The sequence below is a fragment of the Corvus cornix genome, chromosome 1A (genome assembly GCF_000738735.6).
Source record: "Corvus cornix cornix isolate S_Up_H32 chromosome 1A, ASM73873v5, whole genome shotgun sequence".
Lineage (NCBI taxonomy): Eukaryota > Metazoa > Chordata > Aves > Passeriformes > Corvidae > Corvus > Corvus cornix.
The window spans coordinates 14,855,710-14,999,122 of NC_047057.1; the positions used below are offsets into that span (position 1 = coordinate 14,855,710).

The 143,413-nt window shown below is 42.6% G+C and overlaps 2 protein-coding genes across 9 annotated transcripts; one reads left to right on the forward strand and one right to left on the reverse strand.

Annotated features, from left to right (window-relative positions):
* Nucleotides 1-16,321: 16,321 nt before the first annotated feature.
* LOC104686851 (histone H2B 5-like) lies at nt 16,322-36,289 on the reverse strand. Of its 6 annotated transcripts, none has more exons than XM_039570328.1 (3): nt 35,454-35,610; nt 33,528-33,687; nt 16,322-21,301 (listed from the first exon to the last, which is right to left on the reverse strand). In XM_039570328.1, the coding sequence occupies exon 3, from the start codon at nt 21,267-21,269 to the stop codon at nt 20,889-20,891; it is 381 nt and encodes a 126-aa protein (XP_039426262.1). In that variant the 5' UTR covers nt 21,270-21,301; nt 33,528-33,687; nt 35,454-35,610; the 3' UTR covers nt 16,322-20,888. The 6 variants fall into 6 exon arrangements, with proteins under 6 accessions (XP_039426262.1, XP_010393891.1, XP_010393889.1 ...); XM_010395589.3 differs by lacking the exon at nt 35,454-35,610 and adding an exon at nt 34,967-35,418; XM_010395587.3 differs by lacking the exon at nt 35,454-35,610 and adding an exon at nt 34,952-35,418.
* On the forward strand, nt 35,954-117,206 carry GRAMD4 (GRAM domain containing 4). 3 transcript variants are annotated; one of them, XM_039570323.1, is made up of 21 exons: nt 35,967-36,044; nt 43,304-43,386; nt 65,108-65,318; nt 73,603-73,723; nt 87,959-88,079; nt 94,396-94,457; nt 96,372-96,504; nt 96,975-97,000; nt 98,865-98,956; nt 100,495-100,586; nt 101,500-101,548; nt 102,373-102,444; nt 103,765-103,808; nt 103,907-104,016; nt 105,230-105,384; nt 108,571-108,588; nt 109,137-109,284; nt 109,744-109,837; nt 110,900-110,984; nt 112,672-112,740; nt 113,304-117,206. In XM_039570323.1, exons 2-21 carry the CDS (start codon nt 43,313-43,315, stop codon nt 113,403-113,405), a joined length of 1,878 nt encoding a protein of 625 aa, XP_039426257.1. In that variant the 5' UTR covers nt 35,967-36,044; nt 43,304-43,312; the 3' UTR covers nt 113,406-117,206. The 3 variants fall into 3 exon arrangements, with proteins under 3 accessions (XP_039426259.1, XP_039426257.1, XP_039426258.1); XM_039570325.1 differs by lacking the exon at nt 43,304-43,386 and having other exon boundaries at nt 35,954-36,044; XM_039570324.1 differs by lacking the exon at nt 108,571-108,588.
* The last annotated feature ends 26,207 nt before the right edge of the window (nt 117,207-143,413 follow it).

Genomic DNA, 143,413 nt, shown 5'->3' on the forward strand with positions numbered 1-143,413 from the left:
AATCTAGCCTGAACACTGTAGTCAGGAAAAAGGACAAAAATAATCCCTGGTTACACAGGCTGGGGGAATGGGAAGCTCATTTGGCTGTCAGGCATGTTCTCCAACTCCACCAGTGCTGCCAGGCTGATTTTCCCTGTACCAACAGACGTGTCTCAGCCGTCAAAGAAACCAGAGACACACAAGATGGTTTCCACAGAGCAGCTTTGGTTTCAAATCCCACCATCATTCATGCTGCAGCAGTGGTTTCACAGGGCTCTGCAGAGCCAAAGCAGCACCATGCCCACCCTGCCTGCTTCCCCGTAGCAGTTTAGTAGTTTAGGGGTTACAGTGGTAGTACTGGGCTGACGGTTGGACATGATGGTTTAAAAGGTCTCTTCCAACCTTGATGATTCTATGGTTCCTGACCTGACTGTCAGCTGGAAATGCCATTTTGATGATTTCATCATCCTCAGGGGCCCAAAACACATTTTCAGGTGAAAAAAATCCTCTGGGAATATCTCTAACCATTCCTACTGGAGTGTGCAGCATCATCCCTAGGTGCTGCCTCTACAGTTAGTTGCACCTTCTGCCATGTCATGTTAGAGAAATGCCTTGATGCCCTTGGGTTTTGCAGACTGTGGGTGAAACACTGGGACTCTTTGCTACTCGTCCAGAGAGCATTGCTCTAGCACTAGAAAGTGCTGATCTTCTTTTCCACCCACAGTGCAAAAAAACCAAGTATTTTCTGAACTATGAGGAGGCTGAGAGACTTGGAAATAAAAGTATTCCCGCAGCTGCCACTCTCACAGATGAAAAAAGTTGTCAAAGTTGTCTTATTCTGAAAATTTCAACCAACAGAGCATACTGTCAGCACAGACTGGGACAGGGAAGAGTCCTGGGATAGTCATGGGGCATAGTGCTGGAGTGCTGGGATGCTGGACTTCTCATGGGTGGGTATCACTGGGTGCCAATGGTTTGCTCCTTGGGAAAGGGGATGAAGGGAAGCCTTTGGCCTTGTTTGGAAGAGGGTATTCTCATACTCTTTCTTTGCTTTCTCACCCAGCTGCATGCTGTATAAACCCTGCAGGTGCCAGAGACATGTGAATATTTGGGTTGCTGAAGGCATATTGCCCTGTATTTGTGTTTTACTGTTCTACTACCAAGATTGCTTGCTGTCCTAATCCGTGACCTCAATCTATTGTATGGATTGAGGCAAGGCTCTCTTGGAAAGGCCTTGCCTTTTTTATATACTGTAGTTTTTGATCAGATGGTTTGCTCAGCCTCAAGGCAGCATGTTTCTAAAATACAGAAGTGGTTGGCCTTGCTAATCCATTGGTAGGAACTTGGTGGCTGTTAGAGTTCATTCAATGACATCTCAGGTGAGCTCTGCACAGTGGTTCTCCTGGTCCTGTGCAGTGGAGTGCAAAGAGAACTATTGGTGTCCTCCCAGGCTGCACTAGGCAAAGTATTGCCAGGAGGATGGAGGGGATCCTGCTCCTCTGCTCAGCACTGGAGAGCCTACACTGCAGTGTGGGGTCCAGTTCTGCTCTCCCCCATACAGAAGAGACATGGACACACTGGAGACAGCCCAGTGAGGAGCCATGGAGACGATGAAAGGGCTGGAGCACCTCTCCTGTGAGGAAAGGCTGAGTGAGTTAGGACTGTTCAGCCCAGAGAAGAGAAGGCTCAGGGGGATCTCATCAGAGTGTACAGATACCTGAAGGGAGGGTGCACAGAGGACAGAGCTGGGCTCTTCTCAGTGGTGCCCAGTGACAAGACCAGAGGTGAGTGGCGCAAACTGAAACACCGGAGGTTCCCTCTGTACATCAAGGAAGCACCTTCTCACTGAGAGGGTGACTGAGTACTGGCACAGGCTGCCCAGGAGTCTCCATCTTGGGGAGTCTCTGTCCTTGGAGATACTCAAAGGCCATCTGACCATGGGCCTGGACAAACAGCTGTAGGTGACCGTTTTTGGGCACAGGCTTGGACCACATACTTCCAGAGGTCCTTTCCAACTTCAAAACAGGACAGCAAACAGTGGGAAAAGAGCAGGATAAAACAGGGCAAGGAAGATAGAGCAAGGTAAATTACTGAGGCAGGACAGAAGAGAGGGATGAGACTGCCAGGAGGGAGCACCAGTTAGTGTTCTCTTTCTTCTGGCCCCATCTGAAACCAATCTCTCTTAGGGCTTACTGAGATATAGTGCTGCAGTAGAAAGTGGTCGTAAAGTGGAAAATCACAATAATCTCACAATTTGGCAGGCTTCCTACCTGGTGCTGAACTTCTCAGGATGGTTGTCATGGGGTGTAGTCAACCTGTGTCAAGCCATCCCATCCTCCTGTAACTCTGAGCTAGTGAAATCTGGAAGTGCTGGAAGAGCTGCCTAGTATCAGCCCTGCCACTGCATTTCATCACCCAGGTGCAGAGGCTTCCTTTGGATGTGCAGAGGTGATGGCAGGGTGTTCCAAGAGACATGGCTCCTAATCAAGCATTTTTCTGTGGTTTTCCCTCTGCCTCGGAGTCTGAATCCCAGCAACTGGAACTGCTTTGGGGCACGAGCTTGCAGTACTGCCCTGGTCGATCAGAAGCAGATGACACATCAAACACGTGGAGTGCTGGGTGGACCTTCCTGGCAGCCCTCACTGGTGGTGTGCATTTAGATTGTCCTATTGTCCACTGACAGTTTTGCTAACTGAGATATGCTGAGATGTGATAGTCACAGCTGACATGATGTCTGCTGGCAGGTCCGAGCGCAGTTGCTTTGCTCGGGTTGGATTGCCTCTGTATTACTACAACTAGCAGTGTCATTGCAAGGGTTTATCTGGTGCCATTGGCTTATCTGAAAGCCATACACACCTGTCTTCTTCCTCTTGGGGTTGCCTGAGGCTGGCTGTGCAGTGAAGACCATGCCCACAGGTAGGGTGGCCATGGCAGGGGGTACTCAGCACCTCTTGGGCTGAGCCTGCCAAGCACAAGTGCTCACTGTGGACCATGATCAGGGTTTCAGTGCTGTGGGAGCACTGGCTGCCCTGAGACACAATCTGACTGAAAGATGCAGGCAGATAGGACCTTCCAATGGGTCTTTTGTATGTCTGGGGTGGGCTTTGCCTACACTCACAGGAAGAGAGCAGCTTGAGCCACACTGGGTCTGATAAAGGAAAATCATCCCAAAATGTAAAATGTACAGTACAAATGTAAAGTCTTGCTGATTTAAAAAATTATTCCTACTAATTATTCACACAAAACACACAGAGACCAAATTAAATGAACTTTACTGCCTTTGCAAAGTCAAGCTCTCAAGACTATGTCAGATTTAAGGTGAGCTATACATGCTATACAGACTTCTTAAGTACATGTAATATGGGAATTTGTTGTAGTTGCAGTGTTGCACTTGTTGTACACTGTGGACTTAGTAATAGAAAGGATTTTAGCCCTCTTTCACATTTAGTTGAGGCTTTTCTGACTAGCTGTCTCCAGTCCTGCTATAGACGCTGTAGATAACTCCTGCTGAGGTTTGAAATGTCATCTAGTGGGAGATGAGATGTGTTCCAGCAAATCATTAGTAAGAGAGCCTTTGGTGCTTTTCCTCAAATGTGGAATGTACTGGATGTAAATGATACCAAAAAAATCAAGAATAAGCAGACCAAAGAGCTTGCTGGCTTGTTACCCTGTCTCTGGCAGTGACAGGTCCTGCAGGCAGAGCAAAAGGAGACAAGAAGAAGGTGCTGGTGCTTCATGGAAGTGCTTGCAGACTGCAACTGTGTGTGGTTCAAAGACTTCCTTACCAGAAGTAACACCATCATTTTTAATAGTGCCAAATGAATTTTTCTTCCAGGAATTTAGCTGATTGCTTTCTGAACTGTACAAATTTTGTCATCCTCCCACAAACTGCTGTGAAACTTCAGCACGCATTGTATGAGAAACCCTCCCTTTCCTTCCCTGTAGCATCTGCCACCTGCTCAGGGCTGCAAACACCCTCAGACAATGCTCTCTGCTCCCTTCCTTCATCCTGCTCAAGACTTCATGCGCAGTTATTTATTGTCTCCCTGCTCAGTTATTTATTTTCAAGGCTAATGGCTACAGTTTTTTTCTGTAACTGATTTTCACATTTATATTTGCCTTGAAATGGGGGCCCAGAACTGTGCATCTTGTTTTTATTTGCTTGTTCAGGGTCTATCTCTGCCTCTTGGAAGCTACAATTGGGTTTGCTAATGGGTTTGACTTAAACTTCTCTATCTTTTATCTGCAATTTCACCTGCCATTTTATTGTCCAGTTTCTGCGTTCTCTGAAACTCTTCTGCAACTGCTGAAGTAACTTTTGTCCGTATTATTTTGGACAGCTGCATATTGTTGACTGACTTTACCCAATATCCCAGAAGGTCTAGTATTCACCTTTGTTTGCAGATTTTATAGAAACTGGTTGCTCAGAGGAGCCGCAGCATATGTCAGTGTAGGACTCCAGCTGGGACTCCCCTTCTCTGTGACAAATGCTGGTGTGTTCCTGGGTTTTGCCAATTGCTTGCTCACATGAAAACACTCTCTCTTACTCTCTCTTAATCTATGGCAGCTATTTTACAAACTGCTGTTGAAGGATTTCCCCAATACCTTTTGAAAATCGAATTGACTATCTTTTGGGTTTTGCTTGTCTGTTAACACCAGTCTGTTGATGGTTTCAAAGGAATCTTACAGATATGTGAGTCATGGCTGCTGATGCTAACTGTGATGAATGTATCTTATTTATTCACATATCCACACCACCAATCCTTTCCATTAGTTTCTTGACCAGACCGTGGAATGGGGAAAAAAAGGTGAGTCCCCACATAGTAAAAGCTTAGAGTGCTTTTCATGTTTATATATAACCTTATCGAAAAACACTGCCTGCCTGCAACCAAGGAAAAACTGGGTATCATGCAATTCATCTTCCAGCCACCAGGTAGAGGCAAAAGCCATTGCAAAACAGCCACCCTGGTGATAAAACGCTTATTTCCAAAATAGCAGTTGATTGACATCAAAAGAAAGCTTCTGACCAATCTGTTTTCATGGTTCTTAAAATAGGTTTGGCCAAATTCATATATGAAAATTAATTTTGAATCTCATTAGCTCTGTAGTCATCTACTTAATTAGAAAGCCATTGCAGTCAATCTGTATGAAGCACACTCTGATTATCCCTTTCTACTCAGTACACGAAAAATTAATCATAGTAGAGCAGCTCTACCTTTTAATACAATGAAAACAACATTTGAGTAACTGTTTGGTCTTTCAAAGAGCATCCAATGATGCTCTTTAGTAGTAGGGTTTTTTTTTTTTTTTTTTTTTTTTTTTCAGAAAAATTTAATAATTTGCCTGTGAAGAGTTTTCTAAATCACAGATTTTTCAAATCTGGCCTTACATAAAGAGTCATTAAAAAAGGGGCCAAATCTTGGCACCAATATTCAAAGGTATTAAACCTTATATATCCACAACAGTATATATATTATATTAATGATCTTTTCATGATTTTTTGTCAGTTTTACTTACATAGAGCAGAAACATAAGCAAACGTAAGTTAATGGGAAACTGAGGACAAAGTTTACATGGATCATTTATCATCTGTACAGGAGCAGCAAAAATCCTGATCTTTCAAAGGCATAAATCTTTTCTGAGCCTTATGTATCAGCTGTACCTATTACCATTCACATTGCAGCAGCTCACTGGAGTCCCTCATGTGGGTCAGGACCCCATTACACCACAGACCATGAACATATAAGCTCGAATGAGAGCACTCATAATACATGCCTGTTTTGGCAGAGCAAGGCTGTAGATATTCAGCTCTCCCCCATAATTACAGCATAAAGAACTGCTCATTCACCAGTTAAAAAAAAAAAAAAAAGTGCAAAGCAACACAAAAACTCAAACCACACCCCCCCACACCCTCCCCCGAAACTCAAAGGGTGTAAATGATGAGCCCAGTCCCACATCTGAAGGATGCTGTGGACACCCCAGGATGGGGATGTGGGATGTGGGATGTGACTACAGCAGCCACGTGCTGCTGCAGGGGGTCCCGGCATGGCCACACAAGACCATCTCTGCTATCCCGGTGCAGCAGGCAGCACTGGGAGGTGCAGATGGCTCAGCAGCATGCCAGTGGCACTCAGCAGGGTGACACTGCTATTGAAATGTAGATCCACGAGAGCCTGGGATCTGGTCACCTCCCTGGACCATGGTGCTTCGGTCTGAAGCCCCATGGCTTCAAACGCATCTTGTTCCATCAGCTGGTGATCGCTCTGACCACGCCTTGCAGGGTGAGACCAGCCAGCCAGTCAGTCCTTCCAGTGCTCTCACTGTGATGTGTTTGCACCAGTGATGTACTGTGTCAAAAATATTTTTCGTAATCTGAAAGCTACAGGAGAAAAGCAGAAACTTCTTTTTTTGTCTGATTCCTTAGTGAGAACAAACCAGAGAAGGACAGGATGATCCAGCACTTCTAGGCTTTGGCAAAAGAAGATACAGGCTGTATCTGTCTTTATGGATGAAGGAGAGGGGTGAACACATGATGATGAGGAGGAGGACAAGGAGGAGAAGAGCTGCTGGGGAGTAGGAGCCATTTTTGGGACAGCCTGGGAGGAAGAGGAGAGTGCTCGAGGTCCTTGCAGCCAAGGAGTGAGGTGAAGCAGTGGGAGCCTGTGAGGCTGGTCCTGGCTCCCAGGGAATTTGAGGAGTGATGCTTGTGAGGGATGCAGTCCCAGAGGAACGATGGTAGAATAACAGCAATGTACAGGAGAAGCAGCCTGGAGGAAAGAACTACTTTTTTTTTTTTTCCTGAAACTTTGAAATCGTAGCCAAGTGATAAAAAGGATTGATTGTACATGTAAAATCCTTTAGACATAAATCATTGACTAATTTTGGGACCCAGTTTGGATCCAGCCACCCCTAAACTTCCCTCAAAATAGGAGTTTAGAATGTAAGAGGGTCCTCTCTGAACCTCAGGACTCAATTGGAGAGTTTCCCTGACAGTTTTGTCTTACTCTGTCCTCTATGCAGCAAGTAACCAAGTGTACCTTGCTGCTGAGTTTGTTAAACTGCTGTCACATTTACTAACAGATTTTAAAATTGCTTTTCATACCAATAAACATATTGATACTTCTTTATTTCAAGTGAAGTGCATCACTCCATTTGCAACAAGGTATGCCCAAGTTCTTCACTGTACTTAAAAATAAAGTGCATGTTCTCACATTACAAGCCTATGTTGCCTGCCCGGTCCAAAAATCAGCACGGATTTTATTTCTGTGCCCACTTCACTCTAAGAGCAGGTGGTGTTGAAGCTGTCAGAGGGATGGAGGAGGAAAACTGGAAGGAGCTGGGCTATCCTCCCTTGGTACACACAATTAAAGAGAACAAATATTTGTCATTAACTTGTGACTCTTCCAGCCTGCACATGAGGAAGACTGATGCTGCTCAAAGAACTGTGTAATTAAGTGCTACTAATCCCCCAAACTCCCACTGCAGTAGAATCATGTTAGTTTTAGGGAGAGATGCAGCACATCTGACTGTTCCCACAGGTACCTCATGAAATAAGTTGTAAAGCATTTGACATGACTTGTAAGACAATCAAAGGAACCCAGATCTCTGGGATCTAAACACAGCCTGGTCTGCTGCATGAGGAAAGCCCCATGCTCTGCTAGCTAGATCCTAGCTCCTTCAGCACCAGGAGAACAGACACAGGTTTCAAAAACCTGTCCCTAATCCCCCTGCTGCCTCTGTGTGAGTGTATAGATTTGTCTGCCACAGAGCATCTCCAAATCAGGGTAGAGGAGAGAACCTGCAGTCCCACCTTCATAATTATGGCACTAGATGAAGTGAACACACACTTCATGGGATCAAAACTCTGATGCAGAATATGCCCATGGGAGATATGAGCACCATGGATTTGACCAGCACTGTTAGGCAGCAGAAACACTGGAGGGAGAGCAGGGATGGCTGCATACAATGCTTGGTCAGTCTGTGACAATATTTAATTCCTCTCTATAAGAATCAGTGCTCTCCTTACTCCTCTTCTTATGGGAGGCAGGGTGAGAGGAAGGATTATTTCCCTGTTTTGTTTCTACCCGGAAGATCAAAGGGCATGTGTGGGCCATTCCATGACCCCTGGCACTAGATATGACCTGAGTCCCTGAGAAGATGCTGGCTGATCTTGCCCAGCTTCGTGCTGCTCCTGTGGCTCAGTGCAAGAGAAACCCAGCCAGGTGGCTCAGTGACTTCCTTATGGTGCCAGCCCTATGCCGTAAGCAGGTAAAGCTGAAGCTCTTGGAGTCCAAGACTGTTCTCAAGCTGCTGCCTGTGCCCACAATTTCCAAACAGCAGAGACACAACTTCTTCCAGGACAGATATGGGAATGGCAAATAACTTCTGGCAGCAGCTGCAGGCAGAACAGAGGTGTGCAACTGATGTCAGGTGCCTGTGAAAACTGTCTGCAAAACTTGCACACTCTATTTCTTCTTTTTTCCCCTGCAGATGGATTTATGTTGTGCTCTGTGGGATTCAGAAAGAAGCACTGAGCTTTCTCTTTCAGTGGAAAGGCTTCCTGTGGGGAAGGCAAGGCAGCTGTGCCAGTTGAGCAAGTGAGTGAGAACAGAGCCACAGCATAATCTTCTCAAGGGGCTCTCCACTTGTCCAAGAGGGCATGACCCAAGTCCCTGACATCCTGCTTTCAGATAAACCCTGCTGAGAGGTGACTCAGGCAGAGTTTCTACCCTAAAATACACAAAGATGGTTAAATGGAAGCCTGGAAGGGCTGTAGCTCTGGAAGGGCTTTTGGCTGTCCCTGTGAGCATCAGGTCTGTGGAGAGGACAGGTCTATGCCAGCCTGAGCTGAATGGGCTTCACACGGAGCTGAATCAGATGTTGTTCAGCATCTCTCAGCCCAGCAGTTTACCATGGCAAACATTTAATATCTTACATACAACTGCTGGTGGGAGGGTCAGGAATGTGAAATCCTGCGGGATGCACAGCCACCAGACACTGCTGGATGGGCCCTTCATGGATCTGTGTTCTGCCATGTCTTACCTTCTATAGCCTTGCCTAATTTCAGATATTGTTCTTCAAGGAAGGTTTTCAGGCTCCTTCAGTAAAATGAGAGAAGTGTGCACTCCTGGGGTATAGGTCACTTCCTCCTAATGCATGTCAGCCGGCTCACAGAATGGAAATTGCTCTTAACTCCAGTGATGAGAGATCCCAGCACATCAGATACCCATCATCCAGGCAGAGAGGAGCAAAGAAAAACAGTGCTCCTTTATTCATGCTGGGGTTTTGCAGCTGACAGCATGTGTGGGGACTACAACTCTTCCTTCAACAGCACTGTAAAAACTTACCTCCTCCATTGTGATGGCATAATGTGCAATCCTTTGAGGCCTTTTCACCATTGTGGTTGAGAGGCTTTGAGATGTATAAACGCTTCCTTTATTCAAGTTTAATCTACTTCTGGAGACAGGAGCTCAGAGGCAGAGGAGGTGGTACCTCCTTGCCTGTTAGGGAAGAGCTAGATAAAGCCACCTGCAGTGAGGAGAAGAAAGAGGGGGACACTTGAGAAAGTGTTGGTGAGGGGAGGGTAGCAGAGCCAGGAAGAAGCCCTCACCTGCAGCTCCCCTGGCACCTGGCAGGGTCCCTTGGCACTCCTCCTCGCCATGCCTTGCCATCCTGCCAGCCTGTCCTGTGCCTGGGAGCAGTCTCTCTGGAAGAGAAGCTGTTTGGTGTTGAGACTTGCCCTCCTTTGAATTATTTTATAATTGCTGATATAAAAATAAAATAATTGCGAGGAAACCTTTCAGGTTTATTTCAGCCCTGACACAAGTTGGCTGAGTTTCAATTAACTGATTTATACCAAATCCTGCTCTGCCATACCCACAGCTTACATTTAAATATGAGAATGAAAATAACTGTCAGCAGCAGGTTTAAGCCAGCTTATACAGGAGCTGCTGGAAGGACCTCTGTGTGGGCTGCCTTTCAGGGTCAGGGCTTTGGACTGGATTGCTGAAGAGTGTGTTTGCTGTGTCCAAGGCCTCTTTCCCTCTGGCTGTCTCAGTGACTCAGCTTGTCAGCATGCCACGGGCACCATTTCAGCTCAGGGTTCAAAACCCAGATGATATCACACTCATTCCTGCAAGGACAAGGTGGCACCATCTTCAGCTGTGTGACTCAGCACCTTGGTGGAAGTGTCTTGGCTGGATGACTTGAAGGAGAGAACTAAATCTCAGATGATGAAAAAGGACTTTTTCCACCTTGCTAAAAATAATGTAAGTTCTTAATGAAATCTCAATTATTGCCTGAGAATCCAAGCAGGATCTTTCACTGGAGCTTACTGAGCACAGCAACTGGGCCTCTAGGAAGACACACAGGATATAACACGTGGTATGGTTTAGACTGTGCACATCCACAGCTGAAATCTCGATTGTGAGGGCTCACTGACAAAGCCAGAGAGATACCAGCACAGGAGAAGAGCAGCCCTGCACAGTGAAACACAACCTGCCGTGCTGTGCCATGAAATCCCACAAGTGAGCAGAGATGTCAGCTCAACTACATCTTCCAATAAATCTTTTATAGTACCCAGTCAAACTTTATCCCTGGCTGACTCCCGGGGATGGAAAAGACTGACTGATATGGCTGCTACCTCTTCTGGGTCATCATCTGACAAGTGCAGGAACGTGACATAACCACAAAATGGAGAGGACACCGTTTTCAGTGCTGGAAGGAGTTTCACTGTTAAACTGCCTTCAAGGATAGGCAAAAGACCTTTTATGAAGGTTGATAATAGCAACAACAGATGCTAGTACTACTACTAGTGCTCGGATCATCAGACCCAGCTAATGTACCTGTTTTGAAACTAGAACAAGAGACAGAGGTTGGATTTTCACCCATTGCAGGCACTTAGCTGTGGTAAAGAGATGTGTGGGAGATTTAGATAACAGTAGTGCTGTATCTAATTTCCAAGGAGTTCTCACCCTTGGCTGCCTCCTAAACTAATCTCTTGTCCAAAAATATTAGAAAGCAAAAGTGCACTTGGTGGGGAGCCTGGAAGAGATGGCACTCACTGGGGAATGGATTTCTGCTCCAAGTCACACACACTTTCTCATTAATCATTTACGTTATAGAAACAGTTTCTAGGGTATTGATCTGCTATCCTTTGCTTCAGAAATGCTTGCTTCTTCCTACATGCATTTTCCCTCCTTTCTTTTCTCCATATATCAGCCCAGCCTCAGCAGCGGGGTAGAAGGGCATGCCCCAGGTTAGGAATAGGAGCAATGGCAGGGCTAGGGGCCATGTGCTGGGAAGCAGTTGGCTGCAGCCAGCATTTCCTCTGCTGCTAGCAGGTAAGAGTCTTGTTTCCCACACAGCCAACCAGATGGAAGAAAGCAGGGTGCTTTTCCTTTTCTTTGTTTCCTGAGCTATAGCATTAAGCGAGCAAACAGTGGGTCCCTGCTCATGCATTTCCTAAGACAGCTTGATAGAGACAAACTGGAAGAACATCAGTAGAAAGTTGTTCAGCCCTGTACAGACACAGATGCTTTGGCATCTTTGTTCCCAGAAGCAAAACTGCTGATATTGAGGTTCACTTCACATTTTTCACACTTTCAGAGCTGTTGCCTGCTTAGGCCTTGACAGGTGTGTAGCTGGGTGTCAAAGTTACCCACAGCCAGGTTAAACCCTGAAGAAAAAGGAAGAATTTTATCAAAATGGTAAATTATAAACAAAACAAAACAAACAAACAAAAACAAAAGCAAAAGCAACAGCAAAAGAAAAATCAAAACCAAACCAAAAAAAAAGATGAAAAACCTCCAAAGTCTGAGTATTTCTTTCTGAACAGTCTGAACTGACTATTCAGCCACAGGAGTAGGACAGAATTCCATCCTACCTTTACCTAGGGAAGGCTCCTTGTCTGGACCGGCAGGTATGGGCTGTTTCTGAGGATGCTGCAAGCCCCACAGCAGCTGGCAGGGTGGGATAAGACTTCTTCTTGTGGTTTCTTTGCATCTAGTGTAACTTTCCCATAAAGCAGAGAGCTACTGTTGCTTGCAAACTTGCATCTATTTAGTCTTTTGTTATGAAAATTCTTTTTGCTGTCTATGCATTTTTAATCCCTTTAAAATATGGCTGAAATTTTGGTTGCTGTGGTACCCTCTTTGGCATGGAGGACCTCCTGCTCACCCTTCACGGCACGCAGCTGCTTGCACTGAGCTCTCTGCTGCTGCAGTTCAGGGGTGTGCACTGTCCTGCCCTACCATCTCAAGGTATCACAAGAGGTCATCGATCAGCTCTGCTGGGGAAGATGCTGGGGAAGGTGCTGGCTCTGAAAGAGAGAGGGTTCGTGCAACGTCCCGTGATTCCTGAGCTCTATCTTTTCCATTTAAAGACACTTAAATGCCAGAAAGAGCATTTCAGGCATATGTTCAGGGAACTGACAGAATTAGGGGTTTGTAAGAACTTTTGTCCCCTTGTATTTAAAACCTGAGAAGAGGCGTGATGCGAAGAGGCGCGAGATGCCTGCTGCCGAGCTATAAAGGCTTCTTTGTGCTGAATCATCTGGGCTAAAAAGAGCTCGGGCTCTCTCCTGCTAAGTGGCCAGTGACTGCTGGTGGACCCCACTGAGACAGCTTTTGTTAGCCAAGACCAGCTGCAGAGTGAGGTGCCTCGGTCCTTTCACTATGAAACAAGCTGCAAAAGGCACTGAGGGATGAATTCAGATTTTCTTCTTTTTTCTACCATGGAGTTTTCCACCTAAAGCTGCAGTTGTTTGGCTCTAACCCAGGGCCAGAGTGCAAGTCAGTAAGGGAGCAGCACGGACTTAGTGTGAGTTCATGTGGGTGTAGCATTTGCAGGGTGTTTGTGGAAGAGACGGGAGGATCCTGCATCTCTGAAGTCAATACACAGATGTGACTTTTTATTACCTTGATGACAGGAAAAATTAGCTGTGAGATACATGTTCATCCCAAATAAAGTAACCTCCCAACAAAGCAACCGTCTTCCTCTCAACATGCTCAGGCAGCCCTTGCTGTCGTAGGCTTCCCAATTTGCTATAACTTAGTCATGCCTCAGAAAGCTTTGTGCAAGGGCAGGTTTTATTGGGATGGAGCAGTTCAGTAGCCTGTTTCCATCAGTGCCTGCAAGATCAGGCTTCCTTGAACCCCTTGAATACTACAGCAATCCAAACAAACCAAAAGCCTACCCTCACATTTCTTACACTTCAGTGAAATTACACTTCAGTGAAATTTAGTGAATAAGTGTAGTGCACTTATGTTCCCTCCTTTTTTGTTTTTTTCTTCCAGACAGACTCAGGCAAAGATTGGAGACAGGGTGCTTGTATCAACTGCACTCATAGCTCTCCCATCCAGAGCTACGTTTTTCAGAGGCAGGAGTGGTATTCACCAGAATGTGTTGAGCCTGTGGGGCAGATTAGGTCAGAAACATCTCCTGGTTTATTTGAAAAGTTGTGCTGGACATTTTTCTGAGCCTTGGCAGATACGGATGTACTTTGTATAAAGAATGCTCTCCACACCTGATTAGGAGGAGGCTTAATGGCCCATTAATGGGAGCGGAGCCCAGAAGAAGAGATGGTTTTCCTGCCCCAAAGCTGGATGCACCTAAATGATTGATGAGCAGCTGCAGTGTAGTAAACTCAACACAAATCCCTACAGGAGGGTGCCTTGTCTCCTTATTGGCAGGTGAAACTATTTTAAAGCAGCACCCTCACGAGATGGCTGTATCCAAGCTGTGGATATGTGTTGTCCATTTGCAATTACTTGGAGCATGAAGGACGATGCCCTCATGTCTGCATCATATTTCCTGTGTTGCTCTTGAATTGGTGACATGCTGGCTCTGGATGTGCCTTTTGTACCTTTTCTGGTAGCAACCACACTGTCCATCCTGTTCCACCCCTGGCAGTAACCAGGATTCAGTCCCCGCCCTTCATTTCCCATGTCCCAAACTGTTGTAACCGCTGCACTCTGCCTAGCAGGCTGCTGCTCCCTGAGAGCTCAGTGAGGGTTTCCCAGGGCCATGCCATCAGTCGCATCCCGGAGTCCATTTGGGACAGCCCCGCGATCTGGCTCCGGCAGCAGCAGCGTCACAACGCAGTGGGGGTAAAGGAGGCAGAGAAGGGTCTCTCATGAGGGTGTGAGATGGCTTTAACCACATCTTGCGTCCGCAATGCTCAGAGGCAGAGAGACAGCGTGGTCTGGGTGCGGGGTGGTTTTGTCAGGAGCCCAGGGGCGGTCCCTGGGCAGGGCTGGGGTACAGAACAAATAGGGAGAAACCGAGGGAGTGGCCAAAGCTAGGGAGGGAACAGGGGAACACACAGAATCATGGGGTTAACAGGACACCACACCAAACAGCAGCACACTGTGTGTGCTGGCATCTTGGTGAGCTCCTCAGTGAGTTCCCACCAGCATCTGTCCCTCTTGCAGCATTCACTTAAGAGTCTCCTGCCTTTGGTCCCTTCTGGTGCCTCACACCCACCCACTGCCATTCCTTTCTCATTTGTACCAATCTTCCCATTTCTATTACTATTAGAATATTCTTCTTTAATTAGAAGACAGTTAAATCTGTAAGAATTTTTTTTCTGAATGAATTTCTGTAAAAGATTTTTTTGTCAGGGGGTGGAATTAGCATTATGGACATTTAAAGGCAGGAAATTTGTATTTTTTTTTAAATCAACTGCTTCAAGGGAGAAAATGTGAAATGTTTTTGAAAACAGATTTTCATTATACGAGAAGGCAGAAGCTTCCTCATTCTCACACCATGTGTGTTTATTAACCCTAACTATTCTAGAAACAAAACATCTTTCACATCTTTCATGTAAGCCAGGGGAACAGAATCCACATAACCATCAAAGCAAGTGCAGGACCCACACAGAAAATGAAGGTAAAAAACTTGCTTTTATGCTTAGTTCTAAGCTCCATAGGCCTAAGAAAACTGCCTGAAACTCTTTACAGTTCATGTGTAGTCCAAATCAGACTTTACATGAGTGTATGGAGACAACCTGGACCAGCCCTTTGGTGCATCCAGCCCGAAATCTTGTTTCCAGTAGTGGCTATGACAGGCAACAAAGACTGCAGGAATAGGATATACAGTCACTTCCTCTTTGTATTCTTCTTTGTATTCCCTCAGCCTATAATATTTTTTAGCATAGTTTAAAACTGTTTAGCAAGTCTTGAAGGATTTCTCTCCCAGCAGTTTGTCCTTGAACCAATTCTAGCACCTCAAACATCCAGTGGCAAAGCCTCTATAGGCGGACTACTCACTGCATGAAGGGCTGCTCCTCTTAATTCAAACCTCATCCTCTCATGATTCCTTTTGATGTTCCTGAGTTCTTCTATCTGGTTCTGCCAACAGCCATAGTCATGTGGCACCTGAGTCCAATTAATGGTCTTTGAATAATCAGTCAGTAATAATTAGATAGTAACTAAATAAAAAAAAAAGAGTTATCTCCCAGCATGCTGGAGAAGCATGACCATAGGGTTATGCTCTACCTTTTATAACCTGGTTTGGGTCTTCCTGAAACTTTGGTGTCAGCTCTGTTCTGAAAGTGCACTGTGAGTGTGTCTCTGGAAAGGGGTATCAAAATGGAAATCAGTACAAGCAGCAACATTTATTTCTTTGGAAATAAATACGTCAGATCAGTTAGATATGTTTTTTTCTCCGAATACTGATTTTCCCACTTATGTTCAGCTTGTGAGTATTTCTTTAAAGACACTAGGAACATGTTTAGCTCTGACTTCTGTTACATGCCATATCTGAAGTCTTAGCTTGTTTCTCCAGCAGACAGTGTCCAGCATGGCACACGCATTTCCCACTCCAGTGAGTGCATTATGATGCTGATGTCCAGCAGGTAATACATTCACTGGAGTGTATTTACCAATTATTCTTTAAAGGGAAGATCTTTTTCTTTCTGGGGTTTTCAGATGCTACATCTCATTCCATGTTTGTTGCCTGTAAACTCCTCACAGTCCCAAGAAAAGACGTTTCTAGTGTTAGCAATTGTTAATTCAGATCACCAGGACAGGTTGCAGGCTCAGCTCTGCCTGGGACAAGATCACTGGAAGGGCTTGAGAAAAAAAAGATGTTTATGTTGCACTAATCTTTGGGGTGAAGGACACCCCATGAAGTCTCACAGTGGCAGCCTGTGACATCCCTTCAGTGTGAGGCTCCTCTGGTTTTTGACTGACCCTCTTGTCAGGACCAGCTGTGCTCCCCCTCTGCTGGAAGGGTGGTTGCTGTCACCCCAGGTCTGAGGAAATATCACAGAGAAGGAGAAATGCAGGACTTTTGTGAACACCAGTGATAAGGCAGAAGCAAAGACACCCCGACAACTGGGTCCCATTGACTTCCAACAGGTTGGAAATTACATTTTATTTAGACATTTAACAGAAAGCAGGTAATTAGCACTAAGGTCATAAACCAGCAGCAATATATCATGGATCATACTTGATGTAACACTTACTGTCAGAAAAACTCTGTGTACATAAGCCCACGAGATACTGTGCATGGAGTAAGCATGAAAGATTGCTCCCCAGGTGGTGGTCCCAGGAAACTCTCCAAATTCTGTCAGATAGTGATTTTTGTTTTTTAGTTTCCATTCTTCCTTTCCCTGTAAACAATTTGATCTGGATGTAAACCATCAGGAAATGCTATGATGGGACAAATGCTCAGGGCTCTGCAGAGGCCATGCCAAACTCTGCTCCAGGGGTGGCAGGACTTGGGGCTACCCACTTGGCTGCCTGTCACCTGTGCGAAGGGTGTACAGGGCACACAGCTCTGCTGGGCAGGGCTCTTTAGTGTCCCTCCGTGGGACACACAGTTGTGTCCAGGATAGGCACTTGTCCTCCATGCTTGTTTTTCCTCATTTTCCCCATGCTTGACTAAAAACCTGTCTCGCCTGAGCAGGAGCAAGACTCCATGCAGGTGGTCACTCAGTTCCTTCAGAGGTTGAACTCTGCTGTGAAAGGCAGATGGACTTTAAGCCCTTCTAGGGAAGCAGGGTGGAAAATCAGAAGATCTATAGCAGCTTGTTTTCTCTCTTGAATTGTACATGAAAACAAATAACTCAGTGCAGTGATGTCCTTGGGGTTAATAAGAGGTTAATATCAAGGCTGTATCATCTTTTTCATCTTTCTTTCCAACTTACAATATGTAGTTGATTTACTTTTTAAATTGGCAAAACACAGGCATGGCCCAGAGATGCTTCTGGGACTGCAGTGGGAATCAGGCAGGGACAGTAGGGCTTGGTATATTATCTTCAGTTTTAAAACATTTTCTCAATTCCAGAGCTGGAAATATGTATTTTTTAGAAGCACGGATCCTGTAGTGCAGAACCCATCTTCTGCAGCAAACCTCCTTACCAGGAAACTGTGAAGTATGTCACACCTCAGATTACTTAGTGGACAACTGATCCTTGAACTTTTAGACTACTTTCTATTGCCTCTAATATTAAGGCTCAGCCCAAGCTCATCACATTCAAACTAATTCCCACTAAACTGCTGTGGATGTGTCCTGTCCAGCAGCAGGCAGCTGTGGGAAGGGTCTTGTAGGTTTGCCTGCTGAACAAGGAACCTCCAGTTGCTACAGCTGGGTGGCTGCATGGGAGCAGAGTCCCCTTCCCAACCTGCTGCCTTTCCCTTGAGAAACATTTGAGCCCTGTGGGATCTGCAGAAATAGGCCGTATTTGATTTCCAGCGTCAGGACTGTTAGAGAAACTGCTTGTGGGACACTGCAAGGGCAACATCCATAGTGCACTATTTAAAAGCCACATCTTCGCTGCTAGTGGGACCACTGCAGGACTCAATTTCCTTTCTTCATTTTTTCTTGACACTAGGGCCATTAACTTCCCAAATGGTTTCTATGTCAGTCCTAGCTTATACCAGCCTCGTCTTTCCTGGATCATCCCTTCCCTTTGCTGGCACAAGTGTCTGTATAATAGTGACAGAACAGAGCAGCCACCAGCACAGGGTTAAAACAAAGCTTGAAAAAAAGGGGGGAAAAAAAGTTTTAACATGGATCAGTTCCTCAGTCCTGTGCTTCGTATCGTCAAGAGCGAGTGAAAAAAACCCCAAAGGGACAGTGAAGAGCAAATGATGTGTGAAAGGACAACCTAAACTATAAATGCATGGACATGATCAGTCTCAGTCACTTGGCTTTAGACAATATAAAAATCTCCTTGAAGCCTTCAAGTATTTTTGTAGCCTTAAATCATTGGTTCTCCTCTCTCTGAAACAATCTCCAAAAATGGAGAATGGCAACAGTGGCAGAAGAAAATGGGACCAGTACTCTGAGTACGAGTATGGAGCAAGCAGCTCTCGCCAAGTGCTCAGCCTCACTCCTGGCTCCCCAGGCTGCCCAGGAGACCCTGGAGGGCCAATAGCTAATTTTATTTTCCTGATTTCTTGCAGCCTGTGGTGATAGAAGGGGGACTCTGCTCTGCTCAAAAGAGCAAGAGTGTAGAGGCTGTGCCAGGTGATGCCGGGAGATGTCTGTCCTGGTTCAAACACACTGCTTGGACTGGAGGGGGTTCATTCCACTCTGAATTCCTGCCTTCAAGAGGACTCCCCAAGGGGATGAATTCTGACCTGCAGCTCATAGGGACAGAAGAAGAAAGTTCCAGCAATGCCATCCAGCCCTTCACTCTCAACATTCCCCTAATGCATCATCCACTGCCTGGATTTCTTTTGGCAGAGGGGTCCAGGGTGGTGGCTCTAGGCCCATTGCAGGTACATGTTAATCTTTGGTATCTGATTTTGACTATTTGATTGGAAAATAAAAGGAAGTACTAAGCTGTCACCTGCAAAGTGTCCTTGCCAAAAGGCCCAGGCTACCAATGCTACTGAATCCAGGTGCTGCTGCTGGGAGCTGCTCCTTGTGGGTGCTGGCACCCAGGGAGCTGGGTTTTGTTCTTTCTGAGAGCTATCACCAGAGATTCCCGCTACATTAGGCTATGAAACACAGCTGTGTGCTATCACTGAGCAGAGCATGGGAGGAAAGCCCCTTTTCAAGTGTTGGGTGTTCACGCCCAAAGCAGGGGTGTGGGAACAGCCCATAAACAAAGTTGACCTTTACTCATGCACAGAGACCACATGAGACCCCAGGCTGCTCTCAGGTTGCTGAGCAGGGCTATGCACTCCTTTCCTTAGATAACTGGAAAAATGACTGCAATGTGAATCTTCTGTAACTGCAGAGTCCTACGGCTCCAAAACCAACATAAACTTGTCAAAGGTCCCAATCACTCTCAAAGTGTAAAGAAACAGGGCAGAGATAAATGCAGGGGAAAGACAGAAATGTACTGTACAGCTTCTATTCTGGGATATGAATTCACCTTTTAATTAAAAACAAGGTATTGAAGCTTAGGGAGAATCTGCACTTACTTCTGGATCCTATTTCTTTGTTGCTCCCTTTATTTACAGAGTAAGTTGCAGAAAGCTGTTGTTATTTTAGGTATGAGTATTTTTTATTTGAGTGTTACTGCCTACCAGAGACTTTGGGGTTTTTTTTTTTTTTGGTTTTTTTTTTCATGTTGGCTAATTTTGTGTTTTGAGTAGGAAGCTTCAACTTCACAGCAGTTCTACACAGGCTCTTCTGCTATCCAGCAGTCTGGGCAAGATAAACCTGTAACCGAGACACTCCTCCACTAATCTCTATGGCTTTATCACAGTTTTATTATTGCTCACCTCACTGTGGACTTTGAAAAGATATGGGGAGTATCTGAAGTAGTTTAAAATTATTTAATCTTTAAAATATCTGGGATGCAGGCAAGTGTCCCTATATATCCACCCAACCCCCGTTTTTGCTTTTGCTTTCTAATTGCTGAATGAATTAGGAAGGGCAGGGCCAGGTGAGCTGCCTGCAGTGATCTCTGTGGGGAGCCAGCTTCCTCCCACCCCTCAAAATGCACGAATCAGCTCTGCTCCCACACCAGCTGCCTTCCCAAACCCTCAGTCCCTGCCCAAAACCTCTGCGCTGTTTGTCCTGCACCACCCTAGTGCTCACAGGAGAAGGGACCCCCATGGGCACCACCCCGTCTTGCCCACGCTTATGGTGGAAGGGAGCACCCAGGCAGCATTGAGGCAGGAAAAGTCTCTGAAAAGCAGCAGAATTAGCAATGTCTTCCATGCCAAAGCAAGTCCTAAGGCAGGCAAAACAGCAGCCAGGAAAGGTAGAGACCCATTCCCAACATCCAACCTTGTCCATCCCCCCACCTTAGCACAAGGTGGGAGGCAGTGGGCAGCTCCAGCGCCAGCACCCTCATCCTGCTCCATGGCTCATCCATCAGGAGCAAGGAGGAGGATTAGCGCTTGGTATTAACGTGGGCATCTGCCTGCCTGCCAGGCTTGCTCTTCAAAACAGGCTGTCAAGCACAGATAGCTGTTGAATCAGTATGTGCCTGGTAGCTGTTGATGCCACTTCTGCCAGCACATGGTGGGCTGAGCCACTGCACACCAGGAGGGATCCAGGCTATGAGAGAGAGGATGCAGCGCTGACTCTTCAGTACCCTTATCAGATGACTGTGAGGAAGCAGTCAAACAGGAAGACTTCAGGGATGGTGTCTCTGTGTTGCTGCTGCCAGTCCCCCCTCCCAGTGCCAAACATGAATGTTTGCCAAGCACAGAGGAGGCTGGATATACTATGGTTGGTCAGTTCTTTGAATGAGATGTGAAAGCTGGGGCCTCCACTACCAGCCTCAGTAAATCCTTTCCACATCATGAACAGACTATGAAAACCAGTTGACCTCCAGATCACTGTCTCCTCATCCTCTGGGCAGCTTCTCATGCCCATCCCAAGGCTGCAAATTGCTGTGGATAATAGCTGTGACATTCATCCAGACCATGGCTGCCTACCTGTGCTTGCGTGGAGGGCCCGGTGCTCGATGGTCCCATTGCAGAGGGGATGTGTGGCTATTTGGAGCTGGTGTACTTGGTGACAGCCTTGGTGCCCTCCGAGACCGCGTGCTTGGCCAGCTCTCCTGGGAGCAGCAGGCGCACGGCCGTCTGAATCTCCCGGGACGTGATGGTAGAACGCTTGTTGTAATGGGCCAGGCGGGAGGCTTCTCCAGCAATGCGCTCAAAGATGTCATTGACGAAGGAGTTCATGATGCCCATGGCCTTGGAGGAGATGCCGGTGTCAGGATGGACCTGCTTCAGCACCTTGTAGACATAGATGGAGTAGCTCTCTTTCCTGCTTTTGTGACGTTTCTTATCACCCTTCTTCTGCGTCTTTGTCACGGCTTTCTTGGAGCCCTTTTTGGGGGCTGAGGTTGACTTTGCTGGCTCTGGCATCCTGAGAGCTCTTTTGCTCGGTCTTGGAGCTGCTTGGAGAGAACATCAAAAAAATCTAATTCTTTTTTGACCTTCTACAGAATAATTGTACTGCAAGATGAGAGAGTCTGAGTTGGAGGCAAGCAACAGCCCTGAATCTGAGACAAATACCCCATAACCCTGTGTATTTTTGAACTGCCAGCAAGAACTTCTCTGGTTGGTGTATGGCTTTTTGTTGTTTTCTGTTTAAATTCCTATGACCCCAGCCTTGTCAACATCTCTGAACACAGGCCTAGTTGGCATCTACTTAGTAAATATGAGATGGAGCCTGAACATCTTTCTGAGAAGAACATTGAAGTTCTAAAGAAAACACTGACTGCAGCATGGATTAAATCAAATCTTGCTGGAGTGGGCCCAAGACTGTTGCAAGGTATCACTAAAGCCACCTTTATATGACACTGGTTAAAATGATTTTATGTGGTTATTACAATCTCTAATAAAACCTTTTTTATTTGCATGTAGGTAAAAGTTTCTTTTGAGGGCACTTGCATTTCTGTGGCTATTGTTTGGCACCATGTTTTACAGTGAAATATAAAAAATAATATAGTTTTAAGCTTGCTAGCTGAGCTACAGGAATGTCTCAGTATTCACATTTGCTATCAAAAAATATCAGAGAGTAGAAAAGCTTAGAGGAAGTGGCAGGAATCACCTGGCAGAGAAACAGAAATGTGGACAGGAGTCAAAAAGCAAAGTGCTTTTGGGCTACATGTTGATGGAAAAAATTGTTTCCTGCTATGTGATGCTTTTCGCTTTTGAGAGAGCAAGCTTTGCTGCTCAGTTTACACCAAAGATGGCTAATCCTCCCTCTGAGATTTTCTTCACTAGGTCACAACCTGCAGAACCATGACCTGCAGCTGACTGCTCTCATCCAGAAGTGCAGTAACAAAAAACAGTATGTAAACCCATCAAAAAACTGTGTGCCTCCCCTACACCACAAATTTACATGTGCTTTACTACATGGGCCAAGGGGAAAAACTGTGTTGCAACTTGGTAAATGGTTTTGTGTTTTAGAAAACACTTCAAATGCTATCTTGAAAGACAAGGCTCCTCCAGGCTTTGTTGGAGGATAAGCTTCCAGCATCACCCCAGGGCTTGGGTTTTACTGCTCTGCGTCTCCTTTGAAGATGACCTAGGAATTACAGTCTGCTGGCCAAGAGAGACTAGTAGAGAAAAAAGAGCTTCAGGGCTGATGGCACATGGGAAAATGGATAGAAGTAAGCAGGAGAGAGAAAGCTGGGATGTAACATATGGTCTGCACACTGAGAGTCTCAGGGAAGGACCTAAATGGTGCCTGTGCCAAAGCAACGGCTGCATGCTCAGCCCTGTCTCTCCTCCTTGGGAAAGAGTGAGATGTCTGGTTTCTCCATCTGCAATCAGAGCCAGATGCAGCAGCACAGTTGCAACCAAGTGCATACAAAGTTCCCGGTTGCTCCCTGTGGAAGGAGACATCTTTGATCCTGAGGCTGGATTTACGTGCACACCCACAGCTCAGTGGATACCAGCACCTGCTTCCAAATCACGCAAGAAACCTCTGAGGCTCCAAATCAGCCTATGTGATGCTGCTCCTGCCTGCAGCGAGCATCTGGGCCACTGCTGGCTGCTCTGCCCGATGAGGCACCAGGGCTGGGCTCTGGGAGCCACATGGTCTGGCAGCCACTGGGCAAGGCGCAACACTGGGCATTTCAAGCTGCAAGGGCAGGTCGGCATCACTCAGGATGCTATGGAGCAGGGGGGCAGGGTTTCCACCACAGCCCTCCGAAACACCCTCCTGGCTAGAAGCCAAAGTTGGCACCAGTGTCCCTAGAGCTGAGTTTCTACTCCAGAAAAGCACTTTCTTCTCCAAAGACATGGTTTTCATGTGCTAAGTTTTTGACTCTGCCACCCCATGTCCTTTCTTAATTTTTCCTGGCATTCTTCCCAGAGGAGGCATTTGGAAGGGCAAGTGCTAGACTGCTGCAAAAGTTCTGGACACCCTTCAAAACTGACACCTACCCCCTTAAACACCACACTTTCTTCCTCTGGTGAAATCACAAATTTTGTTCCTATTTTTCTCTATCTGGGAAGCAGTGCTGGGAAAAGAAATCCCCTACTGCTCTGTTTGTAGACTCAAACCCATGTTTTTTCAATGGAAAATGATTTTTCTATGAGAAGAAATAACTGTGCACTTGCTTCTTTTTCTTTTGAGCTCATTTCCTGACTGAAAAACACCACAACTGAAAAATGCAAATGAGTATTTCTTAAGCTTTTTGAAAAGTATGTCCTTCTAAAATATGTATTAATTCTTAAGAGCACTTCTACTGCAGCTTTTAAAAAATGAATGGAGAGCCCAACAGGCACTAGAGTGATTTCATATGGCTCCAGAACAGGTCACATCTACAGGACATCTCCATCCATTTCATCAGCTAATACCCTTGGGTAGCACAGCGTGGACCTCACTCTTCTCCCATGTACGGCTGCAGTGTGGGAAGCAATGATGCTGAAGTTCAGAGATTAGCACAAAAGCTTATGCTTCTCTCCACCCATTTCTTTGCAGCTGACTGTTTAACAGGTAAATAACACCTTCTTTGAAAACAGGTTGTGTTCTTTGTGGTTTATTTGGGCAGTGCCTAGCACACAGAGCCTGAGTGCATTTGCCAGGTGCTAAATAAATAATGTTAATAATGGTCAACAGTATCACCAACCCTTCTGTCAACAGTGCAACGCAACCACAGCAGGTGCCGCTCTGGAGTAAAGACAGAAGTAGTGGGATTATTCCCAAAGTGTCCATGTGGAGAGTTCGTTGAGGGAAACACTATACAACCTTTAAACGAATGGCTTCTTTTTATAAAAACAGTTGCATATCTTTGTTTCCTTAAGGAAAAAAAAAAAAAAAAGAGAGAGTTGGAGGGAGAACCTGAAGAGGTTAACAATTATTAGTTTTTGTTTTGGAAGTGTTTCCAGCGTGATTGACTTCCCTGCTGTGAGGCAGCCCAAGCACTGGGTACAGGTTGTTCAGAGAGGTTGTGGGATCTCCATCCTTGGAGATACTCAAAATCTAACTGGGCATGGCTGACCCTGCTCTGAGCATGGACTGAATGAGATGTTTGCCAGAGGCACCACCAACCTCATCCATTCTGTGACTTTTGGAGAAGGAAACTGGGTAGAACACGCTTTATGAGCTGTGTTCCCTTGATCGAGCTGTGTTCCCATGGGATACTGCAGCCTGAGATTCCCACAGAGACCCCTAAGAAGAGATGGTGTTTATTTCCAGTTCCAAGCCACTGAAGTCCCTGGGACACAGGGTATGGCCATGCAGGAGAAGGCACTTTCAAGCAGCACACTTGGAAGGTTTCAGGTTTTTGAGGAAAATCTCTGGGAACATTTTTTTTCTTTATGGCTCTGTATGCTCTGAGTTAAATCAGTTATTGCTGGCAGTTTTTTCCTTCCTCAGAAAACCAGCAACAAAACCAACCACAGTAATTTTTCCAGCCAGTTGCAAGCAGCAGCCTGACTGCTGCCAGAAACCAGAGTGGTGCAGAGTGACAGATACATCTTCCTTTGTGTTGACACTCCTTTCTTCAGCATCATTAAAAGGAAAGTGAACGGAAAAACATATTCAAAGATACAAATCACCAGTCTCTCAGATCCAAAATGGGAGAGGAGCCCTGCTGAGAAATCCCACGTGGAACCTGATGCTGTCTCTTTTCCTGAGGCTTGATATATCAATGGAGAGAGACAGGCAGAGAAGCTCCTGCAGGATTTTTGTTCATTTTTGGCCTTGCTGCTGAGTCTGTAGGACCAGTGCCAAGCTGGTGCCAGCACTGTGCATGGGTGACCATGGGAGGATTATGAGCTGGCCTTTTAGACCTCTCCTCATGCAGGGCTGGAAACAGCACTTGTATTTTTTTTACTTTCTTTTTCCATTTGAAAGCTGTCCTTGCTATGATGAGCTCTGGGGCATCCTCTGTAAATCCCCACGCCCCTTCTGTAATTTCCTAGTCAACCATAAAGGTTATGTATCTAGAATCAGCATTTTGTTCTTAGGAGGTTTTGGTGACAAATTAAACATTTGCAGGAAAACCTCAAGCTCTCATCCTTTGGATATCTGAAATTCTGATATTTATTAATCTTCTGATGTTCTGCTTTAATCCTTGCTCAAGTAAATGAGAGCCAATGGGCACCTGCTGATAGTTCTACCCCTTAAATAGGAATGTCTTGTTAGTTCCGTCCAATTACTGCCCCTTTCCTCATTTTCTCCTACTGTATAAAAGAAGTAATACTTGCCTTTATGCCTACATACCAAGAAATATAAAGTGAAATTTGCTGCTGCTTTTTGTTTTATTTCTTTGAAACACAAAGGACACAAATTAGGGAATGTTTCCACCAAAAGGAAAAGGCTTTCTAATGGATTCACCTGCTTTGAAATGCTTGTAAGATCTGGTAAATATAGCTTACAAATTACCAGGTGTTAACAAATGACTGTTATTGGAAAAGAGAATTTCTGCAAACTGCAAATCCCCTTCCTTTTATTATGTATAGCCATCTACTATTACACAAGAATTTGTTCATCTGTCAGGTCTCATTATATAGTAACAGTTGAGAAAACAAACAATATTTGTGATTATTTGGTAGCAAGCTCTGCTTCAGGTATAAAGCAGATCAGAAGCATGATGAGTCACTGTGAGACATTGGTGATGTTGCCTCGTGCAAAAACTGACAGTCATATTTTGGTCTGGAAAGAATTTTTCCCTTGGTATGTTGTCTAGCATGTGATGATGAGGTAATATTTGCTTTGAAGTAAAGACGAGGAGAATTTCCTAGAATAAGGTAAACTAATCTGAAATGCCTGATTTCTTCCAATGGTGGAGGGGTGCAGAAAACAGTTCTGGGATCCTAGGTTTCCTCCCAAGTAATCCAGCACTGATAGTAAGAGTCCATCCCCACTTCCACATGCTCTGCTGCACTTTGTATCACTGTTCCTGTAAAGTTTACATTTAAATGGCTACCTTTCCAACTTGGATATACACATCCAGTTTTCTAGTGAACAGAGGACTGTGACTATAGGTTAAAACTAAAGATGACCCCTACTTCCTTACAAAGACAGAAATGCTACAAACTCAGTCCCTGACACAGACACACAATGTTCACACAGATCTTTAGATTTCTTTAGAACAAATATAAGCAGAACAGAGCACTGTGTCTGACCTCTTTGACTGATACTTACCTTGCTTGTGTTAACCCATTGCTTGGCAGTTCAGTACAGAATATTCCCTATGTGAATCTTTTCTGTTCTTTTCTGTAATTTCAATTTATGATTTTTAGAAAGCACATTTTTAATCACCAGTAACGGCTGTAATTTCTTGTGCTACTTCTGCCCAAGTTGCAAGTACTTCTCAGGGCTGTAGGGGTATCAATCAGAGATTATGTATTATTACCTACAAAGTAAGGAGCAGGACCCTAGATCAGAGCTCTATGCAGAGAAGATACATTGAAATTTTAAAGAAAATAAAATCTTACCCACAAGTCAAATAGAGCAACAGAGAGACAATGTTGCAAGAAGAATGACTGTCAGGAGACTAAACACTGCCAGTCCTCATGCTGATTAAGAGAGTGTCTGAAGTCAACGGGGATTAAACACAGGTCTGAAACCACAAGTACAATGTTTAGAGATGCTTAGGACCAACAGCTGACATTGATTTTCACTAGAATCCAAAAGGCTTAGTACTTTATAAAAATCAGACTTCATATTTTATCAAGGTTTTGTTACTCTTAATAAATGATTACTTTAAAAAGCTTTATTATCTGCTCTTTGTAAGAGTACTCGTTGTCTACTTGCTTTGGGATATCTCTGATCTACAAGCTTGAGCAACAGTATCCAATAAATACAAAAAGGAGAAATGATGTTTTCTATGGATCAATACCTGTTAAATGTATATGGGGTACACCCAGTACCAGCATTTGCTACAATTACACTCCAGTCAGCTCTCCCACAGAGTGCCGGGGTTTCAGAGAAACCTGTAGGAAATGATCCTTGTGGGTCCCCTCCAGCTCAGAACATTCTGTGGTTCTGTATTATCACAACCATCCTCAGGAAGCCCTCAGTCCAACGCAGTCCAACAGAGAACACAACCAGGCTCACTTCTTTCCCGGGGTTTTATCAATAACTCAAAACCTCACACAACATAAAATTCAGCATTAGCTTCCTCTCCGTGTTTTAGAATCATCAGAATTTTCTGCTTCTGCCATGAATCCTTTCCTCAAGCAACAGCCTTCTTTTCCCTTCATATCCCACTTCCACTCAACTGGACCCACGGGGAGTTAACCTGTCAGCAGGAACCCTGTGTCCAGTTGCAGGTTTAGCTCCTGTCCTTAGACTGACACAACAAAATTGCTCTGGAGGTAGGGAGAGGTCAGAGCCTGCTACCCATGTAAGGGCAGCTGATCTCCAACTGACCTGGAACAATCCTGCTGGGCAGAAGGAGAAAGACATCACAGCAGCTCCGCTGCTCAGAAGCATCACAAGCTCTACACATCTTTTTGGTGGTTTGCAAAGTACAGACCACTGGAGATGGGTGTGAGAACAAAAATCATAGATGACTGGGGTCTGTAATACCAATGGAAGAAAGGTGCTTTACTTATTCCATGACACCCTATGCTATTGAAAATAAGAAGTGCAGATCTGAAATGAATTGCTCTGTGCCGTATCAAAAATGAGAATCCCTTGATTTTTATCTACATCATTTCAATTTCTCTGGAAAAGCAGAAAACTTAGTAAGCAAAAACTTACTCAGGCTGCTATATCTAAATAACTCCTTCTACAGTGGAGCCATGGTCTCTAAACTAGTAATGATAATAAGCCTGAAGAACTGCTATCACATTTAAGCAAACTATTTTTATGCATTTTATGGAGTAATGGAGAATTATCAAAATTCTAAACTATTTTCATAAGTGCTGAAAAAGGCATCCATTAAAAATGTGCTAATTCAGCCATTCAGCCAAAAATAGGAGAGAAGCTACAGCCCAGCACCTGCAGGCCGTAAGGAGAGAGTGGGTGGGAGAGGGAGAAGCAGCCTCTCCAAGAGATGAGAGCTGCTCCAAGTTAAGGTAGGAGTTATGTGGGAACCAGTGCAGACACATGTGGCACTTCTTCCTCCTACACACCCCATACCCAGGTTTTAGCAGGTTCCTGTAACCCTTTTCCAGTGCCACAGATAATTTATGTAGCAAAAGGAAACAAAAGCTGAGATTGTACCCCAAAACGTGTAGTTTGGCCAAACCACACCGACGGGGAATAGTAACTTGGACATAAACCCATGCTGAAGTGGAAAGCTATGTACCCATATTAGGCTGAAGACAGACCAAGGCCATTAAGGCTTTTATGACTGATGTGATAGGTACATCACAATGCAGGTGTTACCACATATTCTCAATGCCATGGATGACATAAATTCAGAAAAATCTTTTAACAACCTTCAAGGTATGTATATGGGTCTAAGGCATGTATGCTCAACAGACCTGGGCATTACCACCATCAGCTCTCCCCCTACATGGGGAGAAAGTGTCACGTAAGGGCATGACATGTTCAGCTGTGATCAATCATGACCGACATTCCTTCTAAATGAGAGTCTCTCACTTCAATCATCACTTTCCAGTTACATTACTCACATTTCAGCAAGTCCTGAAAATGGTTTCAGAAAAAATAGCAGAAAGCATGCAATCAAAAAAGTCAGGGATATGTGAAAACTGCTTTATCGTGGTGGTAACACCTGGGTGCCTGGGAACACAGAGGGTAAACATAGGAGGTGGGGGTACCAGGCAGGTATATCCAAAAGGACTGCATGCCATGCCACAGGCTAAAGGGCAGCAAGTGGCACAGCATCTGATTTCATTGCTACAGGATACTGAAAATATTGTAATGTGTGTATTAATAATTAATTTGGCACAGTAAAAGCAATTTTACTGTAAAACAGATGTGCGACTATTACTGGAGCCTGCAGGGAAACAAAGATAAACGTCCTTCCCCAGATCTCACATCATTCAATAACCGGCTCGGGAACACAATCCAAGACTGCTGACACCTTTTTCTGCTGCTGCCACCAGATCACATTACCACAGGCAGAGAGTCCTCTGAGCATTAGAGGTCATCTTCTGTAGGAAGCAGGAAAATGGAGAGTCTGTTAGATGGAAAGAGAGAAGCAGGGCTGGGACAGCCAGCTCCGGCAAAGCTCCCCTGAAAAGGCAAGCTGGCTTTTCTCCAGAAACAGATAGGGATGAGCACTAAGGACACAAGACTTATTGAAGGTAAAAGTAAACTCTGAAACAAGAACTGACGATAAGCCATTTTAAAATGTTCATGAATAAATTTACACTGGAAATGAGAGGGAACCTCACTTACATCCTTACTTGGAAGTGGGAGGATAAAGGCGAGGGAGGAGGGGAGAAAGACGAAAAAATCCGTTCCTTCCATACTTCAAAGACAAAACTTGGTATTAAAAAAAAAAAAAACCTAGGAAATGGCTCCAGCACAGCAAGTAACTGCTCTACATTAACCAGGCAACATTCTTCTATGGTGCTGTGCTACTGAAGAATTGTTATCAAAATGCACAGATGTCCTTCACTTTGTACTTGTCTTTCCTTTATTCTTTTATTTATTGTTCCTTCCTTCTTTTTCTCACATCCATTACAAGTGCCAGGAGGTTCAAAGCCCCAGCAGGTTTGCTGCCATTTGGTCCTGTCTCACATGTGGCATTTGTACATAGACTAACACAGTACTCTGAACAGCCACAGGATTGAAAAACTGGCAGCTCTCCAGAAACTTTAAAAGAAATGGCTGTCAAGTTAGTCCATGCCCAAATTCCACACTGTACAATTTGCTTGTGAATAGTGTTTTAATTTACCTCTGATTTGTGATAGCATCATTATCACATGGATTTAGTGTGCTAGTCACTACGCTGATGCAAGCTAAAAAACCATCTCCCTTCCAGAGAAATCAAGGCATAACTGGGGATACACCAATATTTACATCAGGCAAGACTGCAAAGAGCAATATGCTGAAGACTTAGTTGCAACCAGTAGACCAGCAGTGAAGAAACTGGGAGTTGCTGGACAAAATAACAGTGGTCCTGGATGGTCAGTAGCAACTAGAACAATTAAATGCAAAGCTCATTTTTCAGAACTCAGAAGGGTTTTCAAAGGCAGCAGGTTTAAAATGCCAGTGGAGTGCCATATTAACTGCACAATACTGTTATTTTTAACCATCCTTGGCTCCATCCTCCCACATTCACTTTCCTCCTGAGCTTTCTATGTCCTTAGTTTCCTCACTGCTTTAGCCCAATAGTCTCCCAAGCTGTTCCTTCCTCAGATGAAGTGCTCACCCTTTGCTCTTCTCCCTCCTGCTGGTGCCTCTCCCAGCACACTCTCTCCACAGAGCTCATTAGTGCCTCTGCTTCCAGAAACACATCTTTGCAGGTGACTGCTAAATCCTTATCTTGAGTTGTGTCCTGGTTATCAGGCAGGTGCAATTGATAAGGAGGATGACTGGAGCTGGGCTGAGGACCCACAGTGCAGCAGAGGAGATAATACGGGGTTAATTCTGGCATGTGAGAAAGAGGAGGGTGGTACAGGAAGGTCAAGTCAGCTGCAGTGTCCGTATCTTCAGGGCAGAGCTGCTGCACCTGCAGTGCATTTTGAGACTTAAACCCATCAAGAATGAAAACAGCCTATATTTATATTAGGTATGGTCAGACAGCTCCTTCCTGACAGGATGCTCCCTGTCTCCCGTCTTGTAGCACCCCACTTGTTACTCAGTCAATTTCCAGTTACGCCAGAGGACCCAAAGAGGACTTCTCCCTTTCTGTCAACATGGAAGCAGCTTCCCTTCCCTACCCTACCCTTCCTTCACTGATATTTGCCCAATGGTTCACTTCAGTCCTTTTGATTTTTCCCTTTCCTTCTCGTTCCTTGATTTTACCTGCCTTTGTGACAGAGAAGTGAGGAGACTCTTACCAAATGCTTACCCTGGCCTCCCTTCACACTAGGTTTTATCTTTAAGTGCTGAGCTCCAGAGCGGTACCTTCCTTTCTGCCCTTCCCCTACCTCATTTGAGGAATTTCTTCAGAAAAAATGTCACAGGCTTTTCTGTGCAAGCTTTCTAGGGTAACTCATGTCCTCTTTGTAACTCCCAGTAACCCTCCTGGAGTGGCTCTGTTCTCCTACCCTTTCTTCCATTGCCTCCTGCACACACTACCTATTGTGTTGCCACTTCTGTGGTTTTTTTCATTCCTACCTTTCAGTCTTCTTCCGTGCAGTATTTTCTGCTTGACAAATATGAGTCTACTTCATACAATCTCTCTCCCCACAAGAGAGAGAGTCACACAGGTTATACAAACAGGTTATAAGGAAAGATCTGATGTACCCAAAAGCATGTCCATCTTTCCTGACTCTGTCTAATATAGGCACTGCCTCTGACAAACTTTGCCCATCCTTGATCATTGTGGCTAAAAGCCCACAGTTTCTCCCTCAGCACACACCACCTGCAGTGATTACCTGGGGGATGGTCCTCTACCTCCAGCTGATGGATTTCAACTCTTGAGGTGACACATCTGGTGTCAGAGATGTGTTCTCTGCAAATGGAAACTGTCTCTTCCATGATCCTTGGGTAAAGGCTATTTTTTATAAAATAACACACAAAAGCTTACTGCATTGGACCACCTATGTACTTTCACCAAATTCAGGAAAAAACCCTGACCCTGTTTTATAAGAAATTTTAAGTCTGGTTTGAAAGGTAAAGAATTCCTACTCCAAGAGGGTCGATGAAATAATATGACAAGGGTGGTGATTAAGTCTCACCACAAAGGAAAATGTTGAGTTGATGTAGGTGGCATATAAAACCCCCCACTCTCTTTATGAGTCAGGTAAGCTGCCAGAAAGCGGAGGTGAAATCCGTGGGATGGAGCTGTTTTCATTCCAGCCAGTTAGTAGTATGCTCTTTGAACAAGAAAAAAAGTAGTTAAATAATAAATGATATTTTTCAAAACTAAGACTCTAAATAGCAAAATCTAACAATTTCCCTTGATCCCCAATGACGGTGTTTGTAGTTAGTGATAGCCAAGGGGAAAAACTACTAAACAACTCTTCCCCCCAGCCTTGAGGGTGGATTATGCATCTATTCTTCCATCTCCCACCCAATGCATATGATCCTGCAGTCACAGCTCTCTCCTCTCCCTCTGGCTCCAGAAAAAAGGGAAGCTGACAAGCTGAGATCCCAGTCTCACCCCACACAGAACCCTTTTCAGAGGAAGAGCTTAGCTCTGACGAGCAGAAAGCATTTCTCTCCCAATAGCTGCACAAAAGTGGCTTAACAAGTGCATAAAACAAAACAATTGGGGGAAGAAAAATGTTTTGTGAGGTCTTATTTTGGGTCAGTTCAGCATCCAAGAGATAACTCAAAGATATGGCAGTGTCCCTCATTTAGAATTATAGTATTTTCATTACAAAACTCCTGAAATTGAGAAACGTAAAAAGAATGTCATTATGTCCTTGAGTTCAAGGGGCTTAAAGGCCCCCTCTGGTACTGTCAGTGGGAACACAACATCTGCTCTGTTCACAGTGCAGCCTGAGAAGGATGCTTTCTTAAATACACTTCTGAATTTAGGAACATTTCCCCCATATTTAATCCTTCAGTCTACCCAATACATATGTTTGAGGAAGAGCAGGAGCAGTGTATTTCAGGTGCTGAGAAAGGGATGAAATGGGATCAGACTATCAACATGAGTAATTTCTTTGTTTCAGCTGGAGAGCTGAAGACGTGGAGATAGATGTATACACATATATATGTAATATTTAAATAAAATATATGTAAACATAAAGGAGGAAAAGGACAGTGACCAAACGAACAGCTTGGAGAAAAAATGTCAAGAGGAAGGTAGAGTAAGGCAGTGGATAGAAGTAAGATGTCAGAAAGGAGAGAGCAGGAGCAGGTATAAGAAGAATGACACAGAGGGGGGAAAAAAAGAGATGTAAGAAGAAGATATACGAAAGGGAACAAAAATGAGAGAAAAGACATGAGTGGACAAAAAACAAAGAAGGCAGGTAAAGTAATGAGCACAATGTTTGGTATGGCAGAAATACTGAAGCATAAATAAGACACAGAAAAGAGAGACTCATAAGAAGGTCATAAGAAGAAAAAAAGACAGTGCACAGCAGAGAATATGTGAAATAAGCAGTGGAAAAAAAAATCACCTGCCAGTACAGCACTTTTCAAAGTCACGGATGAGAGGTGCTGCTGTCCCAACAAGGGACAGAGCCAAACCCTAGGAAGTGACAGGCTAATTCCAAGGAGAACAAAGGATGACGCTGGGAGAAGATAACGATAGCCTTGTACTAGGTTGCTGCCTTTTGTCTGAAACAGAAATCACAAAGGTCATTAAAATTGCTGCTTAAATCTTATATCTGGTACTTGAAAAAAACCTCTTTGCCAATACAATCATTCTTCCTTCTGTCTCAACATTGGACTAAATTAATTACTGTACACTCCACAGTTGTACCTCCCTGCTGGGGAAGAAAACCCCAGACACCATTCTGCTTAAAGCAGACCTTCCTCTCTGGCTCCCTTTGCCTATAAAAGGCTTCTGTAGAAATCTTTCAGTAGACAAAGGTAAATTTCCTGCAGCTCCAAAATCACCATGATGGATTTGGCTATCATTAGTAAAATGAGGAAAGAAAGAGGAAGGAAACAGGAGTAAGCGCTCAGGAAAAAAGCTTTTTTTTGTTATTATAATTTGGAAATTTAACCAGTATAGAGGGAAAGAAATTGCTGCCTGCAAATAATCTGTCACTCCTTTGCACATCAAATAATAGGAACAAGAGGGAGTGTGTGGGAAGTACATTCATATTATCAAATTCTTTCTGATATTAACATGTTAATGTAATGAAAACAAAATCAGGAAAATAACATATTGTAACACAAATACTATGGAGGCTATAGAGCAAAAACCCCAGGAAGATCAGTGCTCCCAGTGTAGCTCCAATCTGAGAAACCAGAGCTTCATTAGTAGTAACAGGAGCAACATATGGAGATGAATGAAACCATGTTTGTAAATGTGGTATGCAATTGCACACTCTCTCTTGGCTTTCCTTTTTCACAATCTGACTCAGCCTCCACACTCCCCCATCTTTTGATTCATAAATTCTTGACATCAAAAAATAAAGAGTTACAAAGCCATCATGCAAAGGGCATGAGATGACGTGAAATACAAGGATGCTGGTGAGGACACAACGTGCCATCAATCACCACCCTGCAAATGGACAAATCTGCTGGAGATAAGCAGTGGAGACAGGGCCACCCTCTCCAGGGGCTCGCTGGAGGACGCCGCCCAGCAAACCACAGCTCATCTCCATTGCGCTAGAGGCGTACGCTGAGGTGGACAAATCTATTACAAAATCGTATAATATTGCTTACGCTGCGCAGCAGCCACTTGTTTAGGCAGCCCCTGCATCACCAAACCCGTGAGACTGGAGGTGAGAGGAATGAGAAATAAAAGGGTTTCTTATGGCATATACTCCCTGTATTTCTTAAGCTATGAAAAAAAGATCAGGGTTAATGACAAGCAACACAAAACACAATAAACAGTGCATGAAGACGGTTTACAGCCCTATACACTTACTAAATAATTAACAACCTCACAGAGTGTTGACACAGTGGGGGTCTGTATACAGGATAATCCCTTCCTTCCCTGAGGGCCTGGGCTCCTCAGCATGTGTGCTGTCAGGCTGCAGACGGCCAGCCCAGCCCGTGGGCACCGCTGCCCCACTGCAGGCAGTGCCAGGCTGCGGCCCCCAGCCCTGCCCCTGCCCAGGCTTGGCCTTCAGCCCCCAGTTAACAGGAGCGCACTGAACTCCGGCAATACGATTCCTACGATCGCAGCAAAGCACTGGCAAGGCTGACACCGTTTCGGTGCATTCGCCAAGCCCGGAGAAAGACGAAGCCCCGACCCTGCGGGGCTCAGGGTCCGGCACGATGCAGGGCAGGGCTGCCCGCACACCGCATCGCGGTACAGAGGTGCGGCAGCTCGCATGCTCGGGCAGCGCAGCCCCGCTGCGGACACTGCGGCGTGCGGTGCCCACCGCCGCCGCACCGCAGGCAGCCAGCGCAGGGGAAGGTCTTGCCTGCTGGGCGTCTGGACTCCTCCGCAGGCGAGCTCCAGGCGCCGGTGGGGCGTGGGGCAGGTGCGAGCCGGCGGGGCTGGGGGGCTGCTCGCTGCCGCTCCGCGCAGATCCGGCGGGCGCCGCGCCGGGTGGGCCGCGAGACCGGGACCCGCCTCCGGTCCCGACCAGGCTGCGACCGGCGGGGCGCCTCGCTGTGCGCCGCCGCCGCGGGCCGGGCTGGGCCGGGCCGTGCCGCACCGCCCATAGCCCGCCCGCCGGCTCCGCCCGCCCCCGCCTCTGCGGGCTCCCGCCGCGGGGCCGCCGGGGGCGGGGCGGGCGCGCAGCGCGGCCCCGGCGAGCGGCTCGGGCGCTGCGGCGGCGGCGGCGGCTGCGCGGGGCGCTCGGCACGGCCGCGGCGGCGGACGGGCACCTGCTGCCGCCTCGCCCGCAGCGGCGCCGCGCTTTGTCCGGGCTGAGCGGGCGCGCCCGGCCACGGCGGCGCCCGGCCCCGCTCAGCACAGCGGCGGGCGGCTCTCGGGGCGTCGCCTGGCTCCGGCGGCCTGGGCACGGCGGGGGAGCGTGAATGAGAGTTTGCTCCGATTTCCGAGCAGGGTGAGTGCCGCGCCGGCCGTCTCGGGGGATTAATAATAATAATAGTAATAATAATAATAATAATAATAATAATAATGTTTTTGGGGGGGGGGTTGTCCGTACCTTTACACGCTAGCCCGGCGCCACCTCCCCGGGGCAGGGTTGCGTGCGGGGCGCGGTGCCTCTCGCCAGCCCCGGACGACGACCCTTGGGAGGGGGTTGTTGTCTCTTGGTCCCTCCGTTCCCTTTTGTTCGGCTCTCTCGGGGCTTGGGGGAAGGGGCGGACCGGGGGGTTGTGGGGAAGCCAACGGAGGTCTCGGCCGGTGGCCCAGCTGTCCAGGCGGTTGAGGCAGACGGGACACCGTCCCCGTGGCCGCAGGGGGTGTCCGGCTGCCCCCTCCCTGCTTCCCGGGCGGAGTAGTGGCCCTCCTCTCCTCCCCGCGCCCCTCCGGCACGGAGGAGCCGCCCTGGGCTGCGGGGACAGGCGGTGGCATCGCCGCCACCAGCAAGAAGGCACCGGCTGTAGTAAACACAGCGCATGGGGCGGCGGTGAACCCGGTAAAGGTCACATCCTCGTATGCACACGCAGCCCGACCAATCTGGGCTCCCCAGTTGCTGTCTTGGGGACGGTGTGGTGGCTGCCGGTGCCTGTCGCTGGCAGAGCCCCGCTCCCGGCCGTTGGCTCTGCTCGGCGGTGTTTCCCGGCTGCGAGCAGGGATCTCCCTTGGCGAGGGAGCAGCAGTGCGAGCTGCGTCACACCCTCCTTTACCTCCTCCCGCCCCCGGCCGGGGTGGCAGCTGGCTGGCATCCGATTTAGCAATAAGAGCTAGGAATGCGGGTTCTGCTGTGAGGTTTGATTCCTGAGCGGTAGCTGAGCCTAGCTGAGTTCAGGGCTAGCCACATGTTCATATTAAATAGCAGCCAGCAATGTACTGATTCCTCAGAGCATGCAGTGTCTGGGTGCATCTTGGTGGGGAGCAATGAGGCACGGGAGTGTTGGAGCAGTAGGAGTAGAGGAATGCTGCTGGAGAGCTTACTTGCAAGGACACAGAGAGGATGGCATGGTAAATGGCTGTTTTGCAACCCAGGCTGCCAGCCTGGACTCCTTCATACAGGTCAATAGGTATGCATACATTTTGTGGCCTTCTCCTGCTTCTGTGGGTCATCGATGGGCTTGTGTGCACAAATGGGGCAAATGGGAAATGACAGCTTTTTGTCATGTTTTTGTGTCATGCTTTGTTGCTGCAGCTCGGAAGTTTCAGATGAGTAGATGCGGTACTGTTAAGCTTGTGTGATTATGGAATGAAGGATGGACAAGTTCTTGGGTATCGCATTTCCAGTGGTGGTTGAGATGTGGGTGGGGAGAGGAAATATTTAATAAAGCAGGGCTCCCAGGTCCCTGTGCTTTGCACTATCTGGCAGTATCCTGCCTTTGCTTTTAACATGTGATAAATAGTTTCATTCCACAGAATTAGAAGTGTGAGCTTAACTACTTTTTTTAATACCATATTCAGTTATCAAATACCACATCTAGTTATTCAGAAATGGAGGGCTTTTTTTTAGTCCTAGTCCATGTTCTTCTGAAGCTGACAGTTAAGCTACCAGCTCTGAAACAGATAAAATACAAAATTGGTGTTGTTATGACTCCACATTGTGCAAAATTCCATGAAAGCCTGAGTTATGTTTCACGATTTTTCATATGGTGGCCACAAGAATGTTTGGCTCATCCCTCTGCCATAATAAAGGTGGTTTTGGGCTGAGATGCCAGACTGAACTGAAATGAGCCATGTCGTGCATCCAGCTCTGCAGGTAAGCTCTTGGAGCTGGTTTTGGGCAGTGGTAGGTGGGACTAACCTCAGTTCAAGTATCAGACTGATGGGTTTGGTTTTGCTTTTTTTCTTGCTTAACCGTGGCACTATTGAGACCTGATCTGCTCAGCATGTCCTTGGTCAGGGGGTGGCTCTCAAGTGGCCTGGGGTTGGCTTCTGCTGTTTGGATGTATGTGTGCCACTCCTTGGCATGGTACAGCTTCTGCTCTGGGTGAAGGCATCACACAGGCTTTGACCTCCTGCCTGATCTCTTGCCAGCATCGCTGTATCCTGGTGACCTGACATCAGTGCCTGTGAGGGTGGGAGGAATTAAGGGCAGCAGCTGGGAAAAGCCTGTCCTGGCTCTGCTCTTTTGTGAGACCCAGTTTCAAAGAGACTGATAGAAGGGAGATGGCAACTGAGGAGGTAGAATCAGGGGGCTGACTGGCAGCCCTGCTGTCTTCTCGGCTGGAAACTAATTTCTAGTGATTTACAGCAGAAACTGTTTCCTGGCCCTACCCCTTCTCTTCCTGTGAGTGATATTGAAAGCTTATAGGAATAGAAGTTCATTGTAAGAATGAATGTCTGGGGCAGTATTGCATGCCAGAGAGATTCAGTGTTGTTTGAGACCTGGGAAAAAAAACAAACCAGCTGGAATACTTTATTTTGGTAAGGGAACCTTTGCAGTGTCTGAGAAGTGATTAGTGCTGTTGTTAAAGGTCAGGTATAGATCCTGGGTGTGAGGCATTGTCTGTGGATACATACAGAGTACATACATGTGATACTACATATATGTGGTGTGTCTTCAGCATCATTCTGATACTTGAGTATTCAATCCTTAATACAGAGACTTCAAAGCTAAGGAGAAGCATTAACTGTTTTACCCTCAAAGCGATGACAGATCTGTTGGAAGAATAACAAAGATCCCATTTCTCTTTATTTTGTCTGCTGAAAATTCGTATTTTATTTTTTGACTGAATCACCACCAAATCTGTGTTTTGTGTAACATATGGTCCCATTAACAATTTTACAGTGAATAATTTTTTATTTAAGGAGTAATAGATCACATTTCCTGATGTTTTTATAGGTCTGGGTAATAAATACTGTTCAGGAAGGGTTGAGTCAAGGGCAATATATACCTCACTGACTTTTCTGGGTTAAAGCTGTTTAGCTATTCAATGGCTTGTCATGGTCCCTTCCTCCCTCTCATTACCCCCACTATTTATCAGGCTTAGCAGCGATACTCTCTAATTTCAAAGTCCTCAAAACCCTGGCTATAACCAAAATACTCCAGTATTATGTGCAGAAAACTCTGTCATCTTGAGTTGGAGGCTCTCTTGTCCAAACCTGACTGTGTCAGGCCCAAATAAAGTACACAATTTTCTAGCTTTATCCTGTAACACTGGTTCTATTTCTTTCCTATGTAGATTTTTCTCAGCTAAATAATATCTGCGTGGCAGCATCCATGCTAGGAGGAGAGATCACTTTCTCTAATGTGTTATTTTTATGACACAGAGTTTGATCAGAGGGAAAGCTTTTGACAGTAAGTGCTTAATCAGGGTTTTTCAAAACAGATTTTCTCTCTGCCCACTGCCCTTAACCTCGCAGGTTAATCCATGAAATAATCCATGCACAGAAATTCAGACAGCAAATGTAGTGCTTCAGTCATAATCTTGGGTGCTTTGAGGTTTTTATGTGTTTTGGTCTTTGAAGTTTCTGAACATGCAAGTTTCCTCATTGTACCTTGTGTTCATTGCCATTGCTATAGGACACACGTTCACAAACCAAAGAAATTAGGCCTTTTCCTAGAGGTCAGAATTTACTAAAACAGTTACAGTTTAGTTGTGAATTCCCCTTAAAATTTAATGACTTAGTGCTGCTTTTTGTTATGACATAAGAAAATGAAGTAAGGAGTCTTTGAAGCTACTTCAGACTTCATAAATATTAACAGGCTCTGCAGTCTTCAGAGAGAGTAAGTTCTGGATGTTTTTCTTCACCTTAATAGTATGGTTTCATTTGCACAGTAAATCTTCTTGTCTTGACTAAACTGAAAGAGCAGTTATCAGATGCAAATCAGAAATATTGTATTTGTGGGTGGGAGCACTCTTGCTGTGTTTCCTCTACTCTCTTAAACACCCAATCCCTTCTCCTGGTGCATGCTCTGGGAGCAGTAAATTTAATTCCATGGCTTACGAGACCAGATCTTCTGAGGTGTTTAAGTGATTGAAAATGCAGGGTTTTTTGCTTCTGAAAATAATGGAAGGTAAAGATTCACAACTTACTCACTTGCATTGAAAAATCCTTTCTATTTGCATCTTGGGTCACTATATATGTTTAATATTTGTCTGTGTTAGTGAGGAAAAAAACCTTACTGGTAGTGTTCTCTAAACATGCCTTGAGAATACTTAAAATTGTCTCTAAGTTTAAAAACCAATTTGCATTTTAATAGAAACTGAAATTCCATTTAGTTGCAGCTTCTTACAAATCCCAGGTTAACGCAGAAAGTTTTTTGTGATGGTCTGTAAATATGGGAAATGATAAGAGAGAATTGAGTTGTGAGCTGTAAAACCTGCCTGCAGAAGCACATGTCAGAACAAAGGAGCGCATGGCAGCACAGAGAGGCTTGTCTCCACCAGACCCTGGGGGGAGGAGGTGTCACGCGGCAGACCCCTACAGAGAGGAGCCTTCCAGGAGCTGACAGATGAGTGAACAGCGAGTGACCACCCCATAGAAAGACATTTAGGAAGCATGTTGCTGATGTGGCAACATGGGATAGGTCACGCCATATAAGGAAATGCTGTGCCTTAGAAAAGTGAATAAAACCAACTCACTCCTTTGAATGAATAATTCAGATTCCCTGCTGGTCTGTGTCCAAGATTCAGTGGGTGACAAATGGTGCCCCGTGTGAGGAATTTATTATATGCCTATCTGTGAGTCTCTTGGTGAGCCCCATGGGACTTGACGTGCTGCTGCAAGAAGCAGGAACGCTGGCCAGCGATAATCCCTACAAGTTGTAGGTGAGCCATGGGGGACGTAGGGGATGGAGCATCCCAGGAACATTACATCCTAGAGATGTTAAAACAGATTTTAAAGAAACGTGGCAGGAAAGTTGAGTCTACAGATTTGAACAGACTCTTGTTCTGGGTGAAGAACTGGGATTCAACTTCAGATAGTATTTTTAATCCTCAGACATGGGATGCTTTAGAGGACGCATTGTGGAACCGAACTATGTGCGGCGACACGGTGCTGACAGAGCTTTTGTGTCTGTGGAGGACAGTGTGCAAGGCGTTCATAGTGCATGTGGCACCGAGAGACTGGACAAAGAAAGCCGCCTGTGCCACCCCAGCAGCCGTGCCGAGCCCTTCTGCGCCACCAGCAAGTGACCGTAAGTCTGTCAGGGCTGTAGGAGGAGAACCAGAAGATGGCCCCTCGTCGCCCGACCCATTTGACCCTGGAGGGAAGCCAGACGGTACCGTAAAGCTCGCGCTGCCCCGCGCCATGCGGCATCAGGTGGAGCCGGGTCGCAGCGAGTGGCTGGAGCTGGCGGGGAGCGTGTTCCCTCTCCGTTTGCCTTCTGTGAGAGTGCAGTGGTGGTGGCAGACATAGCGAGGGGAGAATGTGTGGTGCCGCGCTGGCGAGCCCATGGCAGAGCCGCGCGGCGCCGGCGAGCCCATGGCGGCGAGCCTACGGCAGCGAGCACGTGGCGGAGCCGCGCGGCGCCGGCGAGCCTATGGCAGCGAGCACGTGGCGGAGCCACGCGGCACTGGTGAGCACATGGCGGTGAGCCTATGGCAGCGAGCACATGGCAGAGCCGCGTGGCGCCGGTGAGCACATGGTGGTGAGCCTATGGCAGCGAGCACATGGCAAAGCCATGCTGCAGCCACACCTGGCGGCCACCCCCATGCCACAGACGGCTGGGATCAGCGGCACTGAGAGCTGGCAGGGCCGCGGCTCCATTTAGCTCATGGCGAAGGCTGCCAGCGGCTGTCTGCATGTGAGAGGTGAAGAGGTGAGCCAGCAGGGCCTGCGTGGCCGCCTGACCCACTACAGCCAAGGCTCCCATTCCCTGCGGACTCTTGGGAGCTGGTACTGTACTAGGAAAAAGGACTAAGTGGACCAATAGTCCCTTCCCCAGGGGTGGGGAGGCTGCAGCATACAGCATTTTGCACCAGCATGTGCGGGAATGGCTGCAGGCTAAGCGTACCCTTCCTGCATCTAGTCCACAGAACTCTTCTGTTTTCATTATTCAAAATGTTGACCCTATCTCAAAGATTGCTTTTTGTGATGGATAATAATTATAATTTATAAGCTATTTTTTTATGCAAGAATTAGGCTCGTTACCTTTTGAAACCACTTAGAGAGTTAATGTTATTATAATTGTAATTTTCCAAGACCTAGATTTATATATTCTGTGAAACAATGAAGTATTTAAGCAGTTGATGATATTATCTTGCTTATTTTCACTTGATGCACACTTGTTGTTGTATTAGATGTATTATTTTACCGTTCATATTAAGAAGACTGCATGTTATGTTACATATTTTCCTGAATTTGGTAAGTTGAAAGATGTTCATCTTACGTATTGTTAGAACAGAAAAGGGGGAATGCAGAGATGGGGTGTGCCCCCCATGAAAGACTGTAAAAAGTTTACATGTTCTTAATTTTTCAGTTGCATTCAGAATGATAATAATAAAGTTTTTAAGCAATTTTATAAGTATTTTAGAGAAACCTTCTCAGTCAAAGCTTAAGGCTCTGGCCAAACGCTAGCCCTGGCTGATTAGGGATTTATACCATCAGATCCAAGTGTTTCTGCTCTAAAAGTGTAATCAAGTCATTTTGACTTACTAATTTGATCTTACAAAAGCTGGACCCTCTTTCAAAGTAAACTTAAAAGTCTTCTCTAGAAAAGACTTTCTAAGTCTTCACTGTGAAACAGGACCTTCCAGCAGTTGCAGACTGAGTGATGGTAAAAGTTGTAGACAACTTTACATTGTTTCTCAAAGTTCTATCTGTTCAAAAACTGTCATAATTCTTATTTGTATAAAACAGAAAAGGGGGAACTATGGGGAATTATAAGAGAGAATTAGGTTGTGAGCTGTAAAACCTGCCTGCAAAGGCACATGGCAGAACAAAGGAGCACATGGCAGCACAGAGAGGCTTGTCTCCACTGGGCCCTGGGGAGAGGAGGTGTCACATGGCAGACCCCTACAACGTGTGTTGCTGATGTGGCAACACAGGACAGGTCACGCCATATAAGGAAATACTGTGCCTTGGAAAAGTGCATAAAACCAACTCACTCCTTTGAATGAATGATTCAGATTCCCTGCCGGTCTGGGTTCATCATTCAGTCGCTGACATGTGAAGAACACTTTACCTGTAGATACACTTTACATGAAGTTTGATGTATTCTTTTAAAACTTGTTCTAGGTATCTCATCAGTAACTGAAGAGAACTCATCTTTTTATTTCACAGAATCGTGGAATGATTGAGGTTAAAACGGACCTCTGGAGGTACCTGATCCAACCCCTAGTTCAAGCAGAGCCACCTAAAAGCAGGTTGGTCAGTGATGACTCCAGATGGCTTTTGAGTATCTCCGAGGATGGAGACTTCACAACCTTTCTGGGCAGCCTGTGCAAGTTGTCAGTCACCACCACAGTAAAAAAAGTGTTTCCTGATGTTCAGAGAGAACTTCTGTGTTTCAGTTACCTCTGCTGCTGTCACTGGGCACTGCTGAGCAGAGCCTGGCTCTGTCCTCTCTGCACCCTCCCTTCAGTTGTTTATGTACATGTATAAAATCCTCCCCTTGAGCCTTCTCTTCTCCAGGCTGAACAGTCACAGCTCTCCCAGCCTCCCCTCACAGGAGAGATGCTCCAATCCCTCTGCTGGACTATCTGCAGTATGTCCATATATCTCTTGTACTGGGGCCCTCACAACTGGGCATAATACTCCAGATGGGGCCTCGTATTTCCCAGTATGCCTTAAACATAAGAAACTTCTAAAATAAATTGCGCATACTTTTTTTAGCACGCACGTCCAAGAGGTCACTTTGGTGCTGTAAATCACTGATGCAACTTCTAAGTAGTTTTGCTCTTCCACAGGAGCTAATGTCCCTTGTTTAAAACGCTTCAGCATTTTCCTGATCCCGTCAGTGCAGGCTTTGGCAACTCTTTTGACCTGTGATTAAAGGATTTATGACTAGGTTTGCTGGCTACACATGCCTAATAAGCGTAACCATTGGATGCTGAGTCACATGGGGACGTGTGTTTTTGGGGTGTGTTGACACAGACTCCTGTCTGAAGCAGAGCTCATTGCAGCTTATAGTGAATGTGTGCTTACATTTGTGAGGGCACATTCCTGCTGTGGGCTGGTTTGGTTCTCCAGCAGCCACCCTTGTACTCTTTTGGGGTTGACCTGCCTGGCCTGTGGCACCTTCTGCATTCCTGCATTTCCCTGGAGAAGAGCCTGGAGGTGAGCAGCTGTCTGTAGACTAAACAGGGAAGTTTGGATGCTTTGTGCGTATATGGGTAATTCTGTAGTTGATGTTAAATACAGAATTTGTAAACAGGGGTTTTATTTTTAGGTCAACAGGGTTTCTATTTTTAGGTGAACACTTCTAGGTGCAGAATAAAGATGTTAGTGTAATGCTGCTAACACTGGTCATGGACAGGAGGGAGAGAGGAGAGCAAGAAAAAGGCATAAAGCAAAAAGTATCACTTTATCCTTGGGTTTTGCATCAAATTCCTTGAGGGGGGACACTAATTTCTTTACCATTAAATGTCCCCTCCTGTTGATGTAGGTATGTATAGTTGGTTAAGGTAGGATTTTTTTGAAGGTTCTTAAAGAGTATAGCAAAATCACGTGGTAAAAGCGGTTGGCAGTTGCTTGCTTTCACTATGTCCAAATACAATGGTTAATAGGCACCTTTCAATTTTTCTTAGTATCCTCCAAAAAGTAACTGCACAACATGAGAGGTCTGTACTTACCTTAATTGGAAAGATCAAAACCATACACTTCATGCTGGCCTGATGTATGCAATTAGGGACTGAGTGCAGTTAGTTTCTAGCTGCTAAAACTGTCTTATGAGACCTCTTGACAGGACTATCAGCAGTTTGTATTAGTATCTAGCATTACTAATGCTTGGCATTTTACCATGTTGTAAAAGCCACTTGTTCCTTCAATATTCATTTCAGGTATCAGGGTTACTTACATACAGAACACACCAAATTCACTGGTTTGGAAACGAACCAATTTTCAGAGACTGAAAATTAGTACCAGGTTTTTCAGTGAAGGATACACAAGCATCTTTAGACGCTCTCAAGGCAGGGTTTAATTCATAAACTAAAATTTATCATTAGCTTAAATTTTGAAAAGTGACTTCTTCAAGTTAGAAACGTGTATGAAAAAGAGGACTTCTTAAGAGAATTTCAGCTTTAGAGGTACCTTCAGAAAAAAGTCCTCCAGCCTCTCATTATGTATTTTGCTATCTGAGGCTCCACATTCCTTCTATGTTTGGAAAATGGTTTGCATGTTTTTCTTTCCTTCCCTCTGCATCTCTTCTCTGCATTCCCAGGTGTGCACAATAACTGTGGTTTAAAATACCTTGCTGCACTTCTCAAGGTACAGAAGTGTATTGTAATTCCTGGAGAGATGTGGCAGGGCTTCAGAGAAGCGTGTGGATTTCTAATTGTCAGCAGTTTTTCAGCAGTGTCACAGCCATAGGGGTGGGGAAACATGGGGTGTCTGGAGAAGGATCTCTTAAAATGTAGAGGTTTTTTGGACTTCACCATGCTGCTGCATTACAAGTATGATGAGGATATGGGTTTTTTCCATGTTGTTTTTTAGAGCCAGGTGATGTCTGTAGCTGTACAGCTTCAGGGACCCACCTAGTTATGTTAGGACCGATGGTGCCTAAGCCCTGTAATTTACTCCAGAGCAGAATCCAGGGAACTGTAGGGTTGTGTGCTTTGGGTAAAGCTGCTTCCCTAGACACTTCTGTAGTAGTGGGACCACTACCAGTATCAGATTTTGTTCCAGGGCTAACCCAGAAAATTGGTGAGTTTATGCTTTCTGGGTTGTCTGGAGAGAACAGGATGTCCAGTTTGAACCTTAGAGATCTTAGCATCAGAGAGCAGTCTGAAAATATCTATAACCCCATATTGGGAGTGAAGGAAACAGTAGCCTGGGCTCCTGAGCATTTTGGAAAATGCACAACTATTGCAACAAGATACTGTGTTGGAACAGGAGAAAAAATAGCGTTTTAAGCACCCAAAGATGAAATGCTGTGTACCTTGGATGTGATATTCCTTGCAGTTGCCTGACCCCTGAGGACCACGACTTTTACCTGATTCAAATCAAGCTGCAAGATCATCTGTAATGCACTGTCCTATCTCTGAACTCATTTTTGTGTTAGGGGCTTTTTTCATCTTTTCTCTTGCTCACCTTTTGCCTTGTGAGAGGGGGAGTGATGTCGAAGGAGTTGCCTGCGTGTACCTTGCTGTCTCTAGCTGTGATGTTGGGTTCCCAGCAGCTGCCATCCTGTTTGTGTGGGGCAAAGACAACTGTGAAGTGTGAAACTTGGGAGCAGCAAAACATCCAAAGCATCCTCATGGGACTTACACTAGGGTGTCTTTGGACTGATGTGATCATCAGATAGTAGTGAAAACCAGCTCTGTAGACTACTAAGTCTTGCATCACCCTGCAAGGATCATTTCATTGGAAGGAGTAGGAAAAAGGACAATCTGTCTGAATATATTCTTTATGTAATCTGACTTTTCAAAGCATTAAACCAGTTGCAGGTGTTACTACGGTTAGGTTAAGTTTATAATTCTTTGAACTTCTGCATTGCTTTTATCCAAGATCTCACACTCCTTTTAAAAGCTAACCTACAAAGTAACCCAAAAGATACCTCCAAGTGTCCGAGATCACTTTTTGTACAAAATTGTAGTGCACCTTGGTTTTGTGTAAAACCCTGTATGGGCTCAGCAGCTCTGTGGGATCACTCGTGGTTGTGCAGTAGGAATGCCCTTCCCAACAAGCCATGGAGAGTGTGATTGAACACCTTGGTCCTTTAAGAGAACTGCCAGCTGCTACAAGGTGCTGTGCTTGCAAGATTTTCTTCAGATGTAAGAGCTTCCAGGAAACCTGCAGTAATTAAAACTAATGTCAAGAGTTTTCAAAATACTGCAGAAATGAGAATTCTGATCTCTTCCAGATTATCTGGAGCAAGCCCTTTTTTATTTGGAAGAAATGTTCTGAATACAAAAGCTTTTGATACTTAAGAAGGGTCTTGGCCTATCTTGCAAAACTTTGCCTTCTCTCCCTGGCGGAGTTGCTTATGGGACTGATGACTGTACATGCATTCAACAGCTCTTTTTCAGCCAAAGTGGGATAAGTTCTGACTTCTCCAGAAAACTATATTAGGGAATATTTTTACAGCAAATACACTTTTTGTAAAGCTACTTCTGCTTCTTTCGTATTTCTTCCAGTAGCAATCTTTCCCCAGTTTGAGGGCTCTGCCAACAAAGATTTCCTCTAATGCTGGATCACTTATCCCTCTATGACAACACATTGAAAATAAATGAAGCACAAATACCATTTCTTGGAATGTTTTACAGGAGGAATGTGGATCTTACTTTGTTTAGCATTTTGAATTTGCCTGGTGAATGAAGCTCTCTGGCCCTTGCAGTCCTCTGTTAAAAGAGAGCAGGGACAGTATCTGCTTTTTGAGTATGAAACAATGACCGACATTTTCAGTCTGGTTTTCCTGGTGCAGTGCAAGCCTAGCTTTGTCCAGTGTCTGCTTTGAGTTTCATACAGCTAACCTGGTTTGAGACACTATGGGTTCTATTCAAAGCTCATTTTGTGTTTTGTTGTTAATACTTTGAAATTGCATAACTATTTTTTTCTTTAGCAATAAGCTTTAAGTATTAAGCTGTTGTCTGTGACTCATTAGTCTGTTGTTGGTGACAGTTTATTGTCTTTGTTAAATCACGGAAAATCCTTCCATGCAGTTTGTATTCCTTATTGTCTGAAGGAAACTACAGCTGTTTGTTTTACCCTGAAGGAGGCTTTCTTCTCAGCTGACTAAAAGTTCAGAATAACATCTGAGAGCTAATATAAAAATACAGCAGACCTCATTCATTGAACAAAAAATTTTGTGCGTGTATTTAACTGTTGAACAGTTGTGTTAGATGAGTTTTGAAAACACTGCATAGACTGACACAAAAACCAATGTCTGTTTCCTTGCTTTTTTTACTTCTCATTTCAAAAGCTCCAGCGGAACCAAGTATTGGTAGTTACACAGAGTGATGTCTTCTAGAACCTTTTTAATCAGTGGTTTAGTTGCTATGAGTTAATACTGCATTGTTGTAAAAGTCAGGAGAGAAGTCGGTTAAAGACACATACACTTACTGGGAATACTAGGAAGGGGTTTGACCTTGACGATGACTGAATGACCACAGATTGCTCATAATCTGAAATGGGAGATGGGAAACTGTGTTTAGGAAACAGATGCACTGCTGATGTTTCTGAACCACGGAGGAAGAACCAGACAGCAGCTCTTGAGGTAGATTAGCTAAAAGCATGCAGGTTTTCTTTCTTACAAGTTGACAATTGGAATAGCTTCTTTTTCTTTTTAAATAAGGACTAACTAGAAGATTCAACTTTTAAAGTAAGAGTTGTTTTGGATAACTAGCAATGTGATTATAGTGCAGTGTGTGCCCTTGTGTAAGAATGCCAGCATGAAGTGGTCTGACCTCTTCTGTAGCCTCGTTAACTACATACCAGATCCAAAGAGTTTTTTTTCTGTACCTATGTGAGCTCTTGGTCAAAGTTATTAGTGTTGGTTATACACAAATCAGACCCAGCTTTCTGATCCTAATGTCACTGATTCCTGGGGACTCAGAAACCTTCACACTTACTAGAAAACAGTCTTCTAATTCAGAAAAACTTGCTTTCAAGTCTCTGGATAGTGTGCCTGCCTTTTCTGAAGGAGGGGTTTTAGTAGGGAGTGGTTTTTATTTTTCCTGTTGCTGTACATCTGTTGAAAAGCCTGATGCCCTTGCTATGCTGTGGGGCATCAAAGTTGAGTGCAGCAGTTGAAAGCTAGAACAGTCCCTGGTTAAAACTGCTGTTTAGTTTCTGAAGCTTTTGTACTATCCAATAAATAGAATGATTTGGCAGGAGTATCAGTAGGAGATGAACTATTCTTTCATTGTGTTTTTACAGCTTTTCTTTTCACCCTAAAGACAGGTGCTCCCTGTTGCTTGTCAACTCATCTTCCAAGACTTAGGTGGTGTTTAGAGCAGACTCCCTTTACAGCCATCCAAGTCCCTGCTCGAGTTTAGTTCGTCTGCCTTGATCCTGCAGCTGGATGGAGGCTCCAGATGTCTACAACAAAGAAAGCAAAAGATACCATCTTTCTTTTCCTTTTTTTTCCTTCACCAAACTTGATGTTTTGTAATTTGCTTTTGGGCATCTTTTTCCCTGGAGATCCCTAAAATATTGAAGAATAATGTGATGTACATTTTTTTTCTTTTCTTTTCCTTTTTTTTTTTTTTTTTAAACTTCTATGCCAATTAGGTAAGCAAATCAGAGGTTAGTGGGACTTCAGTGCTAGCTGGTGGTTCCATCATATTCTGCAGTCTTGAGTATACTTCCAGCATTAATGCAGAAAGTCTCAGAATTCCAAGTTTCTGCGACTTTGAGAGACTGTATCTGTTAAAACATTTGTGTAGTATAAACAAAAGTCTAGATATTCCTAAACTGAAATTTTGAACCTGACTTGTAATTCAACTTTTGGGATTCTTTTTGAAAAGTGAAATCTATGGTTTAGGTTTTAAAATTCCAAGATTTAAATATGTGGATATTATTTAAGTAATGGGGAATAAGTTAGAGCTGGAAGAAATCCCAGTTAAGAAACTGACAGAAGTGCCGAAGGTGTCCTACTCTGCCTTCATTTATGCTCCATCCCCCACATTCTTTAGGGAGTTTTCATGAGGTCTTTTGGAGGTCTGTGGGTGGTCTCTGGGCTTCAGCTGGTGACGTGGCCTCTCAGTTTTAACATGAGGCACCACTGGCTTCTCTCTGGCTTTGACTGGGAAAAACCCACTGTGGTGATGCGATACCTTTATTGTATTTTTATATAAGTTTTCTGTACCCCAGTGGTTCATCCCTACCTTCCCCACTCCTATTCCCAGTTGGTTTGCCCCAGACCCAAGCCGCTCCCCTGGTGCTCCCACATGGTTGTTCTCCTCCCCTTGTTCTGGCTCTTTCCCTATCAATCACCCAAACCCCTCCTGTTGTTCCCGAAGGTCCAGTGTCTATCATCTGAAACCTCCCAATTTACCCTTATGTGGTCCCCATCAATCCCCCGAGACCGTACCCCTCTAGATACCTCCCCCTTTGGAAATCCCCTAAACCTCGATGTCCCATTGGGGCATGTGATCCCTTTCCCTCCTCCCTTTGGGGCTATTGGCCCAAGGAAATGTCTATCCTCGTCCATATCCCTCCCTTAGAGATTTCTATTGGTCCCCAGTTAAGCCATCCCCATTGTACCACCTCCCTTTAAAAGAGGTTCCCTGGAGCTATTCGAGGCTTGTCTCCTGTGGGTTGCCTCCAATAAACTTGGATTATCGTGTGTGGCAAGCCTCCTTGCTACTTTTTATCCTCTCCCTAGTCGGGACTGCTGACAGCCACTGTGCCTGGAGCTTCAGCTCCCCTGGGCAGAGCTGAACTCCCGAGGAGCAGCTTTAAAGCCGAGAGCCTCCAGCTGCTCCCCACTCCTGTTGCACACCGCAGGAGCTAGCCTGGGCAGTGGTCAGTGGCGGTCATAGCAACAACCCACCATTTCTTCGGAGTGGTTGGGTGAAGAAAGGCAGGATCTCTTCAGAAGTCTCCTTTGTGGACTGAGGAAGCTTTGAAATGGGCACAGCTGAAGTGGCTTTATGGTGGCACGTGGGTGGGTGCAAGGACTATGGCTCCCTGCTCCTTGCTTCCCCAGCCCAGACATGACTGCTTGGAAAGATACACTGTGTGTACATGGCTCTTTGTCTCAGTACTTTGACCTTTGGACCTTTATCATTGCCAGCTGAAGTGTCAGCATGGCATAAATAAGTCAGATCAAGTAGTGTAATTCTGGCCCTCATCCCAGCCTTAGAGGCAGATGTAAATGCCATCCTCTAGCTGGCTTTTAACTTGTTTCGTCTAACTGAAATGATGACTGATGTAATCTTATTTCTTCTCCCTTACTTTCTTCACTTTGTTACTAAACTTTCTCCTGCTATCTTTGTGTTAATTTAAATCTATTTTGAGTCTGAGGGCTCATCAGCCATGTGCCAGGTTGCTACTTGCTGTCATTTGGTTTGGATTATCTTAGCAGCCTGCCAGGCTGCTGGTGTATCTGTGACATTTTGAGACAAGAAAGTACTTTTTTTTTTTTTGTAATAGAGCATGCAAAAAGTATGGTAATTTAGAATGCTTTTACAGGCTTGGTTAATAAACCAAAAAGCTGATACATGAAATGCAAACACCATTGGATTCGTATGTTACCCTGTGGTGGTGTCAGTAGGTTAGCACGCTGAGTCTCTGAAGTGATGTTCCTCTTACAGCTTCCTCTATGACTTGACAGAACCTATCAGCTGGCCAGTTTGAATATGGACAATTCTTTAAGTCACTTAAAATTGTGACTGCCTCTGTGATCCACACTTAAGAATAGGCAAACTCCCCCCAGCTCTCTGTCTCGTTTCCGGCGCTGGGACAGGTGGCTGCGGGCCCCGTGTGGGGGCCAGCGGGCCCGGCCAGGCCCTGCTTGGGCCAGGCCGGGCCGGGCCACGGCCATCCTGGAGCCGATGGGCCCTGTTCCAGCCATGGAACCCCCCACAGCCCTGCTGTGGGCAGCCGGAGCGGTCAGTTCCCCCCCCTCCACTTCGATAAGCGACATTCCAGCCGCAAGGCCAAGGTGAGATTAACCCTTTTATTGCTGTGAAGAGCTGAAAACCTGAGGGAGGAGAAAGAGGAGATGCTTAAAGCTGAAATTCTGTCGTGAAGCTATGATATATCAGAGTACCCGTTGTAATTTCATGAAGATATGGGGGGTGGAGTGTTCAACTCGTAAGCAAAAGCACCTGTGCTGAGATAGGCAGATGTTCACGTAGCTGTAATCTCATGAGAAGTTTGAACAGGGAGAGATGGAAGTGATGAGGACTTTTGCTCCAAACGGGAAAGGAGAAAACCTCAGTCCCTAGAGATGCTCCCAGGGATAGTCCTAAAGATGAAGATGATGAAGACCCTTTGCTCCCAGGGAAGGAGAAGGACCTCTGTTCTTGTTTCTGAATGGCTCAACCTTAAAATTGTACCCCAAAAAACTTCCAAGAGTGGACCCTCGAAAGCAGTTGCGGGAAAAGCTGCAAGTCAGGGGAGGGGACTCGCATGTGAGCAGAGAGACCTCTTCCTAAATGGACTGAACAATATTTGGAAGTGGGTGGCTGTCTCATTGTGATAATGTTTTCATAGCACGAGCCAGAAGAGATTTCTCTTTCTAAATGGACTGAACAAGATTATTATGGAAGTGGTAAACAGACTGAACATCTTAAGGGTTGTCTTTTTTCATTGTCAGTGGGAGAAGGGAGGAAGGTGGGGGGAGGAGGAGAGTTCTGAAGGTGTGGTATAATTTTTTTTTTCCCTCTTTTATGTCTGTTAATAAACTTCTTTATATTCTTTCAAGTTTGGTGCCTGCTTTGCATTTCTCCTAATTCTTATCTCACAGAAGGTAAACAGTAATGAGTATTTTGGGCCAAACCACTACATTAAATTGGTGTTTCTGCCCGGTTACAAACCCAACCTGCTACAGGTGGCCAAGGGGGCTTCTCCCAGGATACTTGTTCTGTTATGTTAATCTATCCCAGTTTGGATTCCCTGGTTGGCTGTCAGCCTCTACCCCTCGTCACTCCCCCAGAGCTGCCCCACTGGTCCCTGTTCCCTAATCCTGCCTTTTCCCCGCCCCCAGATAAAACTGTGAGTTTCGGGATCATGTCCATATTTGCCTCTGCACCCTTTGACAGTGTAGCAGCAATAAATGCTCCTGGCAAGAACGCACGCAAATGCCCTTCTCGACTCTTTGCTACCGACTGTAACACTGAACCCACCCGTGCGTCTGTGGGGGCATGTGGGACCCTACGGAGCCGGGCAGGGACGGTATTATTACCCCATGTTTGGGATCAAAAGGACCGATCTGGCAGAGATATTTTGTTTGCCTTTTCCATGTGTCCAGTACATCTCATGTTGAAACCTGCTGGAAAACTAGCTAATACAACTGTTTCAAGAGAAGAGCTGGCTTCTCTTGGAGAAATGCCCCTTAGCATATGTGTATACTTTGGTGGTGATGCCAACAGCAGACTCTCCCTTTGCAGGGAGAAGGAGAGCTGGGTTTGTTGATATACCCTGCTTTATTTAAAGATTTGCTCTAATATAATCTTGTTCCAGTTGTTTGAAGCAGCTTCTGAAGTGTAGTTGTTAACTCCTGTGCATAACTTTTTGTCATCTGCAGTTATGAGGCAATAGAATATAAGAAGCACCATTAAAATATTAATTTTTTTACAAATATGACCGAATTTGTAAGAACTGGGCAAGCTTATGGTAATAACCTTAGCTGTTTGGTTTATTATTAGGAAGAGGCTTTGCATCTTCTTTACAGACTTACATAAAGCATAATCTCTGTGTTTCCTTGAAATTATGGAATTTTTTCTTTGTTTTTTTTTTGACTCTATGCATGCTTTAGGGAAGCCTCAAAATTGCTCATAGAATGTGGCCTCTTATCTCCATCTTTTGTCCCTTATCTCCATCCTGTGTCCGCTCTTCATGTAGCCATCTGTGTGTGCCAGGCTGCTGAAGATGGGGAGCCGAGCTGCTCTCTGTGTGTGTGTGTGAAAATGAGTGGGTTATGATTGCTGGCCAGAGCTCGTTTCCATCAGTGATGAATGTCTTGAGTGAGGAGTTATTTTGTTTTTGTTTGCAAAATGAAATAGGTTTTGTCAACTAATAAAATTAGGGAGAAAATACAAGAATGCGTGGGAAACTTGAGTAATGTCTTTCTTTTTTTTTATCCTTTTCCCTTCCTCCCTTCTCCATCATTCTTTCTGAGGTTATTTTACTTCCTCATAGGCTGTGGTCCCTATCTGTAACTGTTGGTGGGGTGAGGGGATGTACTTTGCTCAGCCTCACCTTCATACTTCTCCATCAGCTGCCTATTTAACTCTCACTGCTGCTAAGTATGCATGGCAGCCTTTTCCTGGGTTAGACTGGTGTCCATCTTCAATCCTCTACTTAGAGCAGTTAGGGGTATCACCCACAGTGGCTTTTTTAACAGCAGTTGATACTACGGGCAGAGGTTGTTGTGAAAGAGCACAGAGGAGATACCCAGACAACAGCTGCTTCTTGGAAGAATCAGATTTAATAGCAAAGATTTCTACTTAGTTTTGCTGTCCAAAGCATGTTAAAATCAACATGTGAAATGAAAGATCTGCAGTTATAGCAAAAGACCCAAGCAGTTTACTGAACAAAAGAGCTAACTTGCAGGATCCTTAGGGACCTAGTTTCTCACAGGACTGTGCCCTCTGCTCCCTGGTATGGCTATACTAGTTTTTTTTTTTGTTTTTTTTTTTTTTTTTTTTTTTTTTTTTTTTTTTTTTTTTTTTTTTTTTTTTTTTTTTTTAATTCAGGATTTCTATTGTAAGCATGGGGACAAAGAGCAGATATTGTGCTTATGGTGGGAATGATGCAGTTTGAAATGTGAGAGAATGGGGGTTTCCTCCTGTAAGGAAGATTACCTTGAACAGCAGGGCCATTCAGTCTGGAGCCTGCCATTCCACTGTGTTAATTATTTAAAAAGTAATTGCAACTCAGATATCAAAACCCTATTTTGGGTACAGTGATTTCTTTCTTTTTACAGCAAATGTAACAGCAGTGCAATGGGACTAAAAAGATGAGTTGCCCCCAGAAGAAATGCAGGAGGGGTCTGTGATAACTAGAGACCAAGTTTGGTGCTTTCCTGTGTCACACAACTTCCTCTGCTATTTCCTAACTCTTCTACGTGGAGTAAAATATCTCTGTCATCTTTTGACAAGCTGTGTGGGTGGAATGAAGGAGGCTCTTTTCCAGAGTGCTGCTTTCCAGCAGAGCTGCTGTCAGTCTGGTGGGAACTTGACCTTGACTTTTTTATTCTGTGGTAAGATTTGAGGAATAGTTTACATGGCTTTTACAAATGGCTGTGTAGTACAGACAGTGCCAGAAATTAAGCTGATGCCTGAAGCCAGACTTTCTGTTTCTCTGTATAAAACTTGCTGTTTCTCTTTTACTGTTTCATTTAACTTACTCTGATAAATCCCGTCTCTGTGTGTTGTGTGTGTCCTTTTACACATTATTCGTGCCAGTTTTTACACAATATTTTATACCCCTTAATTTAGAGGTTGATATGATGAGTAATTATAACACTGCAAACTTGCATAATCCATGAAGTGTTTTTGCCTTTCTTCCGCCTTCCTCTCTTGTGTACTTGTAGCACCAGCTTCAGAAGCATTTTCAGGTTTTTGTTGGGAGAAAGGGAGAAGGAATAGAATGAACAGCAGCTCTGCTTCTTGCATGGAAATATCTATGATTTGGGGATTATACGCATTCTTTGTAAGATCAGGGCCAGTATATAGGAAGGAAATGAAAGATTCTGAATTATAGTGGTGGTTGCAATTGGCATGTGCTAGCTATGTCTTTCTAGTTCTTCATGGAACAGAAATGGTGTACTTAACCACAAGGGGAGAAGTTAAAAATCTTTAATGCATTAACATTATTTTTATGACTGCATGGCAGTTGGAGAGCTAGTGGTGTTTGGTAAAATGCTCAGTTCTTTTCCTCGGCCGTGTCTGTCTTGGGTTTTTTAGTCAGCATAATCTGATTTTTTTGCAACATGCACATTTCAGAAGGTTAATGAATTCTCAGATCAGCAGTCGGATAGTTAAAGCTTGCAGAAACAAGTTACAGAGTGCTGTACACAAAATTACTGCATCTTGGGAATCTTTCACGGAACACTTGCATCCGAATGGTTTCATGTTAACTGGATACTCACACAGTTCTAATGTCGGCTTCTACTGAATTGTCTCCCTAAATTGAGGGAAGACCTCTCAAAATAGGCCCTCTTGCTGTACTCTGGCCCTTAGTCTTGTTCTCAGTGAGGTACCCTGATAGGTGAATGATTTGGGAAGTATGAACCTGGCCCTGTGGTTGTTTAATGTCACAAAAGTAGGGGGTTCATTTTATCGCTGCACATGTAACACAGCAGTTGTAGGTCTGTGGTCTTTTGCCTGTTAGCTTGAGTAATTCCTTCTGTATGGCCTTGCCAGAAGTGAAATTGTAATGCACAGGAGCCTTGGCCCTGTGGCTCGGGGGAAGTGTTACTCAGAGGTGCGAGGTGCAGAGGTTGGTGAGGGCTGGGGCAGGCTTCTCTTCAGCACGGGGTTGTGTGCTCTCAGCTGTGCTCGTGGGTGTACATGCACAGCCGAGATTGGTCAGGCTGTGGTCGTCAGCTGTGAGCTGTGTCCTGCTTCACATGGTACATCTTTATTTATAGACACAACAAACAAAAAGGAATGCACAGACATTCTTCGAAACTACACAATGCTATGTACCTTTGCTCTGCTTTCATAGGTTGCTGGGTGAGCTATGATCAGACACCCTGAGCTGATGAGGTACTTGCTTCTGAAAGTCCTCTCAAAGAAATACCTGCTAGGTCCAAGCTATTCTGTGTAGCTATTCTGTGGTCTCAAAGAATCTTTTTTTAAGCTTGGATTACATCTCATTTCTACAGTGTCCTTTTTCCTTAGCAGTACCTTCATTCTCTGATTTATCTCTAGTTACCCTCTGAAGATAGCGAACATGCAGTTGAGATAATGGAAAACTCAGCATCAAACAGGTCTCAATAACTTGCTCTTTTTTTACTTGAAGGGACAATTAAAATTCTTCACGGCTGGCAGGGCTCACAGTTTTTCTAAACAGTCAGTGATTACCTTCTTAATAAACTTAATAGTCTGTATAAGATGCTCCTGCCAGTGTATGTACTTCTGAATTTAAATATTTATTTTAAAGTAGATTGTAAAAGGCCAGCTTTATTCTCAGTACTGTGTCAATCTAGACTTCTTACAGTTTCCATTTGAACAGTGGAAGACGAGATAAATGCAGTGACAGTCTAATCTTACCCTGTGTTAGTTGTCCTCCTGCATTTGTCACCCCCATGTCTCTGTTTTTATAGGCAGAAGTTGTGGTGCTTGCTTAGGGCAGCAGTTCCTGTGTGCCCCAGCTTCTTACCTGTTGGGAGCTCATCCAGTTCTGAACTGCCTGAACCTTCTCATAAGCAAAGGCTCTTGCTGAGCTGGTGATACTCATTTTCCTGTTTTTACCCTCAGCTCTACCCTGACTAGTAGACAAAATTCAGAGCAAGGAAGCAGAAAAAAGCCTTTTGTCAATGCCAAGCTGTGACAAACTCTTCCCTGTCCTTCAGAGTAGGGACTGAAGCTCTGGCGTCCAATTTTTGAAATTGTGGCAGCTTCATAAATGCTGTCTTTAAGGTGAAGCTTTGCAGTCGTTTCACCTTGTTTAAGTGCAGGTGGCTGCTGTAAAAGGATGCTTTCTCCCTCTGCTCACCACCACAAACAGCCACATTTTTTGTGTGGGAATAGCAAAAGCTCCAATAGCTTGTGCTGCCCCGAGTGAGACTGCATCCCTGTCTGCTCTGATTAGACCGACCTTGCCAGAAAACAAACAAAAATTAGTTGCATCAGCAATGAGCTGATGAACTGCATGAATGATCAAGTGACGTAAAGGCTGTGGCAGAAATGAGCGGGGTTGCTCCCTTTGGTGTCAGCCTGTGATCTAGTGGGCTTCAGGCTTGGCTGGGCTCCTCTGGGATTGGGATGGGAACACAGGAGGGGAGAAAGAAGGACCAGGTGGGTGACCAGGAAGGGAGGAGTTCATGTCAGCAATAGGCTTTTATTACTATCATGATGTGCTAACTCTTTCATAGGATATCTGCCATGGCTTGAACTGGTAGCTCCTCCAGTCCATGAATGCTGCTGGAGATCCTCTCTGCAGGCAAAGTTTTCATGCAAGGCTTTTTGTGCAGCTTTTCTGGTGGCATAATCAGTGTCTAACTTTTGTTTTCTCCCACACAGGTGTCTTGAGGAAAAATGAATTTTATCTTGCAAATTTGGGACTTAAAATTCTCAATTTACAGGCAAATTAATTTAACAAAGCTTGCTAATTTTAGGTTTCACGATGAGAGACCGAGGTTTCATGATGAGGGACAGAAGTGTGTAGCCACAGTAGGGTGGCTCTGTGTTAGTGGAAGAGGTGTTAGGGTAAATGGGGAGTTAAGGACAAAGTACAACTCCCACACCAACTCAGCGGAAACAGTTACTGCCTTTTGTTCCTTGACACGATAGGGCGTGACCTGGATAGGTACATGTGTGTGGTTTGGGATTTTTTGTTTTGTGAATCACTCCACCCACAATTTTGCAGTGATGGCCAAGTCAAGGCCCCCAGTTTCAGCTGTCTTGGACACTAAACAGCAGCTCCCCGTCTCCATCCTTGTGGGGAGGGTCACTGGTGCTGCTGCCTCTGGCTGACCGACAGGCCGGTCCCCTGGTGCTTGAGGGATTAAGGCTGATGCTTTGCACAGGTCTGCAGCTCTGCAGGAACTGAGCAGCTGATTTTGGGAATGTCTGCCTTAAAATTTTTGCCAAATATGTCTGAAGTACTGTCTGAGGAAGGTACAGAAGAGATCCCTAGAGCCCCAAGCCAGCATGTTCTGTGTTTCCCCTCTTCCCCCAACCCTTTTGTTTGCAGCAGCCAAGCTGAAGGTTTTGAAGACAAGTCACTTTTATTGTGCAGTCCTGATTTGTCTCCCAGGCAGCTTCATGTTGTGAGCTGAATGACACGTTACTCTCTTTTGGGGAAAAAAATAGATTTTAGCGTAATACATATTCATGAAGCTGCATTATGGTTGCTGTGACAACCTCACCAGTAGCAGTCAAGATCTGTATGTTGAAGTTCTGTCTCCAGTCCCTGTATTGAACCACAGAACATACTACACAGCTTTCCACTTTTTTCTTCCTCCCTTCCTCCTCTCAGTCAGTGGACAATTGAAATTGTTTGAGTTGATGCTTAATTAATGACTGCATCTACTTAAGTCCGCAACACCAAAGCACAACTCCCTGTTGGTTTCCAACTTGTGTTAACCGAGTGTTGCTTCTGCTGGCAGTGTGTAACAGAGGAGGTGATTCTGGTGGGATTTTTTTGTTCAACTCCCTTAAAGGCAAAATAATCCTGAGTTACTGAGCATAGTGTTTCTCCAAAGGTGGCCTGATAACTTAATCTGTCATGAAGAAAACAGCCCACCAGAGTCCATCCCCCTAGTCTGTCCCTGTCTAGTCTAGTCTGTTCCTGGAGTTTTAAAGAATCCTGACCCTGAAAGGAGCTTTTAGTAGGTGTTACTCAAAACCAGAAAGGAGTTTGTTCTGGGTATGTTATGACCCTGAAGCCAAGGGGATGTAATTGGAAGAAGACTTGACCAGACTGTGGCGCTGAGGCGGTATTATTTCAGGATGAACCTGTTGTGATGGGTGTGGAGAGAGCTCAGTTTGAAGATTTGTTTGCGTGCTGATGTCAGAAATTGAGGGCACTTGTGCAGTGCTTGTAACTTTCAGAGAATGTTTGTAAGCTACTCTTGGCCAATCCAACTGAATGTTTGGCTCAAAGTATTGCAGTCTTTGTTTCCAATGACAAGTGATGACATCATTCTATACTGAGGACCTAAAAGGTATTGTCCTGGATGAGCTCAATGTCGTGTCAGGGCTGTTCATGAAAGGGCCACACTGAGTGTGGGTTGTGCCCCTTCTGTGTGCTAAACATCTTTGTTGAGTTGAGCTTAATGTAAAGTTTTCTTGAAAGGTGCCAACTTCACTTTTACAAAATCACTCCCTCTTGTTCAAGAAGAGGTGCTGTGGATAAAGTTTGGCTTTCCTCACAGATGTGAGCCTTCTGCAGAGTAGTTTGGGAGAAGTCTGTGCACAGGGGGAAGAAAAGTGTCCTTTTCTTTAATCCTGTGCTCTAGGACGACCCTGCTTGAGTAGGGAGGTTGGACCAGATGACCCACTGTGGTCCCTTCCACCCTCCCATTCTGTGATTCTGTGAAAAGCTGAGCAGACAAGGAGCTCTTGAGTGCAGTTGATCTTTCTCTGGTTATCTCCTTAAATATTAATAAGTACAAAATGTTCAGAAAGTGACTTGAAATGGGATTCCATTCATTAAAATGAGAAATTGGGGGGGAAAATCATGTAGCAAGAGGGAAATTTTTGCACGGAACATTATACAGAGGACTCTGAATCTGTGTTAGGCTTAGATATACTCACTGTTCCTTCCAGTTTTAGTTAGACATGTCTAGAAAAGAATACACTAAGCTTAGTTTTCAGTGTATGTGAATGGATTGAGTTTGTCTTGTGTTACTGCTCTCCTGTCAACTCTCAGGATATTATTCAGGAGCATTTCAGTGTAGAAGTAATGAATACCAAACGTAATCCTGATACTTTCCACTCCCTCAATTTGCACATCCCTTCCTCATGATAAGACCAAAATGTCCTGGTGTTGACAACAATGTCTCTATTTGTTCATCCACATGCAGCCTGGCTTTTCTTGAATACCAGGGCTCTCACCTTGGACTTCTGCAGAAATGTATTTTGAGAATGAAAGGAGAATATGAAGGAGATGGAATGTAGAGATGAGAACTAGGGGTATACTAGGTTTGCAGGTCATCTTCAGCTTTCTGAAAAGCTGTTTTCTCTAGCAAAAGGAACATGGGTGCATTGAAGGTTACTGTACTGTGTCATAGTCTTGTAGGGCCTTTTTGACCTGGGATAAAATTCATCCATGTTTTAAGTGGTTTCTTTGTGTGTTTTCCCTCAGGCTCCAGACTAACACTTGCTGAGGCAATGCTGTTTGACTTAGTGTAGCAGGTTTGTGTTTTGTTAACAGCTAAGGAAAACTGAGCCCTGTGTTGCAAAGCAGAGCCCTTTCTCTGAAAAGTGCGCAGGAAGATTTAGCTGTTCAATCCCTGCTGGGTCTACCAGGCCACAGACTGTATTCGTATAAAAACTGAACGCAACAACAGAAAACCAAAACCTATAAACCACTTGTAGGAGGCTGAGGTGAGTTAAGGCAGATTTCAGACAGCAGCGTTAACATTGGGTGCTGTGCTTCCCTGAGTTCCCTCTGCATCCCAACCTCTTCCACGTTCATGCAGGAGTAGAAATGGGGTAGGAGTGGCATGAAGGGGTGGGAGGGTTGTCCATAGGAACACATCTCATAAACAAGTCCCTCCAGATGGCAGGGGTGGCTCTCAATATTCCCTGGAAGCTGGTTGTCTGCTTACTGAAGCCTCTCTATAAATGTAGGCTGAAAAATTTCTTGTAGATCTCCTTATGATTTTTAAGTGAAAGTTTGGGAAAGCTTAGTATAAATTTGGAATGTATGTTGGTTTTGGTTTTTGGGTCTTGGTATATTCATTTAAAATGAAGGTCTGACAGTTGTTTGAGGGGTTTACATATTAGGTCAAAATAAAGGCATCTCTTCCCTGGCCCTCTGTAAAAGGAATAAAGCTTCAGGCTTGAAGGATTTGTGTTAGCCAGTAGATACTAATGGCAATTAAAAAGAAAATCTTTAAAGATTATTTTAGCTAGGGTTTTTTTAAGCACAGAAAATTAGAACTTTTTCACTTGATTATTGCCACATGTATGACAGTGTTGGGAAGTGGCAGTGTTTAAAATGCATGGAGTTAAAATACTTGTATTTTTATTAGAGTGTTACAGTATTTGTTAATGGTTAGTTTGAAAGTAGAGTGAGATGTGGGTCTGCCTTCGCACTCTGAGCTCCACATGTGTAGAGTTGCATGGTGGTTTTGATGTTGTGGGTATGGGGAGTTACTATAAACAGCCTGAAATTCACAGCTGAACCAGCTGAGCTCAGAGTGGATGTTTGGGTAAGGATGGGTCCAGGACAGGTAGCTGGGAGAAGGTGAGGGATGAATAGCTATGATGGTGAAGCAAGTGTTTTGATATTTAGTTATTTAGTTACTGTATTTTACAATAAATCTAATTCTAGATCAGATTCAGGTCTTTCATTTTGCAAAAGCTTCCTCAAGCTTATCTAAATTTGACTCAAGTCATTTGGAATACAGAATCTCCAAGAATCTTTTTTCCTAGTGAGCCTGAAACTGCTGAAATGTCACCATAAAAAAAGTTGCTGGTTGCAGGAACAGGCTGCTGACATAAAAAGCCTGTCTTAGATCCAGCATTTGGCTGGAGGCCAGATAATGAGTTTTTATAGGAGCTTGTTGGCAAGCTTACATTTTTGCTTAGGTTAATGTAATGTAACTGTAAGTAATTTGGGAACCTGGTACATGCAAAACAATTTTTAGACAAAATGATCTTATTATCTTTAAATTTTAACTGAGAAGATATTTTTATAGAACCGCTTCTTCTACTTCAAGTACTTTAGAAATGCCTAGGAATGTGGTTCTTTACCATGTCCTCTTTTAATGGTTAACCTACTGAATAATCCTGCAAAAATATTGAACCTCATGACATGTGTGTTTTCCTAGCCTCAGAATTTAAGCTGACTCCATTCAGTGGAGCGATGTAAAGAAAGGTTTGCATTTTTAAAAGGCTAGGTAATAATATGTGTGGGGTAAGTCATCAGTTTTGTGAGTAAAAAAATACCATGAGTGTGTTCATGGGTAATCTGTTGGCCAGGTTGTTCTGTGACCTGAAATGCATGAGCCATCCATGGATGAGAATGGAGTTTAGGATTTCAGTTTCCCAAATGATGGCCATCCCTGGCAGTTATGTCAATGGGCCTTTTCACTGTCCTCACGGCTTTTTCAGTCTTCATTCAAAGCTTGATGGTAAGGTTTGGAGATTGCTTTGTCTCAAGATGTTTTTGATGCTTCTCATTTCTCTTGTGTGGTAAGCGAATGTGATTTTATGCTAAGGGGAAGGACAACTGAATTCTAACCTTGAACCATCTGTGGAAGTGCTGGATATGCCAGGCTATGAAAGATGTCCAGATCCAGCCCTGGCCTTTGAGGAACAGTGGATAAATGTGGTTTTAACAGAAGAATGCTGAGGACTCCTGTTTCTGTCCAGGACAGCAATGCTCATCTGCAGTAACTGCTCCATCCCTAAGAGGGATAGGGAATGTGTGGGATGCGTGTTTGTCCTCCATCGTTGTGGGCTCATGGCTGCCAGCCGCTCCAGAAAAGGAATAACACTCTACCATGCTTTATTATTTCCATGCCTTGCTGTATCATTAGCAGTGACAGCGTGGATGATGAACAGACAGGATTTGGTTTACAGCTGCTTTGCTGTAGGTCTCTCACATGCTATGTAAATCTGGTTGAACATAGATGGAGATCATTGTGATGGGAGGGAGAGTGATACCATTGTGCTGGTGCTTATCAGAGGTTTAAACTTCCCTTGTGCCGTTTGTTCCCTAGTTGCTATTAATAGTAAGGCCTAGAGATATTTTTGGATGTGATAGCTGACAAGTTTCTTCATCAAATAGTCAATGAATGAGCAAGAAGTGTTTCTATTTTAAACTTAGCTTTGACAAGTAAAAGAACTTCAAAGAAAAGCTGTTCTTAGAAAATAACCTTGGCGTGAGTTCCCACAAGTGTTTCTCTATATGTGATAGATTAAACACAGGGTTGCAACTTTAAGCATCTCTGATAAAGAATTTTGTGGGGTTTTTTTGCCAGCTGTACTGTAAGGGATTTGTATTAGTTTAAAACTTCTGTGTTTAATTGAAAGGTGCTAATAAAACTTGGCAGAGGTGAAAACTAAGACATATTTGAAGGGAATAATCTGGTTTGTGCTTGGTGTGGGTAGTCACTGCCAAAGTGTTAGGGTAAGCAGAGAATCCATTGGGAAAGTTGAGGAGCTCTGTTGAAAAGAGGTTTGTACTAGGAGATGAGAATTGCCTTAGGTGCAAAGGCTGTGGTAGCAAAAGGTTTTTCTATTTTGCTCCTTATTTTTATTCCTGAAGTGACATTTGTCTGAGTTTACCTTTTGCATTTTCATCTAACACCAGTGTCTGGGATGATGTGCCATGAAACTAAGCATGACTTCTAATGAAGAAGATGGTAGTGCTGATCATAGAGGACAAAAGAGTAGTACCAGAAACAAGTGCCTCAAAATAAATTTTTAAAAATCCGTTTGCTAGGGCATAGCATCATCCTCCAAATGGATCTCTGTGTGCTGGGATAATTGTGGCTGTTTTGTTACAAACTGCCAGAGCAGGAACTTGCTGGAGTGACAGGATCAAGGAACTAACTGTTGGATTTGCTTTTTCTTCTTTAAAGATGGAGTTTGGGACCTTTGATACAGAGTGTGATTCATTGAATGGGAGCAGTTTGGCAAGTCTGGTTTAAATCAGAAATTATACAGTGCAGTGTCTTGGAAAGCTACCATTACAATGAGTTTATGCACATGAATTAAGCTTTCTTCTGTTGTCTTTTTAAGAGCAAAATGCTTCTCCCAGTACAATTTCAGGGGCATACAAGGTTGTCAGTTGTGGTAATTTTAAGGATTTTGGCAGTGCATTTGAATGTGATGTATGGTCTGTTTCAGCAGTCTCATTTTTGGTGAGATCTTCTGTATGGATCTTTCTGTGGCTTTCTTCAGTAACCCCTTGCTACTTTCTGTTTTCTTAGCCTGAGGTAGTAGAGATAGCGTCCTTACTCTTTTGCTCTAGTTTGTCTGGGAATTTAAAAGTTGATTGTGAAGCTTAGTGGATTTTTCCTGTGTTTGATTTAGAAGCGTCACAAATTGAAGAATGTTGACTTACCAGCTAAACTTCTTTTGTTTCAAGTAACCTGTTAGCAACTGACTTCCTAATCTGTCTTTGGAGCGCTGGTTGTTACTTTGTACCTATTCTGACTTGCTTTAAAAACTGCCAGGAGGGAGAGGCCAATGAGAATCTGGGAAGAAGGCAAATGATCAACTACTGTAAAACGAACCATGCATCTGTTACATGGTGGAAAAAATGCCTGTTAAAAAGCTAAGCATGTTTTTCCTCCAGTGGCAGGAAGGCACCTGAAAGGTGGTCGGGAGTAGTTAGTGATAAGAATGTGTGCATTTAGATTTATTGCAAGCTTTCTAAAATACTCCTGATTTCTTGATCTTGCAGAGACTCCAACCGTCATGTTAAGGTAAAGCAGAAAAGTGCAGTGCTGAACATGCTAAAGAAGTTGGACAAAATAAGGTTCAGAGGTCACAAGAGAGATGAGTTCCTTGATTTAGCAGAGTCTCCAAATGCTTCAGACACTGAATGTGGAGATGAAATCCCAGTGAAGATACCTCGAACGTCAGCTCGAGACAATGAAGAGCTGAGAGACCCTGTAAGTACTTGATCTAAGTACCATTATATTATGTTTTGTAGTTTTCAGGAAAAAAAAATAAAAGAAATTACTGATTCTTTATCCTTATATTATGGTTGCAACACTTGAAGATTTGTGGACTAGGAAGTAACTTTCCAGTAATAGGTCTTCATTTTGTGGAAATATCAATTAATTTCTTAATATTAGGGTTCCTTGTTGCTACTTTTAATTCTAGGTCTTGTGAGTTGACAGGTTTGTTAACTTTTGATGTGCTTCCGAGTGCTTTTTCGTTTTTGTTTTGTTGAATTACTAATGAACACGTGAAAAAGAAAAGGCAACTTTTCAGTCTGAGGAGCTCAGATCTACTCAGATCTGTCAAATTACACTGTCCAGGACTTTAAGGATAAGATTTCTGGTTGCTTCATTAGCGTTAGAGGGTCACACCACCTCCTCCTCCGCTCCCGTGTTGTATGCGGTAGTGCTTCCATGCTATTAGAGCTGGTTTAAACCTATGAAGGCAATGCTAAAACGTTTTGGTGTTTGTCAGCAGAAGCACCAAAGCAGACCTACCTTTTTCAAAGACACTGCTTCAGGAAAAGTTAAATGTTGGTTAAAAAAGTAAAATAAAATCCTTCTTTAACTGTTGTGGCTGTGGATCCATAAACTTGGAGCGCTACAGTATAAATTTAGATTTGTCTATATAATTGTATTGTAGAAGTGACTTGGAATTCAGAGTTTATATCACGCTATGAAAACTTACTGTGCAGTTTTTATCCCCAAGATATGATCAGACTGTTGTCTGAAGGCTCATTTCTAGGAGCAGGGGGCTTGCTCACAGTAAGTTGTAAACTAAAAGATTTCAAACTGTTTATGCTTCTGCACCTCCTTTGGGGTTGGCAGCTTGTATCCGGTTCTGTAGCTGTTAGCTTTTTAAAATTTAAATGGGCTTGCATGGTGCCACATACAGTCCTGCTTATGGAGAGCTTTTTGCCAGAATGTTTTTCCTATGATCATGGAACAAACAGGTGGTAATAACAGAGCATGTTTTGGTCACAAAAAGTCTGTTATATGTAAATCCTCAAGCTTCTCAGACAAGGAAGTCTGTTAAAAGCTATTCCTTTTCTCTTATTCTACTGAAGACATCTGTCATTTGTTAAGATGTAAGTATTGTGTATACTGGGACTAATCTCTGCTGCTGCCCTTCCAACATGGTATTTTGTGAGTTTTTTATAGGTAGATACTGGCTTATTTTCATTAAACCTAAGGCTTTATGTTTTGTGTGGGTATATATTAGATGCCTTTTGTATTTAATCAGAAGTGTCTGGATGTCAGAGCTAGAGGCTACAGAAAGATCTGCCTGAAACTCCAGATACTATTTTATGTATTTCTGCAGGGGAATAGCAGCTCCTGGGTGGTATGGAGGGTAGCTGAGGGAACAGCAAGGTAAACCTGTAGTTTTGAATACTTATGAAGCCTTAGCATCTGCAGTGATGGTTTCTGTTTTCTCAAAATGTTGAGCTCTGTCTGCTGCGAAGGGAACTTGGAGAAACACTGTTTCTGGCTGGTTACATACTGCAGTAGGCTGTTGTGATCTAAGTCCTTGGGACACAATTGAGTGCAGTTCTTTAAAATCAGGGAGAAAGGGAGAGAGGAAAGCAGCAATGGCATCAAACTTGTTTTGCCCCACTCCTCATGTTTGGGTGCTCCAAACCCAGTGTGATGCTGGAACAGCCTAAGAGCATATCTGCTCATATCTTTGTTACAGATATGAGCAAAATAAGCAAATTGGTATGAGGAAAGAGTTCTGATGTATGAGGGATAAATTTCAGATGGGAAGTTTGAGGGATTAGCAGTTGGCCCTCATAGGCATCTGCCCACTAAGCACTGCTGCCCATCTGTAAAATGAAGGGACAAATAATCCCCTGTGCTGCAGAGATACCAAGAGTGCAGAAAGTAATGCTTATATATTTAAATCAATATTAAAGTAGTGGTGGCTGAGGTTGTGTGAACAGTGCAATTCTGAATTACTTGTCTGTTTCTTATTGAGATTATATAGTTGAATTGTGCCTGAATTGGTTTTAATTCAGTGTCTAAAACTCATAGCTTTAAATTGCTTGTACAGGGTGTTTTTCTTTTTTAGGCTTTGTAAGCAACTTAGTATTATACTTGCATTACACTGATCATGAGAAGACCAAGTCTTACTGGTTTCTTCCTGTTCAATACCTTTGGGAAACTGTTGAAAGCACACAAAAACCAATGCAAGTCTTCTGTGTAAATGAAGGTTAGGTTGCTTGTCTTTTCAGATAGATGTAAGCTGTACTGTGTTTCCACTTCTGTTCCTTCACTGTTTCTATTGAAATCTGGGTACAGAACTCATGGTCTTGAAAAAGAGCAAGATTGGTGGCTTGGAACTGAACATAGATGATGCAGAATTAGAGTCCTAGTCCACTTACCTGCATCTTCATTGTCAGCCATTCCCTAGACAAAGATTTCATCTCTGCCCCTCTCTACTTCCCTCCCCCTGCCCCTGTCTGGTGTATTAGTCATTATGGAGGCATTAAGGAAAGATCTGTCTATTAGAACAGCACAGTGCCGTCATATGAATGAAGGACCCTTCTGTGCTTCACGGGTTTGCAGTGCACTTAAAAATGTGTGTATGAGGTGCCTCTTCTTTAGGGATGTATCTGAACCTGACAAGCATGTGCAAACACTTGATACAAATGGAGGTTGCAGAGTAAAAAGCCTTGTCATAAAAGCTTGTGATTGCAGAGCCCTTACCATCTGCCAGGAAGAGCATCATCCTCTGTTGCACTTCCAGCAGATGAAGTGAGTGTTCAGTCCCAGGCCACAGATTGTGCAGTGGCACTTGGTCCCAACATTTCACATGCCTTACTACACATGTAAAATTTACACCCTGTGAAAAGACAGAAAGGATGGTCAGATGAGGTAATTTTGTATTTTTTATCTTAAAACTGAGCTTTACCTATTTAGTTCAATAATAAACATCCTCATCTGTGTTTGGGTAAAGCACACAGCTAGCTCTTGGTTGAAGGACTCTGGAGATGGAAGGAGTTATATTTTCCTTTGAATTCTCAGTGGTTTCTGAGAGTTTTTGTTCAAAAGGTGTTTTAATTTGAACTAGTTTGGACTCAGCTTACGGGCTGGCTGATTGCTTGTGTGGGTTTCCCCCTCTCATTTAAGTGCCCCAGCTACCAGATATGCCTTGAATAGCACATATTTTCTTAGGTCCCTGTGGGTGTTTGGGCACTGTGATCAGATCATTGCCAAGACAGCAGTGCTGGTTAACAAATTTAACTCTCTGCTAAACATCTCTTTCAATTCCTGAATGCCTTGCCAGATTTCTTCCTTTGTTCCCTCTTTGCCATGGGTGGTTGTTTAGTTTTTTTAAGGCAAGGACACTGCATGCAGCACTGTTATTTCTGCATTGTTTTGTAAAAACACCATAACTGCAAAATAAGTAGAGGCAGTAACCTGGTCCATTCCAAATCAGTTAGCATTTGATTTGTTGGGACATTAGAAATTGAGGTAATGTTGCCTGCTCAGTAATTAAAGTGCCCTTTATTCAGCACCACCACTCCTGTTTTTTACAGAAGGGGAGACAAGATTCAGTCTACCTGCAGGTATATGAATGAACGTGGTGCAGAGATCACATCCTCTTCACAGAGTGGGGAAAGAACAAACTGTGTTTAAACCTGAAGAGGCTGGTACTAACCTGGCAGTGAGCTCTGTAAAGCTCTCTTGTATCTGGCATATTGTACTGAAAGCAGTCTAATCTACTTATGTAAGTTCCCTGTCAGTGTGCTAGGATTAAATCTGAGTTATTGTGGTACAGAAAACATTAATTTAATTGCTGTTGCAGTACAGCATGGTTTTTCCTGACACATGTCAGTTAAAACTTTAAATGCTGCTCTATCGGTCATCTTATTTACAGTAATTGGAAGATTTAAAGCGTGGTGCAAACATTACAGTTAAGAAGTTAAAGTCTCTCAACCTGGCTAGCACTAGATTTTTAAAAATTTATATAGAATATAGCTGTGTTTTAGGAGCATGCAAGTATGGGTATGCTTCCAAGAATAGCTACTGAGGATTAACTATTCATGCAGATGCTTTCATTCTTAAGCAATGTTGTTGAGTTTTTCTTGCAGCAGGTAAGTGCAGCATTCACGGGGAACCCTTTCATAATTTGAAGTAAGAAAGTGCACATGAAGTGTCAGATGAAAAGCTCAGGAGGGTAGAACTTCGCAGGACAAGCTGTGTAGTTTGTTGTATGGCTGAAGACCCCCCCCTCCTCTTTTTTCCTCAAATGAACACAAGTTAAAATCTTCTATTTTAAACTACCTCTTCCCTGTGTTGTGTCCCAGCCACTTTCTGGACTCTGTGGGATGACTTGAGTGGATGGTTTTCCCCCGGGGTTGGCATGTGGTGTCCTCACTGCTCCCCATCCTTTGTGTTTGAGAACTGCTCCTCTCCACGTTAATTACAAACTTGGAAATCAGACCACCATTTTGTTAGATATTCCTAGAGAAAAATCATCCACGTGCATTTGATGCTGTGGAAGGAAAATAGAAGCAGAGAGTTGGGCAGTTGTGTTTGTGTGATACTGAAGATGTGCTGTGCTGCAGATGGAGAGGACAGATCCACATCTGCTGAGTCAGGAAGTGACTTGGACCCTTTCTGTGACTGTACAGTGACAGCAGTGCCAGCACACAGAGCAAGCCCCAGGGCTCACAGAATGAAGGGGTTTTGGAGAGGGAGGGCAGAGAAGTCTCGGGCTGGGAAGTGCTGTTATGGAAAGCCTGAACTGCAGATGGCTTGAAAAACACTTCTGTGGGGAGATGTGGATTTTAGATCTGGAGCTGGATGTGGCTTGGAGAAGCAGCCCTGAACTCTGATTACAGGCAGTCTGCCGTCATCAAAAATGTTGCTTTAACCCCTCTGTCTCTACGCTTACCTTGGGCATTTCTCTGTCTTCCTAGGCACTGCCAGGCCTTGCACACGATCTTGGCTAAGTAATAATGATTGCCAACATTTTCAGAGGGCTCCTGTGTCAAATACTGTGGAAGCTAGAGAGGCAGAAGGAAAAGCAGAAATCTATGGAAGCCTTCAAGGCTTTTACGGTGAGTCAGAAACTAGAAAGGATATCTGTACAGTGCAGTGTAGTTAACCCAGCCCGAGTCCCAGTCCTGTCCTACAGAGGCAGCAGAGAGGAGAAACCTTTACCCAGATAAAAGGGGAATTAATACAAGGATTTTGTTAACTTGTGAATTGAGTCAGATATGCTAGCTTCTGACAGAGGGACTTTTTTGAATTCAGAGGCAGGCAGTTAGTTGACCTTCAGCAAATGTAGAGACCTTATTTCTTGTTTTCTTAGGTGTGTTGGTGTGGGGGAAAAACTTCTGTGACAGAAGGAGACATCTGCTTAAATGTCTCCCATATCACTGTCCTGGATGTTGCCAGTTCTTCTGAATGCTTCTAAATGGTAGTCATAAAACATTGTGGTGATGCTAATTTTGGAAATAGGGTGCATCACCAAACTTGTGTCACTGTGTATCTTAGTAAACCATTTTATTATTACATGATAGTTACATGATCTTGCTCCTAGTATTCTAGTATTCTTATGTTTTAATTCAGTGGATTTTTTTCCTCTTTTTTTCTGTAAGTTAGAAGGTCATTGTAACCCTTTGTAGCTTTTTGTGTATCATCTGATTTTTAACCATCAGTGGGTGTCAAGCTGCTTGGATCCAATGCTTTAGCAGATAAACAAATTTGGAAACTCTAAGAATGAGTCATATTAACCGGTGTCACTCTCCCCAGTGCTATGCACCTCTTGCTCTTTCCTTCTTCCTTAGAGGCACAGTTAAGGTATCCTGGGCTTTAATTATTGACTCAGCGTCTCTGAAGACGCAAAAGCAGAGCTGGTTCTCTAGACGGATTTCTGGAATGTAGCACATCTTTTGGTGAAATATCTTGAGTATCTTTAATGAGGATGAAAACTTAAATATGCTTAGATACTTGCTAGCTCCTTCTTTTTCCTCTCCTCCCTCATATCAGTTTCTGTGCTCCTTTCCCTGCCACATGGGGTTGGGGTGGGAACCAGCTGCTGTCTAAGCACAGGGCTGATGCCCAGAGTCCAGGCACATTCCTTTTGAGTACAGCACCTTGCTCTTTGACCTGTACGTGATTTTATTTATTTATCAATAAAATATTTAAGCAGTGACACTGTTTCTTCAGGCAGCTCCCTGTGAACTCCTGCATTCTGGGAGCAGAGATTGTCCCTGTATACTGTGTACTAGATGTGGAAATACAATACAGAAAGCTGTGCATTAACACCTGGGCAGCACTCTGTATTTTAATAACACTTCCCTTGTGACTGCCTGTGGAATGTGTTGTAAGGGTGCTGCTGTTTGGCTTCAGCCACACCGTCCTTCTTGGGGCTCTTCAAATGTCTGGCAAGTGATAGCACTAAATCTTGCAGTGTAAATAAATACAACCCAGCTCTGTAGATAAGAGATCAGCACAGAGGTTAATTGGCATCCTGTGCTCATCTGAAAACAGTCCCTGATATGCTTCTGCAGTGCTGAAGCAGTTGCAAATGGCATCTCTCACTGCACCTCCCTGGCTAAAGGCAGGAGTGATTGGGAGTGTGGAGCATGGCGAGGAGGATGCTGTGCTGCAGCTCTCTGTGTGAGGACTGCCCTGGGGTCTGTCCCTCTCTGCCATGGCATGATTCGTGCCAGCTCCAAAATGGGAAGTAGCCCAAGGCTGCTGCTGAGCTAACAGCTTCTGCTCCTCGTCAGGGCCAGCAGCGTTGACAGAGTGCTGTGTGGGTGGGTGCTGCTTAGGGGACTGGAAATAGCATCTCAGCTTGGCACTGTATTGAGCAGGCCCAGGTGGGGAGTTGATGCTAAGTAAATGCTGGGCAGTAACTGCCTACAGAGTGCTAATCTGCCCGTATAGACAAATTCTGAGACTTAAACTCAGCATCTGTTCAGTTCAAGCAAGAAAACAGATGTTTAATAGGTATTTCCACACTGTTTTATCTTGAAAGTGCAAATCAATCCCAACTGTCAAAGTACTTTGCTCTCAGTAAGCTTTCTGCACATCTTTCCTAAAACATAGAAAATGTCTTAATTTAATGTCTCCTGTAGATTACTTGAGTTTCTGTATGTATGTAATTAAGCTGTCATGGTTAAATGTATGCAAGCTGGTGTTTGAAAGGAATACAGTTCCTGTATGTTTTTAGGGTTCAAACAAGGAATGGGGAATAGTCAGAATATGTAAATAAATTCTTTTTTGTTTTGAGATAATTTCTGAGTTGTAGGCTTCTGCAATCTATCACTTTGGTTTTGAGTATAAGATTCTAGAGAAGCTCCTGTAATTATCACTGACAGGTTTTTTGTGCCTGGTGGGGACTGTACACAAGTGCTGAACAACCATTACCTGGGAGATGCCCTCACCCACCCTTTTCCCTGCTGTCTGAAAATGCCCACTTCATGAGAGAAAGAAGGCATCACCTTCCTACTGTGGTGTGGGCTTGGGGTTTTTCTGTGTTTGCTTCATGAACGTGGTGGTTGTCACTGGTCTCACTAACTAATGCAACTGCTTTTTAATTCCTGCTTTCTGCAGTATTTTCAGTATGCTGCTGAGTTCATTCAAGGGATGCTGGTAAATCTGTTGAGGCATGCAGTCTTCTGATTTCCCCCTCTCCTAGCCTGCCAGGATGAGCTCCTGAGCTCCAACAGCATCCTTCTGCAGTAACTGAGTTGTGGGGGAGTGAGGAACCCCTTCCTTGCTGAGAAACTGTGGTCTTGAGAATTACACATTCCATAAACGGATATTAAAATATACAATATGTGTTTTCCAGTAGCTCAGTAATTATCTAGAAAGGTATTACTTTTGCTAGCTTCACAATTTTATATGTAAAGTGTGTTGCCTTGACCATTCATTTTATGGGAAGAGGAGAGGGATAGTACAAATATGGCTTTTCAGTCAGCAGAAGAAAGGCTTAAATGATGATGCAGTAGAACTGGTAAGGGTGGTGGTGGGAAATACTTGTTTTCTGTAACTTCCCAAGGTTTGCAGAAGTGTGTTCTGTAAACTCACATTTGATTAGCTTTCATTCACTTGTTTTGGTAATTGGTGCTGAAAGAGGCGTGTAGAGTTGTTGATACTTGCATGTTTCTCATGTGCTTGTTTCTTTACTGCCCCAGAAATCAGTTGATGTATTTAAATGACAGAAAAAAAAGTGCTTCTGAACTTTCAGTATGTTCTGGCTTTCTTACAGGCTGGTCCAGGGACCATCATCATGGCTTCAGGAGTCCAGGATTTTAACAGAACAGAATCTGACAGACTGAATGAGATCAAAGGTCACCTGGAAATAGCCTTACTGGAAAAACACTTTTTACGTAAGTATAAAATGCTCTGTGGAAAAGAAGGGCTTAAGCCTTCTTAAACAATGTTTCTCTAACTGTAGAAGTTGGCATCAGAATTTTGAGGTGTGCTGATGTGCAGATAACACGTGGGCTTATTCTTCCCTAATAAGAACTAAAAAGCATTCCCAGGGTTTCTGGGTCACTTGAGTATTTTTTTCTTCATTGCATTCCTCACAACATAATTACTGTGAGACAAAAGCTGCTTAGTTGAAGTCTTGATGTTGACATCTGCAGGTTATCTTAGAACTCAGTCAACCTTAATTTGCCTGCAATAGATGTTTTTCTTTCTAGTAGTAATTGCTAAGAAGAGATTTCTGAAGGGGGAGACCAGTTCATTTTCTTGGCAGCTGTTTCAACAAATAATGCATCTTAAAACACGTCTCTTAACATTATATGAATTATTTGTAAGTGGTGTAAGAAATACAGAGAAGAGTGTAGATTTCAAGTGTTAGTTGTTTGGGTTTATGTTTATATATATGTATGTATGTGTGTATAATGAGAAAAAGTTGTCATTCATGGCTAGAAGCAGCTGCAAGATTTTGGGGATTTTATCTCAGCAGGTCTGAACTGTTGATTTTTAAGACAGGATAGTTAAAAACAGAAAAATGGAAAACAAAATAAGTTGATAGAAGTAGAGATCTTTGTAACAATCCAATGAGAATTCTTGCTCAGTTGCTTCCCAAAATGGCCATTTTAATATTTTGGTTTTGAACTTCAGAATATGAGGGTTGTTTTTATTTGTTCAAAGCTTGTCACATATTTTCTGAGGGGTAGAAATAACAAGACTATAGATTCTATTCAATTTCTGGACTATAATTCAATGACAAGATTTACATTTTTATCTTTGGCATGTTCTCAAGGATTTGTCATTAATTTTCTGTGACTTGTTTTTCACTTAGCAATATTTCTTTGATATGTTTTGCCCCCCATGTGAATAAGAGGGAGGCCTGATAAAGGAGACTGGGCAGGAATTTATAACAAGCTGCTATCAACTTCCACTGATACCTGGAAGAGGTATCATGCTTGGAATGTCAAGCAAAAGTTGAAAGATCTGTTTGACTTGCCTTGTTAGTTTCAGTGATTTACTTGATTTTTATTTAACTATTCAGAACAGAGTTACCATGTGCTCCTTCCATCCCCAAGGATACATTGCTTAAGCTCCTGTTATCCAGCTGTTTTTTAAACTAGATGGGGCACATGCAATTTCTTGCTGCAATCTAATGTGCAGCAGAAACAGTAGGACTTACCAGAACTGATTTCTGATTTGAAGTAGGATGTGCTTTTTGATATAAAAACATGATAGGGCTCCGAGGCACTTCCAGGGTGTCATAGGTTAGCAAGCATAGTCCCAGAAGGGACGTCCTTGCTAAGGGGTGCTTACAGTTTCCTCTGGGAACTGATAGAACCTATCAGCTGGCCAGTTTGAATATGGACAATTCTCTAAGCCACTTAAAGTTGTGATCACCTCTGTTATCCACATTTAAGAATAGGCGAACTCCCCCTCCAAGCTCTCTCTCGTTTCCGGCGCTGGCACAGGTGGCTGCGGGGCCCGTGTGGGGGCCAGTGGGCCCAGCCCAGGCCCTGCTTGGGCCAGGCCGGGCCGGGCCACGGCCATCCTGAAGCCATGGACCTGTTCCAGCCGTGGAACCCCCCCCACTGCCTTGCCGTGGGCAGCCGGAGCGGCTCGGCTCTCCCCCCTCTCCACTGCGATAAGAAAAATTCAACATTCCAGCTGCAAAGCTGCAAGGCCGAGGTGAGATTAACCCTTTTTATTGCTGTGAAGAGCTGAAAACCTGAGGGAAGAGAGAGAGGAGATGCTTAAAGCTGAAATTCTGTTGTGAAGCTATGATATATCAGAGTATCCTGTTGTAATTTCATGAAGATATGGGGGGTGGAGTGTTCAACTCGTAAGCAGAAGCACCTGCGTTGAGATAGGCAGATGCTGACGCAGCTGTAATTTCATGAGAAGTTTGGACAGGGAGAGATGAACCAGATGAGGACTTTTGCTCCAAACGGGAAAGGAGAAAACCTCAGTCCCTAGAGATGAACCAGATGAGGACTTTTGCTCCGAATGGGAAAGGAGAAACCTCAGTTCCCAGAGATGCTCCCAGAGATAGTCCTAAAGATGAAGATGATGAAGACCCTTTGCTCCCAGGGAAGGAGAAGGGCCTCTGTTTTTGTTTCTGAACGGCTCAACCTTAAAATTGTACCCCAAAAACTTCAAGAGTGGACCCTCGAAAGCAGTTGCGGGAAAAGCTGCAAGTCGGGGGAAAGGACTCACACGCAGGCAGAGAGACTCCTCTTCCTAAATGGACTGAACAATATTTGGAAGTGGGTGGCTGTCTCGTTGTGATAATGTTTTCATAGCATGAGCAGAGAGACTTCTCTTGCTAAATGGACTGAACAAGGTTATTATGGAAGTGGTAAACAGACTGAACATCTCAAGGGTTGTCTTTTCACATTGTCAGTGGGAGAAGGGAGGAAGGTGGAGAGAGGAGGAGAGTTCTGAAGGTGGTATAATTTTTTTTCCTCTTTTAGGTCTGTTAATAAACTTCTTTATATTCTTTCAAGTTTGGTGCCTGCTTTGCATTTCTCCTAATTCTTATCTCACAGCAGATAAACAGTAATGAGTATTTTGGACCAAACCACTACACAGGGCTGCTGAATTCCTTCTCCTTCTTAGTATGTTCTTACAGTAACTAAATGGGGTGCAAAGGTTTGTGAGTATTGGTAGTCTTTAAGTTTCTGCTGTAATTTGAAAACCTTCTGATCAACTGTTACCCCTTGTAGCTGAATCATTTTTCCTTTGCACCGAGCTTTGTAGTAAACTCCAAGGTGAAGGATAAAGAAATTCACCCATCTGTGTAAACTTTGAGCAGATGGTTGGGGGTTCCGGCCAGCTGGGTGGCTTGAGTCAGCTGGGGGTGTCTCCAGCCATCACCTCTTCACCAAAGCCTGACGATTGCTGTAGCTGAAATTACAGGGTTGTCCTGACAAATTGGTTGTAACTCTGTCCATAAGAACAAGAATAAGAATCATAAACTGGTTGAGAAATAAGTGAGATAAAGCTTATCCCTTATTCGGCCACATTCCATTCAAAATTTTGGGATTAAATAGGTCACCATGTTTGGCAGCTGGAGTGAAGTAGGAGTTCAGCTTTTGCGTATGGCTCCTGCATTCTTATCTTTTCTTTTTCCTTCTCTTTGAGTTATTATTTTGGGCTTTTTTGATACTAGAAATGCTTCATTATTGTTTTCTTCCCAAAAGTGAACTAATGGTGTGCAGAAAAACATTCTGAAATGTGCAGTTTGTTTACTTCAGTTTGCCCTTGGAAGAAAGCCTGATCATTACTTTTTTAAAATCCTATTGCTGCAGTAGGTGTTTTTTAGGAAGGCTAGTTGGCTCTGCAATATTTCCATACTGTTTTTAACTATGGAATTCCTTAAGGACACCTTGCTATGATTGTGTTTTTGCATAAACTGTTTGCCACGTTCACTTACTCCGTTTCCTCCAGCTGGGCATGCAAAAATCAAAGCAATTGCTAGTTAGTGAGGGAAATATCTAAGGTTTCATGCATTTGCTTTTTAATGTGCTGAAGTTCCACTTGTTATCAGCTTGATTCTGACTGGTTTCTTTTTTTGGCCTCTTCTATGCTTTTATTTGTATTGGTGTGTCATTAGCCAGGAGGTTTAAGGAGGAGAGATTTCCTCTCAGCTGTCCATCATGTGTAATGTATACATGCATTACACAGCTGCAAGTCCATGTGGGTCTGTAATTGCAGGTGCCCAGCTAAAGTTTTTCTCTAAATTCCATTCAGCCATTAGTAGGCGCAAGCAATAGGTGCAGTTTGGCTGAGTAGTTAATGCAGTGAAACACATCCCAAACCTAACTGTAGCCTCTACAAGCTGCAGAGGAAATCCAAAGCAAGTAGGTATGGAGACAAACTGTTGTCTGTAAGGGGAAGATATCTTCATCTGAGATGCCAGATGAATCTCCTCTTTAGCAAAGAGGTAATCTAAATACCCGCAGATGGGAAGATGGAGCGGAGTCGCTTAGTGTGTGCAGAGCTGTAAATGCGAATAAAGCATGTCTGGAAATGCAAGGGGTTTAAGCTGTGGGCTGACAGGAGGATGAAGCATGTGGACAAAGGGATCTTGGATAATGTCTTAAGCAAGGGGGAGGGATCATCTGATTCTCGCAGCCAAAGGGGCTAAATTTGCTTTTCTTGTCTGTGTGGAAATGGTCTTAACCTCTTTGATCTAGTGGTTCATTCTGAGCCTTATTATAGGAATGCTGAAAATGTGCCTGTTGGGTTTGTGGTATTGGTGTGGGTTCCTGCAGAAAAAGTCTTGGAAAAACAGGTGAATGATAAGTGCAGAGAGCTTGGTCTGCCGGAGTTTCCAGTGCATGTGGACAGAAAAAGCTTTGTCTTGGAGCTGTGACAGGGACTTCCTGTTATTATAGCCTGGTTTTCAATACAAGTGAACACCTCTTTGGACTAATTGAGGGCTCAGTTTGGGAAGGCAGCTACTGACCCAGGGCAGTTAGATTGATATGTTAAGTTTAGTAGTGGTTTTAGTGTTTCCATTTCAAAACCTAGTTGTATCTTAACAAAAAATAAACTTGTGCTTGCTGCTCTTGCATTTGAAAGACGAAACAACCCACGAAACAGTCTTTCCGCTTTTACATCTCTTCTGTTTGAGGTAAACACCTTGCGTCCTGTTACTTCCTGTGCCTGCTTGTAGAGGGCAGTTTGGAGATATCAGCACTCTGGTCCTGGTGCCACAAGGTGCTTTGTAAGCACACATGCATCCTGTGGTTTACATGAAGTATTAGCTAATTCTCATTCAAGGGTGTTCAAGCCTTTTGCAATGCGGAATTCAGCAGCTCAGGGAAGACGAGTCGGTAGCAGCAGATGAGAGTGAGCAAACCAGGTGACTGTTAGAGAAGAGGGTTAGTCATGAACTGGTAAATCAAAGGAAACTCACATGAGGATGAGGAATACTGGAAGGAAACAAAATCCTTTCCCACAAGGGTTTTCACATTACACTCCATACAGCAGGAGTCTTTAAGGTCTTACCAAACCGGTGGTTTCAGTCATTATGTTTATACCACATGACAAAAGAAGTTGGGATTATGCTGCTTTCCCACTGAAATTTCTGCTCTGGTACACTGTTCATCCTCATGTGCCTTTTTGAACCATTTATGTGACTAACTCTGCAATATTTTCTCTGGCTCCCACTTTCTGGTGTAAATGATCTGATGATTTTTTGTAAGAACAACCTAGCAGAATACTGACCTCATGGAAGTAGAGCTCTAGAAAACCATACATGATTCTCAGGCAGAACTGGAATGTTAGAAAGTGTTAAATGTCAGAGACCAAGTGTGTGCTGGTGATTGTGACCAGCAAAAGACCTATGCTGAAAAGTCGAGCTCTGTACAAAAATGTTAGTACCTCCTCAAACAGTCCCAGTAATTGTCCAGTTACCAGCTGTGTCAAAATACCTTTGGTGTAATTTCTTCTGATGTGAGGGTCACACCAGCTGCAGTAGCAGAGCTAGAGAAGAGCAGAAGAATAGATTCACTGCATTGGTTTTGCTATTTTCTTACTGATCTAGTAGCCTGTAATCTGAACCTTATGTTAAGAAACCTTGAAGCAGAGTTTAGAGCTGATTTGAGCTGATTTACATAGCAGATGAAGACCCTGGCAAGAGAGTAAGCAGCTGTTGTGTTTTTTTGAGAGACCCATATACCAGCTGTGGGCCGTAATAGCCATTCCTTGCCACATGGTCAGCCCTTGGCCAAGGGATCCTGATGCTGCACTGTGGGCTCTAAAATAAGGTGTGCTGATGCTGGTGAGCCCTGAGGGTGCTGTGGCACTGGAGCTTACCTGGAGTTTCTCACATCCTTTACTCCTTCATCTAATCTTCCTTTCTTTCAGTTTAAAATCCTGGACTCCCTAGCACTAAAAAGGTGTCCCTGGGAGATTTACCTGTCTCTTTTGAGATTGTAGAGTTCCTCTGAGGAGGACTGGTTTGCCTGTGGTGACTGGTGGGAGATCCTGAGTGTTTATCCTGGGCATCCACAGATGCTGCAGTAAATATATGTGAGTCCAGGCTTTGCTGTAGAGCTGTCTCTTCACCAGAGCTGCTCTCATGTGTTTATTAACAAATTTCAAAGTTTTTCTGGGTCTGACTTATGACTGAGAGACTTCTCAAAAACTACAGAAAGTTTCTTAAGAGGTATGGAAAGGTTTTGCTTATACCCAGAGATACTTACATTATATACCATGTATATTGACTTAATTTCTAGCCTTCCTGGACAAAGAAAAAAAACCCTCCAAAACTCAGGCTTCATTTTCCTGGAAACATTGGAGGAGACACTCATGAGCAGTGTAGAGCACTTGTTTGGGGTTTAAGAGGCCTCAATACAGACTAATGAGCCTTCGGATCTCCATTTCTTATCTTCAAGGACTCTGTTCTGACTGGTGGAGGAGATAGGTTGGGCTTTTGCTCGCTCTCAACTTGGCTTCCAAGAGCATGAGGTTCCTGAGACCAGGGGAGAGGGAAAGGATGTGACTCCATCTCAGTACAGCAGGGGGCTGGAGTCCTGGGCTGATCCTTGGTCTGAGCCTGGCTTGTGCAGTCTGCCCTTGTCATTGCATGAAGCATGTACTTGATGATGTAGGTGATGATGCCTGAATGCTGGAGGATCTCTTATTGTCACACCGCCTTGTCATGGGACTGATGAACCAAAATGCAGCACAGTGCTCAGAGGGATGTACTGTTTGAGCTCCTCTGGAGCCTTGAACAGATACCACCTACACAGTGTGTTATGTACATGGGCTGTGCTTGTTTCTGCCTTTTTTGTGTGCCCAGCTTGGCTTCATGAATTGCAGAGAGGGTGTGAAAACCCAGGCAGAGCAATGGTCAGCACTGTTGTGCCTCTCCTTTTGTGTAATTGGAATGGAGATTTTGGGAGCCCCACGTGGAGCCTGCATTTCCTTGCTCAGCTTAGTAACACAAAAGCCTTGGAAGAGCCTGCTGCTATTCCTAAGCCAGACGTTATTTCAACATTTATAGACAGTTTCACTTCTGCCAAAACCAGAGAGTGAAAACCATTCCTGCAATAAAGACAACATTTTTGCAGCTCTGTGTATTTTAGGTGGGTTTTGCAACACTTCTGGCATTTTTATTCTCTGAAATTTCTGTAAATTCATAGAGCAGCACTATTTTTCGTGACTTTTTAAGCTGACCTTTTAAGTGTATGTAGCAATAGCAAACTTTCCACTTGATGTTTTGAGAAGGGGATCTGTCTCAGTAAGCTATATTTTCAGGAAGTGTAATTTAAAATCTTTCCATAATGAAGAGGAAATGATCCAACTCTGTGTCTATTACAACACGATAATGCTCCACTGAAAGCACTAAAGGTAAATGTAAAGCTACTAATTGGTAGTTAGCATAACTATTTTGTACGAGCCTTAGCAATGGCATCTTAGTTCTTTCTAACCTCATCCACTCCAAGTAGGACATAGCAGGAGTGGTGAGAGAGGAGACTGGAACAGTTTGCACAGAGGAAGAAGACTTTGTTAAATATGATGTGTTTTGTAAATCGGTCTTCCTCATCACATGGAAGAGAACACTTGATATTAAACTCTTGCTGTTAAGGTGAGGAGAATAGTACCAGGGAGTATTAACTGACTGAGAGAGGATGATGGTTCAGACTCTGCCTTCCCTCCACTGTCTCTGGATCAGAGTTGGCTTATTTCCTGTCAGCAGAGCAGGAGCCCATTCTGCTCCCTGCCATGTAGGCGTATGCAAAGAGACTCAAAAGCTGGTCCTCTAAAGCTCTGCTTAGTGTGAGTACTGGAGCAGGAGCTCTATCTTTGAAAGAGTAAAGAGAGGCACAAAAGAATGATGGAAGCAAAACAAAGTAAAAAGCAATTGTTTAACTGCCAAACCTGTGTTAAAGTTTTTAGAAGGAAATTGTCATGACTGGTTCTGAATAGGACAGGTCACTTCTTTGTTTTGATGTGTGCAGACTTAGCTGGAGGAGGGTGCTATTGAAAATGTGGGGTTTATATTTATCTGTTTCACCCCTCCACTCTACCAAAATGCCTATATAAAACAGGGCAGAGAGAGGAAAGGTTGTGCACTCAGTAAAGATACTAATCTTTAATGATTCTGTCTGCCTTTTGGCTTTTTATGACACCAATATCCCTATTAGAAAATCTTTTTTGCTATGTTTTCTGTATGAACAATTAATGCAAACAAGCAAGAAGCCTGACCACAAGGGAAAGCTATTAAATTGACAAATCAAGCTGTTCACAAATGCAAAAGAGGGGGAAAGGAAAAAAAAAAAGGCAGAATTCTTCCAGACCGCTGGTTGTCCAGCTCTAGAAGAGCTATGGAGAACAAGAATGCTGGTATCCATTTTGACAAAGAACATTTCTAGGTTCTTCCTTCATAAAATCCCAAGAGTAATCCTCCTAAGCAGGGAGCTTTGGGATTCCCAAGTGAAGTGTGGAAGTCCCAAGCGTGAAAGACGACATGAATTAAGGGGTGACTTAAAGAAGAAAGGACAGTTAATAAAGTGGAGCTGCAAGAGTGATGGCTTAAATAAGCACTTTGCCAAGTATCAGGCATGCAAAGAAGTAGAATATCTCACAATGTCTGGGATCGAAGGATAATGTTTTATCTGAAATCTTTCGGGTAGATTTATGATAAGTTCTTTGGCAATCTCCATGGTTCTCAAGTCACTGATGGAAAAAACATATGCCCTGGAGGAGGAGAATCACGGATTAGAAGAAGAACAGGTAACAAATAGTGCACAATTAAGCTGTATGTAGTTATAGCTATGAATTGTGTACATGTCTTCAGAGGAGTATGTAAATTGCAGAGTAAGTGTAAGCAGGAAAAAAACAGGTTAGGGAATTCCATTGCTTCCTTCCTCCATCACTGCGTGTTGGTCAGACAATGTTCTTTGTTTGTCTTTGCTTTATCACAAGTGATGGAGCCGTTCCATGTCTTTCACAGCACTGCCATTTGCTGCTGGTTTTTAAGGTGAAGATTAAAAGCTCCTTAGTGTCTATGATGATAAAAGCTGATCTGTTCTCAGACTCCTGACATTTTGCTAGCAGTGTCATACAGTCGGTTTACTTGGGACAAAGTTGACGTACTAGCTTTCCATAGGAATTGGGAGTCTGGTAAGGGTGGAAGTTGCCTGCACTGGAGACAACTCCCAGTGTCTGGCTGTATCAGCACCGCTGTTGAGATCCAGGTTGAAAGTGTGTGATTGGATTTAGTATGTTTAGTAACAATTAAATAACAGACTTGAACTCCAGTAATGTTCAAAGGGTTGTAGGGAGATTTACCATGATTGACATACATGTAGAAGGGTTATTTTTGTCCTGTTGAGTACTGGTGTTTCCCCATGTAAATATGAAAGGGTGCATGCATGCTTTTTTGCTATTTCTAGTTTTTAACTCAGTTTCCTTAGATTTAACACTAAACTGAATTGGTAGCTAGAAACAGTGATTGGCAGTCTCTGGCTCTGCTCTGAAAGAAGTTTTTGGTCACTTTGTCCCAGAGGGGGATTTTGCAACATACCTGTGGGTCTAGGGAAGAAATGGTGTTGCATAAAACAGTTACGATTTGCTCCCTAATCTACCTCCAATCCTGGGATTAAGGGAAACATCCGCTTTACTGCACATGCAGTGTTGAATTAGAAATCCAACCTTCTGCCACGCCTTCCTAGCCTGATGTATCATCCTCCTTTTCTAAACACTACTCACTTTCTGTTCAGTCTCACCAGAGCTAAATACTTTGGTATTTAAGTGGTTTTTATCAGAACATTTCTTACAGGCAAGTCTTCTGAGGAAAAATGAAATTTTTCATTTGCTCTAGTCGCTGATGTTGTAAAATGATGCAAACACAACACTGAGTGCTTGTCTTTTAGCAGTTACATGGTGTCAGCTAAGCTTTTTGAAATGTTAAATCTTTAAATTTGAATTGTCAAATCCTTGGAGTTCAGGTGCGACAGTTCCATTACACCTCATAGAGGATAAAATGCCGTAGAAAAACTGAAATGGATAAGGTTTTTTTGGTAACCTGTGAGATGCATCACTGATGATGGTCTTTACTATGGGGTCAGTTCTCCTAGGGTTTACAGTGCAATAATAAATGTAATTATTATTATCATTGTTGCATTGTCTTGCAGACTATTATAGCTCATTTTAAAAGAGCAATAGCATCCAGATATTGTCCTGCTTTTCTACATGACTTTGCAAGAGAGCTTTTAAAGCATTTTTTCAGGGTCACACCTGCTGTCACAACTTAAAGGGTTACCCAGTGTGTAGGTATTTAGAGGTTGTGACTGAGTTCATAGGCTTCTGTAAGACTCAAGGGCATGGAGGCTTTTTGCTCTAAGTTCTCAACTTTATTACAGATGGCCACAAAAATCACTGCTAGCAACTATACCTATGATGTATAGCTCAAATATATAGATATTAAAAAAATATATGTATTGAGCTGTTATAGATTCTTTGGAGCAATCAACAGTATGGCAGCAACCAAGTAGGTGTATACTGTTACAGGCTACGACAGACTTCTCACTAATGAAGCAAACTTTCCAGTAAAACCACAGAAAATGTAATTATGGTGGCTTATTTATATGCAGCTATGCAAATGTTTACATTAATACCAGTATCACGCTTATTGGACAGATGTCAGAATGGGCCAAACCATCCCAGATGTGGAAGGACAAACCAAACTGTCCTGGGTGAGGGTCCAAGATCTCTTAGAAAGTTTGTGTGAAGAGTTCAACCTGTTCAGGAAAGGAAAAGCATCTGCAGCATGGGAAATTCTTGGAGGGAGAAGTCTTATTTTGGATAAAAATTAAGTCATATCATAGAGAAATAAAGAGATGTAGTACACTGCCACTTCAGCAGCCAATAGATACTGCTAATTTCTATTTTGTACCCAGAAAAAAATGTTGTTTTCTGTTCTCTCAGGCCAATTATTATTTTTCTAGACTGTTTTCTTTTTCTCGCAGATATAACAGCCAATGGCAGTTACCAAGTCTTACTTTCTCAGGATGTTTTCCCTGTTTTCAGACTATTTTTCACCTTTTCAGGTGATAAGCGGCTGTTGTGGTTCCTTGTTTTTGTGCTTGTCAACGTTATCTCAGGGTGTCTCAGGTTTCCAGGTACCTGGCTATGCATTTCAGAGAGGCCAGCTCCACTTCTCAACAATGCTTCTGGTTCCCAGGCCTAGTTCTCAGGCTTGCCAGCATTTTCTCTGTCAGTATTTCAGCAGACACTTTCTTCTTTTAGTAATTTCCCCCCTCTAACCAGGTCACCTTTATGGCTGCTGACTTCACCTGAATGTCCAGCTAAGACATGCCCTGAGCCTCTAGTGATACTTTAATGTTTCTTGCCCTGGAGAAGATAGTGGGCTGTGATGAATATGCCTGGGAAGGAAATTATGGAAGCTGATTAATCTGGAAGCTAAGCTTGGCCTTTTATGTTTTACCCTTTTGTGTGTGTGCGGAGTGGGGAGGATGTTTGAATTTTGACTGTCTGAAGATGAAATCCAAGGAGCACTCCATTCTCATCATCAAGGAGGGTAGTCGTCTGTAAAACTCAGTAGATAGGTACCATGGTGAAATGTTCATACGGATTCTTCTCAGGGGTCCGTGACCTCTGCTCTTTGTAGCCACCTTCACTCATTCTGCAGGAGGACTCTTCAGGGATAGAGAAATTTGCTCTGAAAGTGCAGTTCAGTTTGGCCAAATGGTAGATTATTTCAGGGGACAGAGCAAGGAAGAACTTCCCCCCCTTCCCCTCTCTGTGGCTTCTGTTGCTTAGCAGATCTAAGAGTATTTAACTAACTGAACACGAAGGTTTTACAGTGCCAGACCACACTGCTGCCAAAGTAGCAACAAATACTGCTTTAAGGACTTAGTGGGGTGGATTTGAATTGCAGTCATGTATGGGAAAGTTAGGAAATGCTCTGAAATGTGAAGCTATGACAGTCCTTAAGGATTGGATGTTGTTCCTTTTTTTGGTTTGTTTTATAGGAGTTCTGTCTCATTCACTGTGCACCCTTCCACTCGCCTTTTTCCATAAAGAATATTTGGCACTGCTTGTCCTCTTAGTGGTCAAATTTCTGGAGTTTTTGTTTTGGTTTTAGTAGTACAAAATGTAGTGCAGTCAGAGCAACAGGAATTAAGGAAGCTGGAAGATCTGACTTTCAAGGACATTGAGGTTAATTTATAATGTGTGTGGTTTTCTTATGTACACAAAATGCATAGTCACTTCCTCTTTAATAAAACAAAAAATGCGTAATGAAGAATTTTTTCCCTTTAATGGTCTTGAGAAGATAACATCTCTATCAAGCTTTGGAACTTTCTGTGATATCTTCATGATATTGCACAAGCTCCAATGCTTCTGAAGTGCAACAGATGTTTCCCCTCAGCTGTGTTCAGGCCCTTGTTCTGGAACAAGGTAAGCCCTTGAAAGTAGGGTGAACTAATTATAAATGTAGTTTTCTTGTTGGATTTAAAATTCCTTGTGGATACATAATTAGGGACAGCTCCATGTATAAGTCTGCCCTTATATCCATATCTTTGCATTTATTTACAGGAGAGACAATACCTGCTGCAACAGTGACATTTCTCTACCCTACCCTTGGGAATTCTCAGTTTTAGTTGCTGGAGGACAACGTGGTTTCTGTGCTCCAGCTTTTCTTCCCAGGGTCACTAACCATCTCTCAGTGGGGAGATGGGTAACAGCACTCCTTCCTCTTTGGTGGAGTTCAGTCTGCAGCCTCACGGTGGAAGCCGTTGTGTTGTCCCCTTGATTCACGTATCTTATTCCCATCTCTCCTAATTTTGTGCTCTAAAGCTCTTACTGCTGCAGGACAATCTCCCACCAGCAGATGAAGTGATTGGACACATTGCACAAGGGCCTCCTGTAGGGCACAGAGAGTGTATCAGTTCCTCTGGACATTTGCTCTACAGCTTCAGACCTTCTCAAGAAGCATAATGATTGGAGTCAGAGAGGCTCAGACACCAAAATTCTCTGATTATCAAAGATTTAGATGGCAGTATGTGAAAAGAAACAAAAGAGGTTGTATAACAACCCTCTGGAGGGTACAGCATAGTATACCAATCTTGTTAAACAATGGGAAAAGCCTGAACCCCTGTGTCTGTGATGATAGTGGAATTAGCAAGTATTTTCTGTTCTGGTTTGTTGTAAACTTGAAATACACCTGCTGTTCTACTATTGATTGTTATGGTTGAGCTTAAAAACCAGCTCAGAGAACAAAGTGTAGAGTAAATTTTGGTTAAAAAAACAAAAAAAAGGAGATTCCCAGTCTTATTTTTGTCATGTGTCATGTATGCCTATCTGGGAAAAATTCAGTAGTAGTGACCCCATTTTAGCTCTAGAGTGAAATAAGGTCATGGGCAAGGACACTGCCAGTGACAAAAAAGCAAGGCTAATTAGCCACAAAAAAGCCTTATGCATAGTTGATACTATGTTGTGAGAGTGTGTATGTGTTTGTATAAGTAAATATATGAATATATTTGTATATCTAATTATTACATGGAAGTTAGTAGGGCACAGTATAACCTTGGAAAAGTGTAAAAATTTTAACTTAGCTTCTTGTTCCACAACACCTTCTTAAAATTGTAAGAGGCTCATAGAAGGACCATCTGACTTGGTGCCAGAAATTGATGGGCATGGGTTTATATGGCATCATACAACTTCATGTGAGTTCATGGTTTCGTGTTTGCCTGCCCATAGACATGAGGGAAAGAAACAGATACTTTTTTTTTTGGTTGCTGTTATGACCACTGGATTTAGTAATAGACAGCCTTTCCTGCTGATTATTTCTTTGAGGAATGAAGAGTATGTTGTGTTTAAATAAAGATAGCTTGTACCAAGGGCTTGTTTTGCATCTTGAAAAGAAAACTTTAGAGTTGTTTTCCTCCTTGCTTAACAATTGTAATGAAACATTTTGTACTTGATACAGCTGTGTGCTTTTTATGAAATCTGTCTAGCCCTTGAATACTTGTTTTTTTCTGATGAACATATTTGGTATAGCATGGATAAAAAAATCTCCCACACCTAATCTGTCATAATTAGATTTTAAATTTCTTATAGAAATACTTCAGGGTAACTAAATCTTCTTCTTTAATTAACAGAGGAGGAGCTCAGGAAGCTGAGAGAAGAAACAAATGCTGAAACGTTAAGGCAAGAGCTAGAAAAGGAACGGCAGAGGAGATTAGAACTAGAACAAAGAGTCAATGAAGTACTTAAAACAAGGTAAGAGAAATATCTTCACTGTAAAGCTGAAAGCCACTTGAGATCTCTGTCTGTCTCTGGGAAGTGCTGGTGAAAGCATATATTTCCAGCCTAGGTGCTCTTAAAATAAATTAGTAGTTCACAGAGCAAGCAGCTGTTTATGTGTTCCTGTAAAACTACATCATTAACATTCATGTACATGTAAGTTACTTGGCCATAGCTGTAGCTATGCTGTAGCTACATGACGCTTTCTAGTTGAGATACTCTTCATTACACCTCTTCTGATGCACCTCCTCTGGGATCTTGCCTGCCTGGAGCTACTGAATGCCAGAGCCTTTGCCATGCCATTGCATATGCTTTGCCTTTTCAAAACCTGTGTCTTCTCCTGACTGCCCAGTCCTCGTTACTCCTGTTCCAGCAGCAGCAATGACGTCTCAGTGCCACAATTCCCTAAATGCATGGGAGTAACTGGAATTTGAGCCTTCCTTGCCACTGCAAATGACAAATGGAAATACCTGCCCCTAGGTCCTTTCAGCATTGAGGACATCCATCTTGATGGTGCAAAGCACCAAATTTGATGTTTTCTCTCCTTAGTCTGCTTAGCTACATGGATCTTAAGGCCATAGCAGTTGCTTGGTGGCCTGGTTGGTCTAGACCACTTGTGTACGTAGCTGCCCATGTTATCTTCCCTGACAATAGCTGAGATTACTGAGCAGAGCTACAGGACCTGTGGCTCACCACCGAGTGCTGTCATCAGGAGATAGCACAGGCTGAATTGGTGGTCACATGCCAGTTACTTAGAGGTGACAAGCAAGAGCAAACAGGCAAAGGGTTTTGCTTGGATATGTGGCTTCCCAATGCCATGCAAGCTCTTCCCAGCCTCCTGCTTCCTTCTGTACTCAAGTGTAAAAATACCTTTCTGCTCAGGCCAGCAGTCCATGTCCACTGGTAGCGATGGAAGTAGGAGCTATTTATAGGAAACATATGAGCCTAGTTCCTTTCTGTTGTCTGTTTACCTCCTGCTCCTATGGAATCATAGAATTACTTAGTTTGGAAAAGACCTTTAAGAACATCAAGTCCAACCATTAAGCCAGCGCTCCCAAGTCCACCACTAAACCATTCAGTCAAGGGCCACATCTACATGTCTCTTAAACACCTCCAGGGGTGGCGACTCAACCACTTCCCTTGGTAGCCTGATCCAGTGCTTGAGACCCCTTTTGGTGAAGGAGTTTTTTCCTAGTACCAAATCTAAAACTCCCTGGTGCAACTTGTTGTTTGAGTGGACAGCTGAAGAGGACCCATTGCATGCTGAGAGTATCTGTTATCTCAGTAGCAGCTGTACAAAGCAGCGAGCGTTGTTTCCTACTGCTGGTAGATGAAACTGATGCTTAAGGAAAGGATACTTTCACGTCTGTGACTTGCTGCCTTGAAGAAGTTGCTTGGGATGCAAATTCCATATGCTTATCTTCAGTGCTGGCACAGGCCTTTGGCTTTGTCCCGAGGGCAGCTGTGCCTGGGCTCCAGGCTGTGCACAGAGGAGGGGGAAAGAGATCTTCTCATTGCTAGGCATCCTGGAGGAGGATGAGGAGCCATCTTCTTCTGCAGGAAGGTATTCATCGTCCTTCTCTGTTTCAGACTAATAAGGCTGACTCAGAGTCTGATCTGGCCCCCTGGAGCTTATGAGTACAGGTTTTACAGAGAAAATAGATGGAATGTCTTTGTTTATCAATATATGTGTCAACAACTGTGCCTTGTTGGATTGTGGACAACAGCAAATCTCTAGCAGGAGTGACATTGCTAAATTAAGGTAGGATGACATGGTTCCCTGCGTGTTGTATTCCCATTTAGATATCCTAAGGATTACACTAGTCCTGTCATCTTGAGTATTGCACTTGGGGATTACATTCAGCCAATTATCCTCTCTACCCAAGTGTTTCTCTAACTAGTCTTACTACTATTTCAACCCTTTTGTGACAGGCAGGATATGTAAGGTGACAACAAAATAAGACTTTGAAAATTTTTCAGTTTCTACCCAGGAGGAGAAAAATTTGGTTGTCCATGATTTTTCCTTAACTTGTGCTTCGTTGTGTGGAATTCTTCACTGCTTACTACATTTTGCACTTCACTGTGGACATTTAAAAATACTTTTATTAGGACTACAGGTGAAATGTGGGCTTACATAGTCAAATATGTAATAGGCTGAATTTATGCCTGATGGAAATTTAATTTTATTAAGCAAAGTAACTGCAGAAAGTTCTATCCGCTTATGTCAAATTCACCCTGCTTCTAAGGTAATTGTTTGCGCAATTTAAAAATAGATATTCATATGGTAGGGGAGGGAGCAGCTTTGTGGTACTTAGTTGAAGGCTGGGGTTTGCATGTACTGTTCTTTTTGCTTGCAGAATTCAACTGCTAATGAAAACCAAACTATGCTGTGGTATAAGAAAGAAATTATTTTAAAAGTTGAGTATTCAAAAGTATTTGTGAGGCAGATCAATACATGTGGCAGTATAAAACATGGTGCAAAATGTTTGGCAACGAGAAAACAAGTTCACAATCTAGATTGATACTTTTTTTTCTCTAGTGAAGATCATGGGCTTCCTTCATTAAGGTCGCAGTTGTGCACAGGGAAGAGGGTGGAGTGGAAGAAGAGGATTATTGGTGTTTCTGTTTGTCATGGTGTTTATTCTTTGTGTATCTGAATATTCAGAAATCTAGTGGCCTCAGTTGAAGTTTTCCACAGTTCAGAACATCCGAGCATTTGGTATGGCAGCTGAAGCTTATGACATTTTGCTAATGGAACGATGCATAAATAACCTGGAATAGTTTGTATGAGCTGTTGCTGCCGTATTTTGCAAATTGTGAGCTGCAATCACACAAAAACAAAATAACAAAAAGTTTTGCAACAACACTTACCAGCAGCCTGTGACCTATGCAGCAAACCTTGTTATTAATATCATTGTGAACTATTTTTACAAGGACCAGTTGGACAATGCTTCTGCATAAGTCACTATTCCTTCATTGTGGATGAGAATATAAACGGCTTCTGAAATGTTTGATGTATTTTAACAGGAAGGAGATGGAAAACATGAAAATTATTTAACTTGGTTTTTTATCAGCTCTTCAGAGTAAGAAGCCATGCATATCTGAAGGATACATCTTTAAACTAGGCTAAGAAAATATCTGCTTATTTTTGCATGTATGAGGTTGGAATGTGTTTTTGATGGAAGTGCATGCACCTTTAGGTTGCTTTGAGCAGTAGGAAAGGTGTTAACAGCCTTGAATGTCTTCTACAACAGTGGTTGAAAAACTGGTGGTTGGTCGCTTGTGAACTTGGAGTTAGCCTGTGGGAAAATTGCTTTGAATATGTCTGAGAACATCCTGGCAGTGACTGTACCTGTTGTGTGCAGCAACTCTGGTCTGCATCCAGTTTTTGGGGGACTTTGTTGATTCACACACATCTCAACTTGCAGCTGTATTCAGGGCCTAATATGCAGTGGTCTTCAGTGTCAAGGCTCCCTTAACTTTTGTGTTATACTTGCAATCAAAAAAATAACACTTTGGTGTTGTTCTGTGGGGCAGCACTGAATGGACAGTGCATCAGAGTGTGCTAGTTGCTTTTGAGTGGTTCGTGTGTCCTGGTCATGAACAGCTCTAATATTCATTAATATTGATGCATCCCTGACCTCAGTATATTAAAAAAAAAGAGAAACAAAAAAAAGCAGTTTGTGTTTGTCTCTCCCACTGTCTGAGGCTGCTCTTATCTGTTTCAAACAGCCTGTGCTTTAAATGGCTGCAATCTCTAGTTGCATAAAGATGACCTAGCTTCATGTTGGGGATGTGTTGGTGTGACCAGTTACACCCTTCTTCTGGGTGGAGAGTATGGTCCAAGAGGAATTAAAGCAGCTTGTTTTCTTAGGTTCAGGCTGCGGTTAGGAAGCCCACATAGGAACACAGTGTTTTCTGGGACTGTTTGTGTTTTTCAGCCTTTTAAATCATCTCTGGCATTAAGAGTGGTTCAGAAACGGTTGGAAAGATAATTTCTCCCTCTGTCAGTGGTCCTGATGAGCTGGACGGTTCAACATGACCTGGTTTTGGAATCGAACTTCCCAGTAGGTGTGCAAGCCCAAACAATGAATTCTGAGCTTCCTGGCCGGGATCTGTCTGAAGTGGCTAATTTTAACCTGATTCACAGGTGCAGTAATGAGCTGTCATTAACCTGATGATTCGTAAAGGTCGGGTTCTTCATGGGGAAGGAGTAACAGGCAGATGGCAAGTATGACATTGCCAAAAAAATGAAACAAAAGCAGCAAGGAGGGCCAAAGCCGACTGTCATGTGCTCCTCATGGAGCCCAGTAAGGCTTCTGTGCAGAACTACTTCTTGATAAGGTTTTCTTGATTTTTTTGCCCAAGAAACATGGGGAGTAATGGTGCTGTGCTGTTTCTGAAAACACATCCCAGCATGCCAAAGGAAGACACAGCTGGAATGGGTTGAGTAACTGGCTCCTGCCTGCTTGTGAATGACAAGCTTCCTTTCCACCTAAATATGTCTTCAGCTTCAATGAAACACAGTTCCAGTGACAGATTTCAGATGAAAATGCCCAGCTATATGTTGGAGCCATCTGATATGCTGATAGAGGAAAACAAGACACCACTGTATAATAGCTGCTGCAAATTTCATCATGTTTATTGCTGTCTTTTGAGAGCTGGAAATGGAGGAGATGCAAGGGTGTGGGAGAAGAAGCAAAGATAGGAGGAGTTTTTAGGTGAGGAACCCGTGGCTTATATAGAAACTGGGGGAAAATGGCACAGGAATCAAAGTTAAAGTTTAGCTAAAGAAAATAAACTGGTGACATTCCAGGTGGAGTTTGAAAAGAAGAGTTGCTGCAAATGCAGAAGCCATGGGGAAAAGTCCTGACGAGTCATGAAAGCAAGTGTCTTTCAAAGCAAAAAACATGGAATTCAGCTCATCCAATAAATATCGAGGTGTAATTTATAAATCAGTAAATTACTTCTAAATGTTCTTTTTAGAAAAGAACAAGGGTGTGAAAAGCTCATTAAGAATCGGGAATGCTTAGGAAGGAAGGGAGGTAACAAGTTCTGTAGTTTCTCCATCATACTCATTGATGTATGGTGATGTTGAGACAGCACACATTAGTAATGACCTTTTCCATGTGCAGACAGTACGGTGAGATCTTTTCCTAATGTCCTTTCTAGAGGAACAGCAAGAGAGAGGATGGTATGTCCGTCTGTATTGCTGCAATCTGCCCAGTGCAGTGGGATCCCTCTTCTTGCTCTTATTTGCTGACCATGTTTCACTTGATTCCCTTCCTGAGGAGCAAAATATGAAAGGAACATTTGAAAGTACCTCTATTGCCTGATGGGTGATCATGAAATTGCACAACCGACACTTTCTTATTTCAAGAAGTAATCTTTTCAATCATACAACTCCCTGTCAAGTAAAGCTTGCTGTGGCTGGTGATATGTTGTCAAAGCTCCTGCTTCATTAGAAAAATCTTTCTGTATGACATCTACATGGATGACTGAAGACTTTGGGACTGAAGCCTAAAGTATTCTCAAGACAGGTTGGCAGTTGGAGGCTGTGTGCAAATGTACTGTGAAGCCTTGCACGTGTACAGAATGGCAAAAGCATTTGCGTTTTAAAAAATCTGTTCACTTTAATGGATGAGAATATTCTTGACTCATTTTGAAAGGTGAGACCAATGATGCCTGCTTCTTGACATATATTTTAAAAACATTTTTGTTGCAGTTTTTTTGGCTGTTTCAATTTTTCAAGTTCTTAAAGATATTTCTCAAATTGGTTGTGATTTTGAGAGCTTACAACTAACATTTAAAATCATTCTTAACACCTGTTCCTCTTGTGAAGTTGAGTGGTGTTTGACCCTAGTAGCAATGGCAGAATTCAAGATTCATATGTTAAATAGTGGTTTTGCTCTACTCCACTGGTTATCAAGTTGTGAAACTGAATCCCTTTTAATTTATTACTGTGGGAAGAGTCGTGGCTGAATATACCACACAAAGACATAAGTAATGCAAGAAATTTGATACTACATTGTTGAGTAGTTGTAAGATGAAATTGAGCTGTTGGTGACAGGAATGGCTAAACCCCACCTCTCCTCACAGAGGATGGCATTTCCCAGGATCCTAAGTGCAGTCAATAATTTAAATCTTGTGAAAGAGCGTAAGCTCGGTTTTCTCTTGTCATAATTGTATAATCTCAGCTATGGAAACCATGGAGGTTCTGGTGCTTGCTTTACCTAAAAGGGAAAAAATTCTTCCTCTGTAACATTTCACGTTGTTTCTGTTTTCTTTGTAGGGCGGAAGAGGTGCCTGCAGCTCAGCAACCTGCAAAGCCACAGGCACAAGCCAATGGAACAGGTGAGCTTGGTTGGTTGGATCTCTAGCAGAACTAAGGTTGAGCTGGATTTTTTTCTTCCTTTTTTTTTTTTTTTTTTTTTTTTTTATCCTTATGAGATCAAACTTTGCTTCTGAAGAAGCTGAATAAGAGTGACCATTCAAGCAACTTCTCTCTCTGGACATGATTCTGCGTTCACTGTTTGTAGTTGACTTTGCGTACCTGAGCTAGGAATTTATTGTGTATTGTAAAGCCTTTAGGTATGTAATGAAACCTGTTGGCTCACTTCATCATTCTTGCGTGCCTTGCTGATCCTTGACTTACCAGAAAACCAGGTGTAATACATAGAAAAAATGTTCTATTTTGTTCTCAGTTGCAGAAGTTTGTTATGCCACTAGCCATATTACTACTTCCTTCCTCTAAAAGAGGAGACATTCTGGAGAAGGAGTAAGCTTAAGAGTTATTAATTTTTTGGGCACCTACGCAGTCATCTACATTTCTAAAGCTGATGCTTATTATGAATTCAATAATGTAGTGATTTCTGAAAGAAAAGGCAACAGTCTAATTCTCAAAATTTCAGTACACTTTAACTTTCCTCTCTACACCTTGTGATTGAGACTAAGGCTTTTAAATCTGTGGACTAAACCTGAAATTTCTCCTCCTGTACTTCCATATTGTCAGTGCTTTCTGTTATGTGAACTACAACCTGACATTTTTTTCTCCTGTACACTCAAAACTTCTTTCTCAGTACTTTCTGAAGTATTAGCATGTGGGAAGCTACCTCGTATTTTTATTTTCGAATGGAAGTGTTGTCTCAGCTGTAAACTGTCTTTTTTTTTCTAGATTTGATTGTAAATCATTAATAAATAGTTGAATTTATTTTCTGAGCACCAGTGGCTTTTTCTCAAGAGCTTAAATGCATCATTTTGGCTGTTGTAATTGGCTGTTTAATCTTCCATGCCTCTGTTTAATCATATATTAATTTCATGGAGTTCTGTACTAAATTTGGTCCTGGAGTAATTATGACCAGTATCCTCTTTGTGACATTGCTGTGTTGAGCTACGTTTCCAAATAGTCTGTCTGTTTCTTCTAGACCACAATTTTGAGTTACAGGTGATTGTTTTGTTCTCACGTGCTGTGCCTTAAGGCTTTTACTCTGATACTGTTTCCATATTACCCCTATATTATATTTTTCCACTGAAACTGACATACAGAAAGTGTGTGTCACTTCATTATTTTGCGGTGTAAGACTTCCCAGGTAGTATTATGACTGTATATTCCATATGTAGAAAGTGGCACATGCAGCATAATTTCTGAGGCCTGACTTTAGAAAAAAAGAAACTGGAGGTTTTTTTGTATAATTCTATAATGACACACACACAATTTTTACAGACTATCAGCGATTGGAAAGTGAAAGTAAAACTGCCTCTAGCAGAATCTTGCTTGTGTTTCAGCCTCCTTTTCCTGTCAAATCTCTGTGGCTGTGAGATGATTGTCCAGCTCTCTGCTGGAGTGTTTTGCTTTGCACTTGCTTTTCTCAAGGTGACCCTCCAGCACAACAGGAGCACTGAGATTTACGTCAGTCTTTTGTTCACAGAAGTCTCTTAACCAGAAAATGTTTTTACTGTGTTTGCTAAAAATGATTGTTTTTAGGATGTTTTACTCTTTGTACTTTGGGTAATACAAGATGCTTCCATGTACTATCCTAAGAGCAATGCAGGAGTCACTTTTAGTCTTACTTTACCAACTTAATGCAGTTGGGGATCCTGTGCAGTGGCAGAAGTAAATTGCAAATTTCCACAAAGGCTGTTGGTGAAGGACAGGGAAGCTGTACAAAGTCTGCTTGCCAGCAAAGCATGGTGTGTGGGAACAGGGGCTGCCATTGGATAAAGATGTCTTTTAGCATTATCCTGATACTTAGTGCTTCTCTTTTACAGATAAGCGTAGTCACACAGTCTGCTCGAGACTCCAAAAGTGGTTTTGTGACAAATTTGGGGAGTATCTTGAGGACTTCAGATTTCAGCCGGAAGAGAATACAGTGGAAACAGAAGAGCCACTTAGTGCTAGAAGGTAAATCCCCAATGTCATTGTGAGAAATTGTTGGTGCCTTTACAAGTTGCTTTTTTTACCTCACTTTTTTCTTTTTTAACCAACTTTTTACATGGTTTGAGCAAGTGTTTCAATAACAAATAATAAGACCAAAAATACAGAACTACCTCAAAAAGCTTTGTGAATGCTTTGGACAACATGAAATTTTATCTGCTGTCTGAAATAAAGTAAGATTTATATTACTTACCAGGTTTTGTCATATGTCTCCCAAAATCTATGAACGTAGTTAGGCTGGAGAGCTTTTAAACTTCTGTTTTCCGTCTGATGCAAGGTAGACTGTATTAATTACTAGAAACAAATTCTGTAACAGGCAAGAATGAAGCTTTATGCACATGTAGTTTATAACTCTGAACAGTATTTCAGGTATCAAATGTACACAAGTGTGCACTAATTGTCTTTTTAACAAGTTGCTTTTATCCATTATTTTTCAGGTTGACTGAAAATATGAGAAGATTAAGTAAGTACTTAGCAGTATTTTATTTGTTGTATTCGTTTTAGTTTCATCTGGGAGAATACTTGTGACTTGTTGTCAGTGGTGTATGTGCATTGCCATCAGAATACTTTTTAAAGAACAGTATTAAACTTAAGCTTTGGGTGGTTCTTAACTTCCACTAGGTGAGCCACAAATTCTAGATCCCTGTTGTCCGAGGTGCCTGACAATCACTCAGAGCTCTCCAGAACCTTGGTGTCCCCAGTGATTTCCAAGTCTTGCTCTTCTCTATGGGCTTGGTGTAGGGTACTGGAGCAGAGCAGATGGAAGCAGCACTTGAGTCCATGACCTAGTCCAGTGCCTTGGGTGTGCCCTTCCACTTACTTGATCTGCTGCTTTGGTTGTGCTGCTGATGCTTAAGGAAATCTAGTCCTAGTTGCTTAATTACTTCACATAGGAAGCGTGTTGAGGATAGCTGAGTTTCAAGCCAAACAAACTAGGACAGCAAGTCAGAGGCTCTCTTGAAGAAAGACTTGAAAAGTTGTGAGTTCTACTGCAAAAGAGTGAGAGCTTCTGAGACTCTCTGTGCAGGAGGTATGATCATTCTTCTCATCAGGAAAGGCAGAACTGGTGTGATCCAACAGAGAAAGCAGAGGTGGTCTTGCAGCAGCCCTCTCCTGTTTCCTTGTGTTCCCTAGCCAGTTTGCCCAAATAGTAAAAGGGCGTGGAGGAAGAGGGTAAAGGATGAGAGGGTTTTAGGGAGCTGAGGAAGAGCTCCTCTTGCTCTTGCTGGCTGGGTGTGCCTGTGTGTGAGCCTCTCCCAGCACAGGTCAGTCTCCCATGCAGTGACAGCAAGACCAAAGGTCTACAGAGGAGGGAGACGGACTTCTTCAGGGAGCCATGTGCTGTGTTGTTTGGCTTAGGGAGAGTAAGCAGCAAGGTGCTACCAATGGGTAGAGTCCTGCAGAGATACAGCCAAGAGATCTAGCCTGGCTTTAAGCTTAACTGATGGACAGCAGCAAGGGAGGGAAGGGCTCTGGCTGTTGTCTGCCTAGACTATAGTAAAGCCTTTGATGCTGTTTTCCACAGCATTCTCCTGAAGAAACTGGCTGCTCATGGCTTGGACAGGTGTATGCTTTGCTGGGTAGAAAACTGACTGATGGCCAGGCCCAGAGAGTTGTGGGGAATGGAGCTACATCCACCTGGTCACAAGTGGTGCTCCCCAGGGCTCAGTGTTGGGGCCAGTCCTGTTTAATATCTTTATCAATGATCTGGACAACAGGATGGAGTGCTCCCTGTCAGTTTGCAGATGACAGCAAGTTGAATAGGAGCATTGATCTGATGGTGGGTAGGAAGGCTCTGCAAGAGACAATCATTTAGGGACATGGTTTTGTGGTGGATTTGGCAGTGCTGCGTTAATGGTTGAAGCCAATGATGATCCTAAAGGTCTTTTCCCACCTAAATGATTCAGTGATTCTAAGTTGTTCCTTGGTGGCTTGTAATTCAAGTCAGGTTAATGTACATTGGTTTTCAGTGAGACAAACTGACCTGTGCAGTGGTCTTTGGGGTAATATGAACATGGCTTGAGAACAAACTGCTTTTAGCATCCAGGATACCCTTATAAAGGATGTTGATTTTTTTTTTCTTTGTCTATACTTAAGAATTTAGACATAATCTTTGTCTTGGATAATACTTTAGTTTTTGGAAATGCATTCTTTAATTGTTAGTTACATTAGTAGGTTTAATTTTTTTTTCATTTGAATAAGACTTTTTATCATTACGTGTCTTGAGTATTCCTATCGTTTCCTAATTTGGTTGTTTATAATATACAAGTAATTTAACCACTGCCAGCTAATGCTAACAGTTGTGTTTTTTCTCCACTTCTGTTTAGAGAGAGGTGCCAAACCTGTTACAAATTTTGTGAAGAATCTTACTGCCTTATCAGACTGGTATTCTATCTACACTTCTGCTATTGCCTTTATTGTAAGTTATCCTACTTCTCCGGGAGTAGTAAGAACTTGAAAAAATACATTCATTATTAGCTGAAATTTGTTGAAACTGCCATATCTGAGTAGGGGTTGTGCTACAGTTCAAGTTATATCAAATAGTGTAATTTCATTTAACACAAAATACTAGTAGTTGTCACTTCAATTATATATAAAGCCACTTAAATTGTTTATCCTGGGTTTCTTGTAGCATAGTTTTGTAGTTGTTAAAATAATTTAGAACTATCTGGGTATTGTTCTCTCCTTTCTTGTTTCTCATCTCCCAGTCCTGGTAATTTGATGGTTACTTCAGCCTCTGCAAAGTTTCCTCTTGTCTGGGGCTGAAATGCTGATAGTGGTTAAATTTGATGAGAAGTTACTGTCCTCATTGTCCCCAGGGCTCTTTGCCATTCTTTAGGATCATACTGATGAGAGGCAAAATGCCTTGATTTCAGTGGAGCTCAATGTGAAAACATCAGGTCTGTGAGCTACGTTCAAGCATTTCTATGCTATCTTAATGAGGTTCGATGCTGCAAAGAGGCATAAGTATCTAGTGGAGTTTTGATTTGTTTCCTTTCCTCCTGTAGTTAATTAAATGATATAAATTCTTTTGGTCATAGTGTATACGAAATGTATTTCTGTCAAAGGAATTACTGATAGGTGCAGCTGAATGAACCTGTGTGTGAAAATGTCACACCCTGAAAATTATAGACCCTATGCTATTTTGCATGGCACAGCTGAAGGAATATTGAGGAGGAGACTTCCCTCCCCGTGCCCTCTGTCTGTCCCTTCTCCATATCTGCTGAATGTTCTCTTGCCTCACCTGGTAAGCCCATTTTTCAGATAAAAGCTGAAAGAGGAAACTTGATCTGTTTTTTTGAAAGCTCTCGGGCCTGGGAGCCAGAGCGATGTTTCACTTTGGGGTTATCAGTAAAAACCCTAGTGTGTCTCACAGAGAGACTGTAGTCTCCATTTTCAGAAGCTGGGAAGGGAACAGAATGCCTTTTGAAGCTCTTTGTGTTTGCTTGTTACATAAAATAAAACCTGTTTTCCTGCAATCTTTTTAGTCTTGGTAAAAATTTGGGATTTAATTGACCTGAAATAATAGAGTGAGAGTTTATCCTGTTGCCCAGTATGGGGCTAATTGCTCTAACTCCTCTTCTGTACCATGGCTTCTGTGCCATTGCTGACCATGCAGCAGATTCACAGACTTGAGGGTTTACCTATTTTTTTTTTTTTTTCCTCCTACCCCTTCAAGTAATTGTAGTGTGAAAATACTCAGTACTCTGAGGCAGCTGAGAACTATTTAAGTGTCATCTCTGGAGTTTTGGTTCATTCTTAGTTTTGATTTTGCATTCCTGAGTGCAGGGCCATTGTTAGTCGTGGAGTGGCTAAAATTTATTAATTTTTTAATATGAATTGCATGATTCTGAGCCCAACAGCACAGTGGGAAATGGTATTTCATGCAACTCACTGTACCCCAGTTTGTAATCCGCATCTCTCTTTGTTTGTTTGTTTTTTCTTCTTAATCTGCAGATTTACATCAATGCTGTATGGCATGGCTGGGCCATTCCTATGTTCTTATTTTTAGCAATTTTGAGGTTATCCCTAAATTACCTCATAGCCAGGTATTTGCATAAATACTAGCTTACTCTCTTAAGTAATGCTTTGCTTGAAAGATGTTTTGTTATTCTTGCACTGAGTTGTAAACTGTTACCTTTTCTAATATTGTGAGTTACATTTAACACAGTGAAATTCAAACTCAAATATCCTTAGTGTCATTGCTCAGTTTCTATAATCTTTTACTATTATTGGGAATTATCTTTGTATCCTGTGGCTTGGGTTATCATAAACAATGATGCATGCTTTCAGGCAAATCCCTCAGCACACTAAAATTCTCATATAAAATTCTGTGGCAATTAGAGTACTTGGAGAACATCAGTATTGAAGCCTGCTGTTTTTCCCGGCAGAGAATGTTCACCTAGGCCTAAAATGGCAGTTTTGCCTTTTTCCATAGCTCTTCACATACTTTATTCAAAGTATCTTCCATTTGCAGATTCAATCTCTTCTAAAAATTAAGTCTGAGGGGTGGGTTTAATGCACCTTAAAACGTTATGCCTTAACGTGCATATTGTAAAATAATTTTCTGGCTTCTTAATTGATACTTTCTGTTTGACATTGTATTCCCTGGAAAATGCTGGTAGCAAACAGGTTTCTGAATAAGTTGATGTAATTTTGTTCACACGAAAAAATAAGAGAAAAATATTCCTAATCCTTTACTCCATGCACACCATCAACTTCTGTTGTAAAACACAAGCAGTGATTCTGTTTAGTATCTACTTAACTAATATTTTTAAAGCTAGCGGTTGTTGGCCACTTGTGCTTGTGTTATGTTGTGGGTTCTTCATTCATTTGGGGATTATATTACTTACTTCTAAACCATAAGTGCTTATTGCAGAAAACTGCTTTTCAACCTTTTACAAATAATCTGTGTTGGTGGATGGAGTTCTTGCTCTCTTTAACTATTTCCATAATTTCTAGGGGTTGGAGAATACAGTGGAGCATTGTGCCTGAAGTTTCTGAACAGATGGTAGGTCTTTGATCAGCTTTACCTGTACACCTACAGAAAAAAATTGCACCTTTAAACTCTGTATCTGTGTGGGCAGTTGTGGCAGGAAGGAAGAGCAAGGTTCAAGTAAAGACACTACTTTTTTTTTTCTCTCTTGTAGTTTAAAAGTCTTTACTAACAGCACTCTTAGGTTCAGATGCTTCACCCTAAAATATTCCAAACTTAAAACACATTTCTGAAATGAATTTTAACTTATCATCTTGGGACAAGTTAGGTCCTGTGGGATATTTGAGAAGTCTTGCATTCTGTTTTCTTTAAGAGCATCAGGTCCAACTGTTAGTGTAGCATTGCCAGCTCCATCGCTGGGTCCAGGTACATGTCCCTAAGTGACAGATCTAAGTGTCATTTAAATAATTCTAGGGGTGGTGACTCCATTTCCCTGGACAGCCTGTTTCAAGGCTTGACAACCCTTTTCATTAACAAATTTTTCTAAATAGCTGATCTACATCTCCCCTGGCACAGTTTGAGGCCATTTCCTCTTGACCTTTCACTTGTTACCTGGGAGAAAAGACTGACCTCCACCTCATTACAGCCTCCTTTCAGATAGTTGTAGAGAGTGATACCATCTCCCCTGAGCCCCCGAAAGCATTGGAAACTAAAAATAACCAGCAATGAAAGACATAAAAAGTAGATCTTAAAAAAGGGAGGAAAATGGTAAATACAGAGACGATTTAAAGTGAGAGAAGTATTGCCAAGAATGTTGAGGGATCACCTTGTTCTGATGAGTTTTGTAAAATATGTTTTATCTGAGCTGGAATTAATGGATTGTCTCTTTCTTGCCTAAGGAGCACCCAAAAGAGGACCTGACCGTGTCTGAAAAGTTTCAGCTCGTCCTAGACGTGGCTCAGAAGGCTCAGGTACTGTGCTGCTCTCCAGCTGCCTCCTTAGAAACAATGGGGTTCATAGTCTAAGTGGTCAAAGGAGGTGGTTATGCAGCACATGAAAACAAATGCTTAAAGAAGCAATATTTTTCTTGCAAAGGGAACTTTACCTACGAGCAGTGGAGATTCCTAGAGCTTCTGAAATGGCATGATGCTTCAGAGAACTGGTTGAGGTTCTTTGACTGCAAGTCTGAGCAAGCTCCAGAGGGGAACAGAAGCAACATCTCACGGTTTTCTACCTTATATATGAATATAAGCTTCTGATAATGTAGATTGGGTGGTGAATCTTACTTAAATGTACTGGAGTGTGGATCCATATCCCAAATCTGCAAGTTATAAAACTGATGTAGGAGACACCGTTCCTTTAAGATTTAGCTGAAGGCTGCTGTCTGTTTAGCTGTGTTAATTCAACAGTTTGCACTGCATCTCTAAAATAGCATGTTTTAAAAAACTCCACCCCCTCCAAGCCTTGAAATCTGCTGGTGTTGGCGAGGCTGAAGGAAGGTTTTCTCCCAGCTTCATGAGTTGGATGAGGTAGCAACTGAGTGACTGCACCATCCAGTTGAGCTGAGCCTTGTGCCATACCTGATGATGTGCTGCTGTCAAAAGGGGTTTAACCTTCTCTTGCTAACGGTGAATGCTCAGCTCCTTCCTTCTTCTGGGGGTGGTGCACATGTTTATATGAACACCTTTGGAAATTTATTGGGAAGGTGAAATTTTCAGGTGCTCTGACAGTAAGAATTGGTCAGAGAATATGGCCCTTAGTCCTGAGCAGGGGTCAGTTGCCATCAACAGTTGTTGGAATTACTTGAAATCTGCTGTTTCCAAGGGTTTATTATAAAACCCGATAATGGTGTGTTTCCAAGAAGCTAATAGCAATTTTGATGAACTCAGTAACCACTTACTGAAATTTCAGCACCCAAAATGTGTGAAGGAACCTTCCATTTTGTTACCTACTAACAGAAGCTCTTTACTCTTAGATTGACAGCTTAATTTAAAATATTTGCAGTAATGTCAATGCTTTCCAGTCCTGACAGTGGGATCAAATAGTTTCTTCACTTGTAACAATCAATCACAGGAATAAGGTTAAATGAGATGGAAGTCATCAAGTATTGCTATTCTGTTCTGTATTTACTCAGTTGTGAAGTATATAAATGGCTAAAAATTGATTTAAAAAAAAATCCCTTCCGGGAATTGCTTAGCAACAAAGTCAGAAAGCTGTTTATTTCCATTATGTGGACAAAAAACCCCAAAACAATGCAGTACTTGGTTTTAATTCTTTTGCTTCTTATGCAGAACCTTTTTGGCAAGATGGCAGACATACTGGAAAAATTTAAAAAGTAAGTTATCTGACACAAGGTTTTGTTCCCTTTTAAAACAAGAATTAACCAATATCTGTAACACTGGTAATAAAATTTTGCTTCTTTTTTGTTTTCAGCTTGTTCATGTGGGTCCAGCCAGAAATAACACAGAAGCTCTACTTTGCTCTATGGGCAGCTTTTATTGCATCCTGCTTTTTGCCCTACAGGATTCTTGGGCTTGCATTGGGTAAACACAATAAATGATTAACCTGTTACAGTCTAGACTTACGGTTAAAACTTACATGATCTTTAGAGGGAGAATTTTAGAGTTTAAGAGAGAAAACATGCACTAATAAATCATGCAGTGTTTTAGAGTATTTTCATTGTGCTTGGCATCATTTGTCATGACCATTTTGAAAACCATCTCAGTGTTTAATAGAAAAAGACTGGATAATGTTTTTGCTTTTTGAAGAGGAGAAATCTATGATGAGCTGTTAGCAGAACTTTTCAGACTGTCAGCTATAAGGCTTCTGGAAAATCCTATATGTTGAGGGTTTTTTGCTCATACATCCTTGTAAATGAAGTATGTGGCATGACACAGGAGGCATGAAAATGACAATGTAGGAAAAGAAACAAAAGAGTCTGTGGGACTCCTGGTAAAACTTGGAGGATTGGGTGGACAAATGAACAGACTACTGTGGGTCTGTTACAAATAGTCTCAACTGGGAACTGAGCAAAGGGTTCTCACTACCACATGAGACTCTTTTTGCTAATGTATGAAGCCCTGTACTGTGAACCAAGAACTCTCATTTTTTCTTTAAAGTAATGATATAATCAAATGAGTATTACTTGTAGTGACACTGAACTTCAAATTTTATTAGCTTGAACATAAATGTAGGTTTGCTTGACACGGCAATTGAATTTAGATGTGTGAGGAGTGATTGTTTTACTCTGACTTTTAGGAGATCTGAATTGCACTCAGTAAAGTTTTGAGAGAGTATTTTAAGCCCATTTTGACCTGGCAGAATGCAAGGAAATAACTTGTGTAAGATAAGAGTTGGGACTGGAAGATAGAGTTTTATGTAGTACGTGAGAGCCCTCTGTTGCCATTAAAATTCTTGCAGGAGCTGCGTAGTTGAATGCTCTGGTGTGTTTTTTGTTTTGGTAGTATATCATGTTTTCAGAATGCTTCTGGTAATAAGGAGCATATGTTTGAATTATTTGTTTTTCTGCATAATAGTGGCTATGTAAATGTTAAAAAGAACTGGGGACAGGAAGGAAAGAAAAATAATTTTCTGGTGTTGGAAGAAGAATCAAAGTAGTAAACCCAGTAGAATGGTTTAACACTGTGGCTGAATATACAGAATTTGGTTTCATTTGTGAACTTCTGAAAATATGATCAAAACAGTGATGTTCTTAATGCCTCTTCAGCACTCAAACTGAAGTCACCCTTTTTTCAGGACTCTATGCTGGAATCAAGTTTTTCCTTATTGATTTTGTCTTCAAACGATGCCCCAGACTAAGAGCTAAGTATGATACTCCTTATATCATCTGGATAAATCTCCTGACAGATCCTCAGCTCAAAGAAAGATCCAATGCTACAGTGTCAAGACGGGTAAGGGTAATGAATCTTTTTGTCCCTACGTTCTTAGCCTCTGAAAATCAAATCACTTTCTCCTTTTTCCTTTTCTCCAGTGACTAGAGCACATTAAAGAGAAGGTTAATTAAATCCTTACAATGTTAGTTGATTGTAATATCAATTTTTTTATTATTTTCCAGATTCACAGTTCTTCTATAGATTCTGTTTCTTGTATGAAAGGAATCAGTTATCAAAAATGTTTATATATGTATGGATGTACTGTGAATCATGAAGCTGAACACACAAATATAGCACCAATGTTTCTTTAACATACATTCTGTGTGATTTTATTGTCGAATGTAGTCTTTTTGGATTACTTTCTCTATTCTTAGACATTCCTTTTCAGTGGAAATTCACATGCTTAGGTAAATTGAAGAACAGTTAGTTAAAAAAATCAATAAAGGATTGAGTATAATATGCAGCTTACTGATGGGATAGTCATTAACAAAGGTAATAAGGTAGTTTACATGTTTAGACATTATGTCTTATGGTTATTTGTATTAGGTGACCTTTTAGCACAGTGGTGATAAATGACTTCACCATGTTCGTACTCCATCAGTACATTTTCTTTTTGTTAAAATGTCATCGTTAAATCACCAAGTATTGTGTTTTGTGCATCTTGGTAAATTGTTCTAGGGCCTGACATGGTAACTGAGTCAGACTTCTCCATATCCCTGAATTTGTCAATGTTTATTGGTTTAAAAATTAAAATAGTTGTAGTAAATCTTGAGTCTAATCCCATTTTAGCATTCACTTAATCCCTCTTAGCACAATATCTGATTGCATTCATGGAGTATCTGAGTACTGTCTGAAATGCACAGTACTGAGCAGTAATTCAGCCTGGGTATACAACTGGAGAGCAAAAGGGATAAGCACATGAACCCTCAGTTGTTAAGAGGAAATCTGGGGCTTGGAGGGTGGTGGAGCAGAGGGTGGTAAAATAACTGCAGCATAATTGAGTATTTCAGAAGGAAGTGGACAAGAAGGACAGTCTTTTACAGAAAGTGAGTCTTCTGTTCCTGTTTTCCAAGGGATGAGATGGGTAAATAAGCACTTGGATGAAGCCATCCATGGCCTGTATTTCTCTTGCTTGCAGAAGATGATCTTAGAAGTTTCTGTGCTTCTCACACTTACAGGTTATCTTTCACATACTGTGGTAGTTGTGACATCCTCTTGCTAGGTCTTTCTCATCTGCCTTAGAGGTGGAAAGATTCTGAATTGCTGAACTTGAGTCCATAAACTTAGAGAGTAGTTATTCCTTTGGGCTTTTCTTCATGGCTTCAGTTTTGCAAGTAGAGACAGGGTTTTTGTACTACCAGGTCTGGCTTGGTGGACTTGGCTTGTCTTCCTGGAAGGGATGTGCAGGACTTCATTACCTGCTTCCAAATGTCTTTGAAAACATTAACTTGATCTCAGAAATTTTAGAGAAACTTTCTTACTCCATGAGAGATTTCTGCAAACCTCGTATTATGAAAAATAGATTTTTGTACTAAAAGTTTAAAGCCAAAGAGGGTTTTTAATTTTTTTCATAGAAAAGGCAGAGCAGAAAAACATGTAGTGGCAGCATGTGTGCTTTTGCTTCAACTTCTTCTCATTAAACAGTGTACAAGACACAGTAAACTTAGACACAAAGCAATATTAATTGCCTGTACCAGCACTCTGACCTTGTGTCCTTAGAGAACAGTCCTGACAACAGTATCTGATGGGTAAAGGTTGCATGTCAAAAGCTGATGACAGAACAAGTGAAAAGGAATACTTCAGGTTGTTGGTGATGTTTTTAGACAATCAGGGCTCTTCCAGCATTACAAATCCAATCACTTCCAGTTAGATTTAAGGCTTACCAAAATTGGATGCAATGCTTTTCTCTTAGTAATTGACCATTGGATGTTTCAAGCCTGAGTGGTAAGAGGAAACATTCACGTGTGTTAGGCAGGACTAGAAGTAAGGGCAGAGCTACTCACATTTTTGGCCAGATGAGTCATGGTACTGAAGTTTAAACTCCATTTTTTTTAATCTCTTTATATAACAGGTAAGTAGAAAGCAGTGTAGCAGAGAGCAGAAGTAGTCCTTATTCCAGCACAAAAAGGATTAGACCTCTGGCTCTGACCATTTTTGTTTTGGGCCATGGTGCTTCACCTGGTTGTGTGCATGTGCAGCCAAGTAGCTCATCTAAGAAGGCCTTCAGAAAATTCTTTTCATCTTCAGTTGCACATAGATTGTTGGAGAAGCTGTTATTTTCCTTGAATCCAGGGACTCAGCACTGCAGAAGCGAGGCAATATTAGTTACCATCTGCCATTTGCTTTCCATGTCAATTTACTTTATTTTTTTCCCCCTGAGGTATCATTGTCTTACAGGTACCTAAAAAGGTGGATGGCAAATGCCCTCTGCTGTGCCTGTTTTGTCAGTCTGGTTTCTAGCTAGCAATTGCAGTGCACATTTTTTCATTTGCTTTGGATTTCTTTTCTTAGTGTGTAAATCCTGCAAAGTGTTAAGTGCTGCCAATTTAGTGCAAAGTAACTAAAAAAGCAGCTGAAGGCTGGTTGGCCTTCCGCAGCATTGAGCCTTTACAGAAGAAGAGCTTAGTCCTGAGCTTCCATGTTGTCAGTTTGCCAGTTGTTTAACTGCATGTGTGTGGTAGGGCTAAGAACAGAGCTGCTTGTGCCAGGTTTTGGAATCATGTGGTGCGCCACCAAGATGAAATTGAAAATGCAGGCGAGCTTTCCAAAAGAAACTGCCTGCTATCCTTCCACAAGCAAGGCTTGTTGCCAGGGCAGTCTCCAGTGGTTAAGGAGCTCTGTTTAAAAGTAGATTTTACTCAAGTACTTTGTTTTCGGGAACTCCATACTATCTTTTTTCCCTCCCAAGGATGCTGACAACCATTCAGATTCTGTTTCATGTGTCAACACTGTCAAAATTCAGTGCAACTTCAAAGCATAGGAAAGATCAATGGTTCTAATGCAACCTGAATAAATTGAACTGGTGTGCTCTAACCAATCATAACTTTTTAAATTGCATTCATTGTGTGTAGTCTCTTGGTTTGTGAGCAAGATCTTGCAGTGTCACTCAGTTCATGTTTTATTCTGTGTATTATAGTGTTAAGTAGATTTCACTTTTTCTTTTGTCACTGTCACATTTGTGTTGTTTGTTTCTTTTCCTGCTAGCTGTCAGGGCATGAAAAGGTATGGATCGTAGTGTGGAAAACTTCCTTTCATTTTCAGCATTTGTATTCATAATGAGCTTATGTGGCTCTGTGTGGCTTTTTTTTATTGCTCTTTTTTCTTTCTAAACTTCTTTTGTGCAGCAATACTTTGTTTATCTCTTGAAGACAGGCCAAGTACTGATACTATATTGTCTGTTAGTAGTCCCACTAGTTATCGTCGTTGGAGCTGTTTGCAGTGACTTAGCTGTATCTAATGAGGCATAGCCTTTACTGTAGAAAAGTGGTATTTTAAGATAGGTGCCTTTAGCACCATGTGGTTCACCCCAGCAATGGGTGTCTGTCAAAGGGCAGCACTTTGAAAAGTTATGTTCAGGTACCATATTAGAGACTTGTGCTGTAGCAGCAGTATAGTGCAGTAGTCCAAAGTTAATATATGGAAGTAGTTCATGAAAATTGTTGCATTATAGATTTTTTTTTTTTAAGGAAGAGTAGTTAGCTAAATTATTTTTGAGAGTGTAGTTTAAATGTTGCTGCTCAGATTTTGGAATCGTGTTTCTTTTTCTGCAGCTTCAAACAGCAGCCTCAAGGAGTTACGTGGGCTCAAGTGCTCCAACTGGAATAAGCAAAGATGAAGACACAAGTCGTTTTCATACCACCAAGAGAGGAAATTTCCATGAAGTTTTTAACCTGTCAGAGAATGAACGTCCTTTGCCAGGTATGGTGCCACAGGAAGGTCACATTAGTAGAATATTTTGTAAAAAGCCAAGAATAGTTTAAAGTTGAATTCCTTTTCTGTGCACTGTACAGGTGTAACCTTTTGATTTCAAAGTCTCGCTTTAAATTAGGATGAATGGAGATGGTCTCTTTCATTCCATATCCTTGCAGCTCTTTGAAAGAGTGCACAGCCTGGTGTGCCTTTTGTGGTTATGCAAATCCAATAGTCAAGTTAAAGGAAATAATTGTGTGGGTGGTTTTTATTTTGTTTTTTTTAAATGAGTGTTAAAACAGATGTTATGGTGTCTAAAACACCTGATTTAGGCTTTTCTTTCTAAGCACTTTTAGCTTTAGGTATCTAAAGTATAATATTCAGTGTTTTCTATTGTATAAGGAGACTGTTGGGGGTAGTGCCTGTCTCTTTTTCTTAAGCTAAGATTTCTTGTTATGACTTTTTCAGTGTGTGAAAATGGCTGGCGCTGTTGCTTGATTAACAGGGATCGGAAGATGCCTACAGACTACATCAGGAATGGAGTTCTTTATGTCACAGAAAAGTGAGTCATTGCACTCCACGCATTTCTTAGGGGGGAAATTCAAGACATGGAAGAGTTTGAATCTAAAAGGGATCCTTTAACAATGTTTTGAAACAAAAACGCCATTTCAAGGTGCTTTGCAACCTCAAGAAAGGATCATAGGAGAGGGAGAGGTGGCCCTGGTGTGTGGCTGCTCTTAACAGATGAGATTTTGCCTTGGAAAGGCTTGCATAGGAATGCAGAGTAGCTCTGTATAGACAGTTGTTGGTAGCTGCAGTCCTTGATGTGGATAGCATGCTAACTGTACATATATATATATACTAAAACCTAAGTATACTTTGAAAGTTGTGATCAATTTGACAAATACTCTTAGTTTGGGGATTTTTTAAGTAAGCTGAATGTATAGCTTCCTTGAAATGACAGCAACAAAAAGAAAACTGAAAATTAAGCCTTGGTTTCAAATTTTTATGGGCAAGTGGTTGTTTTTTTAAATTTCCTTCCTTACCTTCCAGCCTCCCTGGACTGCATAACTGTGGTCATTAGTGCTTGGGTTTTGCACTGAAGTTCCTTTGGAGTGTAATGAAAGGAAGTAAAGCTCATCTGTATGCAATGTCAGCTAGTGATGGAGGCCACTCTTCAGTGTTTAGAAATCTGAGCTTTTGTCTGCAGCACAATAACATGAAACTAACACAGTGTTTCTCATTAATCTTCGTTTAGGATGGTGAAAGATGTATAAGCCTTTTGAGATTTGGTATTTCAACTGTTTAAGGATATATGTCCCTCGTGTGTCTTTAAAATGCTTGTCAGGTTTAACCATTCAGTGCAGTAATATAAATACAAGAATTTTTGTGTGTGTATGCATACCATATGTTCTGGGCTTTCAGACACATCAGCCAGTTGCTAGAATTTATAAATGTTTGCGCTAAATTAGAAGCCATAGCTGAACTGAACCTCTTTCTTTTATCTTGGAAGTTATTTTAACCTGTGAGATTTCAAACTTCAGACGAGAAGACAAGAGGAATATTTGAGAGATTTATTTTAGAACACTGTATCAAAATGAGCATTTTCTTTTCTTGTTTTCAGTTACTTGTGCTTTGAAAGCTCAAAATCCGGCTCATCAAAAAGAAATAAAGTTATAAAGCTGTCGGATATAACGGATATCCAGAAGGTATGTCTGGGCAGCAAATAGGGGAGAAGACTGGTTTTCTGTTCATCTACTCATGTTTTGCATTTGTGCCTTTGTTATTTTGAAAAAGCATGGCATTGATAATATGTATAAGTGAAATGTAATTCTGTGGTCATGAATGTTTCCCAGAACTGCTTTTTTGGACTCAGTACACGCAAACTTGCTATGAGCATTAAGACAAGCTAGTTTACTAAACCCTTACACTCCTGCTTTTTTTTTTTTTTTTTTTTAATTAAAGTTATGTTGTTTATTAACTCCAGTGTTGACCAGATCTGCCTAAGCCTTGAGAAGATTTATTGGTAGCAGGAACTGTGCATTACTAATTTCAGTCTGGGTGTGGATATTGATAGATGCATCATCTCAAAAGTAGGTGCCTCAGAGGGAGGCAGGATTGTTGTCAGTGGAGAAAGGTAGGTCATTAGAATAGCCAGCCAGTAACAGAGGCAAGACGTGGAAGATTGGAAGCATAGCAAGGGCAATGTCATCCTTCCTTTGGTTGAAGTTTATCAGCCTGTGGTTACTAAAGGCTTTATTGGTGCCTTGCATCCCTCTTTATGGCCTTCAACATCACTTCTTTTACTCTTTCTGAACTTGTCCTTATCTTGAACACAGACACCCCTGCTTTCTCCTGCATTCTGTACTGCAGATTAAATCATGTTGAGCAAAGAAACACCTCAGCCTGGTGTCTACTACTGCATAAGTATCTCCAGATTTTCAATTAATTCCTTCTATTTATGTGACATGTCTATAAAGCAGACAGCTTATGCTCAAATTGAACATTCCTACTGGAATTAATAATTCATATTAATGGATTTCAAACATCTTACTTCAAGTAATGCTGGTTTGTTGTTCAGTAGGTCTTTACTGCCATAAAGCTCCTTTTGCATCTGTGTAGTGTTTTTAATGAAGATGAGACAGGGATCATGCAGTCAAGCATAAAAATGTGCTGTGCCTGGTTTTATTTGGAGGTGGGAAACCCAGGTCTGACTTGGATGTCTCTTTCTCCCTGTGAATACTCCCAAGTTCAGCCTACTTATCTTTTTGGACTTTCTTTCTAAAAGAAAAAGCAAGCAAACTGTGAGTGGCACTGGGTGCTGTGGTTTAGTTCACATGGTGATGTTCGGTCAAAGGTGGGAGCTCTTTTTCAACCTTAATGGTTCTATGACTCTGTGATACCCTGTTTTCTATCTAATTTTGAAAAAGAAGCTTTTTCTGGTCTGCTTGCTGCTCCTCTGAAGAGTGGATGAGAGGAAGAGAGGATGCAGGGGAAGCGGTGGGTGACGCACACAGGCCCATCTCCTGCACACAGAGCTGGGCTGGGCCCTGCCCGCCCCATCCGGCTGCCTGCAGTTCCCAGCACCATGGCTGGGTCAGCTCCTGTGTGCTGGAGTGGGACTGATGCTCACTTTGGGGCTGGGGCTGGTTCCAGCAGGTTGAGTGTTGCTGCAGCCCATGGGAGGAAGTGGAGAGAAGGATCCTGGCTGTCCAGGTGAGGCTGTAGCCACCGAGTCCAGGATCTGAGAATGGCAGCTGGTTTCATCCTGGTTTTAATAGAGATCTCTTAGTTGTGTCTGGCAGGACATGCCAGTGATGAATTGTGTAACCTCTGCAGCACCTCTTGCAGTTGTTCAGTACAGAAAATATCTTACGTCTTTGTGGTTTTTTTTAGTATAAAGTGCTCTCTGTTCTCCCGGGATCAGGAATGGGTATTGCTGTATCGACACCATCTACACAGAAAGTAAGTAGCTGGTGGCATCTGTATTGCTGTGTTGGACTTCTTACCCTTCTTTTCCTTCTCTGGTTAGCAGTGGCATAAAGACTTTTTTGTCTCCTTATGCCAGTGGTTGGCTTTTTCTCTTTTTTTTAAAAAAAATTCACTTCTCTATTATTCAGTATGTTTGTCTTCAGAATTTTAATGAATTCAATATTCACTTGTTCTACTACATTTGGAGTGTTTTACTCCCAACACTTCAGAAAGATCTTCCCCAGCATCCTCCATCAGGAGCATGGGGGCTGCTCTGCTGTGCAGTCTGAAGCAAAAAGCTGTTGGCTTGAGAGTATCCATGGGGGAGGAGGCTTTAAGGTGGGAGGGCCTGACCCTCAGATGAAGTTTTTAAGGAAGTGAAAAACACTAGAAACTATGCCACATAGTCAAGGCGTTAGTAGAGAAAAGGATTGTCTTGTCTTTATCAATGCATTTCTAGTGCAATTAAACTGTTCCTATTGACTTGACAAAAATATACCTAGAGGAAATTCTTTTCTTTGTGTATTGACATGATGTGGTTTTTTTCTATCATTTAGCCTTTGGTGTTTGGTGCCATGGTACACAGAGATGAAGCTTTTGAGACAATTTTCAACCAATACGTGAAAATAACATCTGCACCATCCAGCAGTGAAAGCTAGTGTCTTATCTTGGAAGAGCTAAAGGAAACTTTCTTACTGTATGACTTGGTAGTGGAAAAAATGAACATCCTCATCTATTTTGCAATAATTTTTCTTGTCTGGTGGTTTATATTCTATCTGTTACATAAACCAAGTGTATTTTATATATGCCTTCATGTTTGTTTTTAAGGTTTTTGTAAAAAAAGACAAAAAAAACCAAATGAAACAAAACAGTGGAAGTGCTATCATCACTATTAGCCTTGCACATTAAGCACTTTTAATGTTTATTTGCTGACATTAAAAACTGGGAAGATGCTTGGAGACCCGACTGTATAACAGATTGATCCCTTTATCTCCACTGATGTCACTAGGGATACATTTATCCCTTTATCTTAGTTGTTTTTCCCCGAGATGTGAGAATGATGACAGCAGCAGCCTGAAGTCTCCTTCTTCAGCCTGGAGTTTTTAATTGGGTCCTTTATTAAAACCGATAGCAACACCAAGGAAGTATTAGCATCTTAGTATTTCCATATTTACAACTGCATTTAAAATAACTACTTCTTGCTAATTTTTGCATTGCGGAAGGATGTTTTACTGTTTTGGTTAACTTCAATTTTTCCTGCATAGAGATGTTTTAAATTACTTGTACAGTGAATTGGAGGAGAAAGTTTGTAACTGTATTTTCCTTTCCTCATTAACCAAAGTAAGAGGAAGGAAGGCAGGCAGATACTTTTTATAAAAGAGGGCACCAAAATGTTGTTCCTAAAATGTTAGGCATCATATAATTATATTTCTATAGGTACTTGTCCTAGAAGGGCTCAGCTGTTGTACATGTTGCATGTACAAGGCGTTTGTATGTTAATGCATTAAAGATTTGAAGGCTTTTTGTTTTGAGGGAGGTGAGAGTAATTAAACTCAACTCAGATGTGACCTTTTTAAATTTGGCTCTTCTCTTGAGTTACCTTGTAATAAAAAAACCTGCTATAATATAGCAACTGAAAGCACTAATTCCTCTCAAAGCATAATTTGAGGACCATTGGTGTGCTTCTGTCTTCCCCCTTGCAGAATTAAACTTTTGTAACAATTAAACCCAACTGCCAGGTAAAACAGGAAGGCTGCACTCCTCTAAACTCTCTCAGGCCTGTCTAGCAGCAAAGCACATACTGACCTTTGTCTTTAATATTAGAAAGCTTTTATACTCTATATAAAGCACCCATCTGAGAGGTTTAGAATTTTACTTGCATTTTTGTGAAAGCACATTAGGAGTTATGCCAAGCCTTCCAGAGTGTCTTTTCCTTTGCTGTGTCTTTTAGAGTTGAGTAGTAAGACATTGTATGAATGGCCCTAAAAAAAAAGCAATGGAGATGCAAATTCTTATGTAAAAATGGGACGTAATTTCATGGATTTTTTTTCCTCTGTTTTTTTTTAAATGGTAATTTCCTTTCTTTATAGGGAAAGGGGTAAAATGAAGGAGGGAGAGGGGTAGCAAACACCAAAGGGTGTTTAACTCTTAGCACAGATTTAAATTAAAGTGTGTCAATAAATGCAGGAGTAATGAAGAAGGTGGCAGTCAGACTGTACAAACCTTATTTTAGTCTGGCCATAAAGAGGTGGGATATGAGAACTTTATATAAATTTGATATGAAGAAGTACTGGTGAATACCTTAACTTGGTTGAGTATTGTAAAGTGAAACACTGATGGGGGTGTGCCCTGGGTGGAAATGTAAACAAGAACAGGGGAGAAACCACTGTAATGGCTAAAATGCAATTTCAAGTTCTCGCTTTAGAGTAGCTCTTGAACATGTCTGTACATGACCTGAAAAATGGGTGCATTTCTAACACCACCTTTGGTATGCTGTAACTCAGGGCCTGGAAACTTCAAATATAGGTGAAGCTGGTGGGAAATCGATTTTGCCACCATTTAAAGTGAATGTAGCTTGACAGTGTATGGTTTCATAACTTTACACATTCAGGTTATATGTTTAAGTAAAAATTCTTGATCTTAAATCTTTCTCATCAAAACTACTTTAAAATCAGTTAATTTCTTTTTTGTAACTGCTACATATTATAATTTGGCTTTCCTTTCTAGAATCTTCCTTGAATAGTAAGTGTGGCTAACAAATAGGCATTAAAATGGCTTAATGTTACATAAATCTTGATCAGATTCATTCATCTTGTCTTAAGAAAATGTCCCTTGGGTGTGTTTTAAGGTTATCCTTTTTTTTTTTGAAGAAACAGAAAACTATATTTTTTACAGAGAGCATGCTCTTTTTCTTATTTTTGTATCATTTTTCAAGTGTAATTTATACCTTCACTCTGATCATAACAGCAGTTTCAGTAGGGAATCAGTTGACTTGCACTTATTACCTCCTCCCCCTCCCACCCTTCACTGGTTGACCCTCGTGTACAGGGTTGTCCTAGATTCTGGTTCCTGGAGGAGCTATAGGATCTATACTGATGGTGCCAGGACAATTAACCATACCTAGGCTTCGGAGAGGGAGAAAAGATGTCTTTATCCTTTTCCCAGACTGAAATGCCTCATGTGTACAATACGTTCTTAAAATTTATTTTCTGAGCAAAGAAATGAGAAACGTCTTATAAAATCTAATGTGCTGATGTTTGAAATGAATCCACACTTTAACAGTGTGAACTTAAAAGTTAGTGATGCTTAAAGCAGTAAACCTAGTGCAAACTGCAATGCAACATTGGTTCTGGTACAGAGAAAACAGACTGGATTTATTTTGGTTTTTTTAATACAGTTGTAATATAATTGACAGACATCTGCGTACATATTTTGCAAATTTCACTTTACATTGGGTTATCCGGTTTCCCTGCTGCACAACTGCTCCCGTGGTGTCTGTGACTTCCGAGACTGAAGGTAACTTTCGTGTGTTTACTCACACTTTTCTCCTGCTGCACCCTCCCAGGTCTGGAGGGCAGGAGGGGATGGGCAATGAGTAAATACATACTTGACTTGTGTAATTACACTGAAGCTCTCACCTTAAATTCCAATCTTCCTAGTTAGTTTTGCAGTACAGCCTGGTGCACTTCAGAAACAGGCTGGGTCGGAACACTTAATGTAAAGTGCTTCTAAATAGCCGAAAGTGATGTTTTTGTCATTCTGTCTGTCTGATTGCTGTTTATATTTGCAATTCTGTTCATGTCTGTGGATGTCTGGATCATTCACGCATAATTGGATTTAACTTCTTTAGAAGTTTGTTGGTTAGTTGGAGTCCCTTTTAAAGACAATAAAAAAAGGGAGATGAAAACTGACTAATTCTTTATCAGTGACCATTTAAATTCAAAAGGCAAAACAAGCTGAAATATGAAATCATGCCTTTCTGTGCACTGTAGCTTTTGTTAGGCAAGATTGAATGAAACAAGCTATTTATTAGTAGCAACATCACACAGGATGCCAGCAGCAAAACTCTACCCTCGTTCTGCAGACAAAGAGAAAAGGGATTTTACCCAACTGTGAAGATATGAAAGGATGTACCTGTTTTTTGGCTACTTAAACCTGTTTGAAAACATTGGTAGTTTTTATTGAACTCTGTACATTTTGGCAGATGCTTAATTTCTACTAATCATTGAAATATAATGGATGTTAAAATTTTTATGTCTGAAGTTTGAGTCTATATTTTGAAATTGTAAATAATTCATTATCAGTGTAACTTTTGTTTGACAAAAGACTTATACTGTATGAATAATTGAAATAATGCAATTATTTGCCCTGTACATTTTTTAAGAAAATCTTGTTTGTTTAAAAAGTCTTGTATAAATTATAATTTTTATTTAAATAAACCAAAAAATGCTTTGTGCTAATGCTTCTTGCATACTTCAATTACTTATCTATCAAAACTACACCTGATTTCTTGGAATGAAGTGAGTTAGTACATTTTGGCAGATTCATAGCCACAGGTCCATCGGTGGGGGGAGGCAGGTGGGTCTCATTGCTTTTGAAGCCCAAGGAACTTGAATTATATTTTAAATAATTCCATTACTTTATTGTGGTGTATGTATGTTTTTGGTTAGGTCTCTTCTGTGATTACATCAGTCACTTTGTAGTACACAGTTAATTTAAGGAATGAAGAAGCAGGCAGTGATTTCTAAGGTGCCACTGCTGGAGGGTGTGGGCAACACAAGACTTTTTCTGGCATACAAGCTCCTGTGAGCCACAGCTCCACCCTACTGTGCTGCAGGTGGGCATTGGAGGTAGGGATAAGCCCTTTTCCATCCCCAGGGTGTGTGGGTGGAGCAGCATTCCATAACCAGGAATGGCTGTTCTGCAGCCTCTGTGTCACCTCAGCTCTCTGGTCACACCAGCCCACCCTGCAGTGCTGTGCCTGTGTGTAACCTGTACCCTGCTGCGGAGGAATGGCCACGCTCCCTCATCCCGCTGTGTTCCAGGGAAGCTGTCCCACTGTCCTGCGCTCGCGTTCGCAGCATTCTCAGGCCTTTGTGTGCCCTTAGGAATGTCATCCCAGGAGTGAGCTGCCTGGTCATCTAATCCAGGCCCATTTGTTTGTCTCTACAATGCTCCTTTCCGCGTTTGGCTTGGCTGAAATAGGTCAGTCTGGGATGGATCCTCCACATGGGAATGTGTGCTGCTCTCCTTGTTTCAATACTTCGTTTTCTCATGGTGGCAGCAATGCAGCTGGTGATATTATGGTGTTTTACACTGGTATTCTCTGTGTTCTGACAATACTTAACTTGTTCAGAGAAAACTTCCCTCTTGTACTGCTTAAATGCGTTTTTTGTTTAATATTTGTATAAGATGAGTTGCACCTGCAGCAGTACTCACAGAGGCTGGGTTCAATCCCAACTGCTTGAAGCTTTGTGGATGGGAAATGTGGGGCCTGGAAGTCTGGTTTTGGCTGTAGACTCCATGGTGTGTGTGTGGGGACACCATCTTCCTGAAAACAGTGCTTGCTGTCTCAAGGTCACTTCAGCAGCCCATGAAAAGCATAGAATTGAGTTGAAAAAGCTGTTCACCTGCTCTCCCTGTAACTCCTACTGCATAAAGGAAGCTTTCCAGGCAGTTTGCAGTGTCACCCATACACGCTGGCTAAGTGCATGTGAGCAAGGCAGCCTTGTGCAGTCCTGGATTAAGGTAAAGGGCAGATACAGCATTCACCTTGGAAAAGCTGAGGGGCTTTTTGCTGTTAGTTTTAAGTAATTTTTGAGTTACGTCCAAGTTCTTCTATTGAATCCCTGGATTCACTAAATTGCTCTCCTTAGGTTATTTTGTACATTAGTTACTGGCTCATCTTAGACTTTCGAATATTTTTATTTCAAAGGTAAGTAAGAAATACTAAAGATGTGCGAAGTTAATTTACTGTCTTAGAGAGGTTGGGATATTGCAAAGGGATCGGTCCCTTGCAGCAACAGTGTCCTCACGGGGCTGTGGATGCTCTAGAAGTTAGGTGGGCGTAATGCAGTCCCTGAAGGATGTAGTTGTGAACATGTCTTTAATACCAGATTTAGCCTGAACTGATGTCATACTTGGTTAGGTTGGATTTGACTGGGAAGCAGAGAGAGATGAGGGGAAGATAAATACCTTTCTCTATGTTTAAATAGCTGGCACTTTTCTATACCTTGGGAGCTTCACAACCTAGCTGAAATGTGCATTAGGCAAAATTTCTGCTTTTGCATTCTCTACTGAAGTTCCTTCCATCTTTGCCAATTTCTGTGAAATATAGTTGCATATGGATAATGATCTCCTTCAGCTTTCCTTTTTCACTATGCTTCTCTATTAAATACCAAATTTGTGTATTCTATAGCTTCTGTCTTATGCTTCACTCTCCATTATGGTATGTTTTGCTTTTTTTTCTTTGATTTTCCTCATGTACATATACAAACCTTCCCAAGAAACCAAACTCAAACCTTGGCCCATTTGACTAATTTCATCTCTTTTCTTATCCCGTGCCCTTTATTTCATATCAGGGTGGTCTCATGTGAATGGATGTACTAGCATATGCATGCCTAGAGCAGAAATTTCTCTCCATCCTTACTTTGTTTAGTAATTTGATGCTGGCTTTAACCTTACAGTATAGCTGGAAGTTCAAGATTAATTATGTCCAAAGAGAAGTTGCTCTTTTTTTTCCTCCTTTGCTGTCTCTGACAGTTTTGAATTGAGAACTTTTCCACTGGTTCCTCTTACCTGGGTTTTTCTCCTTCAGCACTGTTCCATTTTCTTCCTCTCACAAAAATAACCCTGTAATTTCAGTCCTGATTATTTAGAGATACTGACTGACCATGTCCTGATGAACATGTCACAAGTTCACTGAAGCTGCCTTCACCTGTTATATCTTCCATTTTGTATAAATTGGAGCTAAATTGCTCTATCTGCTGATTTGGATTACTCAGTGGCTTCCATTTTCTCAAGCTAATTTGTCATGTCTCTGCTCCTGATCATCTGCATGACTGGGGAAGAAGATGCTTCTTGAACCTGTTGAGTGAACTCTTTAAAGTGAACAATCTCTTCTTGACAAAGCCAGTTTTACTGGTGCAAGCCTTTGTCGAGCAAAATATGTACCTGAAGAGGAGCAAATGTAGATGCAGATGATTTTGCCTGCTGCAAAATGGTGTTTGGGAAGGCATGTTTGAGCCTAAGCTGCTATTTGCTCAGACATCTCCATGCCAGTCTCTTGAGCACAGGGCGTGAGGTTTTAACCTCTCATGGCTAAGTCAGTAAGAACTTCTGAAAATCCTCTCCCTAGGTTTTTTATGTCAGATAAGTATTTGGGAAGGACTCCTAGTATAAAGTCTGTAAACAAAGCAACTATATTCCGTGTTGGTTTTGCTTTGTGAAAAAATGTGTCCCCTAACCAGAAATGGCATTGGCCAGTTACAAATACTAACCAGCCACACGATAGGAATAAGAGTCATGAACTGATTCTAAACCTAACAATCCTTAAAAATGTCATGCAAGTTATGTATTTGTAGAAATGGGATTTGTACAAGTATTTGGGGCCAAGAGAAGCCCTTTGCCAAAAAACCCCAAAAAAGTTAAGAAAATAGATTGAATCTTCTAGATGCTATTTGGGAAAAAACTGGATGGGTCCTGGAGTGCGAGCTAAACTCCATTAGACGTTTCTTGTGAAGTGTATATATATATAGATAATATGTATATACACACCTTTCTTTACTCTCATAATACAAGGCTTTCCTGTGTTGCAGGTGTTTTTTTTCTTGCAATACTCTATGTTTTGGATGCTTGCAGGAAGTGTGTGATTGGTGTTGGTTGGTGGACAGGCTCTAGGAAGTTTCCAAAGCTACACAGGATGTCATCATTACTCTCAGTACTCGCCTGGCAGGGGAGATGCCTTGGAAAGCCATCTTCCTGCTCATAGAAGGAGCTTCACGTTGCTCTCATGGTGTGTTGACCCTTACGACTTGCCAAAATAAGCAGCCCTGATGGCACAGCTCATGGAGTGGTGGCAGCTGTGTCTGTTCTCAAATCCTTCTGCAAGATGAGTGGTTCTGGGCACTTTCCAAGGAAAGCAAAGCACAGCTAAGCCTTGAACTTTACCTATGTGGTGCAGGGCTGAAATGGTGAAGGGAAGACAGATGGGGTATGAGGGAGAGGCACTTTTTAGTCCAAAACTGGACTTGTGATGACTGTGGGTGCTCCTCACACCATCTGTGGCTGAGCAGGGTTTAGGAGGGCTTTTGGAAAAATGGGAGATGCTGTCTTCAAAGCTGTATAAATATGTTGAGACTCTTTGTTTAAATATGCCGAAAAGTGTATAAAGAATGTCTGTATGAAAAATGTAGGTTTATTGTATTTCCCTAATACAGCCATTTTCAAATATTACCACTATGGTCATCATGCAAGGTCACTGTGTGGCAAATACCAGTTGTATCTGTTGACTTCTGGGGAAAATAAATACAAAAGAAAATCATCTACAACCTCAGCAAACATCTTGAACATGCTTCTCTACTAACTCATGCTTAAGATTTATTTCTACTGTTTGAGTAATTTTACTGTTTTATATTCCTGACAAGGTGGATGGCTTAGTGAAGACTTATTGTGCATCTCCTGACTTGGAGATGACAGGAGCCTGTTAACACCTGCTTCTACAGGTGTGCCAAGCTCCAGGTCCAACTGGGTAAACACCTTCTTGAAAAAGCTGAGCTCTGGCCTCTGCTCAAGCAAACATCTTAAGGTGACTTGGTTTCATGCCAAACTAAGAGCTCCCTACCTCCTGCTTATTGTTATGCCAATGCTAGGGCTCACCAGACCTTCCTAAAATGACAGGAGCCTGGCAGAGGATGCGAGAGCAGTGAGAAGAGCAGTGCATTATCCACCTTTCCAGAAAGCACAGGAAGCTGTTACAGGCTGGCTTGGCTGCCCCTGTATCTGCAGCCCAGGTATGGTTTTGGTCACCATGAGGAATCTGACATACAGTTGCCTCTGTGTTCTCCTTTTCAGGTTTGCAATGTCCATCAGATTTCAGAGGTATTTTTGAATATAACTTGAATAAACATTAAAGGCTGATCCTGAGCATATAATATTAAAGAATAATGCAAAGAAACTGAGCTAAAATGTCCATGTGTGCAAGTTAACTCTGCACAAAACCTGATTGTGCAAATATTTAAAGAGTTGGAATGCTGTTGTTAGAGATATGTTTAATCTGCTAAATCCACTTCCTTCCTTGACTTGTGCCCAGCTCCTTCCCTGAAATTTCAACCAGAGCTGGTGAAAAAAAAGGTGAGGGGGTAGCCATTGCTCATCACATTTTTGGGGCCACTGCAAGCAGAGCAGGGATGGTTAGAGAGAAGGCAGGAAGGACAGCCAGGAGAGGTCGCAGGCTTTTTGTTTGAGCATGATGTCTCAGGGCTCTGCTGGGGTAGACTCATCCCTCTTGAAAGCGGGAGCAAAGTGGGGATGGCTGTTTCAGAGCCTCCATGCAGAAGAAGTAGAAGGCATGTTATCTGATGTGTGGCATGTTTTCATCCTAAAAATCATTAATAAGGATCTTGGACGATGTTAAATTTAAATTAAAAGGCTTTAATTTAATTTGCATTTTTAGCCCATGTTACTCTTCAGTTTTACCTTCTTTCTGCATGTGTGGATGTGTAGCTGTGTGCACTGACAAAATGGGCCAAGACCTTACCTCTCCGTGCACAGCAGATACGTTCATATGAAGGTTGGATCTCCTCTTCCAGGCCCTTAGCCCTGCCCTGCCATGGTGCTCCTGCAGCTTTCCCACTTCAGCTTCCAAAGCTGCCTCTAGCAACATCATGCTCCTGCAGGGGCCAAGGGCCACTGTGTGGCTTGGTATGTGGTGGCACTGCTGAGGTGGTAAAAATGCAGGTAGATACAGGATTGGGTTGTTAAGCCATGTGAAAAAAGTGCTGGTGTCCTGTATCTTTGCACATCTTGTAAGATGTGCTGTGGGTTGTAGCAGCAGCAGCAGCTGCTGGGAGAAAGCTCAGGGTTCCCAGATCCCTGTCAACAAATGCCCGAGTGTAAACTTTTTGCAGGAATACACAGTTTCTAACACTTGCTGTTTTTAAAACCAAGATAGGACTAACTCGCATTAGATGGGGGATGTCCTGCTCCTGTTACAACCCATGTCCTTAGCCTGCAAAGAGCACTGTCTTGCACTTTAACACCCCAGATCTGTGTCCTTGCTCTAGTGCCAGAGATCCCAGAATTTGCTGTATTTACCTCTGTCTTTATGATTTTGTTCCCTTGCTTCTTGAGAGCATGAGCTGTCTGAGTCGTGGAGCCCACCAGCACCAGACCAGGGTGGGGAATGTTGGGTGGGCTTCTTTCTCAGTGCTGCTGATGTTGAGGAGCTCCTGTGACAGCTCTGGGAACCTGATCTGTGAGCTCCACATGGAAACACATCACACTAAGTCCTTTGTAGGCTATTTATGTTATTCTGTGGCTGAGATACTTTATAACTTATATATAATAATATATAACTATAAATATATAAAATATATAAAATATGATATATATATAATATATAACTGTATTGTAATCCTCCTTGCTGCTAACATTTTTGGTGGAGAATATATTATCAAAATATAGGTGCCAGGTTTCAGTTACTTCTAAGTCTTTGTTCTTGATTTTAGGAATTAGGGGGTTGGATTTCTTTGTTACTATCAAGAAAGCCCAATGAGAGACATTTTCCCCCTGCTTTCAGCAGTGTTATTTTGGCGATCGCATCAGGTTTCTCAAGGGTGGGTGAAAGAAGACCTGAGCGCCTGGCAGGAGAAGACTCTCACTGTGATAGGGGTGAAGGTGGTGACAGGCTTGCTCAGACTTCTGATTTCTGACAAAGCTGTATCTCCAAGAGGTATTAAATCCCAAATATAGGTGCTTTAAAGTGCTTATGCTGGGCACTCAGCCCTGCAGTTGTCCAGCTGGACAGAGCTGCTTAAATCTTTTGGCCTGAAGGACCCTCACAGTGACCACAAGCTTGATGGCCCCTCCAAGCCGTCTGTGCTGCTCTGCTGGCCTCAGCAGCTGGTTAGAAGTGCTCTGAGCTCCCGGCTCGCACCCAGCTGTAGGGGGAGGTGGAACAGAGCAGCTCCCATAGCCCTGCACAGCGAGCAATTGGAGCGAGGCACTGTCCCACTGCAGCTCCCAGCTGGGTACAAGTTATTGCTTTGTTCTCTTGGCCGGGGGTCATCACACCCCATGCTTGAGCCTGTTCCAGCTGGGAGAAGTGACAGAAATGCCTGAGCTTTGTTCCTCTGGCAGGGGACATGTTGGGCTGGTGCCATTCCCAAGGCACTGATGGGTGGGCAGAGGTGGAAAGGGGTCCTGCTTTCCTCTCTGGCATCTACAGCCAGAAAGATTCAGGCAAAGCCTGAGCTTTTCTCTTAGCAAAACAGAGTTCCTCTTTGGGCTGTTACCCTCATTCCCGCCCATCGTTCCACAATTTATGGTGTCCATTATGTTTTAACCAGCCAGCTCCCTGTGGGAAGCACTGTATGGCTTGCACTGTGCCTTGTGTCAAGATCATGAGAGCAGCCATGGTGAAGAGAGAGGGACACCATTACGAGGAGGGTCTCACCTATCCCGTGTCTTTCATCCTCTCCTATTAGGTTAACTTTCTGTCTGGTTTCATACTGGTTTGCATAGTTCCTGAAGTGCAGGAACTACCCAGACCCTCCTTTTGGAGCCTAAGCCTGCAGATCAGAAATATGCCTATCAGAGTGAGGGGAACTGTGTCGTGCCAAGCCAGCCTGGGCTCAGGGGACCCTTGGTCTCCATTTCCTCTTGCTATTGATGTGGTTGAGGTAATCTAAATGCCCTTTCACTTTGTTAAATTTTTGCTGAAATACAGCTGCTGAGTGAGGCTTCTAACCAATTTAAAGGGAAGCCCCTGTGGGAAATGAAGTGCATTTATCAGATGTTGGTTTTGATGCTCTCTTTAGGAAAAGCAACATTGTGGTCTAATTTTATATGTTTTTAATAAGCAGAGGCAGTGTTGTCTGCTGTGGTGGGTAACATGCAGGAGCCTGCTGAGCTGTGGGGGTGATGTGCTCTGTGCACAGGATGGGGGAAGAGCTGCTCATCCTCACAGGGTACAAGGATTGCTGCACTGTGCTGAAGCTGGAAGTCTCCAGCACCCAGAATATTGCTCACCTGGGCACCTCTGAGACCTCTGGGGTGGGTTTTTTAACAATGTGTTTTCCTGTGAGCTCTCTCCTGGTGGATCCTGCTGCATTCAGCTCATAGTTGAAGACAACCTGCGTCCTCCCTGAGCCCTGGGCTGGTTCCATTTGCTAGTATTTAATAATGAAGGGAAGGAACTTGGAGTAAGTGTGCTGCTTTAGATCTCATTGGCAGTTTCTATTTGCTCATCAGCAATGAGGTGAAAATAGCATCTGGCTACGGATCAGTGTGCAGGTCTTGGAAAAGGTCCCCACGCCTAGTGATTGCAGTGGCATTGAGGTGCAAGTTTTTGGCATGCTTATAAAGTCCTTTATAAGAAGAAAGCTCTGTTTGCACATTCCAAGAAGAAAAGCAATGTTGTTAATCCAAGTACTCTGTAATACTGGAATGCTTTTGTACCAAGGTGGAGGCTAAAGGCTGAAGTAAAACTACCATCTCACACCCCCCCAACACAGCAGTCTGGCAGCTATAGGCAAGGGAGGGTTGGAGAGGCCTCAGCTCCAGCAGGATGTGTGCTGGTGCCTTAGGCTCCAACAAGGAAAACACATGGAAAATAGCTTGGAGAAAGTCTTTGCCTTCAAGAGTGCAATGTCTGTTGTCTTTAATAGGTACCTTGATCAGCCCAGGGGCTGGCCAGCGTGGCTGGGGGTAGCTGCCTACTGCTTCTCCAGCCACCCTCCACCCACAGCTCCATCCTGGGCTCTGAACCCCACAGGGTGCCCTTGCCTTGTGCTCTGGCAGTCAGGACATGTTTCCTGAGCTGTGTGGCACTGTGGCATGCCAAGGAGCAGCAGAAAATGCTCAACACTGCCTTTATAGGGCTGGAAGGAGCTGTGCACTGCGAAACCCTGTCCTCTAGTGCTGCTAAATGAGACCTGCATGTAGGCAGGTGTCTTGCCTGTACCTGCTGTCTATATTGCTTATTTATTGATGTCAGGTATTTTGGGGAGGAAGAGCAAAATAAGGGAAGTAAGGGTAAATATCTGACCAAGGAGAAACTGGCCTCTGGCTTCCCTCCTGCCTCCCAGTCCCACTGCTGTGCACTGGTGAAGGGTTCATGGCACATCCCAGCATTCCAGCCTCAGTTGCAGGTGGCTTGGTTTTCACAGAAGGGGTTTTTGTCCAGAGAGTATGTCAGCCATATATGTAGATCTGATTCAATATTAAAAAAAATAAAGTAACAGTTCTGTAATATCTCTGACTCAATTTGCTTTTTCCTGAGACCCATCAAATCTTCCAGAAAACAGGCAAATATAGGAAAGAGACAACAGACAATGTTGTTATTGATCTAAACATTTTTAGCCAGGTGGTAGCAAACATTTAAAAAAAAAATTGTGTCTCTTCTTTAATATAATTAGCTATGGCTGTCAGTACCTAAGGAACAACTAAAATAACCATGGTAGACTGTGCTGTATACTGTGACAAGTAATTTTAAGGGTCTTTGAATGCGTAGCAACGGAAGGAGGAGGTAGAAACAGGAAAGGTTATTATTAAAAAAGTCCCTGAACACTGAGGCACAGCAAGACTCTGTGGTCTTCTTGCAGACCTCAGTTATTTGCTTTCCCAGGTACTCTCTTTTTGCAACTGGAATATATTTTTTACCCCAACACATACTTAAATCCTTCCTGATGGACTAATTCCTACTTGCTTCTCTATTCATGGCCCCTAAACTTTGCATCAATAAATAAGAAGTGTAGATTTGAGGATATTCAGTGCTATTATCAGAATGTGCATATTTTCTTCCTGGTTGTTTCAGGGGTGTTATCTGGTTCAAAGTCAGAAAAAAATCCAGATTTCATTGAAAAGATGTAAAAAACCACATTCCCTTTTAAGACATCGAATTCTCTTGATAGTAGTCCCCCTGACTGCTGCTTTGTTGCTGTGGTGATTACTAGTCCGTTTAAGCCGCTTTAAAATGGTAATGATGAGCAAGAAAACCAAATTCATAACAATGTTATTAGCACAGACATTTTCATGTGTTCCATGAGATTAGGAAATGACCAAGGTCTGGGGAATAGTAGCCTGATTTATTTTCAATTTTTATGGGCTGCTAATGATTTAATGGCAAACAGATCTGATGCAAGCTGCTATCAAAGACATCAGCTCAGAGCTCTGAGAGGATAAAGCTATGGGGCCTTTGTGATCCACTGTGGTAGAATAAGCCAGCCTGAATGAATTAAAATACCTTCAGGGACATCCTCCACCACTGGTGCAACATCAGACTTATGCTCTGTGAGGAATCTGGTCCTGCTGCGGCCATACCAGGGAAGGGAAACCCAGTGTTAATGCAGTTCCCAAACTTTTTGGGCCCTCAAGTCCTCAGAGCCAGAGAGATGAGTGGTGGGATTCCATGAGCCACCACCTTCAGCACTTCAGCTGAAGAACCGCAGCGGTGATGCTCTGCTTGTGGGCCAGTAGCTTTGGGCTGGAGGTTAACTGGGGGATCTGCAGAGGGCTGAGGGAGACCTCAGCTGCTGCAAGTGCTCTGAAGGTAACAGATAGGGAGGAAACCCCAGCACTCACCACAGGACACCTCTCTGCCTGTCAGGACACATGTTTTAGCTAGAGGACTTTAAATGAATGGAAGGCATCACACGTGCTGGTGTGTGAAGTGCCTGGCGAGCTTCACTGGCCGGGGGCTACGGAGCAGGCGCGGATAATGGTCCATAGTGCAGGGGCTGGGGCAAGAAGCAGGAAAGGAACCTTCAAGCAGCACTGATGAGGGAAGCTGAGGCTGTCCAGGCACACCTGCACTTCTTTTAGTCTTTTGAAGACTGTTTCAAAATATGATCATGTATTTAACCCTTTAGTGAACAAAGTAAATATGTTTCTTATCCATAAGTATCATTGTACAGGGCAGTTTTGGTTATTGGTGCCAGCAGGAGTTAAGAAGCATTAAGAAGGATGCTCCCACCCAGCTGTCAGGCCTTGTACGAGGACAAAGGACACTGGATGCCGTACCAGAGAGGCACAGCTGACACAGGCAAAGGACAGCCATCACGCCTTGGCCAGTGGCAAGGTCTGATCCAGGGATGGGGGCACCCTGCAGTGCCACCCTCCTGCAAACTGGGTCCCTTAAATATTTGTCCTCACTAAGGTTATACATCAAGGGTATGGCTCCAAAATCTCTTGTTTAATGAAATATGCATTGCATAAAAGATAGTTTAGTGACTGAAAATGTGGAAAATATTGACCAGCTGGAGGGAGGAGGAGAAAGCCTCAGGTAAAATAATAAACTAGGTGAAGTGGCAGACTCTATGCTGCTGGTGTCGCTGATGCTGCTTTGGTTTAAGACTTGTATAAGGCAAGAGGAGTCTGAAGTCCTAGATATGACACACAGGAGTTATCAAAGTAAAGTTACTGTGACTATTTTTATAAGGCTCCTGGAAAATTAAAAGCCTCTCCTTTCCCTGTTAAGAAAAAAAGTTTGAGCTGAAATACAAAAATATCACCTGCTGTTCAAGGCCAAATTCTTTTTCACTTCTGAAAATGTGGAACTTGTTGTATCCTGAGTCACCAACAAGTGAGGAAACTCTCATTTCAGAGGCAAGAGGCTGGTGCTTATAGCAGCCTTTCCATGGCAGGAGGCACAACATGCACAACTGGAAATACACTTGTCTCAGCACCTGGCTTTAGAGTCTGTCTGCCACTGGTTCCAGCTACAATAAATTGTAAAAAAAGAAAGAAAATTAAATTTAGAAAAAGAGAGGTATTGATTTTATGATATTTTTGCCTGACCTTCTTCCCTTTACCTAGGGGTAAATGTGTTAGTTGTTGATGCACATACAGTGCTGACAGCCTGTGTCAGCATGTGATGTGTAGTGACAAGTCCCACTCCAGAAAACAGGCTCTGAAAAGCTGGGAGTTGGGCAGCACATTCCTGAAAAACCCTCAGGTGTCATCATGGCCCAGCAGTGCCTTGCTACTGCAACACTTGCTCCTTGGTCCACCTACTGTAGGAGAGATGCTTGAAGTAAACCCAAAATTTTAGTAAATCCAAAATTGAGACAGCCATGCTTTCCTTATTTTGTCTCAGAATATATGTATATAAACACACATATATTTATATATAATACCTGGTTTGACTGGTTTGAAGAAGGTAAGCCAAGATACACTAAAAATGCTGAACCTAATAAATCCTTTTAATGTAATACCAGTATCTGCCTACCCCAGCAGGCTGCTGATGACCCTGATGAACCAGAGACATCAGTGTTTTGGCTCCCACTTGTCAGTGTCATGGAGATGCCCATTGCTGTGGCGTGCACCACAGAGGATCTGGAGCTGCCATTTGGAAATTGCCATAACCAGGGCCATGGTGGAGGCTCATGTGGAGGGGGTATATATGGATGAGAAGTTTGCTTTGTAGACAACAAGAGATACTAAAATTACTGAACCTTTTGGTGCCTTCACTGGCAAAGACGAACTCACTGAGTAATCCCTCTTAGAAAACTGGAAGAAATGCAGGATCTTTCACGTGTTTTGCTTCATGAAAAACTGTGATGCAAGAACTTTATTTTAATTCAAAGCCTGTACAATGTGACATTTTCCTTTATTTCCTCCATCCATATGTGGCTTCTATGTGAATAGAAATGCAAGAAAAACAACATCAAAATTAAAAAGAAAACCATAATATTTTTGTCCTGCAGAAATTTCATCAAACAATTCGTCACAGAAGGGACTGAGCGAAGGCAGACTCAGCTTGTCATTTTGGATGCAGGCAAATGGAAAGGTAAATGAAAGGCAAAAAATGAAGGTGTTGGGTCACTATCTCTAATAACACATCTAATTCTGTTGTTATTCCATCTCCAGGTTGATCTGGGGAATTTGTTGAACTGTGAATTTCTGTACACATATAAGGTTCATGCTTCAGTGCACAGTGCTGATTGCTCATCAGAGGCCTGTGAGCAAAGGCAGCTACTGCAGAAATTCAGTTCTCCTTCTGTAATGAGCTTGTCCAAAAGAAAGAAGAAAAAGGATTAAAGTCAGTTGTAAATTGTGTGTGGTTTGTTTTCCATTATGATCTTTCTTTGCAAACTTCTTAGGTTTCTTCTATACTTCTATACTTCTATACTTCTTAGTATAAATGACTATATATATATATGTTTTTCTTCATTTGAACATTACACCAGATGAATTCTCTTTTGTCAGAGTCACAGAGCAATGAAGACAAAAACCCACTGAGTGGTTATTTATTTCCTATGATGTTTCAATGAGGAAAGACTTCCTGTGACCAAATTAACCAGCTTCCCTCTCTGTTTATTTGACTAACAGATGAACAAGACTGAAAGGATTTGCTATTGCATCTTCTCCCTAGTAATGCATCAGTGTGGAATGAACTTCATGGCAAGCCAGAATGCAGCAGGAAGGAGCTCTGTGCTTGCAGGAGGTCTCTGGATGCAGCACTACTATTACTGGCAACTGTGGCTCTCTTTCTTGGAGGGAGATTCAGCACAGCAAAAATGGACTTGTAAATAAGTGGGCTATTTAGAAACCATTCACACAAATGGAATGAGCCTCAGAGCGTGTTTCAGAGCAGCAGCAAGGATGTTTTCTGTTCATCTGTTATCCTGTTGGAGGCTATTAATTGCTTCTTATTGGAATGTTTATTGAGGACAGCTGAATACTATTGAGCTCTGCAATGATGGCTTTCATTTCACTTGTGATCCAGGCTTAGAGAAAGTTAGGGTCCTTCTTAGAACGTTCACAGTAAATGTTCCTTTAAAAGAAACTTAAACTCTGCTGGTTTATTATAATTTGTTTAAAATCCTGCCCACATGATTTCTGCTGAGCTTTACTGCATTTCCCACAAGGTGTTCAGCTGCATCACTGCTCAGCAGCTCCAAGTCTGCACAGCAAGTGCTGAGGAATCCTCAAGTTTCAGATCCCTTGGCTGTTCAACCACTGGTGGCAATACATTTTGTTTCCGCCATTTCAGAAGCACTTCTATTTCTCTTTTTCATGAGCTCTTAGTTGCAACCTGGTAGTAAAAACACAGCTTTATAAAATACATCTCATTAAGGTAACTTTTTCTATCCTGTGCATCACTTAAGTGCTTGTCTAAGTTGTGTTTATCTCCAAGGGTTCCATCAGCAAAGGTTGTGTTCCCAAAGCCCAGCTGCTCTTCAGAATTGCTCTTCTCTTTGCATTGCAAAGTCAAGTAGGTTTGAATTTTGGTTGTTGTTTTTTTTCCTTTTTGTTGCTCACAGAAGCCATTAAAAAGTCGATGTTTGCCAATTTTTACCACAGGTATAGCTGGCTTTTAATTAAGCCTCTAAGCTTCTGCAGATTGTTTTCTACAGCCAAGTAAACACTAGGTTTTATATCCCAGGGGGAAAATGAGTTCTTCAACATTTGTTGTTTGGCTTGATGCAAGTTGGAATATTCACGTGGGCACACATAAAATTTGAACAAATTGTTCAAAAAACACCATCTAATTTGAAAACATCTAGATGTTTTTGTTTCAAGCTGCAATCTATAACACATACATTCCTAAAGCTGCAGTCCTTGGGGCCATGAGTTTAGATTCCCTTTGTGCCCATTTTCCCCTGTAGCATTAATCTTCAGGCTTTGCTAACTTAGAGACAAAAATCCTGGGGAAGAAATGCCAATTAGACAGCAACCTGCTTCGCTTTCTCTCAAACCAGCTTCTTTTGGATTCTCATCAGCCTCCTGGGAAGTCATGAAGGTCTGGGGGGTCTGAGGATCCTCTCTTTGGTGTAACTACATCTCCCATCATTTACCCACAGTGATGCTGAATCAAAACATTCTTTTGACAGAAAGCTCGTGATGGAGCATTGCAAACTTTTTTGGTAATGGCACCAAATTCCCATCTTGAAAAATGAGACTCAAACAACCCACCTCATTTCTGTGTGGTGAATTTACCTGTGCTATATTACCTTCAGAACTGTGTTGACTCCCAGATTGCTCTCACTTTAGACAGGGCCCAATTGATATCTTAGGTTTGGTCGTATTTCTGCCAAATCAGGCACCGTGAAATGACTAAAGAGATTTCTGGGTGCAATCACGCAGGAAGCAAGCAAATGTTCCTCATGGCTAAACTCAAAACAAGTTTTCTTTCTCTTTCCTTCATTTGTTTTAGTGCCCAGGTCTGCCAAGGGAGCATCCATTCATCATATCTATGCTCATTTCAGATCCAGAAACAAAATTAAAAACGCAGGGAGAGGCATTAACATGAGTCACAGATTTTCTAAAAGCATGAGGAAAGCATAAACCAAAGAGAATTTAAAATCTGGATGACATGAGGAGCTCCTGAAGAAACTGAGTTTGATGCAGTACAGGAAGGGATGTTGATGGGATGGCCTCGTAGCCTTTAAATATTTTCATGTCAGCAGATTTATAAGGTCAAGAGTTCTTCAGAGGTGGTAAAGCATAAAACCAACATAAAAACAGGTAGGTTACACTGTGACAAACCTCAGAGTATGAATAACAAACTAAGGCATGGTGAAATAGGAAGCTGAGACACTTAAAATGCAGGCACCTAGGAACAGGTTTTAGATGAAATTTTGAAGAAATGGCAGATGAAAGGATCTTGCAAAATTATCACTGACCAGAAGGGAAAAGTAGTCTCTCTTTCCAATTTTAAGACACTTGTCAGATAAAAAATCCTCATTCCTTTGACACTTCAAAAGCAAACCTTTTTTTTTTGTGGTTCATTATGAATTCAGCATTCAATGTGTTACAGAATTTAAAATAAATATTTAAAAATAAATAAAGATTTTAAAATAAACTTTAAAATTATCAGTTTTCCATTTAGAGCCATCAGTTTTCCATTTAGGCTAGCGCATTATCAAAGCTCATTTGGATCTCAGTGCTTCCATTTGGGACAAGCTGGGGCCAGGCTAAAATTAAGAGCATCACTTTGATATACATGGGCCCACGTGGGTGGGAGAGCTGCTGATGGATCCAGCCATAGGATCAGACTCTACCTTTAAAAAAAGTGAGCCCGACAAACAAGCTCCCTCCTACACTTGTGAATCACAAACCTCAAGCAATTTCTTGGTGTCTGAGATTTTTTTTAAGCCATAAAGATGTAATTTAAAAAAAATTCCACAATAAGTTGTTTTGTTTTCCCCTGAAGATTAAAAAAAAGTTTGCTCCCCAGGGTTCAGGTGTCCTATACAGATTCTCAGCAAAATCCTGGCTGAAATTTTTATTATTTTGGTGTTTGGCTTTAGATGATGGTGGAAGTCTTTGGGACAGGTTTAGTTTTGTTATTAGAATGAATCTGCATTTCCATGCATCAGTGTTTGAGGCATCTGAAGGGTGTAAAACCCTTTGGATTTGAAATCAATTATAAAGCCAAGTGAATCAGTTTAAACCTCTTTGAATCACAACTATGTAGGAAATGCAGAATTAAAAACAATGATAGAAAGGAAAATAATTTTTATAAAGTTCAATTGAAATTCTCTAAGTCATGGGGATAAATTAAGACAAAGATTTTTAGTTAACATTACCTTAAAATAAAATATAACACTGCAGCACAAGGTCTAATACTGAGACATTGCATTCAGCAGTTCCTTGTAGCCTCCTGCTGCAGTGGGACAGCATCTAAGAAAAGAGCATTCAGGGGCAGTACAGCACTGCTGCTCAGGTGCGTGTGGAGATGTGTGTTCACATCACAGAATCATTGATTCATGGAGTAATTTGGGCTGGAAGGGACCTTTAAAGGCCATCTAGTCCAACCCTCCTGCAATGGCACCTTCAACAAGATCAAGTTGCTCAGATCCCCATCCAACATGACCTAGAATGTCTCCAGGGATGGGGCATCCACCACCCCTCTGGGAAAGCTGCACCAGTGTTTCACCACTCTCATCATAAAAAACTTCTTCATTATACATAATTTAAATCTATCCTCCTTTACCTTAAAACCACCATGTCTTTTCCTATCATGAAGTTGACCTTTGTGGGGCTTTTTGATTCTACTCAAGGAGAAAGGGAAAGCTGGGGGAGGTGTACATGTAGGGGGGTTTTAGGGTAAGGGGAAATGAAAGCTTTGGTGCTCAGGGACAGCTGTGCCTCTTGGGACCCATACTCCTGGGGATGGGGTGACTGCTGGGGTGCTGTGCTGGGCAAGGAAAGATGATCAGGATAGCTGACAGGCTCCAATTATGCCAACTTTCCTCATTAAACATAGCTGCAGAAGAAAAAATTCCCCTATTTTTCCAGTCCAAGGCCAAACTTGGCTGGGATATGTGGAGCAGCTCAGCTGCATGTGCTAGAAGTTTTACGTGGGGAATTTATGGTTGTATCAGAAAGTGTTTTCTGGGTCAGCTTTTCCCTTTTTTGGGCTCTCATTTTCCCAGTTCACTTCTACCTCACCTGGATACACATCAACTTCTAGCATATATAGCTTTCCTTTTGTCCTTTACTACCGAGCTCTGTGGTCTGGAACACAGACACCAGAGCAATGAATGTGTTAAAAGAGATAAAGTTTATGTGTTCATCTAACACGTTTAGTCTAAATCTGAGTATAGATCACAGTAGGCTTATTCGGATACTTAAGCATGTATATGAACATTTTTATATATAGGAAATAAAATCATGTGATATTTATGAATGCTAGTATGGGTTTCTGTGTCATTAGATGCTCATTATCTTAACAGAAAGTGAAACGTGGTTAGCTCATGGCCATAATTGAAGTGTTGACTATAATTTTATTATTGATGTACAATTTCTTCCTGTGTCTACCTAACAATTTGTTTCAGGACAAAGCTATGTATTGTACCACACAAAACCAAATTGCTGAAGCTGGAAGCATCTCAGAAGACTGTCTAGTCCATCCGCTGCTCAGAACAGGGTCAGTCACAGCAGGGTGCTCAGGACATGTCCAGTCAGCCAAGGGTGGAGACCCTACAGCCTCTCAGGGCAACCTTTCCAGTGTTTGATCTTCCGCACAATAAAAATAGTGGTTAAGTGCTGTATACTACAAGTTCTGGCTTCTTTAAATCACCATACAAAGCAAAATAGAAATCAGTTTAAATACACAAACACACATTTCTCCCTAAGTCCATTTTTACCACAATGTATAATCTTATTGCAACAAGTAAAGTGCCACTAGCTGGTACAGATAAGATGGCTGGATACATAAAGCTATTCAGGAGTCCAAAACAAGGATTGTGTACAGAGCTTTCAAAACATGGTCTGAATAACTTGGCTAGGATCAAGGTTGAGCCTGACTCCCTGGTTCACTACCCTAAACCTCTCGTTTTACTTGGTCTGTCTTTTCTCATGAGATCTGAAGTAACAGTTTTGGCCTTTCCAAAGCCTGAGACAGTTTATTCCTTGCAGAATTAAGAATTCCGAATTAAAAATGCATAATTCTGTCTTATTAAAGGAGTATAATATTGGAGTACCTTTGGGTTTTTTGCTACCTGGATTGTTCATTAAGAGCCTCACTCAACATTTCATGAAAATATGAAAAAATTGTGTATTGCTTAATTAAAATCTTTACTATTTTAACTTTCTTACACATTGCATAAACATGAGTAGATCTTATGAAGTGTGGGTTTGGTACAAAAAAAAAACAACCCCAAAATAAAAAATCATCCCAGTAAGATGGATGCTTTTCAAATATGGAGCTTTATCTTTCAGGCAAGCAGAAGCAGTGCACACTGAATACTTGCAGGCTACAAAATGCAAAAGCAAATTGTATGTGGTGAATTAAAAAAAAAAAAAATCCCAGAAGATGAACATCTTAAAGCCCAAGCAAGACATTATTTAAATTTCTTATCATGAAACATTTTCCCTTTGACACCTGCGAAACAGCAGCTCAAATCAGCCCCCCCGAATGCCGGGCAGGCAGAGCCCTGCCCGCAGGGTTTGACAGCCCAGACCCACCAGGACGAAGCTGCCAGCACGGTCAGGTACCGCAGCGCTTCAAACTCTGCTGCAGCAGAGCGATGGCTTATTGCTGTAAAATACCTGTAGCACTTCTCCAAATGAGGTCAGTGAGTTTGTTAAGAGCCAAATAGTCTTGCTTTGTGTTAGCTCTTAATAGTGGATGGTGTAGTCATATCACAGAGAAGCACTGGGTGGCAGTAAATGCCCAACAAAACCCAGGCAGACAAAGGCAATTAAATAAAGCAAGGCAGAGAGAAGCTGAAAACTTCAACTGCTTCAATGATCAGTTCTTTACAAATGGCTATTATATAATATAATAAGTAACTGTAGTTTTACTTATTCATTAGAGAGTTTTGTGCATGGCTACAATCCATCTGCTTTAAATGGCTTGAGAGTGAAATTGGCTGTCTCAGACTTTATGGGAGTTGCTGAATATCAGGAAGGAGAAAAAACCTTTCTGTTTTCAGGTACACTGCAAAGCGGATGAACAAAATATTTTTCTTTGAAAATTTAAATAACTGAATATATTTTCTTATTTGCCGAGGTTTTGCAGATTGATTGCTTTTTTGTATGGATAGGCAAATGAGCACAGGGCAGTATTTCTGTTGAACTTGATATTGTTTTTTCTTTGAGATGCAGTTTGACTGATAAAAGCAACAGCATTGCCAAGCTTGACACTGTAAGGCATTTCATTTGATAATGGATAACATTCTGCTGAAAAAACCCCAGCATTTCTGTGCACAAGCCATTACAAACGCCTATCAAAAGGCTCAGAAACCAGCTGATGGACAGATCTCAAGAAAGCAATTATATCCAAGAAACCAGTCTCCCAGTGGAGTGTGCTCACTGGGATTTCACAAGGTGCCGGCTCATGGTCCTGCTCCCATCAACATTCTCCACAGCCAGGGTGCAAATACACCCCAGTGGACGTAACTGGAAAAAGATTTTGTGGGGGAAAGTGATAAAGGGCAGCCCTTCAGAGCTATCCAGTGGCACTGCAGCTTGGGCTCTGTTGAGTAATGTGCCTTTTAATGGTGGGCTGAATTTCTCAAGATGGAACTGCATTGCTGGAGTTTTTTACAGGTACCAATGACAGGACTCAGGACTGTATTTCAGCAAGCAGTGGCCAAGAAATGGTTTCACGGTGGATAGCTGGCTGCTGATGGGCTCGCAGACTAGCCAAGTGGCTAAAGTGCTAAAGTAATCCATGGCTGCATGGGAAGGAAATACTGATGAGAAGTGGGAAGGGAAATTATCACTCTGTGAGGCATTAGCAAGAACTTTACTGGAACAAACTGACCATTTATTGGATCCCCAGTTTAAAAAATATGCTGATAAATTGGAAAGGATACACTGAAATACTGCAAGAATGATTTGAAGTCTGGAAAACCTTAGAGCATGCCAAGAGCTCAATATAATTTATCCAGAAGAAGCTTAAGTGCCTTGGTCATGGCCTGTAAGCCCCTACCCAGGGAAAAGGTTTCTGAAGTTTCTGAGTCTCTAACACAGCAGAGAAAGGCTGCAGTCAGGGTCAGAGGAAGGCTGAAGATCTAGGACAGAAGAAAATGACTTTTTCAAAATCTTTGTACATTATCCATCAGGACCCTGGGCTCAGCCATGCAGGGACAGCCATTATGGAAAAAAAATGAGCATTCAGTGCATGAGTTTCTCCTCTGGTACAGCAGCAGGTATCTAGATGAGCAGCTTAAGTCAACACTTGTTTTAGATTTATTCAAGCATAAATAAGAGCAGATTTTTGTCTGCCCTTCACCAGATAAACGGCAAAGTTCCTAATTTTTCACAGCAATATTAAAACAGAGACCTATGTTGCCATGAAATAAATTGTATCAGGCTCAGAAATAGCATACTGTAGACAACAAGATCCTTAGGATAAACAGATGTTTTTGTTGCAAATACAACAGAATTCTTTTTATATAAAGAATACCAGAGATGTGTCAGATAAAAGCCTTGATACATAGCTAGATACCAGACTGTATTCAATAAGTTTTCCAAACATCTTGTTTTGTCTGTCAGATCTAATGATGACTGGTGACTAGACACTTCAGTGAAATGCTGCTTTGCTATTTACTCTCCTGAGAAACCTCAAAACATTTCCAATTTGATTTAAGGAAGTTTCCAGAAGTCAATTCAACATGCTACAGAAAGCAGTTCACTTTCATGGTCAATATGCAGTCTATAAAGAACAATAAGGAGAAGGTAATTTCATTTTGATCAAGCTAACCTTGTATGTTTATGCTCTGCTTGATTTTAGTACTCCTGTCACTTGCTCTGAAACTTGTGTTATGTTGAATTCTTTTGTCACATGCAAATTTCACTGAGATGGAGTATAAGGATGCACCTAAACTTTGCCCACATGAAGGCCAAGCTAGCCAGCAGCCTGGGAGGCGTGAAATGGCAGAGCCCACAGCCATGAGTGCTGGTAGAGAGCTGTGCTTTCAGCCCATCTGCCTTGCAGTCGCAAAGGTGGACGTTCTTTTTAAGCATTCCCTTGGCTGTGTTTGAGAATGTCACCAGGGAAATTAACTATTTTTGCCCAAGTAATGCAATGGTAAATCATTGTCTTCCTCAAGCATTAAAGACCCTCAAGCCATAAGGCTACTTTTGCACTGACGACATTGACCTCCTGGACCACCTTCAAATCCATACCCATCCTACAGACAGGAAATGTAGGTCTGATAACCAGTGTCCAGCAGAGATACCTGCAAACCCCAGTCACTATTGTGGCTGCTTGTGGAAAGGAAAAGCTGCCATTCAAGAAGGCAGCAGAGGGTCTGTGTTTTGCCTGGTAAAACATGTAAAGGGAGATGATATATTCAATATTCAGTATTCAGGGAATGGTCCTCAGGGATATTTCATCTGAAGAGCAGCTTAGATGTGGGATATAAACTGGTCTTGAATAAACATAAGCTGGAAATTACCAGAAGGATAGAAGTGTTGAGCTTTTGATGGGATACTCTTCTTTCTCGGACCAGGGTAAGAGAGCAGAGGAGGCTGCTGTTCTGCTAAGTTCTTTATTTCATAGTCTCATAGCTTTCTTGAAGGCAGAGTTCAAGGGGGTTACATGATAGAGCTAAGCAGCAACAGCAGCAGCAGGCAAACAGCAGGCAGAAAACTGCTGCTTCTTCTAATTCTAGTTTCTTCTATATTTTTTTTCTTACAGAAGTGTGGATTATATTTGTTAATTGACCAATAAGATTAACACACAATTCTAGTTTTCTTTTTCTTAACCTATCCTGGTCTAATTCTAATAGTCATAAATATTACACAAGTGTTACATAGGTATTACACAGATTTGTGTATACAGTTTCTATCAGCTCTTATTGTTTATGTGAACACTCTGTCTAAAAAATGTGAGCAGTATAGTTCCATCTGTATTTTTTCTAAAGTAAAGAATTCTGTGAAAAGGTAACACTGCTGCAGTAAGAACTGCGTTTTAAGGTCTCTGCTGCAGCTTTTTAATGTTTAAGGCTCTTAGCATATATTTCTACTAAAAGTTAAAAATCTATATTTCTATTTCACTTTGGTGTGACTTCATGTATCTCAGCTTGTCCAAAGGTTTTAATTCAACCCCTGTGCTTTGGCTTTCCTCTGGGCCTGGGTCATCGAGGTCTATTAGAAGAATAACCAGAGTATCCTAGGGGAGGAAATGTATTTACCTTAGTAACTTTAAGGTGGATCTAGGTCAGTTTGTGAAGGTCATGTTATGTACCTGCAGAGATGGCCAAGGCTGACTGCATGACCAGGGAGGTCCCCCCAGCCTTGTGCCTCTTGCTGGCATGAACTGCTTGTCCTGGTTTTCCCTGTTCTCCCAAAAGTCTCGTGACAAACAGCAGCCTGATGTTTTCTGTTTTCTCCCTCCCACACACTGTGTTTATTTACAACAACGATAAGAAATATTCAGCCTGTGGTTTCCAGACATTGTGGGTAAAGTGAGAAAGAAAAACAACAAAAAAACCCCCTAACCCAGCAATCAAGCTGTAGTTTTACTGGGAATTTCAGGCCTGCAGTAGTTTTTTCAATGGTTTGTTGCCATATTAGCTTTTTTTCTAACATCATTAAATGTTAAAATTCCATGATTTAACACTACAGAATTTGTGTGTGTGGACAAGCCAGCTCTGTGTTTTAATGATTCTTATGCATATGGAATTTTAATGAATATTGCCTTCAGTGGGCCATTTGTCTAATCAAGAATATGTAAAATGCTTCTTTTTCTGTAGCATCTGAAGAGCAGTGAACGACAAGCATTTGAGCTGCCACCATGCAATTCATGGTGTGACATTTTCCATCTTCAACCAGGCAGGGGAAATGGGGACAGAGCTGAGTAGCTGGGCATCCTGGGGAGCAGGAGGCAGTGGTTTGGGAAAGCTGCTGTGACCTTAGGGTCAGGAAAGGCTGGCAGTGCTTCAGGCATGCCTCTCTGAGAGGACCAAAGGATGCTGAGCCCTGAAGATTTCTGGGGTAGAGTTCCTTTACTTATCATAGACAGAAATGCAGCATGTGGGGTTATGTTGCTAACTCCCCCTTCCACTCCCTCTACCTCTAGCCCTAAATAAAAGAAAGTAATTTCATAATGACATTCAGAAGGCATTCAGCTCTTTGCAAATAAATGAAAGACTTTGTAGTCTTTCCTGGTGCTGTTGCTCATGGCAGTGCCTGATCCAGGGGACCCCTGGGATCAAGGACCCTGTCCGGTGTGACAGGTGGAGCTGTGGGTCGGGAGGACAGTGACAGCAGAGGGTCCTTTCCCCAGACAGAACTCTGGGGAAGCAGAGAGCCTGCTTTTCCTGGGCAAAGAGCAGAGAATCCTCCCTGCCTCCCACCATGCTAAATTCCTTGTGACAGGTTTAGCAAGTGCATCAGCTCCCTTCTTGCTTCTTGCAGGTACCATTCTGTCTGTTTCTGCAGAGATGACCACCTTCTCTGCCTCCATGTGTCTCTCCCAAGCATCCCTCCCACGGGCTTCCTTGGCTGACTGCTCCACTCCCGTTCAGGTGAGGGCTTTTGCAAGGCTACCTGCACCTCCACAGCGGTACGCCAAGATTTTTTCTGCAGGTGCACAGTACACCATGTTTTCCATATTTCTGAGGTTGCCCATTCCTAAGAAAGCTCAAAAGACGTTTATGTGAGCAGAGAGCTCCTTCAGCTAGAAGTAAGTGAAACCACCTGCCAAGTCACCTTCCTGGGTCTTTTTCTGCTTTCTCCTGGTTTCAAGCACAGTTTAAGTGTCAAGTTGCAAGAAGATGTAAAAAGAGAAAATGTTGACCCCTAATACTTGTTTGGCTTGAATAACATGTTTCCCTTGCATTTTCTGGCGGTTAATGGAAGGCTGACATATAAATATTTAAAATATATGTATTTTTTTTCTGTTAACTCCTCACATGAAATTCTTCTGCAAATCCAAAATCTGGTAGTTTTATCCTTCAGGATGCTGAGCCTACACTCTCATTCCCTCAGGGTACCGAAGCTTTCTAATACCTTGCAGGGAGCACTTTCTGCCACATTGGCATGGAAATGATATATCATAGAAAAAGTGGGGCTGAGTGATCAGGCAGACAAGTGCCTTCCTATCTCTGAATAGATTTTAAGCTATGTCAGACTGTTCACTGTCCTGGTGCCTACTGGGTTTGAAACTGAAGGAGTTAACAGTGGCAGACCTCCATGGCCATGGCAGAGGGCTGGAAAACACACTTTAGCATAACAGTGCTTTGCCTCCTGAGCAGCATTTGGAGATCTATCATATTTCTGTTTTAAATTCACATCCTTCCCTCAACAATACGCAATGCCTCCATCTCCATGGAAATGCTGGTGTTGTTCAGCATTCACAGCTCACGAGGACAAAACGCAGTAGATGCATTTTTGTCCCATAAAGAACAGGCCCAGATTCTGCTGCAGCTGCCAGGGGCTCCCCACTGCTCTTTGCTTATTCAGTACCACAGCTCACCTTAAAACGTTTTTAAGCATCAGCTCTCCAGCCTTTCACTGCCTCGAAACACGTTTAAGGAATCCATCTGTGTGAAAGACCTGCAGGTGGTACAAAACTCACTGCAATATGACTGCCCCTCTCCTGGCAGTGCTTCAACACCCCACAAGTTTATGTAGTTGCTGAAGGGATGAATGCAAGAGGGCTCTGAGAGTATTCCTTTCTCTTCATATAGAAATCAGGAATTGGGTTACTCTCTTTCCCCTATGTTTTTCTTTTATGTATGCACATCATACTTTTATAAAAAAAAGCAAACGAACCTGCAGCTGTGTTTTATTAACACTGCACTAATTGACTGTTTCCTTTTTTATCAGCAGGAGAGAGAGAAACAGCTTTTCAGGCAGCCCACCTTGAGAAGCTGGGATGATGCCTTTGCCTGGAGAGAGCTCTTTTCCCGCACCATCCAGCATGGGATCCCTGGCAGCAGCTCCCACACAAGGGTTGCTCCCATCCATTTAGGGCTGGTCCCTTTCTGGTAGGCATCTGGGGAAGAAAGGTGATGAGAAAGAACCCAGTGAAGGTCAAACACACCAGGACAAGTGGTGGGGACGACAGCATGAGAGATGGCAGCCATGGGAGGCTGGTGGGACATGCTGGTGAACTTGGTCATGTCCCTTCTCCTTTCAGGAGAGCACGGAGAATGACAATGTCCTTTTGTGGAAGTGCTTTGAAATTTGCAGATGAAAATCCAATACATAAAGGCTAAGTACTATTACTGCCACTTCTATTCCCACAGTATATGCTTGTGCATGGAGCACTCTACTGCTTCTGGTCTCATTTTTAACACAAATAGGAACAAAAAAAAATATACCTAAGAGGATTGCCAGCCTATGGTGAGATATCTCATATGAAATTATGGTGGTTGGAAAGAGACATTGTTTTCTTAGGACCTGCTCTGGCATCAGCCACAATTTGTCCCCATCTGATGACTCCTCACTTGCAGTTGCTGTGTGGCCATGGGTGATGGGCACCTGCTCCCTTCTCCATGGACAGGCTGCAGAGGAGAGAAAATTTTCCCTTCCATTAAGCTATTGGTTTGAGAAGTGATTTCTATTAAAATATGGTTTGTGATAAGTAAGACTGGATAAGACATTGGACCAACCATAAATTTTAATTATGTAAGATTAAAACTAAAACAAACCTCTTGGAGCTTAGAGGAAGTTTAGTATGTGACCAAGACAAAACAGGCAAGAAGCCCCCCATGCTGGGTTTTGTTGCAGTGATTGTCACTGCTCATAGCAACATCGATTTTGATGTAAATTTGCGTGCTTTTAAGTACAGACCCTTTCTGCACATTTGAGGCCAACCCCAGAGGTTCTTCTGGAATATCACATACTGTGAGCAACACCTGTACAGCATCATTTCCCCCCACAAAAGAAAACATTTTTAAACAACTGCCTTTTGCTGTGCTGCTGTGTAGAATGACGGCAGTTCCCAGAAAAGGCCAAGCCTGCAGAACAAGCAGAGAAGAAAGCCAAGCCAGAGCAGGGTAATCAGCAGTAATGAGCTAGAAGGATGCTTGCCTTG

Excerpts from the sequence above, each read along its gene's own strand:
- LOC104686851 (XM_010395587.3), bottom strand. The coding sequence starts at position 35,044 with ATGCTGAGGAGCCCAGGCCCTCAGGGAAGGAAGGGATTATCCTGTATA. Across the intron at positions 33,688-34,951 it reads GTGAGGTTGTTAATTATTTA|ACAAAAGGCAGCAACCTAGT; the intron begins GTAAGTGTATAG and ends TTTCTGTTTCAG. Across the intron at positions 21,302-33,527 it reads GAAAAGTGCTGTACTGGCAG|CAGCTCCAAGACCGAGCAAA; the intron begins GTGATTTTTTTT and ends GTTCTCTCCAAG.
- GRAMD4 (XM_039570323.1), top strand. The coding sequence starts at position 43,313 with ATGATTGAGGTTAAAACGGACCTCTGGAGGTACCTGATCCAACCCCTA. Across the intron at positions 88,080-94,395 it reads AATGAAGTACTTAAAACAAG|GGCGGAAGAGGTGCCTGCAG; the intron begins GTAAGAGAAATA and ends TTTTCTTTGTAG. Across the intron at positions 97,001-98,864 it reads TGAAAATATGAGAAGATTAA|AGAGAGGTGCCAAACCTGTT; the intron begins GTAAGTACTTAG and ends ACTTCTGTTTAG.